The sequence below is a fragment of the Sarcophilus harrisii genome, chromosome 1 (assembly GCF_902635505.1).
Source record: "Sarcophilus harrisii chromosome 1, mSarHar1.11, whole genome shotgun sequence".
Classification (NCBI taxonomy): Eukaryota; Metazoa; Chordata; class Mammalia; order Dasyuromorphia; family Dasyuridae; genus Sarcophilus; species Sarcophilus harrisii.
In genome coordinates, this window is record NC_045426.1 from 191790266 (window position 1) to 191934444 (window position 144179).

General features: G+C 34.5%; 1 protein-coding gene across 3 annotated transcripts; it reads right to left on the reverse strand.

The window, feature by feature from the left end:
* Positions 1-58161: 58161 nt before the first annotated feature.
* PCSK1 (proprotein convertase subtilisin/kexin type 1) lies at positions 58162-104098 on the reverse strand. 3 transcript variants are annotated; one of them, XM_003759828.2, is made up of 14 exons: positions 103588-104098; positions 100594-100698; positions 93752-93862; positions 90853-90999; positions 88135-88211; positions 83666-83754; positions 79261-79433; positions 77322-77534; positions 74178-74278; positions 68806-69039; positions 68155-68312; positions 66531-66664; positions 63429-63590; positions 58162-60902 (listed from the first exon to the last, which is right to left on the reverse strand). In XM_003759828.2, the coding sequence occupies exons 1-14, from the start codon at positions 103765-103767 to the stop codon at positions 60528-60530; spliced, it is 2259 nt and encodes a 752-aa protein (XP_003759876.1). In that variant the 5' UTR covers positions 103768-104098; the 3' UTR covers positions 58162-60527. The 3 variants fall into 3 exon arrangements, with proteins under 3 accessions (XP_003759876.1, XP_031823780.1, XP_031823769.1); XM_031967920.1 differs by lacking the exon at positions 103588-104098 and adding an exon at positions 102670-103122; XM_031967909.1 differs by lacking the exon at positions 103588-104098 and adding an exon at positions 102403-102452.
* Positions 104099-144179: the final 40081 nt, after the last annotated feature.

Consider the following 144179-nt stretch of genomic DNA (forward strand, 5'->3'; position numbering starts at 1 on the left):
AGTTTATTTCAAAAAGAAGGAAAACAAATTCAAAAGAGACTTCAAAATATGTGGCATTCCCCAAAGTTTTTGGTTTATTGGAATTATTGAGAAACAGAACAAAGTCTTCCGATCTAAAATTACAATTTCAACTGGACCAGAGACCTAGGAAACTTCTCTTTTTTTCCCTCAGCCAAAGAGCCCATCTATTCTAGATCCATGCATACCATCCTGAGGGTTCATTCCTGGAGAGGCCTGGCTCCTAATTAGAAGAATTAGACTTCCTTTTCTTATAGTTCTTGGCTCATTAAATGCATCCCTCTCCAGTGCCCTTGGGAAGATTTACTTAAAGCTTAATTTTAGACTAATGTCTAGGGTCTTCCCAAAGTAAAGGCTAAAAAGAGATGTGATGTATATTGAAAATCAATTATGGAAAAGTTATTTATTTCTTATACACAGAATAAAGGCTTAATGCAGATCTTTGAACACATTGATAAAAAGATTTTAAATGTGACAATATACCTATATAACTTATAACTATCTTTGCCATCAGAAATTTGAAATTTAAAACCATCAAAGCATAAAACATTTAGTAGAATTGCTATATAGTTATTTTTACATTTCACCTTGACTCTGACTGTCCAAACAATTTGGTCAAACCCTGAAAATAAATGATCAGAGAGCCATAGAGGCTACGTACCAACTGTTAACTCTGAAAATACCAAAGAGTTCACAGAAGTTATACATTGGTAGCTCTGAAAATAAGATAAAATAAAACCAAAGAACTCACAGAGGCTTTAGGCAAAAAGCCTTCTTTATTCCCTTGGAGAAGGGAAACTAGATACATGTTCCAGGATCTCCTTTGAAACCAAGGGGATCCAAGGCTGTGAGACTAAGTCTTGATACATAATAGTGGCTAGACAAAGAACCAGTCAGTGAGATATAAATGTCTAATAGCAACCATGAGGCCAGTTTGCCTAGCGATTAAAAAGTCTATTCATATCAGGGCTTCATACCTGGAATACAGTTCCTGCAGGTGCTTGTCCAAGCTCAGGGACCACCAGGTACTACTTTGGACCAGTTCTGACAATTGCTGCAGCAGAGTTCATCCAGAGAATGAGCACAAAGGATTGTTGTTATTCCAAACTCAGAGCATCGTTTGCTTGCTGGGCCTTAGCTCTGGAAAATAAGTTGTCTCCTAATAGTAAGAAAACAGAGTAGTTAAAAAAGAGAGGAGTGGTCTTGGCATGGGGGTCCTGACAATTCTTCCAGATAAATGTTTTTTAGCAAGACAAACTAAAGGTTAGTAAACTCACCTAGGAATTTGGTACTTGGTACTTCCAATTATCACTCCAAGATGATATCAATGTTTTTGATGAAAAACTCTTTGTAGAGCCTTAGGAAAGGTACCCTAGCTTGTATGATAGGGTTTTAGAAAATATTCTTCCTACTATCATTGCTTTCTGTAATTGAACAAGAGATATTGAGGTATAATCTCATCTTCTATATATTCAATGAAAGTATTATTAGGACAATTCCAATAGTAGATGGGATGATGGAGATAATATGTATTTTGTTATATGCTTACCTGGATTTGATTTTAATTTTGATTAATTTATATTATTATTATTATCATTGATTTCTTCTGCTAGGTTTCTTTTTTGGAAGCTGGAATTTAATAATAATAATAGTTAACATATATATCTATATATATGTATATTCTACCTATCTATATTTTGTGTATACACACACACACACACACACACACACACACACCCTGGGAGATAGGTGCTATTATGATTACCATTTTACAGATGAGGAAACTGAGATAGACAGGTCAAGTAATTTTATCTAGAGTACCTAGGGTCACCCTTGAACTCAGATCTTTCTGACTCTAAACTTGGCACCTTATCCACTGCATTATTTATTTGTAACTCAAGTCTTCCAGGAACAAAGAGAAACTTATGATATTCTATGGATCAGAAGAGAAGCTCTGAGATTTCCATTGTAAGAATAAGCACCTAGATTCCAGGGGGAAGGTTTTAAGCTGAGGCAGAAGTTTGAGAGCTAAATATACTCACCACCCAGGAGTTTGAACTGGGAGTTTTAAAGACTCAGCACTGGACCTACGATCTGAGCTATGTCTCAGAATTTTAAAAAGGAATTTTTACTTCTAGGTTAGCAAAGGAATGGAGAAAGACTCTGGTTGCCATAGAGAGACTTGATACTAGGACAATCAAGATGTTAAGCCATGGGGACACTCCCAGGGCTAGGATGAAAAACCTTCAGATTACTTCAATCTTCTGAGACAGATGATGATGATGCTTTTCTTTCTTCTTCCTCCTTTTTCTATCTTTCTTTGTCTGCCTCTGTTATTTTTTTTTAATCTGTCACTCTACACACACCCCTGTGAGCTTTTGCCCCCAAATTTTCTCTTCTCTAAAGCTTTCACCTTCTGTTTTAATTAGGAAGCTTTTTAAAGATAAAAATCAGCTCAATTTTAATTACTTTTGGATTCATTTATGATCTTCATTTTCTTTTTTTTTTTTTTTTAAATTAAAGCCTTTTATTTTCAAAACATATGAATGGATAATTTTTCAACATTAATCCTTGCAAAACATGTTCCAAATTTCCCTACCTTCCCCCCCCCCCATTCCCTCCCCTAGATGGCAAACAATCCAAGATATGTTAAATATGTTAAAATATGTTAAATCCAATATGTGTATATATAAATATGCATATATTTATACAATTATTGTGTTGCACAAGAAAAATCAGATCAAAAAGGAAAAAATGAGAAAAAAACAAACAAAATGCAAACATACAACAACAAAAAGAGTGAAAATATTTCTTGTGATCCACATTCAGTTCCCACAGTCCTCTCTCTGGATGTAGATGGCTCTCTTCATCACAAGACCATTGGAACTGATCTTATCTGAATTATCTCATTGAGAACTTCGTCCATCAGAATTAATCTTTGTATAATCTTTTTGTTGTATGGCCTTCATTTTCAAAGTAAAGAGAAATAGTGTTGGTATTAATACACAGAAAGAGAAACAGATGTCTGACTTCTTTGTCTAAATTGCTAAGGTTTTATTCTAGACTGGAGCAATACAAAAAAGCAGATTACAATTTACAAATTCAATTACAAGAAGCACTGGCAGTAGGAACAATATTTCCTAAAACCTTATCATATAAACTAAACTAAAGATGAAAGAGAATTTTGGTTGGGGGTAGGGGTAAAGTTTTTAATCTGGATGTGGGTTTTTTGCCTTCTTTTCCCTAGACTTAAAAAAAAAAAAAAATGAGTCCATGGAAGCATTTTTTTGCCACCTGGCACAAGGCTGGGTGGTCAGAACATTTGGTTTAACTACCTTCCCTTCTTAGGGAAATACTCCTCCCTACAAACACACAAAAGAAGTCAATATCAGAGAACATCCAGGTACAAATCTTTCACTGCCATCATAGGAGAGACCAAAGATTTCAAATTCTCTTCCTCTCTAGAAGTTCACTTTAAACAATTTACGCATTACAAAGGAACTAGGAATAGAATATCTCCAAAATCATTGAATCAATCTATCAATCAACAAGCATTTATTGGCCCTGGAAAGCAAAAACAGTATCAGAATGGCATCGGCTTCTTAAATGTTTACATTCAGTCAGCTAGGTTTTACATCAGCAGTTAGAACAAAGGTTCATTTATTCAGTTCCTGAGGCCATCTGCTTCCTTATCAAAGTTGAGCTTACTACTAAATTTAGCATTTAGAGTTCTTCTTTACCTTATCAAGCTCCCTCCCCTGGGCTTTCTGCTAGGGTGGAGTTACTGACAGAAGTAGCAATTGCCCCATGGGAGGAGTAAAGGAGGGACTGCTCTTGGCTAGAAAAGCTCACATTCTCTTTTCAGTCTCTCCTATTTCAGGTTTTCTTGGCAAAGATATTGGAGCAATTCTTTATTTCCTTCTCTAGCTCATTTTATAGATGAGGAAACTGAGGCAAATAGGCTTAAATGACTTGTCCAGTGTCTCACACAGACAGGGACCTCAGAAATAAATATTCCTTTTTAAAAAGTTATTCCTGCTCTTTCCCCCTTCCAATCCATATCTAGATAAATATGTAAGGCTACATATTAAAAATTTTTATGGCACAATGTTATTGAGGGGTGTTTGTGGGCAATATTTTGGTCTCTGTCATTTGTTGAATTATTAAGGATATTTACAAGTCCCTAAGGACTTGTAATATGAATATATTTCTGTTTGTTTATAAAGCTTAGTAAGTATCTGATGAATAATTCTAACAATTGTGTCTTTCTAGAAATCTAGATGCTAAATTTTTGCAACTGCTGGTCATGCGTTGAAGTTTTCAACATTTTGTGCATAATTTGCACCAGTTCTTTTCTATAATTTCTGGTTATTATTGATTAATTTATAAAATTAGATATACATCTAATTTTATAAATAAATATTATATTAAATTAATTACATGTATAAGTATATATCAATATAAATATATAAATAATAAATAAAATAATAATATAATAATAATAAATAAAATAAAGCAAAGATCACACAGTTATTTGGCATTCACTATCATTCCAATGAGGCAAGGAAGCTTTCTTGGTTTGTGTAAGTGGGAAAGTAAACACCTGTCAACAGTACTGAGGCAAAAATAAAAATTCTGTAAAGGGATTTGCAGGTCACATAACCGAAAGCTAAAGAACATTCAGAGGAATGAGACAGAGGGAAGATTTTCCATGGGCTATGGAAGGGAATTCCAGAGAAACAACCAACACTTGAGGCCTTAGGCTAAATTTCAAGGCTTGATCTAAAACAGTTCAAAAAAGAGCACATGTGAAGATTTCAGGATCAAAGGGAAACAGTGAGACACAGTGAAAAGAACATTTGGCACTAGACTCAAGAGAACCCCTGCTCAATTCAGATTCTGCTGCTCACCACCAATAAGCAAGTCATTTTAACCTATATAAATTCTAACTGCTTACTTCAGTAGCTGAGTGAGCTTGGGCAAGTCACTTAACCTTGTTTTCTTCAGTTTCCTCATCTATAAAATGAATGGAGAGGGCAATGGCAAACCATTCCAGTCTTTGCCAAGAAAACTCCAAAATGGGTTCTCAATGAGCCTAAAACGACTGTAAAAATGACTGAAGAACAGCAGCAACCTGTAACATAGGCTGGGGGGGGAGGGGGGGGAGTTAGGACTGAATATCATCTGAAGTCTCTTCCAGCCTCAGATCTATGACAGACAGGAATTAACGAGTTCAACAGCCTTGGACAAATAGACTTGACCGGTTTTCCCTTGTGTGCTGCTACCCTCTTGAGCTAGATCTTAGGCATTGCTCCTTTTTCCTCTGAGTTCTACCTCGGCATTTGCAGGAATAGGGGAGCAGGAAGGCCCCAGCTGGAACTAATGAATGCTCTGTTCTCCTGACTCCCTACCTAAGCTTTTCCCACTAAATAACAGCTGTTCAGTAAGGTTAAACAGTAAGAACACAGGAGATTCCTCTCCTGGAATATGCAGTACAGGTCACCAGGCTTTGATTAATTTGCCATACATGTGAATAGTTCACACTGTTGTTTAAAGACATAGTGATGCATAACCCCTCCCCCCCCCTTTTTTTTCAGTAGCATGAAAATAAACAGGGTTTTTGTTCAGCACAATTTATATTTATTTTAAATTTATTTCAATGGGAGGAGGAAATGCATTTGCATTTTACTAGAATCTCATCATGAAAACTTTGAACTATAAATTGAATTCGAGTTTCATCCCAAAGATGAGAATTTTATTTATTTATTTATTTTAACTTTTTTTTTTTTTTTTTTGGTTTTGGTGGTGTAGATAAGATTTGTATTTCGGGTGACGGTTAGATTAAATAAAATCTCAACTCTGGGAATCTGACCCATAAAAAGTCTACCATGATCCTTTTAATTCTCTCTCTCTCTCTCTCTCTCTCTGTCTCTCTGTCTCTCTGTCTCTCTCTCTTTTTATTGGTAAATTAACTATTAGAATTGGTTGAATAAACTGCCAGATAGTATATACATATTTTCTCTACACAGGACCAAAAACCTCACTTTCTTCTCTATGTGGGTATCTAGGTGGCACAGTGGATAAAATGTTGGGCCTAGAGTCAGCAAGATCCATCTTCCAGAGTTCCAAGTTGACCTGAGACATAGCTGTATGGTCCTGGACAAGTCACTTATCCCTGTTTGCCTCAGTTCCTCATCTGTAAAATAAGCTGGGAAGGGAAATGGAAAACCAGTCCACTAAGCCAAGAAGCTCCCAAATGGGGTCATGAAGAAAAAAACTGAAACAAAAAAAATTCTTCTTTTTAAAGCACAATGGAAAATGAGGGTGAAAGTGGGGGAAGGGATGCTCTCTAAATTTTAGGTGTTATGATTTACAAGTTACAACCAACAACAATACAACCACCACCACCATATTACTCATAAAACCAATAGTAAAGAGGGAGTATAGTATGGTGCAGGGCTTTTTAAAGTTTTTCTACTTGCGTCCTGTCTTTGCCTGAAAAATGTTTATATGACCTCGGGTATATAAGTACGTAAAATAAGTATACTAATCATTTACTGATAATAAATCATAATTTCATGAACCCCACATTCACTTACAAGATCCCATATGGGATTGTGACCCACAATTTAAGAAGTTGGGGTTTAGTGGATAGGAGAGAGTTAAGGCCTCCTCTAACTTAAAAAGGCACAACTTCTATTTCTGAAGTCCCTGAGGCTCCTGGACAGCCTCTTAACCTTTTATGGGTTCAGACAACTACCTAAAACTATATATTTCAGAGCTTCTTGTGTGTGATATGAAATCATATAAATCATATAAAATCTCACAACTGTCCCCAATATGTTCTCTTTCTCTCTTTGTTTCTGTTTCTTCTCTCTGTCTCCTTCTCTGTCTCTGTCTCTCTATTTCTGTCTCTCATATTCTCTCACCCTCTCTCTCATTCTTTTTTTCTCTCTCTCTCATTCTCTCTCTTTTCCATTTGTCTGTCTCTTTATTTCTCTCTTTGAAAATTAATCTCACTGGGAATTAGAAGACAGACTAGGGACACATCCAATAAATATAGGAAAGAAACTCATGAATTAAGTCATCCATGAAATGAAGCACTGCTTTGTGTGCCTCTGGCAAAAGGAAAGCAGCTCACAACTAATGAGAATTAGATTGCCCCTAATATGAGTGGTGGGGAGCTGATTGAGGCCTTATGAGAAATTAAATATACTCTGTTTTTGTTTTCTCTTTCTTTTTGGTTTTGTTTGTTCTCTTGGGGGGCTCTGAGTCTATTTGTTATCCCTGCTGTGCTTTGTTTTAGGAGGTTTTCATGACAGTAGGAATAAGTAGGAAGTATAGGCTAACTCTATACATGTCTTGTGGTCAATTCAATTTATAGAGCCAATTATTCTTGTAAATACACCTCAAGAAATCCGCTGCAAGTTGTTAGATGCAACTTTCTATAGATTTACAGTTGTACTCTTTGTAGACACAAGGGGTCAGCATTTAGACACAGATCTCAGAGCTGATTGATAATTTCTTATTGAGTCATATTGTCCTGCCCACCAGTCTTTATGCTTGCATAATTTCTCCTGTGTAGAAGAAAAATTAAAGAAAAGAAATATCTTGCTTTTCCCTGAAATAGCTTCCTTTTCCATTTCAGAATTATGAATGGCCCCTTTTGTAGCTCTCTAGAGCAACTAACAAACATCTAATTGATTTTCTATTGTCATGGGAAATGTTGTCTCTTCTATTTGTAATAGAAATGTTTTCCCCTTCATTTCCACTGTGCAGAAGATTCAGCTAGCTTTTCATTTACTTTAGTTTTATTATGAATATAACAATATAACAGTAATAATGATGATGATAATTGGCATTAATGTTTTAAGGTTTGTAAATGATATAAAGTCTTAAATCCTTATGCCTTAGGATTACAAAAGAGTCAAACACAATTGGATGATTGAATAACAAAAACCACCTAGAAGCCCTAGAGCTGGCTACATATATATAATCATCTCAAAAATTTGAAACATAGAATGACTTCTCCTGAGCCACGGTTTTCTCCACCTTTCTTTGCCCATGTTCATTGGCACTGGAAAAACAAAAGAATCTCAATGTTTAGAAAATTAGGGAGCCTGAGACCCGGACAATGGCCACTTGTAGACAGTTTGTAGAAAGGGCAGCCCCTAAAATCTTGATAAACTGATCCAGTTTAGTAATCAGATATTAACTGGAAATTGCAAAGACAATCTAACTCCAAGTGTGTCAGAAACCTCTTTTTGGTGAATAAGAAGTTGATAATGCCCATGGGTATTTCTTTTGTTTTTTAATAATAACTTTGTTTTTCCAAACAAATGCAAAGATAGTTTTCAACATTCACCTCTGTAAAATCTTGTGTTGCAAATTTTTTCTCTCTCTCTCCTTACTGCCCTTCCTCCCCTAAATAGCAAGCAATCCAATATAGGTTAAACAGGTGCAATTTTCTAAGCATATTTCCATATTTCTCATGGTATACAAGAAAAATCAGATCAATAGGGAAAAAAAGGAGAAAGAAAAACCAAACAAGCAAACAACAACAAAATGGTGAAAAAAAATTTTTTTTGCTTTGCTCCCTATTTAGTCTCCATAGTTCTTTTCTCTAGATGTAAATGGCTCTTTCCATCTTTCCATCTTTGAAATTCTCTTAAATCACCTCATTATTGAAAAGAACCAAGTCCATTACAGTTGATCATCACATAATCTTGTTGCTACAATGCTCTCTTGATTCTACTCACTTCACTCAACATCAATTCATGTCTTTTCAGACTTTTCTGAAATCAGTCTGTTCATCATTTCTTGTTACATTCATATACCATGACTTATTCAGCCATTCCTCAAGTGATGGGCATTCAGTTTCTTGCCACTACAAACAGGGCTGCCACAAACATTTTTGCACACGTGGTTCCCTTTCTCTTCTTTAAGATCTCTTTGGGATACAGATCCAGTAGAGACACTGATGGATCAGAGGTATGCACAGTTTTATAGCCCTTTGGGTATAATTTCAAATTGCTCTCTAGAATGGTTGGATCAGTTCACAACTCTACCTGGGTGGAGTTTTTAGGTGGCTGGCTTTTCCCTATTTTGAAAGAGGTTGGTTGGCTCATGGGGTCAGATCCTTATTTTTGGAGAGGAAAAAGCCTATCAGAAGACTCTCCTGATTGAGGAAAGAGAAGAATTAAGGCCTATGGTCCCTAGTCAAATGCCTAAGTATATGAGGCTCCTGCCATAACCAGTTTAAGGACAGAATATTAATTCCCTCTCGGTTCTAAGATAAAAGAGAAACGAGAAAAGAAATGGAAAGAAAGAAGCACCTTAATTAAGAACTCTAGTTGAAGCCAGAAGCATGAAGCAGAGCACAGCTTTATGCCTGATAAGAATCAAACCTGAAGGTGACTAGCAGTGACCATGGGACCAAAGCATCTCCATCTGGTGGAGACCCTATGAGACCATTAGAGATTGATTGGAATTAGAATGAGTGAAAAAAAAATTATTAAGCTTATGATTCAAGAATCTTACATTCTTATTTTTCAAAGTTTGTATGAATATCTTTTGTTTTTATGTCATCTGTTGTAATGGGCCAGAATCACCATAGTGATATAATGATTGGTTTATACTCAGTATACCACATATAAACTGGGACAAATTCAGCCAGCGACAGACTCGGAGGGGGACTAGAACAGATCCAATGGGGCTCAGAGATAGACTCGGAGAGGGACTGGGACAGACTCGGAGAAGACAGAGGACTAGAGGCAGGAACTCAAGCCTCAAGCTCTTGGAGCCAGGGAGAGACATTTATTCCATCTCCCACCTTTGTGGTGGCTGAAGGCTGGAGCACAAGCCCCTGGACTCAGGGAGACTTCAAGACCTTCGTGGTGGTCCTCCTGCCTCCCCCACAGAAACCAAGACACATTCTGGAGCGCCTTCAGAAAGCTGGCCCAGGCCCCAGGCAAGGAAACTAGAGTGTGAAGGAGATAATAAAGAATTTGGACTTTATCCCTGGCTATTGTCGTAGTGATTACTCAGCCGAAATGAAAGTTAGTCCGGAGACCTCCAGAAAACCAACCAGAACACTATAATCTGTATTTTCCAAAATACTGTTCACCTTCTGAGAAGTGGATGGGGATTCGGTTACACAGAATTATGAAAACTGAATTGGAGAAATGAAACTTAAATTACAAAATTGGAACCTAAGAAATGGGAGGAAGGGACCCACAAGGAAATCAAAGAATGTAATCAAGGATGGAAATTTTAGATTTAAACAGGAACCCTCTGAACTTTGCTCCCTTCCCCTTCTCTGAGTATCTTTCCCCATAAGAACATAAGCTCTTGGAGGGCAGGGACTGGCTTACCTCATAAGGGATGAAGAGTCATACTCTGTAATTTCTGTAATACCCAATTAATGGGAAATCAAGGGAAGGTCTTGCACTTCAGGATAGGAAATAAAAGATTGCATTTATGTTTTTAAAAATGTACCTACTTGTTTAGGCACTCATTCTTTTTTCTTTTTTAGATTGACAGCCTTCCTTGGTAGAAGTTATTTACTAATGAACTCTATAAACTGGTGAATAAAATGTCTAGTCTAAAAATCAGGTAACAGTAAACTTGGAAATATTTGATTTATAATTATCCATATTTTCTCAGATAAGGCTAAAGAAAACTACATAAATGTATCAAAAGGAATAACTTTTTAATTGAATTGTTTTTCATCTGAACTTAATCAAATTAATATTTTCTGTATAAGTAGATTTTATATGAAATCAGGAATTTTATTTCATAGTCCTTGCTTCATTTTTTAAAATTATGCAGTCATTTCTTTTTAAATAGTATTTTGTTTTTCCAAATATATGCTAAGATAGTTTTTAACATTCATCTTCACAAAAACTTGTGTTTCAAATTTTTCTTCCTCTCCTCCCTCCCCAAGAGAGCAAGCAATCTGATAAAGCCTAATGGGCTAGACACCCATTCTTGCAAGAATGTAAAATAAAATCTTTCCAGCATTCATCAGTGAATCAGTGAAGTTCTTGGTAAGGTATTTTGTTTCTTACATCCGTTCATCCTCTAAAGAGCTATTCCTTGTAATAAAAAGAACAGAGGGGGAAAATTCAGCAGAATTGCCCAATACATTAAACAATTCTTGCATTAGATTGAGAATTCCACCTTCATAGTCCCCTACTGCTGCAAGTAACAGAGGGAGAAATATTCTCATATCTTATTTGTGGGGCCTACTTGATTATAGGACCACCCGGCATTTTGGTCCCCTTTAAGAACGAAGGACAATAACCAACTAACCTGTCATTAAAATTCCATAGTATTCAATTTCAATTGTTTGGTTATGATTTGTTCCTTCCTTTTAAATCGTTGCATTTATGTATACTGTTTTTCTAGTTGTTTATTTCTCTTTGTATTGGTTCATGAAAGTTTTCATAGGCTTTTATTTGTCATATTCATAGTTACTCAAAGTAGCTATTATTGTCCATTACATTCATGTACCATGGTTAGTCATTTCCAATTGACGAATGTCTACTTTATTTTCAGCTTTTTATTAATACAAAAAATACTGCTACAAATATTTTTGGTATACTCTAGGTCAAAGAGTATGGACATTTTTATCACTTCTTATAATTCCAAATTGCTTCCCAGAATGGATGGATCAATTTACAGTTTTATTTAATGTACTCATCTTTCTACCCCTCTTCCACCAATGACTCACCTTATCTATTTTTTCATCATTGCCAATTTACAAGGTGTGAAGTAAAATGTTAAAGCTGTTTTGATTTATATTTCTCATATTATAAGTAATTTGGTTGTTATAATGTTCAAATCTTTTAAGGATTATTCCTATGTTTCATTACTTATATATTGATAAATGAATTTTGATCATATTTGTTACCTGTATATCTTGTATATCAGATCCTTATCAGAGATATTCCTTCAAAGACTCCTCCTCACCCCCCAGTGTACCACTTATAATATTATAGTAGTTGCATTATCTTTGTGCAAAAATTTTTCAATGCCACATAACTGAAATTATCTATTTAATCATTTATAATGATCTCTTTCTTTTTTACTTAGAATTCACCACCAATTATAGCCATGAAATGTACTTCATCTGGTTCTCTTCTAACATTTTCATATGACTTTTACTATTCATGTCACATATCTATTTTAAATTTATTGTGGTATATGGTAAAAGATATTGGTTTAAATCTAATTTCTGACAAACTTGTTTTCCTATTTCCCAGAAGACCTTGTCAAATAGGGAGTTATTTCTAGGTGACTTCCATTTTCAAATCTCTTGTATGTTGGACTATTGAGTACATTTATTTCTGATTCTTCTTTGTCTATACTGATTTATAGATATATTTTTCAATTGTTAACTCACATCAAATAATTTTGATGATTATGGTTTTATAAAAATAATGCGAGGTATAGAAGTACCATTCCCTTCTTCACTTCTATTTTTTTAAATGGATTCTTTTGATATTATAGATGATTTTGTTCTTCCAAATAAATTTTGTTATTTTGTCTACTATGTAAAGAATTGCTTTAGCACTAAATCTGTTAATTAATTTATGTAGCAGTTTTGTTTTTTTTTTTTTTAGCATTTGTATAGCCAAGCCATAAGCACTAAATTATTTCTTTAAGGAACATTTTATAGTTATAGCTATACCAGGATTGAGGATGCATTGGTTGAGCAACTCCTAGATATTTTATTCATTTTGTTTTTATTTTGAATAGGACTTCCCTTTGTATAATTCCTCCTGGATTTTTTATTTCAATATAGAAATAATATACAAAAATAACATATTGTGTTTACTTTTTCATCTTGCTATTTTACCAAAGCTATTAATTGCAAGCATTCTTTCTTTTATACCTTTCTGCTAATTAGACATGGTACCTGTACACTGTATAAATTCAGAAAAATACACAACCTAATCTTAATATTAATGTTACTTTATAAACTCTGGGGGTATTCATACTGAGATGTCAGGTCCCCAGAAGGCTTGTTAGGTATATCTCTCCCTTAGGGTTCTAGAGTACTCTTGAGGAATTGGGATGATTCTTCTAACACTAATGATTCGAGCCCCTATTCCAAAGACTTTTCCCAATATCAAATCATCCACTATCAGCTAAATAACCTTATATGATAAATTGGGACAGTGATAAATAAGTGCTCCACTATCAATATAATCAGCATCCATTAGCTTTTACAAAGGGATATTTACTAAGAAAATTTAACAAGCATTGCTTGAGGAGGGTCTTTGGGCTTAAGCTTAAAATGATTGCTACAAAGTGTTTGCCCTATCAAGTTCACTTCCACATGTAGCATAGTCACTAGATAGCCCCCTTGCTGCGGGCTACAACATATTGGCAACTATTGATCAAAAAAAGTAGATGAACCATGTGACTTGGGACCATTTATTCCTAAACTATAGTAAGAAGTAAAAATAAGTAAAATTGTGACCAAGGAAAGGGCACAGTGGCTGTCACATAGTAGGTCCTAAATGTTTCATAGGAAATATTTCCATGACTGGGAACAAAGCTTGGTTCATGCTGCGGCACTTATGCTTTGCCATGAATATAATCAGATGTCACAGTGGATCTTCCTTCTTTGACCTCAACATGATTCTACTGAAAGGCTTATTTTAATTTTAAGTGATCTAATTTTCATTTATAAAGGCCAAACACACAGCAGTCAGTTCATTTTCTATAATCTGCCATCACCATGAATTGGTTCCTTTGTTTTTTATTCTGCTATTTCTATTAAACTGTCATGAATCGTTTAGCCAATATCCTGCAGTCAGAGAGGTTTATAAACTCGTCTCAGAGAAATTTTATCTTTCAAAATAGGAGCCTTAATCTGAAGAGAAGTAAATTTGCTAGGGACGATGCAATAGTTATTATCTCAAATCCAAATTACTATCACTATGTATATGCACATACTAAATAGGTATTTTATATATGTATTTCCCTTTTAAAATTTAATATTCTTTGAGAAGGAAAAGATACTTCTGTGCTAAATGGCATAATAGATAAAGAGGTGGGTATGGAGTCAGGAAGACCCAGGGTCAAATCCAATATCACTCACTTCCTAGCTGTGTGACCCTAGTTGTGTGACACATTCCTTATCCACAATTTGCCTCAGTTTCTCCAATTGTAAAATGGGCATAATTATGGCATGTCCTTCTTAGGATTTTTGTGAGGATCAAATGATGTGATACTTGTAAAATTCTTAGCATAGCATCTGGAAGGAATTAATAATAGTCATTTAATAAATTTTTTTTCTTTCTTTTTCCTCCACTCTTTCAACATAAGCAAAGATTCTTCATCTTTAAACTGATGCAGACTACATTTTTTCTTGCCTGTAGACTATGTTTGTGGAATGTTGCTGTCAAAATCATTTATCAACTAGTGGCCACATTTCTGGAAATTATCTTCAATGAGATCTCCTATGATGCACATGTAGTCCACTTCTAGGTTCACACTCAGAATGATGTGAGCAGGTGCCAGAGTTCATGCTCCATTGGAATCCTGAATCGGCTTCTAGGATGAGTACAAAAGGACTGTTTTGGTGAAAGAGCAAATATTTACCCACCCTGCAGAAAGATTGTTAATCGTAAAGCTATTGTTCAACTACATGCATGTGTTCCTTTGTTGCATGGAAGTGCTTTGAAATCAGGGATTTGTATGTCTGTAAGCTACTTGAGGTTAAACATCCTCTTATTCCCCATGATACTCAAAGGGTCTTGTTAAAAACTAAACTGTTTAGTGAGTGAATCTAGTATGTCTGTGCTAATTGATTCCTTTAATCCAATGCCTCTTCAATAATTGCCAATTAGTCATTTTGAGAGATGCACAAATTTAGAGTCATCTCCATCGCAAATGTTCAAATGAATTATTTGTGCTGGACCTGTGAAAGATCCTTCCAAGCTCCTACTGGACTAATCAGCCAGAGTCATTGTATGTTGACCCAAATGTTGTGATGTATTTGGTCCTCTTTGAATATGATGGACCAAAAAAAACCATTGATGGTATTCTTCTTTGAGGCACTACTTCAGTTTCGTATTTAACACAGTGTTCGACACATTTAGCATTAACTAATGCTTATTGATTATTGATTGATATTAGGAGGTGCATAAATGTATTTCATCATGATGCTAATAAATTTTTTCTGATATGACATACTTTTTAATATAAAATAATGGTAATAAATACTTCTTCATCTAGGTTAGTGGATGAAGTTCTAGCCTTAAAACCAGCAAGACTTAAATCCTGCTTGATGTGTATGTATGCATGCATGTGTGTGTGTATATATACACATACACATAGATATAATATACACACATAGATGTACAGTCCATATATGTATTATGCAATATATGTCGCTATGTGTACATCCATACACATGTAGGCACAAATGTATGTAGGTATACATGCATACATACAAACACCAGCTGTATGCTCTTGGGTAATTCACTTCATCTTTTTTAGGGGGAAGGGGTGATGGGAGACAATCCGGGCTGACTTGTTCAGGGTTACACAGGGTAGTAAGTATCTGAAGCTAGATTTGAACTCAGGTTCCCCTGACTTCAGGACTGGCACTCTATCCATTGTATCACATGACAGCCCCGCACTTAACTCGAAGTTAGAGGTGTCAAGTATATTGACTGGTGTGGCCCACCACACTCTTAAATGAGCCTGATCCATAAAAAACTGTAGCTCCTATTTTTAACATGTTGATGTATTAATACATAAAGAAATGCATAAACACGTATAGTTTTCTAAATCAATATGTGACTTGCAGAAATACTTATATATGCTTTAGTGAATTAAATACCAATGTCCTAAATAATTCTCTGTGAATTTCAGAGAAGGTGATAACCTGCATTGGCAGACAAATTTTGTCACTCACATATTTCTTAAGCCAATGATAACACTGGAGAGATATCCCTCTCCTCTAATTTACACTGAGTTCTCTGAGCTTAGGTATTTATCTAGGGCAGCAACCTATCCCAATTTTATTTTTGTAGTAAACTACATATTAACTTTTCCAATTTGATATCTATTTTTTTCAGGCATATTTAATTTTTTATGACCCCATTTGGGATTTTCTTGACCAAAGATACTGGAGTGTCAGTTCCTTTTCCAACTCATTTTACAGATGAGGAAACTGAGGCAACCGGGATTAAATGACTTGCTCAGGGTCACACAACTAGTAAGTATCTGAGGCTGGATTTGAACTCAGAAAGACAAGTCTTCCTGGCTCCATGCCTGACATTCCTTCCACTAAACCACCTTGCTACCCCATTGGTATATGGAGATATGTGAAGTGAATCTCAACCCAATTTTATATCAATTTTTACAGAGGGTTAAAAAGAGATATGGATGTTATCTGATCCACCTCTGATACTTCACCTCAGATCAGGAAAAAATAAACACAATAGAAATAGGACACTATGCATTCATAGCTACATGAAAGGGAAGTGGTGAGAAAAGGACCTGAAGCCAACCTAGAGGATAATAACTATTTTTGTCTCATTAATCACTAGAAAAGAGAATGTAATTTTATGTCTTTGAGTCTTTCCTACAGACTCAATTCTGCCTCAGAAGTCAATTAAAAGATTTTTTTTTTTGTCATAATGGAACCAAACCAACAGAAAACAAAATACTTCTCCATTTTCTGAAGTTGGAAATGAAAAGGCCCCACCATCGCATATTGTTAAAAGTAGGCTCATAAAATTTCCACATGAATATTCATGTGGCAAAAATCACTACAAGATCTAAGGACTGGACCAGTCTCATTGGCCACTTTCTCCGTTACTTTCCTTTTGCAAAATCAGAAAAATGTTTATTAATTCCTAGTTATTTTCCAGCACTTTTTCCACTGTACAGTTACTCAGAAAAGGGCAAAATTGGTTCTATGATCTACAAAATCATATCTACAAATTTTTTCAATATCATTACCCATTTTACCCCAAACATTTTCTATTTGCCAACTTTCCTATTCTTATCAAGGAGATCACCATCTTCTCAGCCATCCCATCTAACTTCCTTGTGATCTTGACTCCCAGAAATCATCACCCTTTTTCAGTTGCTTTTCATATTTTGTCTTGCCCCCATTAGAATGTAAGCTCTTTGAAGGCAGAGACTGCTTTTCTTTCTGCTGGTATTTTTCATCTGCAGTGCTTAGGACCATTTCTGACACAAAGTAAATTATTACTAAATGCTTGCTGACTTGCTTTGTCTTGTAACTTTCTACCAAAATAGAATTTGCATGTTTTGGGCATATAACTCTTGGAAGTACCTCTAGTATGGTATGGCAGGTATCATCAGTGAGACCCATCTAAGCAGGAAGTGACCTAACTGAGAGAAGAAGGAAGAATTTGATTTGGCTGAGATCATATACATGAAAGAAACAAAGTCAGCATTAAAAGCCAGGCCTTTTGACTTAAAATTGTGTATTGTTCCCATTGTGCCATTCTGCTTCCTTTTCTGGAGCCCAGAATTGAACTAAGTACCAAGTTGGATTTGGGCTTAGTATAATGGAAGAATTATTTTATAATTCCTAGACAGTAATCTGTACATTCCAACATTATATTTGATTTTAAACTATGTACATATTTATAAGTAGGTATAAGTATGTATAAATGGTACCACTTCCAATCAATTGGCCATTTGTGATGATTTTGCTATTTCTGTGTGTGCATACATGTGTACACATTCCTAAATTCTATGCTTTTAGTTGTTGATCAAATATACACAGAAAACACAGAAAAGAAGCATTTATGAAGTAATAATAAAATGTAATTGATACATATGACATGTGCATAAAAAGATATAAATTGGTCAAGAATTGAGAATGGGGATAGTCTAGTTGTATTGGTATCCATGGTATAATAAAAGCCAGAGAAAGACCTTCAGCATATTAAGGAAGGCCAGAGTCCAGAACTCACAGGATACGAGGACACCCATGAGTTATGATCTGTGGATCATGCAGCCCCGTGAATGGGATCATAGACCCATTAGAGTAATAACTCATATTTGTATAATCCCTGAAGGTTTACAAAGCAATTTCCTTGTAACAACTTCATGAAGCAGATAATATAATCGTTATTCTCAGCTTAGAGATATGGAAACTGAATCTCAGAGAAACTAGATGACTTTCTCATGCTTATAGGGTTAGTAATGCTCAATTATATAGATTCAAAGAAAATGTAATAGTAACTCGCATTTTTATAATGTTCAATTGTTTTTAATTCTTGTTCAGTTTTCTTGGCAAAAGTATTGGAGGAGTTTGCAATTTCCTCACTAGCTCATTTTACAGATGAAAAAACTGAGGCAAACAAGGTTAAATGACTTGCTAATAAGTGTCTGAGGCCACATTTGAACTCAGAAAGGGGAGTCCTGACTTCAGACCTGGTGCTCTATCCATTGCACCACCTAGTTGCTATTTATATAGTACTTTGAGGATTGCAAAGTGCTTTAAAATGTTATCCAGTTTTATTCTCATGAAAATCGTGGAAGTAGATGCTACTAATAGAGGCAGCTAGATGGCCTACTAAATAGAACATTAGGCTTGGAGTCAGTTCAAATCTGAATTTAATCTGGTCTCATATGCTTACTAGTTGTGTGACTCTGGATAAAACACCAAACTTCTCTCTTGCCTCAGTTTCCTTAACTACAAATGGGGATAATAACCTACATCATAGGATTGTCATAATGATTAATTGCTATTACAAATTATATTTATAAAGCATTTAGCACTGTACCTAATACATAGTGCTTAATAAATGCTTTTTTCTCACTGCCTTCTGTCCTTATTATCCCCATTTTATAGATGAAGGAAAAGTGAACACAAGCCTTCTTGATGGTAGGTCCGACATTCTATCTCCTATACCACATAACTGCCTCTATGATTGCATGATCTTATAACTAACTCCAGGTCTGTTGCTACCATACAATTCTGACTCCAAGAATAGAATAGTTCTTTCTATTCAGCAATGGTGGATGAAGAAAAAAGTCCTGGAATTCCACTAATACTAAGAAGTTAAATATATATATAAATGTATTTTATTTCTGAAGTCCAGGATAAATGTACACTGCAAGCCTATCATCTGTCTCTTGTCTTATTCTCACAAGCAAAACACATTGAAATGGGAGGATGGTAATGTGGGTGTCAGGAAAGATCTGGCAGAAAATAATCTTTAAATTGTCACTTAAGCATAGGTGAAAATAACTCACTTATTCTTTTGGGTTTGACTATATACATTGTAATAGATAATAAGCAAATATTTTGTTTTAAGTATTTGGGAGAGAGAATAAAGACAGAAAAATGGGACTGTTTTCCCAGTTTTGAGAAAAGTTCTTAAAATTTCCAATAATAATAATAATAATAACAATAATAAAACCCAAAGCATGATGAGAGACAGAAATGATGTTTTTCATTGGGCAAATGGATTCTGCAGGCACCCAGGGAAAGAACATAAAGAGGCTATCAAGATTCATGATGTATTTTCTGTCTCTGTTATATGTTGTGGTAGGGTAATACTTGCAAAAATTGTCCACCAGACAATGGGAAGAATTTTGTTGTTATTCAGCTGTGTCTAATTCTTGGTGACCCCATTTGGAGTTTTCTTGGCAAAGATACTGGAGTGGTATGTCATTTCATTCTTCAGTTCATTTTACAGATGAGAAAACTGAGGCAAACAAGGTTAAGTGACTTACTCAGGATCACACAGCTAGTAAATGTCTGAGGCCAAATTTGAATTCAGGGAGATTCACCTTCTGTATACTATGGTTCCACCTCGCTCCTCCAGTGCAGGAGATAGAGGTTTTCTCCTACATGGCCAAGGATCTGAGAATTCAGACTTCTAGGAAAAAGACAGGAAGATATTTTCCTATACTTTTTCATAATTACTTCAAAACAGTGATAAGAGAGAAATGGAAAAAAAAAGAGAAGAAAGAAAATGAATTCTTGGAAAATAAACCCTACAGAAAATTAAAATGAAAACAAAAAAGCACAAGACTGTATTGTCAGATTTTCTTGGAAAGTACACCGTACATCAGGAGCCATACTTAGTTATGTCTGGTGTACCTTTGGAGCCTGGAAATACACCTTTAACCTAGGAAAAACAATCACTAAGTAGAAAAGCAAATGTCACCTGGACTGGGTCTTTTTGCAGCTAAATTTTTTTTTGCTCTAAAATTTCATCCCAATAAATTCAATGTTAGATATGGAAATATGTGTATGTGTGTTTTACTCTTTTTCAAGTCTCAGTACTAATTTATCATAAAATTCCCCATTTAAAAAAACATTTGCTCCTATATAACCTCAGGCCAGGTCAATTAGACAGTCCCTGTTTGTCAAATGAGTTTCATGTCATATGGATGAGGTAACCTCCTTTGATTGGCTCCCTGTGTCTTTAAAATTGGGGACAGTAAGCTGTTGATATCTTTTCAGCTGTTCTTTTTATTCTATCCCAAGATGAGAGGGAGATGTTTGTTTCTGCTCAGTTTTATTTGTATTCTCTCTTCAAGTGCTGGGGTCACTCCTCATGGACTCTGGAGTCTAGATTGCAGGCAGGGATGTGCAGCCAACCTGGCAGAGACACCTTGATTTAAGCCTGAAATCCAGGTTTGAATTTGGAACTGAGATTATGCTCTTTGGGAAATGAGCTAAGCCATGAACCTAATTACCTTCCCCTCTCCATAGCCCCAGATAGGGCAAGATAAGGGGGACTATTATGCTTTTCACATGCTGAATATTTGTGTATTTGTGATTATATGTTTGGAAGTCAATAGACCTTTGTAAAAATTCTATCAATTATGTTACAACTGTATGATAGGAGAGATGGAAGCACCTAGACAGTTTTCTGGCTCCAGGAAGTCCCCTGAATCTCCTAATATACATGGCAGCTTTACAAATATTGATCATGTGCTGGCACACAGAGAACTCATAAAAATAGAAAGGCAGGTTTTGAACACTTCCTTCCATCATAATGCAATACAAATTGTCAGCAACAACAACAACCAAAAAAAACCTATTGAATATTGGAAACTAAATAATATGGGCCTAAGGAACCAAATGAATCTAAAAACAAATTATACAAATAATAATTATATGAAAGAAAAACAACAGTGAAACAGTATAACAAACTGTGGGGAAAGAGTTAAAGCAGTCTTTTGAAGAAGCTATATTTTCAAATACTGTATCAACAGAAGACAGAGAAAAGGTCAATAAGTTGAATATCCAACTAAAACAACAAAGAAGAGGATCAATTAATCAATAATCCTCAAATAAGTACATATATTGAAGTTTGAAAATGAAAATGATTGAGTTGATAAAACCAAGAGCTATTTTCAATACAGCAATGAAAAAGACAAATCCCTAGCTAATTCAATGCAGGGGGCTAAAGGATGATCAAAATAAAAAGTGAGAAAGGGAATTCACATTAAATGGAAATAAACTAAAAAAAATTGTCAGAATACACACATATATATATCAGCAAAAAGGAAAACATAAAGGTAATACATGAATATTAAACAGAAATATAAACTTTTTCTAGAGTCAAAATAGGGCATAGAAAATTTTGAAAACTTGGTCTTAGAAAACATTAAAGAAGCCTATAAATGAGTTTCAAAAGAAAAAAAAAGTTGCCTGTCTAGATAAATTTTTCAACTGAATTCTATAATATGTTGAAAAAAAATAGCCCTTATATGCTACATAAACTGTTAGCAAAGATAGAAGAAATAATTTTACAATAATAATGGCTAGCTTACTTAAAGATAACCCGAGACATAATGAAAAACATAATAAGCAATTCAGTAACACAAAAGGTTTTAAAATAAATTCATGGTATATAATAAGAAAATCCACAACAAAGAGTGATATATTCAAAGCATTTACAAAATACATAGATGTTAGGTGTTAGTCTATCAAGACATAACAAGGATTTATATACATGAACAAATCTCTCTTTACAAAATATAGATTTAAATAAATGAATCAACATTTTCTTCTTATGATTAGACATAGCCAATGTAATAAGAATGATGATCCTACCTCAATTGATTTATATGTTTAGTGCTATGTCAAAATACGGAAGGATTACTTTATAAAACTAGTCAATATGTTAACAAAATTCATTTGGAAGAACAAAAGGTTGATAAGAGAAAATAATGAAGAAAAAGTAAGGATGAAAGTGGCTTACATAAAGTAACAAAATCTCAATTTAGTAAACTTCCTAAGCAGTTAGCATCAATAGTATTAATAGTATTTAGTACCAGTTAAAACACAGACAATTAGGTCAGTGGAATAGACTAAAGAAGTAAGTTCAATCATTTTTCAATCATGTCCAACTCTTCATGATTCCATTTGAAGTTTTTGTGGCACTGATACTGTAGTAGTTTGATATTTTCTTCTCCAGTTCCTTTTACATATAAGAAAACTGAGGCAAACAAGGTTAAGTGACTTGCCCAGAGTCTCATAGCTAGTAAATATCTCAGGCTGCATTTGAATCCAGGAAGATGAGTCTTTATGACTCCTTATCTGATGCTCTATCTATAGTGTCACCTAGCTGCCTCTTAAGAAGCAAAATTTATCAGCAAATGTACCTTAAAGTATACTTTAAAACTCAAGGAAAACTAGAAAACAACAGAAAATAGATTTAGACCAGCATCTTACACTATAAATAATTTGCAAATTGATATGACAACTAAGTGTAAAAATTTGTATTATTTTAAAAAGTAATAGAAACTATGAGATACTACCTTTTAGAACTATGGGCAACAGAGAATTCATACCCCCAAAAATACAGAAAAAAAGAAAAATGATGAAATCATAAAAGATATTAAATAAACAATTTTACTTATATAAAATTAAAAATATATTATGGCACAAAGTCCATGAAGATTAAAAAAAGAGAAGATATCAAGTAGGGGACTCATTGTACAGGAATTTGACTCCAGTATATAAGAACAGAGTCATTTCTATATGTAAACAACATATCTAGGCAAAGGATATTAATAAAGTTTTCAAAAGAAGATATGTAAACTATAAATAGCTAGATGTTTGTTTTGTAAAACAATTTGGAATCATATGAGAAAAATTATTGTCTATATCCTTTCATTTATACTCATTACATTCATTCATACCATTATTGGCCCTATACCTCAAACTGGAAAATTATAAAAAGAAAAGTGGCATATGTATATCACATATGTATATATTTATATATAAAAGCATATAAATGTATATATACATATATTTATACACACACCCACATAGTAGTAGTTCTATTAGCAAAAAACTGGATATACAGTAGGTACCCATTAATTGAGCAGTGGCTAAATAAATTGTAGCATATGAATGTAATGACATCACATTGTTCTGATAATATGATGAATATGAGGTAGAGAAACTTTTGTGGGTATTGAAGCATGATGGGAATAGACCCCTAGCCATATGTCAGGGAATGCCTGTCAGGTTTCCCCTAAAAACTTGTAGAGATGTTGGCATCCCTGTTACCACAGAGAATTAACAGCATCCTCTTAGTCCCTCAAATGCACAACCTAGGAATCATCCTGGACTCCTCACCATCTCTTACCCTTTCCCCTATTCAATCTATAGCCAAAGCCTATTGATTTTACCTGTGCAACATTTTTGGAATATACCCCTTCCTTTCCTGTGACACTCCCACCACTCCAATACAAGCTTTCATCACCCCACTGCATGTTGGATCATTACAATAGCCTGTTGGTGGAACTGCCTACCTTAGTCTCCACTCCAATAATAGCCTCCATTTAATCACTAAAGTGAGTTTTGCTAAAACACAACTCCCCCTCTACTCAGTAAATTCCAGTGCCTTCTTATTGCCTCTAGGATCAAATAAAAATGATCTGTTTGGCATTCAAAGCCCTTCAGTTTTTTCCTATATCTTCAGTCTTCTTGATATGTACTCTTCAATCCCAGTGACACTGGCCTCCTGGCTGTTCCACAAACAAGGCACTTCACCTCTCAGTTCTAGAAATTTTTTCTTTCTTTCCCATATGCCTGAAATGTTCTCCTTTCTTCACTCTGCCTACTAACTTCTCTGCTTTCCTTGAAGTCACAATTAAAATCCTACTTTCTATACGAAGCCTTTTCCAATTCCTATTTATTCCAATGCTTTCTCCCTATTATTTTGTACTTTTTAATCCATTGTATGGCTTGCTCTGCCTATATTTGTTTCTGTGTTGTTTAACTCACTAGATTGTAAGCTTGTTGAGGATTGGGACTGTCTTTTACTTTTTATATCATCAATGCTCAGCACTGCACCTATTATATGGTATGTGCTTAATAAATGGGTGATTTAATGTTGAAGGGTTTATGATTTAAGATGGCAAATATTGATGACTGACTCTTTAAAAAGGAGTGATCCATCTTTAGTTGGGCTTTCTCTTCTGACTACATATCATGTCAGGATCATCTTAGTCTTTTCCATATGATCAGTGATGGGAGATGGAGTCGGGAGACTCATATTGTGATAAGTACTAGGGAAACTGAAACAAAAACAAATTAGTTTGTGCCCCTCGAGGAACTTGCATTCTACCAGAGCAAGATTCTTTACCTGAGAGCTATAAACTTTTTTCATGTTTGGATAACTGTATTTTAATGTAATTGGTTTCTATTATAATCCAATATATTTATCATAGGCATTTAAAAACTTTATTCTGAGAAGGGGTTCATCAAGGCTTCCCCAGATTGCCAAAAGGATTCCTGATAAAAAAATTTAACATACCTGTGTTAGAGAAAAATTATGTAAAGTATGATATCAGAGCAATTTTGAAAGACTTGTATGAATTGATACAGAATGAAGTAAGTATAATAAGGAAAATAATTTATACAATAACAACAATATTGTAAAGAAAACAGCTATCCATTATTCTATCACATACTAATCAAAGCCTGATTCATGTGTAACAACATCTAGATTAAAAATTGCTTTGTCTAACAGTATTTCTGTTTTACAATGGTCTTTCAAATTTTACAATATAAATTTTGAAATACAATCAATACAATAAGCAACCACAATTCCAGAGAATTTAAGATGAAGCATGCTATCTACCTCATGACAGAGGTGATGGACACTGGGTGGAGATTGAGACATATATTTTTTGGACATGAACAATATGAGAATTTGTTTTGCTTGACTACATATTTGTTACAGGGGTTTTGTGCCTGACACATAATAGGGAATTAATATCTGCTGGTTGATTGTTTAGGGGATGAGACCAGATAAGATTAAACATAATAATGTTTATTATTATGTAATAAAAATAGTATTACATATTATTATTTAATTATAATTACAAGATGTTGATGATAAAGAGAACTAATAAGTTGGGGAATCAGCAAAGGAATCTTGGAGAAGGTAGTAGTTGGAAAGAGCCTTGAAGGGATCTATAAAAATAAATAATAATAAAACAAAAAGGGACAGCTAGATAGTGCAATGGATAGATTATGAGTCCTGAAGTCAGGAAGACCTGATTTCAAATCTGGCCTCAGTCACTTAACACTTCCTAGCTGTGTGACCCTAGGCAAGCCACTTAACCCCAATTGCCTCAGCAAAATAATAATAATAATAATAAAACAAAAATTTATAAATTAACCTCCATTTGGCAGTTATATAAAGGATAAATTGGATAGAGTTAGATAATCTGATATTAGCAAAGAAAGCAGAATCAGAAGAATGATACACAGTGGTGTGTAAGTTATTTGAGGCAAAAAATAATTTCAGCATGGCTTCATTTTGTAACCACAATGTTCAAGTGTGTGTCTTTTTACTGACAGTAAGCTCACTCAGAACGTCTACCTTTAACTACATCAAATTGGTATCCCTATCTTCAGTTAACTGTAAGTAGAGACCTTTAGGTTTTTAACTATTACATCTTACTGCTAACATATTGAACTTTAATACATTTAAAGCCTCTTTTCTTTTTCAGAAAAATTGCTGTCTAATCATGCCTTCCCCATTTAGTATTTATAAAGGTGATTTTTTTGAAACCAAGTAAAAGACTGCATTTATTTCTAATGAATTTCATTTTATTAAATTGAACACAGTATTCTAGCCTGTAAAGTTCTTTTGGAATCCTCAATCTGTCAATAATTTTATTATTCTGTCTTTTATTCTTTGAATCTGGACACTTAGCCATTTCCAAATCCATCTAATTGTTCCATTATCTAGTCTACATCTTGCCAACTTTTTCATGAGAATATGTGAGATACTTTATAATGTTTTGCTAAAGCACAAGTAAATGATTTGTACATGATTTTCCTAATCTATGAGTTTAGTAATCATCTCAAAAATTTTTTGTCTGCTATGACCTGATTTATTGAAGCTGTGCTATCTCTCTGTAATAGCCCATTTTTCAGGTGCATCAGTTTAATCGTATCTTCTAAGAGGACATTTTATCTAGAGGATACCAATTCAGGAATCAAATTCAAGCTCACTAGCCTGTGATCTGCAAACTTAATCCATACACCACATATACCTTAAACTGGGGTAACATTTACCCTTCTCTAGTCTTATAGGACATCTCCAATTTTTCACAGCTTTTCAAGTGTCATGTATAATGGCCCATCACTCAGACCGGCTATTTCTTTTTTTAATTAAAGCTTTTTAATTTTCAAAAGATATGCATGGATAATTTTTCAACGTTAATCCTTGCAAAACCTTGTGTTCCAATTTTTCTCCTTCTCCCTATCCAATCCTTTAGATAGAAAGTAATCCAATATATGTTAAACATAGTAAACATGTTAAATCCAACATATGCATACATATTTGTACAATTTTTACAATTTATACAATCTTGCTGCACAAGAAAAATGAAATTAAAAAGGGAAAAATGAAAAAAAAATTCAAGCAAACAAACAACAAAAAGAGTGAGAATGCTATGTTGTGATCCACATTCAGTTCCCCCAGTCCTATCTCTGGGTGCAAATAGCTCTCTTAATCACAAGATCATTGGAAAGGGTTTGAATCATCTCATTGTTGGAGAGAGCCACGTCCATCAGGAATGATCATCGTATAATCTTGTTGTTGCCATGTACAATGATCTCCTGATTTTGTTCATTTCACTTCACATTTTGTTCAGTTCACATGAATCTCTCCAGACTGCTCTGAAATCATCCTGCTGATAGTTTCTTATAGAACAATAATAATTCCATGACATTCATATACCAAAACTTAGTCATTCTCCAATTGATGGGTATCCACTAAGTACCAGTTTCTTGCCACTACAAAAAGGGCTGCCACAAACATTTTTGCACATGTGATCTCCTTCCTTCCTTCATGATCCCTTTGGGGTTAAGCCCAGTAGAAATACTGCTGGATCAAAGTGGATGCACAATTTTATATTCCGGTTCCAAATTGCTCTCCAGAATGGTTGGATCCGTTCACAACTCCACTGACATTGTATTATACTGGCCAGTTCTTTCAGAATCAGATGATATAGTTTATTTGGGCAAGGTTACTTGATTTCCCCAAATTAGGTGCTCTCTTGAATATCAACTCCCTTTTAGACAACTCAGTTCCATCTTTTCCAGGACAAAATCAAATGCCATTCATTTTCAGCAGAGAGAACAGAAGGAAATGAGAATTGATCTGCTCTCCTTTAGAAGGTCTACCTCTTGGGGATATTATAGAGATCAGGTTGTTCTAAAATGATCTCTGAGATCTTTTCCAACTCCAGATTTCTATAATTTAATGCAATATCTCTTAACTCCTCACCTTGTGATACTCTAAGAAAGATTTCTCATATAGGGATTTTTATAAGAACATATAATAAAACATCAACTGTACATAAAAAAAGCAACAAAAGTTTGTTTTCAAATTGCACTGGTTTTCCCGTGAGGCAACTATAAAAAGACTGAAAGAATTGCCTCTATGAATTCACCTGTTTATAATTCAGGGGGAAAAAAGACCAAATTGAAATTCTTAGCACATGTTCACCTTGCTTAAACTTAGGTTTCCAGGTAAGGTTCCACTTAGCGTGGGATTGAAACAATTTTCAAATAGCAGATGGTGGAATAACATACCTGTGAGACACATTTGAGTAAGCCTGGTGTTCCACGGTTACAAAGAAAACAGCAGCTGATCTAGGTTAGGGTGTATTAGTTTCCCATTAGCCAGTTTACAACATTCTTAATCTGGCACTCTGTTGCTTGGCAGTAAATAAAGAGAGTAACCTCTCTCTGACTGTTACTTTTCCATGAAATCATTATATTAGAAAGATTAAAATTCACTTTCTATGCAAAGAAAGGGGAATATACATGCTGAGAGTAGGTTCTGGGAAAGTCATAATGAACATCTTCATCACAACCTCCATGTACAAGATATACTTTAGTACTTTTAAAGTCTCAATAGCTGCCCTTGAGGGAATATAATCTCTGTTGGGATAGAAGCCTGAGTTATAAGACCATGGGGAAAGATATTTCAGTCTTTTGGTCCCCAAATACACACCACTACCAGTGATGTGTCAATTGAATGTATTATGAGTTAATTGGCTCCACAAAGTCCCTAGAGTGCTCACTGATGAGTAATCACTAGGAGCATTGCCATATTTGAAGAGAATAATTGTATATAATATTTCAAATCATCTCAATATTATTTCTTATTCCCTTTTCTTTTGTTCCAGGCATGGAGGATGAGATGTAAAGCCATCCACTTCTGCCCTTGGTCACATCTCTTCTTGTCTCTTCTGGGAGGTGCTTTTTAATGGTCCTTAATTTTCAGCTTCTCTTTATTCACTGGCTCCCTTCCAGCTCCCTACAAGCATACCACAAGCTTTTCTATCTTTTAAAACAAAACAAAACAACAATAACAACAATAACTTGTTCCAACTCTCCCTTCTAGTTATTTCCCACAACTTTCTTCCAATTCAGAGCCAAACTGCTAGGAAAAATTAATTATTCTTGTCTCCATCTTTGTTTTTTGCCTCCTAATTTTTTCTCTATCTTTTGAGATCTCACTTCCTTCTCAATCAATGAATCAATGATTGCTATTCTTCATTATTGATTTTTCAGCAGCATTTTAATCATTATTCATCCCTTCCTTTCTAATGCTCTCTCCTCTGAATTTCTTTTTTTTTAATTTATTATTTTTTACTTTCTATCATAGTCATTTAACTCATTCCCCTGTGTGAAATCTAGATTGAACTCACAACTATGATGAAGAAAACCTGTTACTTAAAAACACTGACTATATGTAACAAAGTAGTCTGTATTCCCTCTCAAGAGACTTTCATCTCCTGCTATGTATGAAAAGGAAAATTTCATTATCTATTTTCTGTGACACTCAGGGGTTTTTCCATTACTCAGATATTGACATCTTTATAGTTATCTTTAATATTTATATTATTGTAGCCATTGTGTACATTGTTCTCCCGATTATGATAGTTTTGCTCTTTATCAGGTCATATCAATTCTCTGTTTCTCTAAATTCCTCATGGTCATCACTTCATACTGCACAATAGCATTCCATTATATTTGGTGTGATAATTTCTTAAGACATTTCCCAATTGATAGGTATTCACTTTGTGTCCAACTCTTTACAACTACATAGAATATTAATATGAATATTCTGGTTTATAATGGACTTTAGTTCCTTCTGTGGCTTCTTTCATGCTTGATTTTTTTTTCAATGTTTAAAAATCTTTTCTTTTTGCCATTTCTCCTCCCCAACTGAGAAAGAAAAAAAATAAAACTCTTGTAACAAATATGTGTAACTAATTTCTAGACTGTCCTTGTTCAAAAAAGATGTTTCAGTCTGCACTCAGAGATCATCAATTCTGTTAGGATATAAATTGTAAGGTTTATAAGGAGTTCTCTGGAATTGTGGTTGTGTTGATCAGACTTCTTAAGTCTTTCTCAGCTGTTTTCTTTACAATACAATACAATACAATACTTGTTATTGTATAAATTATTCTCTTGGTTATGTTCATTTCATTCTATATCTGTTTTTTTATTAAAGTTTTTTTTATTTACAAAACATATGCATGAGTAATTTTTCCAACATTGACTCTTACAAAACTTTCTATTCCAAATTTTTCCCTCCTTCATCCCATCCACTCCCCTAGATGGCAGGTAGTCCAATACATGTTAAATATGTTAAAATATGTGTTAAATCTAATATACATATACATATTTATATAGTTATCTTGCACACAAGAAAAATTGGATTTAAAAAGAAAAAAACCTGAGAAGAAAAACAAAATGGAAGCAAACATCAACAGAAAGCATGAAAATGCTATGTTGTGTTCTATAGTCAGTTCCTATGGGCTTCTCTTTGAGTGTAGATGGCTCCCTTTATAGCTGAACAATTGGAACTGGCCTGAATCATCTCATTATTGAAGAAAGCCACATCTGTCAGAATTGATCATCATATAATATTATTGTTGCTGTGTACAATGATCTCCTGGTTATGCTCATTTCACTTAGCATCTGTTCATGTCATTCTCTTCAGTCCTCTCTGAAATCATGTTGTTGGTCATTTTTTATAGAACAATAATATCGCATAACATTCATATACCACAATTTACCCAACCATTCTCCAATTGATGAGCATCCATTCATTTTCCAGTTTCTAGCCACTACAAAAAGGGCTGCTACAAACATTTTTGCACATACAGCTCTCTTTCCTTCCTTTAAGATCTCTTTGAAATATAAGCCCAGTAGAAACACTGCTGGATCAAAGGGTATGCACCATTTGATAACTTTTTGAGCATAGTTCCAAATTGCTCTCCAGAATGGTTGGATCCATTCACAGGTCCACCACCAATGTATCAGTCAGTGTCCCAGTTTTCCCACATCCCCTCCAACATTTATCATTATCTTTTCCTGTCATCTTAACCAATCTGACAAGTGTGTAGTGTATCTCAGAGTTGTCTTAATTTGCATTTCTCTGGTCAATAGTGATTTAGACCACCTTTTCATATGACTAGAAATAGTTTCAATTCCTTCATCTGAAAATTGTTTCCTTTGACCATTTATCAATAGGAGAATGGTTTGAATTCTTATAAATATGAGTCAATTCTGTACATATTTTAGAAATGAGGTCTTTATCAGAACTTTTGAATGTAAAAATGTTTTCCCAGTTTATTGCTCCCCTTCTAATCTTGTCTGCATTAATTTTGTTTGTACAAAAACTTTTTAACTTAATATAATCAAAGTTATCTATTTTGTGATCAATACTGATCTCTAGTTCTTCTTTGGTCACAAATTCCTTCCTCCTCCACAGAGGTAAAATATCCTATGTTCTTCTAGTTTGTTTATAGTGTCATTCTTTGTAGAGGTCTAAGTGTACTTGAAACAAGTAATCTTACAACAAGGTATTAACTCAGTGGAATTGATAAGACAATGATTATCTAATTTAGCATGGGGATTAATAGTTCTCTAGGTCAATATGATTGATTTAATCTTACAACAAATAATAGTTCCCTAATGATATAATGATTGGTTTATATTCAGTATGGTGAATTTATTTAATTGTATAGAGTATATAAATTGGGACAAACTCAGCCACAGAGAAAGAAGACTTGACCAGCCTCATGCTGCCTTTATCACTTCTCCAGTAATGGTCTGGTCCTGAGATCCTCCAGAGAGTTAGTCTGGGCACTATATTTTAATCCACTCTGGTGTGAGGACTCCAGAAAGCAACAGTAGTACATTTTGTCATCCCAACTTGGGAGCTCTAGAAAGCAGGACATTACATTTGAATGTGCAGACTGCTGACTGTCTGGCTGACTGGATAGGAGCAGAGACTGACTGAGACTGCTGGTGCAGACTGAAGGAGACAATAAAGACTTTGGACTTTATCCATGACTATTCTCATGGTGATTATTTTGCTGAAACCAAAGCTGGTCCTGAGACCTACAAAAAGCTAGCCAGATCATTACATTTTGGCACCCAATGTGGGACATAAGGATTTTACACTCAGCTGTCCAACTGACATGATTGTGAGTTCAGTGGAGAAGTGAGAATTCTCTCTGACCTGGAAATAGGGTGAGAACAAAAATAGACAAGCAAGAAACTTTGGTAAGGGCTAAAGTAGTGTTTCAGCTGAACTGGGACAAATGCTTAGAAAAGAACCTTTGCCACCCCAAGGGAAATGCATAGTTAAATGCATAGTTAAACTAATAAAAAAAATCAAGGTTTGATTGTAATCTGGAAGCAGATCATTAGATTTTTAGAAACATTAAAATATACATCTCCTTGGTTCTGTAAGGAAGAAAAATTAGAGCCAGATAAGTAGAAACTAGTGGGAGAGCAACTAATGGAATATTACAATGATAATGGTCCTGATTCAATTCCTGAAGAAACATTCTATACATACAACATAATAAAATTGGCTTTAAGGAATTACATAACTATTAGAATAAGGAAAAAGGAGGAAGAGCAGGAGGGGGACACTAATGACAAAATAACATGAAGAATTAGACAAGAAAGGAGTTAAGTACGGTACTGATAAAATTTTTTAAAGGGATAGTACTGACAAAGTAGTTGAAAAGCATGGAGTCATTAGGTCATTCCCCATCTCATCACCTTCTCTCCTCAACTTCCCCTTCTTGGGTGGAGGGAGAAGAAGAAGAGGAAAGGGCAATGACATAATCAGCACCACCCATGCAGCAGCTTTATCCACCCTCTATGACACAATTAGAAAAAGCACTAGTTAAAGCTAAGATGAAGGATAGGATATATCTGATTTAAGAATAAAAGCATACCCTGTGATTGAAGAATTTGATTCTTCAGGTCAAGCCAGGAGAAGATACACTCCTTTTGATCTGGAAATTATCAAAGTTCTGAAAAAGGCTTTCACTCTTTATGGAGCTACATTGTTAAGATGTTACTAGAGAATTTGATTTTTGACATTTTAACCCCATGTGATTGGAAATCTACAGCAAGGACATGTATCGAACCTAGACAAAACTTGTTGTGGCTTTCCCAGTATAGTGAACTCTGTAGAATACAAGACCAATGAAATAGGCAAACTGGAGTTAATATACCAGTCACCTTTGACTAACTAGCAGGTATAGGTCAGTATGCAGACACTTTAGCGCAGATTAATTACCCTTTGATAGCATATAAGCAAATTGCTGCTGCTACTATCAAAGCATGGGGCACCTTCCCAGGAAAACAAGATAGAGGGGAAGCCTTCAGGAAAATAACACAAAGTCCAAATGAACCATTTGCTGATTTTGTGGGACGTCTGCAGACAGCTGTCATACAAACTATTGGTGAAAAGGCAGCAACAGGAATAATGATAAGACAACTTGCTAAAGAAAATGTTAATGAGGTTTGCAGAAGAATTATGTGGGGACTACACAAAGATGCTCCTTTAGAGGAGATCATAAGATACTGTGCCACAGTGAGCACAAGTGCTTATTATACCCAGGCTATGATGCTCCTGTGTGAGCAGCTCCACTATCTTTAGATAATCTCCAGGTGATGTGGAGAGACCTAGAAAGTGGTGAATGGAAGGGACCAGACAGGTTAACTGCTTGGGGGAGAGTTTGCTTGTATCTCTACAGATGAAGAAGGAATTAGATGGGTGCCAATGAGCTATATTCACCTTGTCAATTGGAGAGAGACAGAAAAAGAGAAAAAAACCTCAAAACAAAGGAGAAAATCTAAGAAACATCTGACACTGAAAGAGCATGGCTGATAATGAGACTGTTGCAGGACTTTAAAACTTGCAGGAATCCTTAGATTCCCTGACACATGAAGTCATGGACAGTAGATTAGTTTTGGACTATCTCTTGACTGCTGAAGGAAGTGTACGTGTGATTGTTATTTATATACCTTCCTTCTAGGACTTATGGACTTGTATAATTCCTCATGTTGTTTGTTACATCTGTTGTAACACTACATGTTGTATTATATTACTATATGCTTGTGTAATACTTCCTATGCTGATGGATTTATGTATACCTGTTTCAAATTATACATTACTATTCTTTATGTTTAGATCATGAACCCATTTTGACCTTATCTTAGTGTATGGTGTTAGGTGTGGGTCAATGTTTAGTTTCTACCATACTAATATCCAATTTTCCCCAGCAGTTTTTGTCAAATAGTGAATTCTTATCCCCAAAGCTGGGGTCTTTGGATTGTCAAAAACTAGATTGCTATAGTTATTGACTATTTTGTTCTGTGAACCTATCCTATTCCACTCTTCAAGTTCTCTATTTCTTAGCCAGTACCAAATGGTTTTGATGACAGCTGCTTTATAATATAGTTTTAGATCTGGCACAGGTAGGCCACCTTCATTTGATTTTTTTTTTCATTAGTTCCCTTGAAAGTCTTGACCTTTTGTTCTTCCAGATGAATTTTGTTGTTATTTTTTCTAGATCAGTAAAATAGTTCCTTGGGAGTTTGATTTGTATAGCACTAAGTAAATAGATTAGTTTAGATAGTATTATCATCTTTATTGTATTCGCTTGACCTATCCATGAGCACTTAATATTTTTCCAGTTGTTTAGATCTGACTTTATTTGTGTGGAAAGTGTTTTGTAGTTTTGCTTATATAGTTCCTGATTTTCCCTTGGCGCATAGATTCCCAAATATTTTATCCTATCAACAGATATTTTAAAAGGAATTTCTCTTTGTATCTCTTGCTATTGGATTTTGTTAATGATGTATAAAAATGCTGATGATTTATGTGGATTTATTTTGTATCCTGCAACTTTGCTAAAGTTATGGATTATTTCTAATAGTTTTTTAGTTGATTCTCTAGGTTTCTCTAAGTATACCATCATATCATCTGCAAAGAGTGATAATTTGGTTTTCTCATTACCTACTCTAATTCCTTTAATCTCTTTTTCTCCTCTTATTGCCAAACCTAGCATTTCTAATACAATATTGAATAGTAATGGTAATTGTGGGTAACCCCCAATAAAATCATCACCAATCTTATTGGGAATGGTTGCAGTTTATACCCATTACATATGATGGTTACTGATGGTTTTAAATAGATGCTACTGACTATTTTAAGGAAAAGTTCATTTATTCATATATTCTCTAGTATTTTTAGTAGGAATGATGTTAATACAACTCTTCATCAGTTTTTTCTGATACCATTCCCTTAATCACTTTTTTAACAATATAATAATTGTATGATATTATATTCACATACCATAATTAGACTATTCCCCAATTGGAGGGCACCCCCTTAGTTTTCAGTTCTTTGCCAACATAGAAACAACTATTGATAAGTGTTTTCATAGATGTGGGTCATTTTCCTCTTTTTTTCATCTCTTTAGAGTATATGCTTAGAAGTGGTATTCCTGGATCAAAGATTATGCATTTACTTTGAGGTTAAATTTTTAAATTGATTTTCAGAAGGCCTGGACCATATTTACAATTCTACTAACAATGTATTAATGTACTTGTTTTCTCATAGTCCTCTAGTATTTGTTATTTCCTGTCTTTCTTTTTTTTTTTAACTAAATATGCCAAATTGATGGGTATGAGATACAGCCTCAGAGTTGTTTTAATTTGCATCCATCCAGTTATTAATGATTTGGAGCATTTTTTCACATGACTTTTGATAGCTTGAATTTCTGCTTCTAAAAAGCAATTGTTCATTTCTTTAACCATGTATCAATTAAAGAATAATTCTTTTTCTTATACATTTGAATCAGTTTCATATATATATAATATGCAAGCATGCATATATATATATATATATATATATATATATATATGTCTTGGAAGTATTGCATACATGTCTTGGAAATGACACTTATCAGAGAAATCCAATGCAAAGATTTTTCTAACCATCCCTTTTTTAAAGCTGCATTCATTTTGTTTGTGTGAAGCCTTCTTAATGGTATATATTCAAAAATTTTCTATCTTATTTTCTTCCATTTTGTCATTTTATCTCTTCTTTACCTTTATCCCTTGTTTAACCCTGAATTCTCCTATCCATAAATCTGGCAGGTGATTTCATTTTTGTTCCTTTAATTTGCATAAGACATCAGCCTTTATTTCTAGGGCATTTAGTTATTATGATGGAATATGGTGTGAGATATTTATCTGTATAACTACTTTTTTGCTGTTCTGCTTTTCTAGTTTTCCTAAGAGTCTTTGTGAAATAGTGGCTTCTTAATCCAATAGATGGTATCTTTAGGTTTATGAAAAGATCGTTTATTTTCCTTAATTACTCCTGCATATTGTGTACCTACTCTTTCCCACTGATCAGTTTGTCCTATTCTTAACCAGTATCAAATTATTTTTCAATCTTTAACTTACCTCAAGTATATGTTCAATAATGAAATTCCTACATCTAAAATTATGACCAGTTTGGTCACTGTTTTGGTAAAATTCCATATTGAAATCCAAATTCGTAAAATTATAGGTTAAAAAACAAGAGATTACTATGTCTACTTTTCCATGTTTCCTCCAACATTGTTCCCATAATTGTCACCTTTGACAATTTGTATAGTGACTAGAAAGTCTTTTTCCAATGATCCATGTTCTAGACTTTATTGTCTTAAATTGTTTCTATATCTTGTTTTTTTTTAGTCTGTTTTGCAGATTCTCTTTTCAGTTGCTTAAAAAAAATTTCAAATAGTTTTGATGACTATTATTTTATGTATATTTTGATGTCTAAACCCTCTTTGTTCATGGTTTTTTCCTTGTAATTTCCTTGAGATTCTAGACTTTTTTCTTCAATATGAATTTATTATTTTATTTAATTCTAGTATATTTTATAATTCTAAATTTTATATAGTTCTATCTAGAACTATATCAAATTCTATTTATTGGTAATGTTATTGATATAGAATTTAGTTTGTGTATTAATTTAGGAAGTATTGTCATTTAAGTTATATTGGCAGATTCCAAATAGAACCTGTGAATCTATCTCCAATCAGTTATGTTATCATTTTTTCATAAAGTATTTTTTTGTAGTTTTGAGTGAGTGTGTGTGTGTGTGTAATCTTATATGTTTTAGATTAATTATACATTATTCCCTCTTACTCCATATTCCACATATGCTGGACTACTTGCTTTTCTCCATATATGACATTCTATGTTCCAATTTGATGCCATGGCACAGACTGTCCCCCACTCCTAGAGTATTCTAACTCTTCACCTCTGCTGCTGGGAATGCCTAAGTTCACTTGAAAACTCAATTCAAGTGCCACCTCCTTTAATGACATTTTCTGGTTCTTCAGTTGTTAATATTCTCCAAATACTTTGTGTTATATGCACATAAAATATTTAAATATTTATATTAGCATATAAAAATTAGTATATATAATGTTTATATATGCATTCTTTATAAATAAATAATATACATGCATTTATATATTTACTTATACATATACATATATATATATATATATATATGTACCTAATAATCATATCCTGAGAACATGCAGTATCCCTGTAAGCTTCTTGAGAGAAAGGACTAGTTCACTTTGAATTTGAAAGCCCAGGGCTTGTGTACCTCATTAATAGATATTACTTTACAGAGAGGAAAAAAAGAAAAGAAGAATGAAAGGGAAGAAGGAAAAAGGATAATGAGGGAGAAAGGAAAGAAAGAAAATGTTTATGTCACTGCAGATGCTTCTGATATAGTTTACAGAAACAAGCCATGCAATGAAAATGTCCCTTCTAATTTCCATATCATCATCACTTATTAATATACAGATCTTCTGAGCAGTCTAGGTTGGTGTGGTGACTGGAAAAGGAATGACATATAATAAATTATTGTTGATTTGTTTTTTACTACCTGAAAAAAAGAACAGATGGTAGTTATCCAATTCTTCTAGGCAGGCAGTATGTGGCCCTGCAGATGACTGAGATCCAGCTGACCACAGATCTGGTACCCTCTCTTCTTCCTGACATACTTTAGTCTTTCTGAGCAGATGCAATATATTAGAGTCTAGAAATGGCCATCACACAGCTGAACTATGTAGCATAGAGTGTTGACACAATACACATTAGAACAATCAGATCATACCACTTATGCCATGCAATCTGCTTCACTCCAAATATAGCTAGTCATATGTCAACAATTCAAATGTGCTATTTTGTTGGAGGAAGATATGAGTTTCTGTGACATTGAAGCTTTATACATTTAACAACCAAATGTTTTTCATTCTCTGTACATTTTTGGGGTGGGAGTTGGTTGTTATCCTTAGTTCTCAAAAAAGACCAAAATGACATCACTAAATTAAAGTCAAATCACAAATGCCTGACATTGGCTGATCAGACCGATACAAACTCAGAATGCTCTATCATGGGTCGGACATAGATAGTCCCTATGAACATTTGGGGTGACTTCTCTAACTTTGCACATCTCTCATTTCTTCTTAGTTAATTCAATATTTTTCCATATATCTATAATGTTTGTTTTAATGAGTCTCAGGGGAAAAGAAGAAAAGTTTAAGTAAAAATATCATATGGTCATTTTGGGATTCCAAAAAATCTTTTTGGAACAAAGAAGTTAGAATAAACTTAGTCTTACTTCCATTCTGGGGATTCTTGACAAGAGACTGAAGAAAGTTTTTAGCTCAGCAATAATCACAGCATATTATCTATATTCAATGAAATGAAATCTTGATACACACCATTATGATGATACTGTTCAAGTAGTGTTATTTTCATTTCTTGGAGCTGAATTTTAGGAAAGGCCTTGCCAAATTGGAATGTCTCAAATGAAGAATAGGGATGACACCAAGGGGATTGAAAATCAGGCCATCTGAGAGATGATTAAAGGAATTAGAAATATTTTGACCGAAGAAGCAAGGATGCAGAAATATGTGATATGTCTTCAAGTATTTGAAGAGCTATCATGTGAAAGAAGATTAAAATTTTTTTTTTAATTTGGCCCTTAAAGACAGACTGAAGAGTGACGGGTGGAAGCTGTAGAGGATTGGCCTTTCTAATTCAGTTTGTTTTGAATATAAGATGTAAAAAATAGGACAAAACTGGAAAGGTATCCTGGATCCAAATGATGCAGGGGCTTACATAAGAATGTTTTAATTTATTCCACATGTAATTGAGAGCCAGAAATGTTATCATTCAACTTGTTAATAGGAAGAGTATTTAGGACACTGGAGAAGAGAAGACAGTTTAGAGAAAAAAGAATAATGAAGGTCTAAAGTGGAGAGGAATCAGGAGGGATGGACAGGAAAGAATGAACATAGGAGTTGCTATAGAACTAGAATTAAGCAAATCTGCAAATTGATTGGACATGGAAAGTGATGGAGAAAAAAAAAGCGAAAGAAGATTTCAAGTTTTTGAGTCTGAATTAGAAGGATAGTGATAGAATAAAAAGAGAGTAGAATTTGGGGTGGTTATGATGAGTTTGGGATATGTTGAATTTCAGGTGCTAGCTGGATAGCTAAATAAAAATAGCCAAATGACAGTTAGAAACTTAGAACTAAAATTCAGGGGAGAAATTGGAGAAATGTATTTGAGAATTGTGGGCATTTAGGAGATAATTGAAACCATGTGAATCAAGTTAGGCAGGGAAGAAGGGAAGGAGAGGGGAGGAGAGAGAGAGAAAGAGAGGATGGAGGAAGAGGAGAGAAGAGGAAAGAGAAAAGGGAATATATTTATAGAATGGGAATCCTAATATTTGTCCTATCTACATCATGAGAGTTACTTTCCATTCAATCATTCATTTAACAGAGGAGCTTGCTACATTAAAAATGCTATGATAGTTGCATGATCCCCAACTTCATAGAACTTATATTGAAACAGGAGCAAGACAACAAGAATACAAATCATTGTTTTAGAATATATAAAATGAGAGAGGTGCAAAAAGAGTATCATTGGAATTTCAATGAAAGAGACTGAGAGAAAGCCTTAGGAAGGAAATAATATGAGCTGGGCATTAAAGATGAGTAGGGATTATAGAGGACTACCTATTAGAAGGGGCATTCCAGATGAAGGAAACAATATAAGTGAAGGTGTAGAGGCAGGCAAGGATGGAACAATACAGTTTAGTTGTATAGTATGTGGATAATGTTAAAATAAAGCTTCAAAGGTAAATTGGTGTTAGATTATGAAGGACTTTGTTTTTTTTAATAGCTTTTTATTTACAAGATATATGTATGGGTAATTTTTCAGAATTTACAATTGCAAAACCTTTTGTTCCAATTTGTCCCCTTCTTCCCCTCCCCCCCTCCCCCATATGTCAGGTTGATCAATACATGTTAAATATGCTAAAGTATAAGTTAAATACAATATATGTATACATGTCCATACAGTTATTTTGCTGTACAAAAAGAATTGGACTTTGAAATAGTATACAAATGATCTGTGAAGGAAATAAAAAATGCAGGTGGACAAAAATAGAGGGATTGGGAATTCTTTGTAGTGGTTCATAATCATCTCCCAGAGTTCTTTCACTGGGTGTAGATGGTTCAATTCATTACTGTTCTATTGGAACTGATTTGCTTCATCACATTGTTGAAGAGAGCCACGTCCATCAGAATTGATCATTATATAGTATTGTTGTTGAAGTATATAATGATCTCCTGATCCTGCTCATTTCACTCAGCATCAGTTCATGTAAGTCTCTCCAGGCCTTTCTGAAATCATCCTGCTGATCATTTCTTACAGAATAATAATATTCCATAATATTCATATATCACAATTTTTTCAGCCATTCTCCAATTCATAGGTATCCACTCAGTTTCCAGTTTCAGGCCACTACAAAGAGGGCTGCCACAAACATTCTTGCACATACAGGTCCCTTTCCCTCCTTTAAAACCTTTTTGGGATATAAGCCCAGTAGAAACACTGCTGGATCAAAGGGTATGCACAGTTTGATAACTTTCTGAGCATAGTTCCAAATTGCTCTCCAGAATGGCTGGATGTATTCACAATTCCACCAACAATGTATCAGTGTCCCAGTTTTCCCACATTCCCTCCAACACTCCACATTATCTTTCCCTGTCATTTTAGCCAATCTGACAGGTGTGTAGTGGTATGTCAGAGTTGTCTTAATTTGCATTTCTCTAATTAATAATGACTTGGAGCACCTTTTCACATGGGTAGAAATAGTTTCAATTTCTTTGTCTGAGAATTATCTGTTCATATCCTTTGACCATTTATCAATTGGAGAATGGCTTGATTTCTTATAAATTAGAGTCAATTCTCTATATATTTTGGGAATAAGGTCTTTATCAGAACCTTTGACTGTAAAAATGTTTTCCCAGTTTATTGCTTCCCTTCTAATCTTGTCTGCATTAGTTTTGTTTGTACAAAAACTTTTCAAATATAATAATCAAAATTTTCTATTTTGTGATCAATAATGATCTCTAGTTCTTCTTTGGTCATAAATTCCTTCCTCTTCCACAGGTCTGAGAAGTAAACTATCCTATGCTCTTCCAATTTATTTATAATCTCATTCTTCATGCCCAAGTCATGAACCTATTTTAACCATTTGACTTAACGGTGTTAAGTATGGATCAGTGCCTAGTTTCTGCCATACTAATTTCCAATTTTCCCAGCAATTTTTGTCAAACAGTGAGTTCTTATCCCAAAAGTGGGGTCTTTGGGTTTGTCAAACTCTAGATTATTAAAGTTATTGACTATTTTGTCCTTTGAACCTAACCTATTCCACTGATCAACTAGTCTATTTCTTAGCCAATACCAAATGGTTTTGGTAACTGTTGCTTTATAGTATAATTTTAGGTCTGGTACAGCTAGGCCACCTTCATTTGATTTTTTTTCATTAATTCCCTTGAAATTCTTGACCTTTTGTTTTTCTATATGAAATTTGTTGTTATTTTTTCTAAGTTATTAAAATAGTTTTTGGGGAGTCTAATTGGTATAGTGCTAAATAAATAGATTAGTTTAGGTAGCATTGTCATATTTATTATATTTGCTTGCCCTGTCCAAGAGCATTTAATATTTTTTCCAATTGGTTAAATCTGACTTTATTTGTGTGGAAAATGTTTTGTAGCTTTGCTCATATAGTTCTTGATTTTTCCTTGGCAGATACATTCCTAAACATTTTATACTATTAGTAGTTACTTTAATGGAATTTCTCTTTGTAACTCTTAACTATTGGATTTTGTTAGTGATATATAAGAATGCTGATGATTTATGTGGGTTTATTTTGTATCCTGCAACTTTGCTAAAGGTGTGGATTATTTCTAATAGCTTTTTAGTAGAATCTCTGGGGTTCTCTAAGTATACTATCATATCATCAGCAAAGAGTGATAATTTGGTTTCCTCATTACCTACTCTAATTCCTTTAATCTCTTTCTCAACTCTAATTGACAAAGCTAGCATTTCTAATGCAATATTGAATAGTAACAGTGATACTGGGCAACCTTGTTTCACTCCTGATCTTCTTGGGAATGGTTCCAGTTTATCCCTATTACATATGATGCTTACTGATGGTTTTAAATAGATACTACTGATTATTTTAAGGAAAAGTCCATTTATTCCTATACTCTCAACTTTTTTTTTAATAGGAATGGATGTTGGATTTTATCAAATGCTTTTTCTGTATCTATTGAGATGATCATATGGTTTTTGTTAATTTGGTTATTAATATGGTCAATTATACTAATAGTTTTCCTAATATTGAACCAGCCCTACATTCCTGGTATAAATCCTACTTGATTATGGTGAATTAGCCTGGGGATGATTTTCTGTAGTCTTTTTGCTAATATCTTATTTAAGATTTTAGCATCAATATTTATTAGGGAGATTGGTCTATAATTTTCTTTCTCTGTTTTCAACCTACCGGGTTTAGGTATCAGTACCATGTCTGTGTCATAAAAGGAATTTGTTAGGACTCCTTCATTCCCTATTTTTTCAAATAGTCTATATAGTATTGGGACTAATTGTTCTTTAAATGTTTGGTAGAATTCACATGTAAATCCATCTGGTCCTGGAGATTTTTTCTTAGGGAGTTGATTAATAACTTGTTCTATTTCTTTTTCTGAAATGGGACTATTTAAGCAATTTACTTCCTCCTCTGTTAATCTGGGAAGCCTATATTTTTGGAGGTAATCATCCATTTCACTTTAGGTTATCAAATTTATTGGCATAAAGTTGGGCAAAGTAACTCCTTATTATTGCCCTAATTTCCTCTTATGAAGGACTTTGAATGTCAAATTTAAAAATCTGAACTTTGTTCGGTAGGCAATAGGTAGCCATCAAAGGTTTCTGAATGGTGGGTTGATGAAATGATATTTTTTAATTAGGAAAATTAACCTAGCAGTATAAAATAGGAATTGAAAAGGGAAAAAACTAGAAAGGGCAAGAATGATTAAAGTGACTATTGAAATAATGTAGGCAAAAGGGAATGAGAAATCTTGAATTACAATAGAAGCAACAGAAATGAAAAGCTAAGAAGACATCTGAAAGATATTTTAGAGATAGGATTCTGAAATGTATTGATTGTAGAACTGAAGGAGAAAGTTAAGTCAATCTTAAAATATTTTATCATTTAAAACCCTTTCCAATTTAAGTATACCCTATCCTTCCAGTTGATTACAGATTACAGTCATTAATACATTCTACATTCAAGCTTGAAATACATATACTTCTTACTTCTCTGTCTTTTGTAGCCTTCAGCTTTCCACCAATCTCACCAAAAATTCTTTTCTCTTTTTTTTTTCTGAGTTATTTTCCAATTCTCCCAATAGTAGGTGATCTCTCTCCCAATCTATGTAATATTTATTTCATATATAATTTGCATTTGCTTATCTGTGCATGTACTGACTGCCCCTTCTTCGCAATAGAATATAAGCTCCTTGAAGCAAGCATAATTTTTTGTTTTGTCTTTGTATCTCCAATGAATAAATGGATGAAAAGCCATTTATTATCATTAGATCTAAATAGGAGTAAATATGTAAAATTATTTTATAAATACTTCATTTATCAATTCTTTCTCTGGATTCAGATAGTGTCTTTCTTCATATGTCCTTTATAGTTAATTTGCATATTTATATTTAAAAAATAGCTTATTTCCTGAAAATCATTTTAAAACAATATTTCTGTTACCATATACAATGTTCTATTGGTTCACTCATTTTACTCTTCATTATTTCTTGCAAGTGTTACTCTGTTTTTCTAAAATTATTATTATTATTTTTTATTTAATAGCCTTTTATTTACAGGATTTATACATGGGTAACTTTACAGCATTAACAATTGCCAAACCTCTTGTTCCAATTAAAATTATTTTGTTAATCATTTCTTATAGCACAGGAGTAGTCCATCACAATCATATACCACAACTTGTTTAGCCATTGCCCAATTGATGGATATCCCTGCAATTTCCATTTCTTTGCCACCACAAAGAGAATTGCTGTTAAAGGTTTTGCTATTTTCCCCATTGCAGGAGTTCAGTAGCATGATCTATGGTCCAGCCACGGCTGGTGGAGCAAGGAAATGCAGAGCCTGCACATAATAAATGTGTCCCTCAATAAATGTTTATTGAATTTAGTTGGAATGAGAAGATAACTGAAGATAAAGATATTTCAAGTATGTAGAAGAGTAGTTGAGGGAACTCATGTCAGATATCTTAATATCAGGGAGCAGTAAATGAAATAGTCTTTGTGCCTAGAAAATTATAAAATGCTAGGCAAATGCTAAGTATTATTTTAGGAACTCTAGCTATTGTTTCCCTTTATTCTATTTAGTTTTTATCTATACATTCCATTTTCTGGTTTTATGGTATTTTAGCTCTATACTCTAGGCTTAGTGCCCAGAGATATTTGCCATTCATTTTAGCTTGTGAAAAAAAATTCACTATAGTGGGTGATATAGGGGAGGGGGAGAAGTTGCTTCCCATTCAGTTGTAACAGGCAACAGCTTGTAAGTCTGGGACCTTGGCAACAGTAGGCAATGGCTTAGCTTCAAGTCTCAGAAGCCATAAGTAAGAGAGACAGAAAATGATGGCTGTGGCAGAATTGAAAGTTCTGTCTTTTTGAAAGTAAGACATCTGGTCCCTGCCATGGGGTCAAGTTTTCCAGCCTAAGAGGTTTGCTAAATAGTCTATAATTAAGCCAGCTCTATAGATAATTCTATTGCTTGACTGGCCTAGAAGATAAGGAATGGACATTTGGATTGAGCTGGAAAGATAGAGAGATCTGCATTGTAAAAGAGCTCCAAGCAGGCTATAGATGCTGCCAGAGAAGGTCTCTAGCTATTCCTGTCCTCTCATTTTCTGGCTCAGCTGCAGAAGGAGATGGAAAATATTCTCAAGGATAAGCTATTTTTCAGGACCTCCCTCCTAGATTATTTTGCCTAACTTTGTCTGAGAAGCAGCAAAACCACCTCTTCTAACTCTAGTCCTAAACCTAGAAACCATAAATATGTAATAGTCTTTGTGAAGAATTTGTAATTACTGTATGTTAACAACAACAAAAACATGTCTTTAGATTTCAAAGTTCTCCAAGTTGAATGCAAAAAACAGGCTGACAATGAAGAAAAGCAAAGTGGCAATGATTACACAATAATAATTTAATTAAGAATGTTAACAAACTAAAATATTTTAAAATGCTTTATAATACCTTTGCCCTTTTGCACCAAAGATTATAGCATTTGATTTAGTTATTGTTGTATAATAGGTGAATATAGCCACCCAGTTTTTGGTTGCCTGGTGAGAATATTTGTTTAAGAGTGCCATGCATTTTAACTTTTTTGATTCCAGATAGAGAACTTCTGTGCTCCAACCCTGTGTTTAATAGGTCTGACATATGGTTTGTTTCCTTATTTAACTTTTATTGTTTTATTTCATAAGACTACTCTGTAATTAGCATGAGGAATAATAATCAGACTACTGTTCTGTCAAAAGTACATATTCTTATCAAAATACACAGTATTGCATGCTGTTCTTGTGATTCAGTATTTAAAACAATGACACATGTATCATTGTCAGTATAGGGGTGAATAGAATTGTGTAGCTTAAAGATGAGATTTATTTTTCTCATGGTTAGAGAACCTATAGAAAAAAAGGAAAAGAAAAAAACATCCAAGATCATTATGGAGAAAGATAAAGAACAACTATATTTTGGAGTCAAGAGACTCAGATTTCACTCCTAATACAACTTTAGTCTGAGTCTGCTTCCTATAGATGGGGGACTTCAGCATGTCTTTTCATTCACTATGGTCCTCAGTTCCCTCATGTGTTATATGAAGGGGGTTGAATTATCTCATTTCTATCTGAGGTCTAAGGTTCTATCTAAATTAAACATTCTATGAATATTTTTCCATAAAAAAGAAAGAATCATTCCTTTTCTCTTCCCAATACCTACATTTTCCTCTCCTACCTTCTGACACTTTGTTCTTTCATTCCTGTATTTTAAACAGCATTTCACACAATTTAGGAATTTTCTCTTTTAATATTCCTATTGTTCTTTACTAATGTTTTTGGGGTTTCAACCCATTCAACTTGAAATGGGTTAGAAAATTTTTGAGGCACAGATGATTTCTTCAAGTTGGAAGTTCTAACCAGAAAAGAAAGAAAGATATAGAGAGTGAATGACTACATGGATGAGAATAAAGAACAAGGTTTGGCTTTTTCGACCAGGATTTACAATATCAAAATGGTAGCCTTCTGGGAATGAAAGGAGAATTTCTCAAAAGGACTGAGAATAGGATATCTGGCATGCGATAAGTTTGGTCAAGTTAAAGTGAAATTTTTGAGAAGGATAAAGAGAGATGAAGGACAACAAGAATTGCCTAGAAATAAGCCTATCATGGAGACATCATCACCTTGCTTTACTGTATGCAATGAGGAAGCCAAGTTAGGAGGTTAAACCTTTATAAACCTGCCCATGGCCTAAACTATCTTTGCTCAATCCCTTTTAGAGATTAGCCTTCCATGCTGATCCTCATGGTATTCTTTTAGCTTCCTCCCCCATGTCTCATGGTGTCTTTTTCTTTGTTTTATAGCTAATTCTTTTTTTTTAATTAAAGCTTTTTTTTTTTTTTTAACAAAACATATTCATGGGTAATTTTTTTTTCTTTTTTTTTTTATTAAAGCTTTTTATTTACAAAGCATATGCATGGGTAATTTTTCCAACATTGACCCTTGAATAACCTTTTTTTGCAAATTTTCTCCTCCTTCCCCCCACCCATTCCCCTAGTGGGCAGGTAGTCCAATACATGTTAAATATGTTGAAATACATGATAGATCCAATATATGTATACATATTTATACAATTATCTTGTTGCACAAGAAAAATGAGATAAGGAAGGAAGAAAAAGAAAAACTGAGAAAGAAAACACAATGCAAGCAAACAATAACAAAAAGAGTGAGAATGCTATGTTGTGGTCCTCACTCAGTTCCCACAGTCCTCTTTCTGGGTATAGATGGCTCTCTTCTTCAGTGAACAAGTGGAACTGGATTGAATCATCTCATTGTTGAAGAGAGCCACGTTCATCAGAATTGATCCTCATATAGTCTTCTTGTTGCTGTGTACAATGATATCCTATTCCTGCTCATTTCACTTAGCATCAGCTCATGTAAATCTCTCCAGGCCTTTCTGAAATCACCCTGGTTATCATTTCTTACAGAACAATAATATTCCATTCCAGAGATGTCTTCCTCTGATTCAGGCCTGCCAATCTAGCCAATACCACCTAGTTGCTCCATTATTAATCTGAGTATGTCCCATTTAGGAGGGACTCGAAGAGCTGTACCTATAATTCTTTTTTTTTTTTTTTAAATAGTAGCTTTTTATTTTCAAAATACGTGCAAAGATAATTTTCAACATTCATCCTTACAAAACCTTGTATTCTAAATTTTTCTCCCTTCCTTCTCCCCACCCCCCTCTTCTAAAAAGCAGGTAATCCAATATAGGTTAAACACTGTACCCGTAATTCTTTATAAACATTTTGTTAATTGTCTCTCCAGATCATGAACTTGTTTAGGGCCAATGAATCCTTGGTCTATTGCTTCTCATTTATTTAAGTTGAAAATAAACAAACAAACAAACAAACAAACAAAAACAAACCCCAAACTCCCAGAATGCCAGTTTTGGAGTGACTTTAAATATTACCTATTTCACTTTCCTTATTTTATTGCATTGCATATTTTATATGCATTTTGGGTTTAGTACCCCTTACAGAAACCTTGCCATGAAAACCTTGGGATTCCAGGTTCTACCTTTTGATAGAGATTTGGCCAGAATTCTGGCCTTGATCTTAGAAGCATTTCTAAGAAGGAGAAGAAATTGTCATATGCAGTTGCAAGGATGGGCTATAGAGCTGCTAATGGTCAAGCTTGTATGGGATGGAATGCTGTTTAGGAGAAGGGAACTGTGACTTTTTTAAGCTGCAAAATAATGACAGATCTAGAGCTGCATGGACAGTGGCATGTGGTTTTCTGGGTTGATGCAGGATTTCAGGCTAACAGCTCCTTCCTGCACTTTCTCCATTCATTCATTGCCCACAATCCCTTACTTCTATCTTCCTAGTTGTTTTTTTTTCTTGTTTTCCCAAGTTTACAGAGGGAAATTTCAGTTTCTCTTAGTTTTGCCTTATTACATAAAATGCTAATATAATTTTCAATGGCCATTAATACTGATCTTATTTGGGTGTTTGTCTGACACCCTAAAAGAAGAGTTTAGTCCAAGGGGGAGAAGAAGGAGAGAACTTCCTATATGGTACAATTGGTGGTAGATTTCTCAGGTATGGAAATTATCTGGATACTATAAAATTGAACCTTGTAGTCTTGAGACTAATTGAGACTACTATGACAGTTTCCCCTTAACAAAGGTGAATAAAAGTATTATTAGGGAACTCATCCTCTATCCTTTGCAGTTCCACTGCAAAGCATTCTCAGTATAATTCTACCTGCTGATAACTCTAGTAGAAAAGATGATAGAAATGATATTGAGCTTCACCTTGTTTCCATATAACTTTGGTTTCTCCTGCTGAGTACATTTTGAAAAATTTTCAGCCCATGTAGTTTGGAGATTATGAGTACTTGGTATGATTCCACCTACGAAAACATTGTTTGAAAGTTTTTATAGATCAAGGTCATATTCAGGGGGTGATTGGTAGCATTTGACCTATTATAATGATCTGGTTTCAGTACAATGTTTTTGGTTGAGTTTTCCAGGCTATTTTGAGGTCTGTGTTTTTAATAAAGATTTCTTCTCTGTCCATAAAAGATAGGGAGCTTCTGAGGCACAAATTTTAGCCTTTAGACCATGTCTTCCTACATGTTTGGTAAATTCTAAATCTTTATAAACTGCAATGATCTATTACACCCTTTCTATTATTTCCTTACATACTGCATTGATGATTATGCTGCCATCCTAAATTCCTCTATTTTCACAAGCAAATTCACCAGACTCAATCATTTGTTTGATGCTATCTTGTTGATAAGCTGGGTTTATGTGGATATTTCCCTTGGGGTGCTTTTTGATTCTCTTCTTAGATCTTAGCTGATTCTACATTGCAGTAAACCACTTTTGGTTATATTTGTTGTGCATCTATTATTTGCTTGGCTATTGCTTGGCAAAATGATGTATGCTTGTTCCAAAGAATTATCTATAGATTTTAAATTTGTTCATCAATTCTCTTTTTCTTTTCTAGATCAATCTTCTAGTTCTGCTAGGATAGTGAGCCCTGTGTTTCATTATCACCATATATCTTCTGTTAATGTTCTTTCCACATTTGTTATGTTCGATTTTATGTTTTAAGTATATATTGAGAATAGTGTTATGTAGGTATATTTTGCTTTAGATGTGTTTTACCTGTAAAGCTTTGATTTCAGGATACTAGTAAGACTCTAAATATATTCAGACACAGCCTTCTCTTTAATATCTTTATGCTTGAAATATCTTAACTGGAGAAGAAATTTGCAAGTATAATTTTATCCATTGGTTCAATGTGACCTTTGAATTCAAACTTGAAGCTTTGAGTCTCCATCTTTCCTTGAAGCACATTAATTATCTATACCTAATGAGTTTGAATGATATTTTGATGTTATTGAAAAAACTTTTGGTAGTATGAAAGATGTTTTTTATTGGGCCTTGTAGTCATCCATGTACATCAAATAATAAGGTATTTTCATTTGACCTCTTCATTAATTTGGAAGCCATACTTATTTGATTTAGAAGAGATTATAATGAATTTAAAGCTAAGCAAAAGCATAATAGATTTAAACTCTCTCTGAGAATTATCACTGACATTTTTATTTTATTTAATGCTATTTTATATATTTGTAAAAAGTGATGAATGCAGAACCCATGTCAAAGACTTTGTGTTAATCATTTAAATGAAGTATAAATGTTTAGATGTTTTCCACCATTGTGTTCAATTATTACTAAATTGGCAAAAAGTTAATTTTTATGTCCTTTGACCTTTTTTGACATACTCTTTTGCTCTTCAGTCAGCATAATGTTTTCTTTTAAGTGCCATGGAGGATGGTAGAGCGAGGGACACTCTATGTTTTCCTTTGCAAATGCATGAGCAAATTAGGCATTTGGAATAGTTCTAGCAAAAGAAAAATCTAGAAATGGTTAGCCAGGCACTTTGTGATCATCTGATAACCACAGAGTTAGAAAATATGAATGAATAAAATAGTCTAAGTGAAAGCCTTCATGAGCTAGCTACCATTCCTTCTGAATTTCATCATCCTAACAGGAAGACTGCAGTTACAAAACTGCACAATTGAGGTTCCTTCAGTCTGATTCTTTTACTACCATTCATTATTTTTCCTTTCTGATATTATTCAAACTATTGTGCTTGAAACAACCCTCTATCATTTCACATCCATGTGAATTAATTAAATCAATTCAAAACCAATTCAAAATCTACATTCTCTAAAAAAAAAATCTATCCTAATAAATTTGGATGATTCTGTTGTTCTCATTTCATTGTATTCATTTTTATGTTTGTTAATATTCATATATGTTACATACATAGCATTTGATTTAGATTCCAATGTTTTAAGCTTGCTTTTATATTTATCCATGTTGATAGTTGCCCTTTTTATTTCTCCACCAAGCTGTAAGTTGTTTAAAGGTCAAATAAAAAATTGGCCTTTTGTTACTGCTAGACATGGGGAATCCCAAATAATATAAGGAAAATTCAATTGGTTATGCTTTAATAGATAGGAAATAACTCATTCTTGAATTTTCTGTATAAATTACTCTTATCAATTTGTTAGAACAAAGATCAAGATTCATACAGTTAGAAGAATAAAAATGAGAAAGACGTATGATCTGCATTTGAAACTATTCAACCCTGATCACTTCAAACAAGTATTTGACAATGAAATAAAAGGAACTGGATGGAAGAAAGACTAGAAACACAGACAATAATAATTTTATTATTATGAAATAATCAAAAAGTTTAGCTGTGTATCAATTGCCATAATAAAAAGGCTAAAGGAACCTAAAAAGTAAAATTGATTTATTCACCAAGCAGAGAGAAATAGCAATCAAAGATATACTGAGTTAAACTAGAAAATCATTTGTAAAAAATCTCACACATAAAGACTACATGACTGTGAACAATATTGCCTCCTAAAATAGAGAGAAGTGGTGGAAAGTAAAAATCAGTTTAGAAAAAACTTGGAAAGAGACCCCAAATCATTCCCAGGGCATTTAAAGGTGAAAAGGGAAAAGGGACAACAAAATGAAGAAAAATAGAAAAGATTTGTGAAGATTTTTATAGCAAACTTTTCAGTATTAAAGATAAGAATGTCACAGTTGGACTTAACATCATAGTCATGAATATAATTATTGAAAAAATGGAAATGCCACTAAAGAGACAAAGTATGTGAAAAATACCTAGATTAGAGCACGTATACACATAAGAAATCCATGTTGAAGATGACACATTTATAAGGATAATAAAGGACCAATTTGCAAGGTATCTGAAAGAGAGGTAGAGAGTAAAGGTGTGGAATGAATCTCATGCTTTACTAATACTGGAAAAAGAAACTGAGAAAACATCAACCACTGATCTATATGCCTATTTTAATATTTATATAATGCTTTAAAATCAGCAAAATACTTTAAATATATTACCTTATTAATTTCTTATCTACATAAAATTTTTGTGAGAATAATCTACATGCATATCAAGGACATCCCCAATGATAGTATTAATAGGGAATAGGCTGGTTATTACAAGTGATATTCTACACTAGAAGGAATCTTGACCATCATACATTTAACTAAAATATGTATGTGGGCTACAAGATCCGATTACACTCACTGATTATTGATTATTAACAAGCAATTCATTTGGTAAAGCAAAATCTCATTTCAAATGCTGTATTTTAAAAAGTACCTCCCATTTTCCCAATAATTTGAAAATTATTGGGAAGATTCCTTGAATGTATGTACAAATAAAAATACTACTTATTAAGCAATTACTACATTCAAGAATGGGGATAAAAATGCAAAGGAAAAATAGTTCTTGCTTTTAAATAGCTTGTATGCTCATAAAAAGAGACAACATGCATAGAGAAATGGGTAGCTAAGTAGGAATATTTCAGTTTAGAAAGTTACAGAGATAGTGAGTAGATACACAGGGAAAGAGAATGGTATACTCAATCCAGTAGCAATAACAGAATTTATTAGATAGAGCTATGGCATTATAGTGACTGGTACTAAATGAAGTTTGAATGGAGTCAAGTCTGGATGTAGTGGATGATTGAGGCAGTTACAAATCAGGGAAATAAAGGTCCTTGATGACTGATTCTAGAGGTGAAAGGGTTAAATTATCTGGGGCTTAAGTTGGGGGAAGGGAAGAAAGTAGACAGGATGCAGTGACTGGTGAAGAGATGGCTTGAGAGTGCCCTAACAATAGAGAGAATATTTTCCATGACTCTAAGGTTGTAATAATGTTTATAAATAATAGCATTTATATAGCACTTTATGTTTTGTAAAGCACTCTCTATAATGGGTAAGCAAAGCATATACCAGGAAGACATATGCTTGCTGGAGATATTGGCCACTGTCACAAGGGAGATCTGTTGTAGAGACCAAATTGAGAAGGGATAGTGAGGCTAGATTGCCTTCAGAAAATTTCAGAGCTGTTTTAGTGACTTCACCCATCTCCTGGAAGCAAAGAGCCATCAATTGTTCTGCATAGTGTTCTTCAAAGAAACATTCTAAAGCACATCTTCAGGGAAATATATAATTGAAAAAGAAGGTAGATCACATGGTAAAAACAAATAATGATAAGAGGGCTCTTTGATCCTTCACTAGTATCCATGAGGATGAAACAAAGAAGGGACACCTCCCACATATTAGGTTTATCCCTTCATGGCAAATTCATTGGAAGAAATGGAAAAGGATGGCACAGGATGGGCAGGCATAAATGGGTTGTGAGCTTCACCTTTTAAGACATTACCCAGATTGATGAGATCACAGATTCATTTAAGCACTGGAGTATGCAGCTTACATTTTTTCAATTTTATCATCTTACATTTGCCTTTCAATGCTTACTCAAGCCAGTAATTGTCCATTTTATTTTTCTGCAAAACTATTACTGTTTGAGGCTCAAATTATAATAATTTCAACCTCATAATGCCTAGTAAAATACAATAACCCTGTGGTTATTCCATAAATGCCTATTATGAATAATCTAAGAAAAATGTTTTTCTCTTCAACAACTTACTTTCTTTTCTCAAGGATTACTTTTTATTTTAAGCTAAAAGCTGAATTTTAGCAAGAGAATGCCATAGAATTGCAATTTTCAATTGTATATCACTTAATTCAAGCTCAATTAATCTCAAACATAATTTATTATTTTTCTCCTCAGACCCCACCTTCTGTTAAATTTCTTTTTTTTTCCTCAAGGGTACTAAGATCCATCCAGTTATCCAGGTCCAACCAGTTGCTATTTCTTGCCAGTGCTTCTTCCATAATATTGCTAAGATCCATCCTGTTCTCTTGTCCAAAATACCCCCCACTCTAGTTTGAACCTCTATCTCTTTCTGGAACTGTTGTAATAGCCTGCTAATCAGTTTCCTAGTCTCAAACTATTGTTCTCTTTGATCCCTCCTCCATTCTATGGTCAAATTGCAATTTCTAATGCATAAATCATTCAAAAATTTCCAATGGTTTACCTATTATCTCTGGATCTCTAAAATATAAACTCCTTGAAATGCATTTGAAGTCATTCATTATCAGCTCCAGCATAACTTTGTAAGCTTCAGATGCTCCAAAGTCAAGTTAAAAGAATCTCTTTCCTGTTCTTCACATGCAACATTCTTTCTCCTGCTTTCATTTCCTAGCTTGGTCTGTCCCATCCCCTCCCTCACCTCCTTAGACAAGACCTCTTAGAATTCTAACATTCCAATTGCCTTTAAAATTCAATCTAGTGGCCATTCCCATTCCTGATTCCTACAATTGTTAGTGTTTCCTCTTCCTTCCTCCCAAGCCCTCACATCAATTTGTATCTAGGTGAATGAGATGAGATGAGATCTCTCAGGACAGTTGTGAAAATCGAGTAAGGCTTCATCTACTTCAGAATTGGAGTAGGCCTGAAGTTCCTTGAGCATTGACTCAAGGGCATACTTAAGTCCCCTTCCTGCTATCATTCCATGACATCATTTTCTCCCTACTTCAATCAAATATGGGCAACTATGTACTTATTGGCCAAGTTCAATTTCTTGGGTAGTTCCTGCGTTTAGAATATAAGACCCTAAGCCTATGAGGATTATAGTCAGTGATGGGAGAGGTATTTGTATTAGGAACTATTTAAAGTGTCAAACCTGTCCCAACAGGTACCTCCTCCCTTCAATTGCTTGCTCGATAGGATGGATGCCTGATTCTCACTAGAACGTACAATAAACTTTTGCTTTGCTCTTAGAGATATCTCTAGCTTTTTATTAAATGATGACCCCTCACCATTGTGAGCCATACCATTTTGGGGGCTTGTCTGGGATCACATGACTTGGTGAGTAGGCAAACTCTTGAATGTTAGCGGGGTGGTGCCCTGCCCTGATTTAGGCAGCCCACCAGTGTCCAGGGGCTTCTCTTTGCTCCCCAAGGTAAAGTGGGCCTGAAGTGGAGAAACTCAAGGCAAAGCAAAAGGGAGAAACTGTGGTAAAAATTCTGACTGGCTCAGTGTGAGGACAGATCAGTCAAACAATTTGCTGTGCAGCAACCCAGAGGTAAGCCCCCTGTGAGCCTCTTGAGTCAAGTTACAGACTGTAGGGGTGCTCTGAACAGGATAGGGTAGGCCAGGCCTTCTTGGCTGACTGGGGTCAATTGGTGACAATTGACATATTTGGACTTTTTGGAATTTAGATTCTAGCCAAATTCAATGTTTGTGGCCCAGTCCCAGCCATCTCTAGTGGAGAAAAATGATCAGAAAATACTGGTAAATAGTACCTTGGGAGATAAGTTAAGTAATTGGAATGAACTGCCAAAATATAAAGGAAAAAGCAAGAAAAAGATGATAAGGTATTGTTGTTTTGTCTGGGGTAGCAATGGGGGAAGTACTATGGCTCCCTTGAAGACTCGGTGTGCCAAAAACTAAATTTGTATGTTAATAATAAAGAATCTGTTAATCCAGAGGGGGCAGTATATGCTGGACTATGGCTTTTCAGGGCCCCAATAATGTTGAGTAAGAATCAAAGTGAAAAGGACATAAAGGAGCAGACTTTAAAGACACAGCAATGAAACCCATTGTTATCTCTCCCTCCTCTATACTTAGCCCCGCTTCAGGAAGTGGCCTCCAGACATAAAAGGGAAGGAGAGGACTTAATTCCATCAGCCTCTCCAGGGGTCCTCAGAGCACAGGAAGATTTAATTCAATTAACCCTCTCCCACTCTCCCCCCAAAATCTCATTTGCTTCTCTTAGGAAGGAATTAGAGCAAATTCAAAGGGATATCCAAAATTACCCTCTTCCAGAACCCAAACCCCAAGTCCTAAATTATATCCTTTAAGAGAAGTTCCCTTGGCTCAGGGAGGTATAGGTTATCAGAATGCTTTCCTGAGTACCACAGAAGTCAGAGTCTTTAAGAAGGAAATGAAGCCCTTAATAGAAGATCCCAGAATAGTCCAAAACTCATTATCCAGAATGATTAGTTTGGAAGGGAAAGCTGAAGGGTCTGTTAGAGTGGGAGTTAAAAGAACAAGGGTGGGAGCCAATGGCTCCAGAAGACCAACAGGAGCCAGGAGGGGATAAGGAATTAGATAAGGAATCTGAAATTATGTTACAAAAATTTGAAGAGATCTTAGTGTACAAATAAGAGGGGGTACTGAACGAGATGAGGTGAGATCTTTCAAGACAGTTGTGAAAATCGAGTAGAGCTTCATCTACTTCAGAGTTTGAGTAGGCCTGAAGATCTTTGAGCATTGACTCAAGGGCATACTTAAGTCCCCTTCCTGCTATCCTCCTATGACATCACTTTCTCCCTATTTTGATCAAATATGGGCAACTATGTACTTATTGGTCAACTTCAATTTCTTGGGTAGTTCCCATATTTAGAATGTAAGACCCTCAGCCAATGAGGATGATGGTCAGTGGTGGGGAGGGATATTTGCTTTAGGGACTATTTAAAGTGTAAAATCTATTCCAAAAGGTGCCTCTTCCTTTTGATTGCTTGCTCAATGGGAAGTACGCCTGATTTTGCCAGAATGTACAATAAACTTTTGCTTTGCTCCTAGAGATTTCTCCAGCTTTTTATTAAATGGTGCCTCCTCATCATTCTGAGCTACACATACATATAAATGCACATTTTCCTAGAAGAATATAATCTCCCTAAAGGCAGGAATTGCTTCATTTTTGTCTTTGTATCCTCAATGCCCAGCACAGTTCTGGGAAATAAGTTAATTGAGAAAAGCTTATTAATTGATTTTTTGAATCCTAAACTCTTTAAAGTTGGAAGATCTTCTAATCTTGTTGTACTACTAACTCTCTCCCTCCAGGGAAGCACTCTCTAAAAAATCCAAAAAACTGAGATGAGTTTGTAATATTGTACGAGGGTAGATAAAATAAGGTTAGGGAAGTACTAGACTCTTAGCTGTCCTGAAAGTTTTCCCTACCCCCCTGAAATTAAATTTAACAGTGTTATATCCAATTTCATCCTCTTGAAATCATTACTCTCCCATTATTCTCCCAGACTTTATGAGCTAACTACTATGCTTATTCTTGAAGTTACACAATGTGAATGTGATACACTAAGAAAAGATTGTCTCTTTAGTCCTATGTCTGAGTGCACCAGTGTCATCTGTTATTCTGACTGGCAAGAAGACAGGAATCATGATATCTGACATTGTTGATTCAGTGCCTAACACTGTGCTATAAATAGCATTCTTGTTTTTCCTACAAATCTACATATGAAGTATTTTCACAAATATTCCATGTCTTGATTAAATAGACATGGTATATATCTTGATTCCTTCTATGATCTGTTCGTAAATAATAAAAGTATAAAACCTTTTGTTCCCTGTCAATTTTGTTTCTGCACATAAATTCATAAAGTCAGACTATTTAGTGGTGAATGATGTGAATTAATTATTTTCAGAGTCATCTTGGGCTTAGTATTGTTTTGGTAAGTAAGACATAATTATTTCAAAGTTGAATTTCAAATGTTGATAAAAGTAAAATTGAGAACCTTCCTGAATGAATGAATGTATTCACACACACATTCACACATGCACAGATACACACATGCACACTCAACAACAACAAAAAATCATTCCAAAAAAACCTGAATTCTTAATGTAGATTCAACCAAGTCATTGTGTTTTGTGACCTTGGCAAACACCTTCATTCCTTTGGACATTAGTTTTCTCATGATTAAAATGAGGGGATTAACCAGAAGATTTCTAGTCTGTTATTTCTCTTTCCTTGATAAATTTTTTTCTTGCTGGTCCCTTTTTGTGTCACAGTTAAGTGAGAAAGGAACAATTCCATTAGGTCATTTTATTACTATTATTATTTCTACCACACCTACCATATTTTTATTTTGGATTCAGTGAGGGAACCATTTATTCTTTTGATTTAAAAGCATATTTAACATTAAGGGCTTCATTTTGAAGTGTCTTTAAAAATGTTACAACCACACACTCTGGACTCTGCTGACATATTGTATTATGCTATTAGACAAGTTATTGTAACATCACATCACATACATGTAGGTATCATCATTGCTAGAGGAACATGCCTTTAAAAAATATTTTATTGGATGAAACTTTCTTATTCTCAAGAAAACATATGGTTCTTTAATATAATTTATTGTGCCTTTCAAAATTCTGCATGTTTGATAAAAGTTTTGATATATTATAAATACCTGTAAAGAAAATAGAATTTAAAATTCTGAGACAAAACATTTTATAATTTTCTTCTTTTACATTTTCACAAAAACCCACACAGGCACCAAGAAAGACAAACAATAAAAATATGTCGATACAACACACTCTGGGTTGGAAACATTCAGACACGATGTGGTTTTCATATTAAAGCTTCACTAGGGGAACCTTTGGCCACAGCACAAGAGGTGGTTAAGATTTTAACAAGGAATTAATATTGTTCAACATGGTTAACAAGAAGGCATCATACATTAAGCACTGAGCTTGGAGTCAGGGAGACCTGAGTTCTAGTCCCGATACATATACTGTTAGCACTGTGACCACAGGCAAGTGATCTCTTTGCCCCCCTGGGTCTCCATTTCCCCATGTGTAAACTGAGTGATCATCCAGGGTGGCTTCCAGCTTTAACATTCTATGGGTTTCAGATTTGCTGCAGCTGTCAAAACTATATACATCACTTCACATCAGATAATACATGGTAATTCCAAGGACAGGACAGTTATTCTATTTTTTTTAAGGAGAGTTTGTGAGCAGCATGATCACACTAGAGCTGCATCCTGTCTGTTTTTTCATTCTGTACAAATTCAAATGGTGGATTAGGGAAGGGGACGGTCATTTTGCCAAACTGTGTGGAATCAGGCAGACCTTCACAATGCTTTCTGATCTGCAACACATTTAAAATCCTGGGACTGCTTACTAAGCTATAGGAAGCATTACAAATAGCAACAAGAAGCAAACAAGCCTTTAGTGCACATACACAGTGAAGGAGAGATTGGCATCTATTACAGAGATGCACATACCCAATCAGGTAATTTATGTAGGGTCCTTTTGGTGTGGTTGGATTTTGTTTTGTCTGAATTATGTGGTTTGGTTCTCCACAGATTTAGCCTAATTTAACTGTATAATACAAATCCTTATATTTATTTTGTAATGTGTAGATTCAGTCTTACAATAACATATGTGTTGATTTTTCCTCCTTTAATTAATGTTATTCATGCCAAGTATCTTTGGTAAAGAAGTTGGTCATAAGAATGAGGGGCTTAAAAAAAGAGAGTAGGAAAGAGGCTTTAGAATTCAAGGAGCAGGCTGACATTTTGGAAACCAAAAACTCCCCTTTTATGTAATATTTTGGATTATTTGTGTTTTTTTCCTTGGCTGTCCTCATTCAGGATTATTTCCTGATTTTTGCTTTGTAAAATTCATATACAATACTATTTATTAAACTGGATGCACAGCTCTGAGAAAAGGACATATAAAGGGAATGGAAAAATTCAGAATAAGGAGAACCCAGAAGGAAAAACACTAAATTTGAATCCAAAGATTCCATATCACACAAAGTGTTGGGTTTATTTTGCTAATTATAAAAGTTAGATAATCCAAGTCAAGACCCCATTTTGGTGCCTCAATTATCCACATTAATCACATACTTAATTCATTTCTCCTTTTCTGCTACAATGAAAGAATCACTGAATTTTTAGACTTAATAAAATCAGAGGAGACCTCAGGTTCCATCTTCACTTTTCTACTTAACCATTTAGATGGTTGGCTTTAAGGTTCAACTCTTCATCTAGAAAAGGAGGGGTTGGACTTGATGATCTCTAAGGACGTTTCCAGTTCTAAATCTATGATCCTAAGTAACTTGTAAATTTGGGAGCCCTTGAGTTGTAAGAACCACAATTCTAAAAGTCATTGCTAGACAAGAAACAGCCATGGAGGGGACAGAAAAAAAGGCTGTAGGCACATCTCCTGGTGTTTTGCAGCAGTTTTGTTTTTAATGTTTTGTAGCCCAGAGTTTTATTTTTTTAAATTATTATTCTTTTAAGAAATGAAAATGGGAAAAAGAGAGGCAGCTTAGAGTGGATTTTAAATACAATGGGAAAAATACTAATGGATTTTGATTCCAGAAAGAAAAAAAAAATTTTCACTTGTGAATATGTTTTAAATAGAGCTCTCGTTGACTGTCCCCAGTACAGCCAGGCTCTCTGTGGGAAGCAAACCCCTTCTCCTTATGTACTAAATTGTGTGCATGTGTATGTGTGTGTGCAAGCACATGTGAGCTTGAGTGAGTGTGTGCATGTGCATGTGTCCATGTACAAGACAGTGATGAGAAGCAAGGACATAATCATATGAATAAAATATAAAACCTACATCAGTCACAGGCAGGATATAAGAGAAGGGAGAAAGAATGAATATTTCCAACTCAGAAGATCACTTCACTTCAATTCCCTTCCTTCAGAATGTCAACCAAAGCCTGCAGCAGTCGATCATCCCTGTGCTTGTAAGGTTTTGTGCTGTAGAAAAGGTCCACATAGTCACTATACAGACTATTCTCGGCGTTTCTTAATTGGGATGGTTTGTTTAACTTTTCCAGAGCTTGATAGAAATGTTCATATGGAATCTTTAGCTTTTCATCTGGATGATTCTTTGGTGTTTGATTGGAGGCTCCCTGTTTGCTGAAAGCATTTTGCAGGAGTTGGAGCATGGCCCTGGAAGGTGTTTTCTCCATCAATTTGTCATTGCCACTGATGTTGGGGGTGGTGGAGCTTTTAGAAGGCTGAGGGCTTTCATGAAGGCTTTCTAGGGTAGCCTCGTCCTAAAAACAAAACAAAACATGCAACCAAAGATAGAGTGGCCATTGATATTTTGATTAAAAATTATTCATGGTATATGCATGCATCAGAAGAGACACAGATGAAAAATGATTTCTCTCTCCTCAAATTTTCCAACAGTACTTTTTTCATGAACCTTTTCTTTCCCTATCTCATTCTACTTCATATTATACTTTTTCTTTATTTGTTCAAACTCTGTGATCATATTGTAAGCTCCTTAATAGAGTCAGGAATTATCTTTTTCATTTTTTTTATCCCTAATACCAACATCACATCTTGTACTTTACTAATACTTAATTAACATTATTTTAGGACTTTATAGGCAGTACAGTGGATATAGTTAGAGGTTTAGAATAGAAAGACTCATCTTCCTTAGTTCAAATATTTCCTCAGACTTTTAATATGTGTGAACATGGGCATGTCACTTAAACCTCTTTGCCTCAGTTTTCTCATCTGTAAGGTGATCTGAAGAAGGAAATAGCAAGCCATTCATATATCTTTGCCAAGAAAACCCCACACAGGGTCACAAAGAATGGGATATGACTGATAATGACTGAACAACAACAGAGGGACTTTAAAAATCACCTGCAAAGCCCTCTTTTTTGCAAATGAGAAAACTAAGACCCAGAGAGACCAAATGATTTTTCCAGCATCTCCCAGTGAGCAGATAGCAAAACTGGGATTTAAATATACATTCTTCAATTCTAAATCTAGTGGTTTTTTTCCCCATTACTTCATTCTGACCTTGCAGACTACTCTTTTATGTTGGTACAATATTTAAAAGCAAGATGGCTTTTCTTAATCCCACAGTAACAGAAACTAATACTGACAGAAGTATAGTGGATGCAACAATTTTTTAATTTAGTTATGATAAAGGATTGTATTAGAAGGAACTGAAGAAATCATAAACCTAATGATTTCAAGGACTTCTCTAAGATAATATATTTGTTAAAAAAAATTCTGTGTAATTATATGGAAAAGACTAATTCAAGTTTTAGTATGTGTGTCCTTTAACTAAGTCATTTAAATATAGCCATAATTTGGACTTTATTAAACTATGAATTGAATGAAAATGAAATGAATTGAAAATATTATTTTTATTATTAATTCAATAAAAAATGAAAAAAAATTATAATCTCAGCCTTTATGGGAATAGGAATATAATAATAATCCTAGAACTTCATTGCTATCACATGCTTTTACATACAGAATCTTGCCATTTGTAGTTAAAATATTATGGGAATTGAATTATAAACAACAAATGGAATTTAAAATAGCAAATTTATCCATTTATTCAATGTTGAATTTTAATTAATTGATGTTTGATATGTAAAATCCTTCACAACCTGATTTCAAATTATGTTTCCAGTCTTATTATATATTTTTTTCCTTTTATACATTCATCATTTCAGTTTCACTGGCCTACTTGCTATTCCTCATAAATGATAACATCTCATCAGGCTGCCCCTTATTCCTGGAAAGCATTTTCTGCTTGTCTCTGTCTCTGAAAATCCCAGTTTTCATCAAATCTTAATTCAAATTCCATTTCCTATGTAAACTCTTTAGGGAATTCACTCTGTTACCAGTGCCCTCTTCACCTGCTCCATTTATCTTCTAGGGCCAAGTCATTTTACCCAAATGGGCACTGGTTTCCTCACCTATAAAATGATAGGATTGGACTAGATATTGTCTTCCACTTCTATATTTGTAATTATGTAATTATATACATACATTTTGTTTCCTCTAATACAAAGTAAACTTTTTGAGGCTACAGACTGTTTTCTTTTTTAACTTTGTATTCCTGATATCCAGCCCAGTGTCTGAAGCATAGTAGGAACTTCATAAATGCTTTTTATTTGGTTGAAGACAGGATCCCTTCTCACAAGAAGCTTTATATTCTTTTAGGGAGGCTACAAGTATGTAAATAAGTTAAATATAAAGCAGAATAAGACAGATGAAGTAGAGGTTGCATAAATAGTGCTCTGTGGTTCATAAGAGAGAGAATTTGTATATAACTGAGTAGATTAAAAAAAGTTTTTATAATAAATGGAACTCCAGGGAACTTAAGAGGCAGGAGAAAGAGGAGATATTGGAAGAGGAGAGAAAGAAGTATTATAGTGTGTAGGAAAGAAGGCTATACTTAGAACCACAAAACCCAAGTTTAAGCCTCTGCTCAGACATTAATCATTAGACTTCGGAAAAACTCAATGTATCTTTCTGAGTCTCATGTTCTTAAAAAAAGAAGAGCAATAATATTTTCAGTAACTTCCTTTAAGGGTTTTTGTAAAAGAAACATTTTGTAAACTTTAAAGTAGTGTATAAATGAGAGCTAGGGCTAATATAGAATCTATATGTTAGAGAAAACATGTTTTCTCTTAAAGAAAATTATTTGTGTTTTCCTAAGTACCTAAGGACACATTAATACTTTAGGGCAAAAGATACCATATAGGTCATTTGAGAGTAACTATGTAGCCCTTTACAGAGAGACAGACAGACAGACATATACAGACCTCAATAGAATCATCCATCTTCTCCACTCCTCTTCTATCATTTTGCACAGCATTATAAGAAGTATAGACACGGGGCTGTTTCATATGTTCTGGCTGGGTGGATGTCCCATGTAAAATCAGTTTCCAGTTCACAATTCTTCCTTCATTTTCCATTCTTCCAGACTAATGAATAAGTCCAGATATTACTTTTAGTGGACTTTTGATTTTGCTTTCCTTTTTATTTTTAAGCATCTTTCAGGTTCATAGTTAACATCTTATTCTAATACCTCATAGAAAGCATATAGAAGCTGGAGCCAGCTTAATTGGACTCCCAAAGGCTAACTATAGAATTTTCACTATAAGCTTTTACACATTATAAATAAGCAAATGCTACAAATAAGAGTTTAATTTATGGTTTTGTTTATGTCTAGACTTCAGTGATAGAGAAAATATTAATAATTCAGATTAAATTGAAAAGAGTGTACTGTGTACATTTTTCCCTCTATAAAAATGGTTGTTAAATACTTAACTTGTGGATGTTAAATACTAGTACAAACTTAGAAACATGTAACTTTATGCAGTAAGAAGGAAATCATTAGACTCGTTTCAATTACATGTAACAGCATTGTCTTTAGAGTCAAGTACTGCCCCCCATAATATTTCATTGCTTAGACAATTAAAAAATTAAACTCTTTAAGTGAGCCTTATTTTGTGGAATTGATATTTTGTTAAAAAAAAAGTTGGCTGTAGTTTCTAGAATAGGATCATATTTTTTTTTTTGATCATAAAAGTAGAGGTATATTCCCAAAGAAGGAAACTTTGCTACCACATAAAATGAAAGGCACAAAAGAAAATAGCAAACTATTTTTATTTGAGAAAATACTTTTTTCTAATAAAATGTTAATAATCACAATAATACAAAGATTGTTTAAGGTCTTATAGAGTATAGACATTATATATAGTCTATCTAGACATTCTGAAATGATTTTGTGCAATACAGAGAAGTAAGTTCTGTTGTGAGTAAGTAGTAAGTTTAATAGAAAGCTGTCCTGGCAGTCAGAAAGAATCCTATCTTTCACATACTGACTTTGGGAACCAAGGCAAGGCACTTCAATGTTCCGCTCAGTGTATCTGTTTAAGATGTACTGAAATCTAATTACAAAATTAATAATGATCACACAACCATTAAGTGGCACATTCTAAAATAGTCTCTAACTCTTGAACTCATTCTTTTTTGCTATATCCAAAAGATCAAGGTACTTAGATATTTAATTTTTTAAAAATTTTCTATTATTTTCTTTTAACAAGTTTTTATTTTCCCTTCCTCCCATTCCCTCCAATTCAAAAGTACAAAGAAAAACCTTGTAACAAATATGAATAGTAAAGGCAAAAAAAAAAATCTGTACATTGTCAGGAAGGTAGCATAATTCATCATCATCTTATTGATACAGTGACCAATCATGATTTCATAGGACTGATATACTTCATTTTTAAGTTGAAACATTGAAATACTTTATGGGGGAAGACAATTTTCAAGAATTAAAAAAATAATAATAACTAAAAGTTTGCATTTATTTCAGTTCCTTTTTTTCCCCTTGAGGCAATTGGGATTAAGTGATTTTGCCCAGGGTCACACAACTAGAAAGTATTAAGTATTTGAGGCTGGATTTGAACTCAGGTTTTCTTGACTTCAGGGCCGGCATTCTATTCACTGTGCCATCTAGCTGCCCCCTTATTTTGGTTCTTAATAGATGCAAGAAAATGTTCTAAATTATTTCCATTACACTATTTTGTTTAAAAATCAAAATCTGGTACTTTTGTTCTCAAGTATTCCCTTTTGGAGCCTAATTATTTCCTTCTTACTGTATAAAGTACCATCTTTCCAGAATTTTGCTGGTAAATGTTTAACAATTATGTTTCCAGAGGGAGAAATGCACACAGGAAACATTTTTTTCAGTTTAATGTGCAATATTTATATTTCATATCCCAAATATTATACATGCTGAAAAAGTTCATTCATTTTTCAGTCTATTCCATCTTAAAGGCAAAGATAACACTGATTGCTTGAAGGATAATACAGAAGAATCTTAAATTCCTTAAGGTTCTTTGTTTCAGGCATTCTGATCTATTCTCTATTTATAATTGTATATTATGAACATCATTTTGCATTAGGGTGAGAAGTAGAAAATAAAATGCTTCATTGAAATATAGTAGTATTCAATAATTTAGAAAATTCACAATGTTGCTTTATTTTTTTCTTCCCCATACAAGCTTTTCATTTCATTGATATATATTATAATATGCTGGTATTCATTTCCTTCAGTGAGGAAACTTCCTTTACTGATCTACAGTAGCAGTGGCTCTGCAATTATACTACTCATTGCAATTAAACTACTCACAACAGAACTAACTTCTCTATATTGCACAAAATCAAATGATTTGTGTGTCTACATGGACTAAATGTAATGTCTATATCCTAATGGCAAAAACAATTTGAGCAATAATACAGATGGATCATTTAGCTATTTAAATAAGCAGTCAGTGGGTAATTCACATTCTTCACCAAGAGGAGCAAGATACTTGTTACCGGCAAAATATTAGTCCCCTGGGCTTCTTTTTCTACAATTATCCATACATCCAAATGTGTACTTTCCACAAACTATATATTTATTCCTTCTACAAGGTGGGTGTTAGAGGCACAGTACCCCACAATTTGGAAAATCCATGTAAAATTTTTTGGCCCTCCCCTTATGCCAGAGAAATCTGAATTATTATATTGTTAAAAATAAAATATGTTGATACTACAAAATACTATTTTGGGGTTTCTAAACTTTTTCTGTATTTCTGTGGTTTCTGCAAAACTCCCCAGAAACTTCCATTTAATTTCTTATGCCCACCTGAGATATATTGAAACTGTGATGGGGAAAGTCTTGATGTGAAAGGAATAACTTTATTTCCACTAAAGCAGTCAAGTTCCTTTAATCCCCTGATTAATATTGACTCATATTTCCAAATCTATAATATCTCCTACTACATGCTCCAAGAACTATGCTTATCCACCATAAATTTACTTGCATACATTTCCTACCCCCACCCCACCCATCCACACACAACCCTACATACCATATCAGTAATTCGTAAAGCCCAGGTGCCTACAGGATTCTCTCCCCATGTGTGAACAGACATGAAGTCCCAGTTCTTAAAACCATTGGGTGATGTATCTCTCTCTCTTTCAGCCAATAGCACAGTACTGGTTCCTATGTTGATACAAAAACAAACAAAACAACAAACACACAAAGATATCTCTCAGCACAGTGATTATCACATACTAGGCACTTAATAAATATTTGTTGACTGCCATTAGTAGATAAAGTAAGGGAAATTACTTCAGATAAGTGGTTTTTAGTATTTAGATAAAATCTAGCTAATAACAATTTATGCTCAAGTAAGAATAAATTCTCAAAATCTCCTTCCAGTACAAGGTTAGAATATAGCCATTCACGAGGAAAGGAGGATGTATAAGCTTATTTGAATACAAAGAGCTGAAAACTACATTTAAACAAAATTCAAAAGAAAAATTCAAGGTTCATAAGTACTTTTCAGAGACATTATCACTTTGAAAAGAAAAAAATTCACAGTTTTCAGAGATTATTAAATGTAAATTGTAGAGTAGCCACTTAATATACAAATAGAAATATATTAATTTAATAAAGATGCATTAATTACTTAGAAATATAACAAATTAGGGGCAGAGCCAGAAATGCAATGATAAGTAAATCCCAATTTCCTCCGAGAGCCATTAACAACCAGTTATATCCAGAATCAAAAGAGCTAGTGAGCAGCAGAGTAACCTTTGGTCTAGGTGGCAAGCTGTAAGAAATATGAGAATTAAGAGATGACATTTATATAGCACTTTTTGATATGCAAAATGCTTTACATACATTATCTCATTAGATTATTGGAAGAACTCAGTGAGATAAGCAGAATTCTTATTAATATTCTCATTTTATAGATAGGAAATTGAAACTCAGTTGGGTAAAGTGACATGCCCATGGTCACACAGCTTTCTGAGTCAGAATGTGAATCCACGTACCTCCTGATTCCAAGCCCAGAACTCTTTCTATGACACTACATTTTCTCAGATATCAGTCTTTTCCAAACATTGAGCTGATCATATTATGAATTTCTCAAAGGGCATATGTCCAGGGATGCACCTTATCAGTGACAGTATATCATTATTCTGTCTGAATTCTGAGAAACATAATTTACTAAGAAAAGGCATATTTCAAAGCTCTTAAGAATAATGACTTGTAATCTGCTAAGAACTTTTACATCCTTCATCTTATTTAATATTCAAAAACCAAGATCATGAAGGCCTGCTCTATTCATTTTATGGAAACTCTGGGTTATTGTATTTGTTTTTGTTTTTTAACAGCAAGCCCAATGTCAGGATTTGAAAAAATCCCCTTCAAAGTATTAGAATTCTTTTTGAGTAATGAGCTTATAAACCAGAGAAATTTGAGTCAAAAGGCTCACTTTCCAAATATCTTATTTACCACTTATCCAAATGAGCAACTGGAACTCAGTCTCTAAAGAAAAGTAAAATAACACATAATTTATAGATTTCAAATTTTTTTAGGTGGTTTGGTACATACTTGAACATAAGAAATTCTATGAACATTTAAATAAGTACTTAAATGATTTTGTAAGAAGGGAAAAAACAAAATAAAATATCTCTTTTCTATACCAGCAGCAGAGGTAAGTGTGACATGAAGGTCTCCTCTCCGTGAGTATTCAATTGTTGCTTCAAATTGCACATGTTCCAAAGACTTGATGGAATTTTCTTGTCCTTCACAGGCTTTTGTAGGGATTTCAATAGTAACTACTCCATCAGCTTTCAAGGATCTAAAAAAGTTTAATTATAAATAAATAAGCTTTTAATTCAAATTAAGTATATACAGAAGAACAATTTGTTAAAAATAGATAACAATATGGTTTAGAGTATTGTACTGGTGTTAAGGAGCTCTGGATCCAAGTCCTAATCTCTCTTCTATTTTTAATTGACTATATGACCATAGAAGGTCACTTAACCTCTTAAGATCTGAATTCCTTTTCAATAAAAAGGAGAGGGAGGTCTAAATTTATATTATACAATATATGTCTTTTAATCATCAAATAACCCATAGGGATTTTCAGGCATCTCACAGAGGACATAGTTGATCTCTTTTTCCCTTGATGGCAGAAAGATAGAAGTAGGATGTGGAAGGGAGAAGAAGGGAAGAGATCTTAGCTCTTGCCGACTATTCAGATGCTTGAGAAAGTTCTTTTGGATATCAGATGCTGTAATCAAATAATATGACAAATGGAAGTTAGAATAAAAGACCTAGGAAAGCCTTACTTGGGTTCAAAGTTGTTGTCTTTCACAATGCATTCTTTTTTCTCGGGGACACCTCTCCAAGTTTTGGGGTCAGCTAAATCCACCAGGGCCTTAGCATTAAGTAACCCAAATCCAAATCGACTATTCACCATCAATCCTGCTCCATTCTTCTTCCAACCAGGATTGATGGCCAGAGGGTCATATTCAGAGGTCCATACAACCAAATGTTGCATATCTCTCCAGGTAAGCTGAGGGCTTCATGAGGAAGAAAATTTTAAGATATTAGAAACAGGACTTCTTTGTAAATACAACTGAATAGAGTGCTAGACTTGAGCACTGAGTTAAAATTCTTCCTCAGACACTTATAAGCTATGTGATCCTTTGGTAGGACCTTTAACCTTTCTCAAACTCATTTTTCTCATCTGTAAAATGAGGACAATAAAAGCATCTATTTCCCAGGGTTGTGGTGAAGAACAAATGAGATAATTTATATTAAGCCTTTGGCAAACCTTAAAACATTAAAAAAGCTAGCTTTTATTATATCAATAATAACATAACTGGTATAAACCACAGTTGTGCTAATGTTTATTATTAATGAGTCTATTTTAGTATACACTTTTATGGCACTGACATTATAAAAATAACATTATGAATAGTGAAATCTTAAAATTCAAAGTGATATTTACCAATAAGTTATTTAAGCATATCATGAACTCAAATATATAAGCCTATAAAGAACCAACTGTACCTTATAATGCTTAAATTCCTATTTGGTTCATAGGGATAGGGATAGTAACTGGACTTGTTAATTGGCACAGGCAGACATATGCTGGTAAATATTTAACAATTGGCTCTCCAGGGAGGAAATGTGTCCATGACAGAATTTTAAGTTTAAAGTGCATTATTTACATTATGTTCATCACTTTCTGAAGTCTAGCGAAGCACAAATCAAGCTCTGATTTCAGAGGTATTAACTGGAAATTTAACTTTCCTGTGAGCTGGCTCCAACATACTGAGTATAGGGAACTTCTAGTGAGGATACTTCCTCTACAAATCAGGTCAGCACCTTCTCCACTCTCACAGTCTTAGAGATTTGCCCAGCATTACATATGTAGGCATGGTGTGTCAAAGGTAGCACTGGAACCCAGGTTGTCTTGGTTTCTAGGTCAGAATTTTAATCACTGTGCCAAGAAGTTTTAATTCATTAGTCAGTATAGTCAATAAAGTACTTTTTGGTAAGTACAACTATTTTGCTCAAAACAAAGAGTTACTGGCACTTTTTAAAAAGAAGGCTTCCCTGAGTAGAAGTAGTTGCTGGTTTAGGCACTTGAAGAAAGGGGAAAGCATTGTTCCCAGGACAAGGTACCATCTAATACACTGACTACCATGTAGACAGACAGAGTTAATGTGCATGGGGCAATTATAGGGTTAACAGAGACTCTATGAGGAAGAATTGGTCTGGTAGGTTAATAGCAAGAGTGTAAACATGCATACAATCAACTAAACCAGAAATCATACAGGAGATGTCAATAGGAAACCGCTTCATGAAATATTTGTGAAAAATTGAATTTAACAGATGTTTGGAAAATGGTGAGGGTAATTGGACAGAGCACAAGACTTGGCTTCCAAGCTGGACTATATCATTATCATTACCTTGGAAAGAGAATTTTATTTTTTTGACTCTCACTTACCCCAATGAGGAAATCCTACCATTTTCTCATTGGTATTTCTTTACTAGGGGTTTAATTAACACAAATATCATGCAAAAAATGAACTCTAAGGTCCTTTCTATCTCTGAAGTGTGCCTGCCCAATTTTGTAAACACCTATGTAGAACACATGAGAGAAGATGGTATTTGAGGCAAGCCTTGAAGGAGACCTGGGAAGCCAGGAGACTGGCATTGCAGGCATGAAGGACAGTAAGAGAAAAGGCGTCTAGTCAGAAGACAGAGATGAAATGTCATGCAAAAGGAACAGCATGAAGGACAATGTAGCTTTATCTCAGAGTATGGAAAAGGGATTAAAATCTAGGATGATGGTAAGGTGGAAAGGAGTTGGATTTTGCAAGATTTTAAAATTCAAATATCTAATTTTAATATTCAAATTGAAATAAATATTGAAAAAAACTATACCTCATAGTTTTTCATCCATATTTCAAATATTTGTGATTTCATCAGTGTGAGTAACTGGCTTTTAGACTGAAACTAACCTTAGGACACAAACTTTATGAATTGCCATGCTTTAAAAATTCATATCCTGGACTCTGAATTCAAAATGATTCATGCATGTTTGGACCCAGTCAATGTGGTGAATTGTTTTGCTAGACTATGCACGTTTATTATAAGGGTTTTAAAAACTGTTCCGAGTTGGGGAAGCAGTAGTGGGTAGGAAAGATAATAAGTAATGGTAAAAATATTTTTTAAAATAAACCACAAAAAATAAAAATAAATATTCATCGCTCTGAACCCAATCTTCTGGGGAGGAATCTCTCTCATCTTAGCTCTGCTGATCTTTAGCCAAATGACACATTTCTTCTCTGGAGCTGAGAAAATCTCAGTAAACTTACCAGGGCCTGTATTCCTCTGAATCAACCTTTGAAATCCCAAGATTACCTTCATCTCATGATGAGACATAGAAATAAGACACTATATTATACATTCATCACAAATGGACTTTTATACTGAAAATTAATGAATGATTTTTCGTGAATATCTATGTATTTCCTGGCAGAGGAATCTCATATTAGAGCTTCAATATGTTTGGCCTGATATGGATTTCCATTCATGTCACATTTCTCTTTTAATGACATTACTTAATATGCAGGTTCCATGGTTTCCTCATTTGTTTATTCTTATCTAATCTTTGGGAAATATTCAAGGGGATGGCATTATAACATAATTAAGAAGATGAATTCCCTTCTACCATTTCCCATCTGAAAGACTGCATTTTGTAGATGAAAAAAAACAAAAAAAACAAAAAACCTTGCTAGCTCTTCATCTGATTCTTGACAACAATTCTTTGCTTACCAAGCAGCCAAACTAACTTAATTAGAAAAAAAGCCTATTTTAACAAAGTGGTGGATTGCCAGCCAAAGATGTGTTTGCAGAAAATAACAATTATGGAATTAGGCATTTAGTGCTACTAATTGGAAAGGGAATAAATGTAATGTGGGGGGAAAATGCTGGAGGTTGCTAAGTCCAGTCTTCTACTTTTCTGACCACAAAAAGATGATGTCCATTTCTTTTGAATATCTTTAAGGGATGGACATTCAGTAACCTTGGCAACAAGTTTCAGTATGTCACAACACATGATGTCAAAGTTTTTTTTTTTCTTCACAATAACTAACGCAATTCCTTCTTAGTGCATTTAAAGCATATTTCTTCTTTTGTACTCAGTGAAAATTGTAGGGTTTACCAGTGTTTTGTGATATCTTTTCAGTGGCTTCATAATACTAACAATTTCCCATTCCAGCCTCTTTCTTTCCAAGTTAAAAAGAATAGACACTTAATAAATGTTTGTAGAGTTTTTTAAAAATGATAAGCACTTATTAAACACCTACTGTATGTAAGCTACTATATTAAGCAAATATCCTGTATTTTTTCCTCAAAAGAGCTATTATTATCTTCTGTTGTAGCCAGAACTTTGTACACAGGTACATGCTCCTTGTGCTTACTTATTGCTGTAAAGGCAATAAGTTATTATTTTAATGGTGAGTGACAGGAATGGGCTGCTTCCTTGATAGGAACTTGTTCCAGAAGCTAAGTTCCCAAGCTAGATACTAATCTAGCCTCCTCAGTAATTGCTCCAGCCATATAATGGCATTTTTCTCTAGTTTTCCCTCAGCTATCCAGAAATGTAAGACTAAGGAGAGCTCAACTAATCTTTGTCTTCACTTCAAATTGAGCTGTAAATGCTTTCTAAGGTGTGTGACCTTCACCAAGTTACTTTCAGTCTCAATTTTCTTATCTGTAAATGGGGATAATAAATTATGATGGGAAAAAACAATATTTAAAAAGCGCTTTGCAAATGTTAAAGCACTATAAAATACTAGTTATTACTATTACTATTATTATTTTTGTGTTATCATTATAGCTCCATTTTCCACTAATGTACAAGTATCTATTTGTATGGGTCTTTGCTTCTTTTCTATTCCTAAAATGCTTGTTTGGTTCTCTAGACACCAACACTGATCTGACTACTAGGACTTCATTTTCTGTCTGACACCATTAAAAAAAAAAAACAATAGCATAAGGGACAATTAGGTGACGCAGTGGATAGAGTACCAGCCCTAAAGTCAGGGGGACCTGAGTTCAAATGTGACCTCAGGCACTTGACACTTTCTGGCTGTGTGACCCTGAGCAAGTCACATAACCCCAATTTCCTTAGGAAAACAAACAACAACATACATTGGCTTTGCCTGATTACACCCAGAATATTTCTATGTTTTCTCCTTACTTCCTGACTTTCTTGTTCCTGATTATTGACTTAATATATAAGTGTGTGTGTGTGTGTGTGTGTGTGTGTGTGTGTGTGTGTGTAGGGAGTAACCTTTTTTTTCTGTCAAAGGCCATTTGGATATTTATAAGATCATTTGTGAATCCTACAAAATTATCAATTTATAGAACTCAAAGCAGTAGGAGATTATTGTACTCAGCTTTCAGCTTATTATTGTCTGAGGTTACCTTAGCACATGATTTTGCCAGCCTTAAGTGACCTTCACACTGGACATTCTTTATTCCTGATATAAACTATTGTGAGATGAGCCATAAACTATATTATTGGTCAATGACTTTTTTGCCCTGCCATACTCAATACCTTGTTACAATCTAAACACCTCCTAAAAGTAACCTGGACTAAACTAAATCTAGGGTTTCCAAAATTGATCTGAGTCTAGTACTAGTTCGGTGAAGAAGATGGTTAGATGCACGTGGTTTTAATGTTTTAATGACTTCTGCCATAAGTTAGGCTGTTCTGGAACCCTGTTCAACTACCAGACATCATCAAATGGCAAATCCACTGAACATGCTATATAACCTAACAATTGGGGGGGGGGGAAAGGAGGAAGGGAGATGCACACGAGGAGGAGATGTTTCATTATTTCCGTAATGGTCTCCCTAGGCCAACCTTCCTTTCTAGGAAGGATAAAAATAATCTTAACATTAGCCAGCCTTTCTAACCATGTAGCTATAAAGCTGGTCTCCACATTTAAAGAATTGCTTACATAATCCAACGTCAGAATGAAGGAATGCAGACAAATTAACCCAAGTGGAGAAACAAAACCGGCCCTCCATAGAGTGCCAGTTAGGCAAGCTCCCTGATTTCTACCTCCCTCTCCAACATATACTCTTTAAAAAAAGTTTCAGGAAAGGTGATTCAAAGTCTTTGGTATCTTACTTTACTTCTAGTGCAAGAGCGAAGATCCCAGCAGCCAGAGGAGCAGAGGCTGACGTTCCAGTATGGGTCTCAGTGCAGTCATCATGCAGATCAGCACTTGTCTAGGCAGTGACACAAGGGAAGGACAGAGGGAGAAAATGTAATGATTTAATAAATTTCATAGTTTGGGATTGACTATAAGCAAAGGTTAATAATGATTACAGTGAGGTAACTCATTTGTCTCTCCCCCACTTACTTGTCTCTCTCCCAAAACAAGTGTAGGGTTATTTGTCATATATTTCAGATCCCTTTCTTCTCCCACCACCTTGCTTGTAACATTGGTATTAGTTTAGCTTATCTGGGAATAAATTGCCTGCCTTCCCCTTATAAATATTTTATTTTTCCTCCTTGAGATTCCTAGAGTTACACTGCATATAAAAAAGGAATGTTTCAAAAGCACCGTGAATCATGCTATCTCATTAATCATCAAATCCATTGTGTTTGGCTAGTATATTTAGAAGTCCCCTTGCTGCAAAAAATTGTTCTCTTCTTTTCATATTAACATTTGGCTATGTCTTTAATAGAAACATTCTGATTTGTGTTTAAAACTGACCTCATTTTGATAATGTTAATCATATGAACTCATACACTCAGTAGGGGCTCAGTCATCTATTTAGTGCACAATGAAAGTGCCCAGAAAATAAACGTGGACTTAATTTGATTCCCACATGTATGCATTCATAATTGCATGTAATAATAACTTTTTTGTACCTCCTTGCCAAAATGTTGTTTCCATGTTACGTGTCTCTGTTTGAATGCCTCTCTCCCTCTTCCCCTTTCTTTCTCCTCCCTCCTCTCTCTCTCTCTCTCTCTCTCTCTCTCTCTCTCTCTCTCTCTCTCTCTGTCTGCCTAATTTCACTCTCTTTCTCCCCCCTCACTCTCTTTCTCTCGCTCTTTTTCCGATCTGACAGTTCTCCCTCTGTCCCTCCCTCACAGAGCAGGGACTGCTGAATGTTTACCCTCGCCGAGAGCGCGCACCCACCACCACACTTTCCCAAATTCTCTCCTCTCTCCCTCTGTCTTTTGGTAGGGGAATGAGCATTGAAAAAGAGAAGTATGTGGAAGCAAATAGCCTTCATCATTAATTTGCCTCCAAGATTCCCATATCTGATGACAAGGGTGGGTGTCTGGTATAGCCAATAATGGATCTCTAATGGGAGCCCACCTTGGTTTCAGTGCTACAGTTCCTTATTTCACCAGGGATTTCTTTGTGCAGGCAGGAGGTGTGAAAAAATGATTTGTTCAATTATCACCTCCCACTTGGATTTGCTGAATTTCCAAAATGGAGGCAACTGTTCTCTTCTGAGGATTGCAGAAATAGAGCTGCTATTAACAAAAGATGCTGGGAGAGGGCTCCAAATAACAAAGCTAAGGAGCAAGTTTGAATAATTTAGACAAGGCTGATTTTCTTGGAACAGTTTAGTTTCCATCATATGTATTTGTCCTCAGTATTTTTTATCTAAATAGGGAGCTTTTTAGACCCAAACTCTTTCTTTCTGCTTTCTTGCAGAGTAATGAAGATGATGAAACAGGACTAATTGTATATCTTTAAAAAACATAGATAAACCCATCTGCTTGAAGGGACTAACCTGCTGTGCTCACTTGAAAAAGGGAGGGGAAAGTGTCTGATAGCTCAAATTCAAGGATCATGAGAATATTGCCTTTATTGAATGTCTATATCCAAAAGATTGCTTTTCACTGTTTGCAGAATGAATGAGTACAAAAGACTTAAGATGAGAGTTCAGAATGTTTTTCAGTTGAGAACAGTTTCACTGCTTAAATTATCACCTTGATAAAAAAATATATATATAGTTCTCTATTGGAGATTTTGCCTAGAGAAGATATAATCACTGAACTGTTTGTAGTAGTGTCTTTTATGTGTATTTTTTTTTTTTACAAATACATAAGGATAGAGTTATAATAATTAAAATAAACACAAATGCTTTTAATGGGATAACATTATGTTAATAGATTATGATACTATATACCTTAGCTAATCAGTCATCTTTTCTGTGCTATTAATTAATTGTGGATTTTACAGCATTTTTAATTAAAGGGGCTCTGGTCACAAAGCTTTCTTATTACATTTCAACATTTTTCCCTTGAAGGAATCCAATAAATCATTAAAACATGAATCATTAAACTTTTTTTTTTGTAATTTGGACCCTTTCTCAGAACATTTTTAAATGCACAAAATAAAACATATAGGATTATGGAAAAATTCAATTATGTTGCCCTATAATTGCAAAGTTATTTATATAAAAACTCCAAGTTTTATGGACTCTCTGAAATCTATCCATGGACTATTTAAGGGTTTGTGGCCCCAAGATTAAAAACCCTTGCCCTAAACAGAATGGATCTTGGTTAAATGTGAGCTAAAAGATCTCTCTGAAATGTAAACTTCCTGGGCTACTAATCTGGATGCAGAGGTCAGCTCTGGAAAATGTTGAACTCAGTCATTTTCCTTTCAGCTTGCCACTCTCTTAGGATGAAGCAGACCTTTAATTGGTATTTTTATAATTAAATGAATGTTGTGAGAATGGAAAATGAAAGGTGAATGACCTAGGGTCTTCCCTGGGTTTAGGCAGAGATGCGCTTAGATCTAGATGGTTGAAGAGAACTCTCAAATCACCAAGATCATAGAATCCTTATTTATTGTAGTTGTGTTTTTTCCTCACAAGCTAGCACCAGACTGTTAATACAATTATTTGAAGTCTAAGTCCTTCTGAGGAGCATCCCCTCAGCACTGATAGCACAATTTTAACCTCTAATAGCTTAAAACCACAATAAGACTTTTCAGACATTCTATTATAATGATATTTGCTAGCTCCTCATTATTAAGCCAAAAGAATTTGGGATAGATAGGCAAAGTCATCCACAAAGAAGTGTGATTATCCTTGAGGGAAAAAATCATATTTTAATATCTTTACAAGTGACTAAGCATGAATTTCCACCCACTGAGACAGCAAATGTAAGAAAACCAACTCTTTCAGAAGCAATTGTTTTGTTAGCTGTATACACAAATTACGTTCCCCTGTTGTAGTAGAGTAAATCTGATTTAAAACAACAACAACAACAACAACAAAAAAAAAAAAAAACACCTACGATTCTCTGGTCAGTGTAGTCCCCACTGCTGTAGGCAGTGGCCAGTGTAGATGAACACTTTTCAGCATACCAGGGAGAGAGGCCTTGCTGTGAGGCACTGCTGATGGAAATGGTGTAAATGCTGTCTGTATAACCATCACAGTCACAGTCATCCCCCTGACGCCCACCATTCCCAGATGCCCAGACGAAGATGGAGCCTTTTCCCTGTCTTCCCTGTAGACAATGGCAGAAATGGAGAGTTAAGTCAGATCTAGTCTCTTTGAAATTATTCAAAACCTCATTAAATATACAGAAAGTTCAAAATGTACACAATTTATATCTGTTCCTCAACTCAAATCCTTCTGAAATGAATATGAAAACTTCTGGTCACTTACTCTTTTCCCATACATGATACACGTAATACTGAAATCTTTCTATCTAAATATACATACAGAAAGTTCAAAATGTACATGATTTATATCTGTTCCCCAGCTCAAAGCCTTCTGAATAAATATGAAGACTCTTGTCACTCTTTTCCCATATTTGGTAATATTGAAAATTTTAGCTATGGCCAGATATTTCAGGCTTCTCTGTCCCTCCATTTGGTGTGGTATATAGTAATCTTGATTTTCTTTCTTTATGTAGATAAATGGAAGACCTCACCTTCTATGCTTTCTCCTATTTTCCTCCCCCACACACTTTGTAATGCTAGTTGTGATATATTTGGATCACTGAACTTCCTCTGCCTTTCTTTGGCTTGAACCTCTTATTCTATCAGTCATTGAGGAAAGACTAAATCAGCCATTATTCAGTGATGCATTCCAGCTGGAGTAAAAGTGACTTTTGCTAGGGCTATATTTGACAATAGCATTCTTTCTTAGCTTGTGTTCCAGATATCTCCCTTTTAACTTTATAATATAAAGTCTGTGGGCTTGGCATATGCTTGAAAGATATTATAATAAACACAAGTGATCAGATGCAAACCAAGCATAAGGGTTTTAGAAAAATGACTACATATTTAAAAATAGCACACCTCCCCCAACCCACCATCACCCTGGTCAATGACTAATACCTTACACGTTGCAGATGCCCAATAAATTAAATGAATGTATAGAAGGATTCTGGTTACCATTCACTGAACCCAGTAACTAAAGAATATCTGATCAAATATAATGAGAAATGTCTAGAGGAACAGGATACTTTTTAAAAGAAGGAAATGTTTGGTCCCAATTAGAGATCAGAGTCAATATATTGAATTCAATATATGTTTTTCAAAAGCTTATTTTTACCACATGTAACAGGACCTGAACAGCAATCTGAAGGATTAAGGAGGGGAGAGCTAGGGATTACTGCCCACTAGGAGTCATTTATCTCCAGCATCCCATTATAACTCTGTATTATATGAATATGCAACAGGACATGGTGGATAGAGCATGGTACTTGGAGTCAGACAAAGCCATGTTTAACTCCTGCCTATGCATTTACTACTAGCAGAGGAACTATGAGCAAGTCACAACCTCTCCAAGCCTCAGGAAACTAATGGGTTTCATATCTTGATTTAGCATAAGTGAAAGAAAATACTAATATATTACATGAATAAGTACAAATATATATATAATACATATATATAAATGAATTAAAGCAGTGTTTTTCAGTTAATATAATTTCACTGCCTTAAAATAAATTAAAAATAAGTTATATATTGCATATGAGCATAGAATTTTTTATTATGATACTGTGCTAGAATATAAGCAAAGGATGAAAATCAGGGCCAGGCTAATAAAGCTCACAACACTATTACTTACATCCTTCTGAAGAATAATCTAGCTTTGAAAATACATTAAAAATGGCAAAGATCTTTTGGAAAGCCTATGCTCCTCTAATTGCAGAAATGAAATATTTTCATTTTTTTTCATGCAATCATACTTTATTTCAGCTGGATTTCTTTTAAATATCTCACCTGTTTGATGCCATATTCAAAAGCTTTTTGGGCTAACCTGCCAGGGCCTTCAACTGTTTTCCCATCATCATTTGGGCCCCAGCTTGCGCTGTAAATATCCACATGATTGGGATTGAATCCAATGGAACTGGCTTCGATGGCATCAGTTACAATGCCATCCAACATTCTAATGCCTGAACAACAAAATATATCACAGTCAATGTCAATCAGCACGTATGAGAAGCAGGAATGCAGATTTGTAACCTGAAGTCTATCTTTAAATAAATTATACAATACATATAAATATATATACACATATGTGTATATATACATATATAATATATGTATGTATATATAAACACATATACACATATAAATGTGTGTATATATACATATATATACAAACAAATGTATATATACATACAAATTATATATATATATACTTTGTTAGAATACAATTGTTTTCTTTGGTAAGACTATGTATTTTATTTCATGCTTTAAAAAACACACTAGACAATCAGGTGACACTAGCCTCATTATTGCTGTTCAGTCTATTTCCCAACTCTAGGAATTTTCTCTGATTGTCCCTCATGCCTAGACATGCTCTCTCTCCTTTTCTCTGTCTCTTAGTTTCCCTGGATTCTTGCAACTTCCCATTAAATTTTACTTTTTACAGGAAGTCTTTCCCAATTTCTCGAGTGTCTTCCTTCTATTGATTGCCTCTTATTTATTCTGGATGTAGTTTTTAAATACATGATTATTTATATATTGTCTCCCCCATTAGACCAAGTTCTTTTAGAGTAATAACTATTTTTTGCCTTTCTTTGTGTTCCCAGATCTTATAGCATTTTATAAATGTTTATTTATTTTTATTGAGCTACTGAGAGGAGATTCATAGGCTTCACCTGACTGTTAAAGGGTTCCAAACTTTAACTCAAAAGGTTAAGAAGCTTCAAGAAGTGCTTGACCATGATCTTCAGATCAAAAGACCTTGGTTTCAAAGTGGTTCAGTCCTTCCATTATTTGAGTAGCTTATTAAATAATTATAAATAATGTTACTAATAAATGACATTTATAGACATGATTTTACTTGATTCTCACAGTAACCTTTCAACTTTGACCAAGTCAACTGCATTCTCTAAAGCTGTTCTTCTATAAAATGGTTGTCCAATAACAGAGATTTAATTGAAGAAACATAGAACCTGCTATGTTCAAGGCTCACTAGGTGTTTTGTATACAAAATGGAAAATTGCATAATCTCTGCACTCAAATTTCTTACAATCTAATATTATTATATTATATCATATAGTTATATGTAATAATATTATAATATGATATTACTTATATTACATAGTTGAAAAGATCAAATAAATAAGTGGGGGAGAAAGCATTTACTAAGTGCTTACTATGTGCCAAGTACTGTGCTAAGTCCTGAAGTTACAAATAACAAAAGTAAGTCAGTATTTGTCCCCAGGGCAGTGGTGCAGTGGTTCAAGTGCTGGGCCCTGAGTCAGAAAGAGAGTTCAATTTCAGCCTCTTAATTACTAGCTGTTTGTCTCTGGGCAAATCACTTCACTCTATTTATCTCAGTTTTCTCATTTGTAAAAATGAACTAGAGAAGAAAATGGCAAACCACTCCAATATCTTTGTCAAGAAAATTCCAAATGAGATCACTCAACAATTTGTCCTCATGAAACTTACATCCTAAAAAAGAGAACAATGCATTTGGGGAAACAATGGTCAAGGAAGAATTTTTTGGTTTCCAAAATCACAAAGAAGGCCAGTAGAGTAATAAGAGAGTAGATTAAAATGTAGTAGCATTTCAAGAGCTAAAATATGAGGGAGAGAGTAATAGAATAATCACAGAAGCATTCAATTTCAGAGTTAAAGGGATTTGAGTGACTGAATATATGACAAAGAATTCTCTCTACAAAACGAGAAAAGAGTTCATGAAGCCTTTCCTGAAGTTCCCCAAGGAGGAAGAAACCACAGTTTTTCAAGTTGGCCCAGGTAACTTTTGAGTAGCTTTAGTTATTTATAAATGAAATTCACATAATACTGAATATACATGATCTCACTCAATTTTCATAGTAACCTTGTGAGATGAATCCTATTGATATTGTCTTATTGTTACAGAGAAGAAAATTGAGGTTTATAGGGGCTCATTGACTTGGCTAGGGTCACAAAACTAGTCGATGTTAGAGAGGGCTCTTCAGACATCAAATCCAACCCTCCTGCTGCTTTTTGGCACTGACACTTGTTAAATTTGTTAAAAACATGAAGAGAAAGACACATTATATTTGTTTGTCCTATTTTAATATGGGCTCAAAAAATAATAGCTAGCATTTATACAATGACAATATTGGGGAAATACTTTATAGATCTTATTTCATTTGATTTTTACAACAGCTCTGTGAAGTAAGTGCTATTATTATCCACATTTTACTGATGAAGAAATGAAATCTGAGAGATTTAAGAGACTTGCTTGGGATCACACAGCTAGTAAATTTCTGAGGCAAGGCTTGAACCTAGCTCTTCTTCCAAATCCAACATTCTATCCTCTATCCCAACCAGCTGCCCATGAAAGAATGAATGGATGAATGAAGTCTATCTGATAGCCCTTGCAAGAAGGGGCCAATGGTTAACACCCTGGCCCCATTTAGAAACCTTGTTAAGCAGGAATGAAAAAAAATTCACTCCACATACAATAATTAAAGCATGGGAAGATAACCCTATTTCTAAGAATTGACTTAAAAAAACCTCCAAAGCCATTTTTTAAATGTGTATGGTAAAAGACATTTTCAAGGAAGAAACCCTTTCTTTTCAAATAATCTCAAGGATTAAATTATTGCCATAAATTTTATTTGTGTTCCTCAAAAGTAAAAAATATCCTTCAGTTGTGGGAAATACAGGAACAAAAGGTTTTTTGTCCTTACCAACAAATTGTCACCCATCATCAGCCTCATGAATTTATCAACCAAGAAAGTGAAAGAAATTTGTAAATATATAAATATCTCTCTGATTTTTCTTAGCTTCATGTTGATAATGTTATTCAAACATTCAGCTCCAAAGGCTAATAGAAAATAAATCCTAGAGTTCTTATGGTATTATTTAATATGCTACAAAATGAAACAATTTGAATGTATTATTAATGCAATATGATACATTCTAAATTCCTTGGGAAATGAGACAATATAATGTAGGGGAAAAGACATCAAATGGAAATCAAAGGCTAATTCTTTTGGTCCTAGTTCGGCGAAACCAGATAATAGATAATCTGCTATTGTCTGAGGGCACCTTTGTGAGTCCATTTCTTCTTCAGCAAAATGTGAGATAATTGAATTTGTGCTACCCTGAAACATTTTAGAATGAGATAGCTAAGTACTCAAGGAAGACCTAAGTTCAAATTCTACCTCAGACACTAGATGTGTGAACCTGAACAAACCATGGAATTCCATCAGCCTCAATATCTTAATCTATAAAATGGGAATAACCATAGTACCTATCTCATATGGTGATTATAAAGCATTTTGCAAATCTTAAAGAATTATATCAGTTCTAACTATTGTTATTATAGTATGTCATCATAATTGGTAATTTTTGTGATAAAGATGTTAGAAAAGAACACCAAGTATTTACAGCATAAGAAATTAAAAGCTGGGAATGGGATGGAGAGGAGAAACATTTGTGACAATTCTATGTGTCCCATAGAGAGAAGAGATTAAGAGAAAAAAATTAAAGTAAACAAAGGAGACCTGAATCTCAGCTTAATTCTCATTGTTTAGAAAAGAAATTGTGAAAAAGGCAAAATAAAGGAAGGATCTGGATGCTTTATTTTTTCAGAGTGTCTCTGAGAACCATAGATCCTTCTAACCAGTACCTTAATTGTAGACATTTCAGAGACTAGGAGCAGAGTAGATATTTTAATTTTTTTTTTCTCAAAGACAGCTTCTGGTTTCTTCATTACTAAATATCTACATGTGTGTGTGTTTATGTGTATATACACATATATTTGTATATATATATGTTTACATACACATATATTCACATATAGTTATATAGATATCATCTGTCACTGAAATAAAGATTATATAGTAGAACAAGAGGCAGAGAAACTTTGGTAGCTTCAACTGTCACATTTTAAGCTCTACACAATAAACCTTCCTCAAACAGAACAGATGGAAAGCTACATCTGGCTCAGAATGTGTTCAACATTTCCATTCATTTTTTTTTTTTTAGGACGCAAGTGTTAAAGTCATGCACTCTTTTGTTTAAGAGTATATCCCTTTATTCAGCTACGAACCATAATTAGATTCTGAAGCTAAGCCTCATGTGGGTCCTTTTAGGAAGACTTTGTCAACAGCAACAGGGGCAACCTTTACATGTGTCCATTACACTGATTTAGAACAATCTCTAGTTTATTTACCTCCAACTCTGGCATTGTAGGCCACCCCAACACCACATTTCTGATTATTGGCTTGCATGGCAATTTCTCCAGCACACCTGGTTCCATGCCTGGGAACAATAAAAATATAAAAGCATAAATAAAAGAAAAATGCATTGCTTTTCCTCATATGTCAAGAGAAAGACTGACCGTGAAATGCTAATCTTACCTCTTGTCAAGCTTTCAACACCAAGGTAGATGAGACACTCTTCTACCTTCTATAAAAATTGGCTTGAAATAAATATTTTTACTCTTTGTTAATAACAACAATAATGACAACTCATCCTTAAGTAATACTTTATAAAGCACTTTCCTCATTACAACCCTATGACACAGTTTAAAAAACAATAGCTAGCATTTACATATTTCCTTATGGTTTACAAAATGCTTTACATATGTAATCTCATTTGTTCCTCACAACAACTTTGTGAGGTAGGTACTATTATTATCTTCATTTTGCAAATGAGGAAACTGAAGCTGGGAGATATTAGTGGATTTACTCAAGGTCATACAACTAAGTAAGTTTAAGAAAGATTTTGAATATGTCTCCCTCACTTAAGTTCAATACTATCTACCTTATCTTGGAGTTGCCGTTTTATCATTTATTATCCTAAGTTTATAGAAGAAAAAAACTGAGAAAAGTTAAATAATTATCTTCAAATAAGTACTGCAGAAATTTGGAACCTGGTCTTCTATCATTAGAAGGAGCCATACATAGTGTGCTCTAACTCCCAGTCTTGCCTTTTGTTAGTGCCTTCCTTTGACTTCCTGGGAATAGTGAACTCTGAACATATCTAACCAAGATGCCCATCACTTCCCAAGGTCTCTTTCTTCCCCTTACCATTTTCATCATAGATCAGATTAGGATTTCCAGTGTTTTTCTGGCGCTATTGGAAAATAGCAAGACACCTGGAGTTTGGAATGCTAAACATAATACCAATAAATTACTGAAAAATTGGTTGTGGGCCCTTTCGATCCAGAATTATTTCATATGGAATCAGAAACCCAACAAGAAGCTGGCCTTTCAAGCAGTCAGGTCAGGCACTTATTTGAATGACATAATTTGGGGAGTTTAAGAAAGGTTCCCTTTCCAAAAAAAGAATTCCCACTCATATGGTCTTAGCATCTGAGATTCTTATTAGAGCCTGTATTCCTTTGTGTTAAACATTGCCCTACCGTGGCATAATCTTGAAAAGTGTAAATTTCCCTAAAAGCGATAACATATTCATTCATTAATATTTTAATGAAGTTAACTGTATCAGATGTGATCAATGAAGCCCTGGGGTAGCATGATAGTTGTTAGGGACCCAAGGTGAGCCAAGAAAGGGAAACACTGATAAAGGATAAAAGAAATCACAAAGGGAAGAGAAAGACATTGAAAATAATTATCGCTTACTTTACCATTTTGCCTCAGGTTGATTCTGGCCAGCAAATACTTTAATGGTGAAATGTGTTTAGAGACATTATATTTAGTGGCTCCTTCTGGGAGTTATAACATTGGCAGTCTGGTTATTGTACCCCTCAGCATACAGCATATGGTCAGCTCCCTTTCTAAGTCAGAGCAGATAATCATACCATCAATTCTCTCCAGTGTTGTAGGGAATATGCCAGAGATGAGCTTTTTTCTCCTTGCTTATAGAATTTTTCTTTTCTCAAGTCAGTTCATTGTCATTTAAAGAGCTTCTCTGCTAAAAGGCAAGATAACTCTGTAAAGCATCAGTCTACCCAGGAGACCTCAGAGTCTCGCCAGGAGTAAATTTAATTCTAGCATAAACAACCAGGCCAACAACATGCCCTTCTCTCAAAGATATCTTCTCTCTCTTTTCCCCATTATTTCTGCCTCAGGAATTTTCCTCAACACCCATCTCATAAGTAACATAGGATGATGCTCAGTGTTTAGTATAGTACCTGGCATATAGTAGATGCTTATTAAATACTTATTAACTGATTATTCTCAAATCTCTGTTCTTTTACATTTTTCCACTGTGCACATTGGGGAAGGGGTGGGCTACCAATATAGCTTCAGCACAGTTTCTTCCTCCTACATCCCTTGATCCTAACCTAAAGGAAAGAATGTGAGCATGTTTCTTTTATTTTTAAGGTATATATTCAAGAGGAAAGGACCCGATTTTTTTTCAAATGATGACAAGGACTGGTTTAACTTCAAGAAGGATTATTATGCGAGACAGCATTGCATTTTAGAGAAGACTCTTATGTTAGCTAAAATACTTTGGTCATATCACTCATTTGAGTGCTCTCTATAATTGGTACTGAAAAGCTCAATTTAATGACAAGGTTTCTGTACTCCAAAAATTTTGTTATTTAATGCAGTTTGGCTCACAATGTCAGATTCAAATGCTGCTCATTAATTTCTTTTATTCATTAATAGAGAATTTCAATGCTACAGATAGATTTGAGAGATAATGCTATTGGAATTAGAGGATGATTCCCTATTGCTATAAGTGTCAAGACAAAATGGAGACATTTATTCTCAAAGCCAGAGTCATTTATCCTCTGACAACATGCTATTCAGATGGCTTGATTCTATAATGCCAAGTGATTAATGATAGGGATGCTATCATTTTGGATGACAAAGAAAAATTGCAATGATTGCTGCTCATGGTGTCATTTTTAAACAGCTGTACCCTAATTGGTTTAGTGGATTTTCTCTATAACTTTTGGAGCCTGTTATTTTTCCTCTAAACATATTATTGATCTGAACTGTAGAAACTCATATCCTGTGGTTTATAGCACATGCAGCTTTCTCATTGGATAAGGGTTTCCATAGAAGTTGACCTACTCATCTGCTGACATTCCAAAAGCAGAGTTAAATACTGGGCCCCTGTAAAAGCCCAAGGAAGAAATATAATTGAATATATGCATGAAAAAGCAGCAGCTCTAAGCTCCATTCTGCTAATGGGCTGTAGAGCATCAGTCTACCCAAGTATTTACCGATCTTAGAGCCCACAGAGCCTCACCAGGAATAAAGCCATAGGTACAGTATAGATAACATTTCCATAATAAGAGTTGATAATACATTCTTTAGGCTGGCTACCATTGGGAGCATTGATTGGGAACAATTCTCCATGTCCCCTCCTAATCTCATTCAGAAATAGCTTGATGAATAGTGAATAAGAGCAGAGGACCTAGAAACAGGAAGATCTTAATTTGCACTCACTAGCTGTGTGACCCTGGATAAGTCAATTAAATTTTCTAAGACTCAGTTTTCTCGTCAGTAAAAATGCCTACTTTTGAGGATTTTTATGAGGATAAAATGATACACTTTGCAAATATTAAATTATCAAATAAATTCTGACTATTATTATTATTTGAATCAAGAAAAAAATAGGGGGAAGTGGAGGAAGGTTTTCCTCCTCTCTGTTCCTCCAAGAAGATCATCAACCATCTGTGACAGTAGAAGGATCCAACACAGAAAGTGGAAGGATTAAAAACTTCCATACACAACACTATTTTTAGGAAGGTGTGACAGGTGATATTGTTTCTGCTTTTTAGATAGAGAAATTAAAACATGAGGAAATTAAGAAATTTATCTAACATATAGCTTAATTATAACAAAGTCAGGATATCAAGGCCATTTAAAACTAGCTACCATTTATATAGCATTTTAAAGTATGCAAAGTACTATATAAATATTTTCTCACTTTTATCCTCACTACAATCCTGGTTTTTGTTTTTGTTTTTTGTTTTTACAGAAAAAGAAATTGGATTTGAGGAAGGTTAAATGATTTGCCCAGAGTCATACAGATATTAAGCATCTCAGACGGCACTTGAACTCAGGATCTCCCTGTGCCAACTATATACCATGCTACCTATTCTCTGAGTCCCAAAGTGGTGCTTTAAGACAGAGAGGTGTTTCTTATGAGTCCATGACTGTATAAGATTATTTGTTTTATTGTTCTTCCCACAATATTTGCAGACCCCAGAACATGAAATCTGCCTAGTAAATTGTACTACTTCCTTTCATATCTTGTGAAATTTTAGCTTTGCTCCTCCCTCCACATAAAAAAAAATAGATGTTTCCCTGAGTTTCAAGTGGTCTTGCTGAATAGTGGAGGAGGAAGGATGGGGGAGGAGAGGAAAATGAAGGTGGTTTAGTTCAGTTTCTCCTCTATCTCTTAATTCTACAGCTTCATAAAATAAATGAAATGCTTAATTTGATCAGGAAACTCAATAAATTCCTATTTCCAACAACAACAGGTGCAAAAATAGAAAGTACTTTGATTTCCTAAAAAAAGACAAACACAAAACAACAACACAAACCCCCAACTGTGACACTGAAGGTGGGAACAAATAGTTCTACAGTTAAATGGTGAAGCACTTTGCATTCTGAGTATTCAGAGTGCAGAAAAGCATGTGCCATTTATAGTCATTTTGCTCAAATAAGCTGGAAACATTTAAATGCATTTTTCTAAGTATGGACATTTACTCACTTGTTTTCATTTGTAGGATCATATCTGGGAAATGGATCACGGTCATTGTCATTAAAGTCATAACTGGCCTCTGGGTCCTACAGAAACAGCAAATCAGCCTTACAGTGTGACTGGTGAAAGACAACCCACCTTCCCCTGTTAGATGGTTCGCAGGAATGTATGTCAGTATCCCGATCTGCAATACTACATCTTGCTTCTTTTAGCCACCTAAATGAACCTCAGATACGGAGGTGCTAAATACAGCTTAATTAGTAAAAGAGCAGTCTGCTTAAATATCCCTTCTCTTGGGTCTTAATGCTAGATGTACTGAAGTCATGGAAAAGGTGACAGCAATTAATAACAATAATAATGGAAATGAGAATGAGGTAATAATAATCCCAGTTATGCAATATTTTTAGGTGTGCAAAGAACTTTATGTGTATTACCTCCTTTTAGGTTACCTTACTCAGAAAACTTAGGCCTGAGGCTCAGCAGCATTACTGTGTGACTTTGGGCAAGTCACAATTTCTATTGTCTTATTTTCTTTAGTCTATAAAATGGAGATTATAACAGTCACCACTTAGTTTATAAGTTTATTGCAAGGTTCAAATAAAACAAGGTATGTAGAAGTATTCCATGACTAAGTGTGATATAAATGTAAATTGTGCCCCCAAAATAATGCCTAGAGATTTTCCTATATAATTTTGAATTTACACTCAAAGTATTCCTCATACTGACAATTCATCACATGATTTAAGAATATTTTTATGCAATTCAGAAAGAAAGCTTTGAAACCAATCACTAGCATTTTTAACTATTTAGGGAAAGGTGATTCAATACAGTTAATACAGCTCCAGAAAATAAAGCAATAACAGGCTTTGTGACCAAGCAGAGAATCAAGCAGTGCTGCTTATATCTTTATGTTTTCTGTGTGTGTTTCATGTGTGACCATTGGGTTCCATATATTGAACATCACTAGGTAAATACATTTTTCCTAGACCTTATTATTCTCTGTCCTCTTCACATATATACATACCTGTTCCAGTTCTGTCTACCCAGATTAACCCCAATTTAACACCATCACTCTTCTGACATAGATGGCAAATTGCTTATTGCAAGATTGGTGAACAGCAAAGCTATTAAATGTTCATAGTATGCTAAAGCAGGAAGGGACTGTTTGCATTATTTTCTAGATAAATCTCTTAACTTTATAGATGATGTAATTGAGGCCCCAAATGGCTAAATTATATGTTCAAAATCACATAGCTAGTTAGTGGCAGATTCTGGGATTAGAAACTATGTCCATTGGAGCCCAGTTCTCTGCCTTTCTGGTTATGTGGTTTTATCTGTCCCCACAGTACTAGGGTTTTTAGGGTTGATATGACCTCAAGAATTACTTCTAGAATTGAGAGGCTGGGGCGAGGGGGAGGAATATTAGACTTTTCCTAGAAACTGCTCAGACTGCTTTGTATTCTTTCACCCAGGACCCTTTCTTACCATCTAACCCAATTTAATTCCCCACTGAGCCTGTCACTGTGGTTTCTACATGGGCTAAAACATATAACTGAAGTCTCCTGATTCAGGATAAAAAAAAGTATTTTGTAGACTGCAGGTGGGCAGAGCATTCTCACAAACAAGGACTGAACTGAGGAGTGGTACCTACCTCCATTTCTTGGGAATTCTTTGTTGTCCCCAACTTTTTTTTTCCAATTTAATTTTCTTTTTTAATGGATAAAAATTCATTTTTTCCTCTCTCCCACCTCCCCCCTATTTTTTAAAAAGTTATTTTTAGAAGATAAATATCCAGTCAAGCCAAAAAAATTCCCATATTAGCCATTTCCCACCCCCCCCCACCAAAAATGTGTATGTTCCTTTCTAGATTTTATTTATAGTTCCTGTTCCTTAGCTTCCTCCAACACTATTACCAGTTGTAATTATGTTAAATATGATGAATGGTTCTAGCTCAATGGGAATATTCAGTGAGAATTCAAATAAGGTAAATACTAAGGGGATTCATTATTTGCACTAATTGAGACCTAAAAGACCCTTTCCCTTTAGCCCCTGAATTATCTTGTATTTATACAGTAAATATTTTGTAAACATTCATAGGGTCTCACAGGATTGAATGTAAGTCCCCCAAGGGCAGAGATTAATTTTTTCCTTTGTATCTATAGTGCTTAGAAAAGGGTCTGCATATCATAAACACTTAATAAATGCCATTTTCTTGATTGATGCTGGCCATTCAGCATTTCTGTCTCACTGCCCTCACTGTATCCCTCCTGCTTTGGATATGAGCACTGAGAAGGATGACAGTATATGATATGACGCCATGATGAAAACAGAGATTTTTGGAGACGTGCAAGAGTCATTTTTGTTTGGCTGCCTTTTTTTTTTTTTTTTTTACTCAGAGAAGGTTTGAAAGATTTTTAATAATTCACCTTATCTCTATGGCAAGGGAATATGTCCAAGGTTTGATGCCCACTTACATCCATTGTGAGATTATTCCTGGGAGATTAATTCTATTCAACTCCCAGTGACACAAAGCAGATTTATGATAAACTGGCAGAAGGGTGAGGGAAAGGGACAAGAGCACTGATTCTGGATCATGTGACCCACACCAGGCAGAACAGGCTCCTGCCTGGGGAAATAAATGCTCAGCTGTTTCATGTGTGTGCAGCAGAGCAGAGAGCTGTCCACCACTGTCTTGTACACTGGCAGAGTATGAGAGCCCAAACTCACATAGTTTGCATAAATATCGGTGTGATTCCACTCCAGGCCATCGTCCAGAACGGTGATAACTACCCCTTTCCCTGTTATTCCTTTTTGCCAAACTGGGATCACATGGAGGTCCAGCTTGGGCAAGACTGGGGTCATCCTGGTATCTTGCTAGGAAAAAAAAACACAAAAAATATTGGCATATGTATGCTTTCCTCACTTCAGTTGGGAGCCCAACTTGAGCCTCAGCCTGAAAATTTGTATTTGCTCTCCCTCGTGTCATTCTTGGATGTTTGGGCAACTTAATAGAAGGTAATTAGGTTAAAAAATCCAAAATTGAGGGTAGGTCTTGAAGAGTGAATCATCAGGGTGGTACACTTTTTCTTGCTGTTCCAGTGGAAAATCACTTGAAAGGATGAATCACCCTGAGGCCCCTTCTCTCTGAAGGATGAAGCTTTGAAGAAGATACTTGCTCATCATTTTCTTTCTTTTCTAATGAAATGTTCAAGCTTTCCATCTACTGAAGCTTTGTTTGATATTCCATTTTCCCTTTCTCTGGAAAATAAAGTGAGGCACAGATTCCCATTCCTCTTTGCTTTTGATTGTTTAGTGTATACATAGTAATATTTCAAGAGTGTTTTTAATCTTTGTTTTCCAAAGGAAAAGGACAAACGGCAATGGCCAATAAATGATGTCATTTAATTGCCTATTTCCAAATTCAGGTGATTAAGAATAAGCTTATTTTGAAGGGAAGTCTCTCTTTACTCAACTCCCACCCCACTCCTGCCCCTATGCCTCTGTGCCCCCTCTCTCTTTCTCCTTCCTTCCCCCTTCTCTCTCTCTCTCTCTCTCTCTCTCTCTCTCTCTCTCTCTTTCTCTCTGCCTCTCTTTGCTTTTATCTCTGTCTCTCTCTCTCTCTCTCTCTCCCTCTCTGTTTCTCCCCATCCCCTTTCCAACTCTCTGTGATTGTCTTTCTCTGTATTCCAAAATTATAGAATATAGAACTGTATATCTGAACTGTCAGAGAATGGTGGTCCACAGAAGTAAAACACCAGAAGAGGTTACCAGATATTTGACAAAGGAATCAGTAAGTACCTTGAGTGTAACAGGGATAATTTTTTTTTTTATCAGAGATAGAATAAACCTTTCTCCTACTTGCTGGCTTGAAGCATATAGAAACCATAGCCTACCAACAAAGTACCAGTATGCTAGAAAGGAAATTAGGGAATTAAGATTATATAGCATGATCAAGGTCATAAAAGAATGAGCTAACTTTCAGTCTCAGGAACAAAGAGAGAGGCTGTATCTTTTTCTGCAAAAAGTAATTGAGATAGAATTGGAAGTCATAAAGAAGTGTATTCTACTTCTAAACAATTCATAAATAACTTTGAATTAAAATTTTCATATAAAATATAATCAATGTAGCCAAGAATAGAAAAAAAACAGGAAAAACTTTCATAGACAATTTTTCAGATAGGATGTGATTGTGTTGGAATACTGTAGTGGTATAGGAAATGGTGAACTTGTTGATCTGGAAAAAACATGAAAATACATTTTCTTGAAATGGAAATTTATTATTTTATATTGAATTCTTTCTTATATTCTGCTGTGTATATGAAAATGTTCTTTTTTTCTTATTCTCACTTCATATTTAAGTTTTAAATGAATGAAAACTTCACAAAAAATACAGAGAGAAAAACTTGACTTGGGATTTTATTGGTATAGGAAACTTCTAGAGGAGGAAACTCCTTTTATCAATGTAAGTTGCCACCATCACTGAAACTTTGAGTCTTAGAAGGTTGCCTAGAGCAGGGGCATCAGACTAAAATAGAAATGGAGGCAATTAATTCATACATAAGGATGCCTATGTGAATAAGAATTGATGTAGGTTTAAAATACAATGGTATTTGTGTTTTCCTATGTTTTATTTATCTTGTAACACATTTCCCAATTAATTTGGTTTTGGTTGTAAGGAATTCATGCATGACCTGTGCTTGCAACTCCGTGATACCTCTGACTTAGCGTACTATGGTGTTAAGTTACTTGTTCAATGCCAGTAAACCAATATGCTCAGAGATGTTATTGAAACTTAGGTCACCAATCTAAAGTCATTGATGGAGCATGAAGGGGCCTGAGGAGTCACCCAATCTAACTACCTCATTTTTATAGATTATTGATTACCTGAGGCCCAAAGTGACTGACTTGCTTAGGGTCAAAAGAAATAAGTTCCAATTTTCAAAGGCTGAATGGGCAAAAAGTTGACATTCATCTGATAATCCAAGAGCCCTGGTATTGTTCTCTCCAGGGATTTAGTGGAAAGTATCATCAGAGTTTAGAGGCAGCTAGATGGCTCAGTTTATAGAGCACTAGGTCTAGGTTATTCAGTTGTGTCTAGCTCTTTGTTTCTCCATTTGGGATTTTCTTGGCAAAGACTCTAGCTCATTTTATGATTGAGAATACTGAGGTGAATAGGTCACATAGTAAGCGTCTGAGGCCAGATTTGAATTCAGGAAAATGAGTCTTCTTGACTTCAGGTCTGGTACTCTATGCACTGGGACATTGGGTCAAGAAGACTTGACCTTAGACAATTATTAGTTATGTGGCCTTGGGCAAATCAATTAACCTCTGTTTGCCTTAATCCACTGGAGAAGGAAATGGCAAACCAGTCAATATCTTTGCCAAGAAAACCCCATGGATAATGTAGTCCATGAGGTCACAAAGAGTCAAACATAACAATGATTGAACAACAGCAAAACACCAGGACTCTCTTACCTCCCTCTCTTCCTTTCCATCACAAAAGAGACGAAGTTTGAAATATTGGCTTTAACCCAAGTTGACATAGGGATATTATATTCCCCAATATGACAAAATGAAAATATAAAATAACTAGCCTGTGCACATCCATGTTTGAATAATGACTTACCAAATACCACTGCTGATTCCACATTGGGTCATTGAAGAGATCCTCTGCTGAATCTCTTAGGATAGAACGTTTGTTTCTCTCTTTTCCATACTGTTGCTCAGCCCATGTTACCTGCGGATATTTTTGGATTAGTAAAATCACAATATTCCCCAATAATACCATTCTCCTCACCCCCCTCAGATCCTTGTCCTACCAGATTTCTGGCAGAAGGACAATCTGATTTCAGTCTACAAACTAGAGAGATAAGCGTTTCCTATTTTATAGCAATAAAGAGCACTTCAAAGAAGAAAAGAACCATTTGACAAAGAGATGACTCCTTCAAATTTTATTTACCCTGTGGTTACAAACCTTGATTCATCAGCATACAATTTACAATATCTGTTTTTATGTTAAAGTCAGGGTATTCTGTAGTTGTAACTATGCCAACTGTGACAGAGAGACTCAATAGATGATCTAAAAATGAGTAAAATCTGATTTTTCATCTTATACTTGCACTGTCACAGCAGAAACTATGGGGAAAGAATTCTACTTTTTTCCTCAAGGAGAGCAGCTTATAACAGTAAAGTTGTGATAGGACTTGTTTGTATTGACCACTAAGCCGATATATGGACCAGTAATATAATATAAGTAATTTACTAATATTACTTATATATATATATACTTATAACAGCATCTTATATGAGGCACAAAGTCATTAAATGACTATCTTTAGGTCATATAGATGGTTGGGGGTTAACTGGGGAAAGGATTACAGTCCCAACCTCACACCCTACCCAATGCATCATAGGCTTATCTCAGAATAGACATACATCTATGCTTATCTGGATTTGAACTTATGATATGTGTCTGATAGAAAGTACACCATATGTATCTTATACAAAATACAACAAAAATAATGCTTTAATATGAAAAAAATTAAACTCTGTCCATTCCCATGATATAGTCCATAAAGTTTCAGAAAATATAAAGGTTTTTTTGTTTTAGTTTCTTAGCTTTTTCTTCACAAACATTTGAATGAATATTTTATTCATTCACTCAATATTTTAGATATTTCCACTCTATCCAAAGAAGTGTTTGACTAATGGAATGAGTTGGGTTTTTTTTTTTTTTTTCATTTCTCTGGAATGATCATCAGTGCATATTATAAAATTTACTTTTAATTCATTTAAAAATGAAAGGTTGCTACTATATAATCTCAATTCCCTTGCAGCTTGAATATTCTAAAATTTTCCATTGTTTTTTCTATCTGTAGCTATACTATCAGATAATAAACAGCTTATAATAACAGCTTATGATGCTATTAGGATAACAAAGTACTTTCCTCATAACATTCTTATAAAATAAGTAGACCAGGTGATTTTTCTAGTAACCTAAATGGTTATAACTCTCAAATCGTGTCTCTATTTGCTTAGTTGCTCAATCTTTCTTGACTACTCCTGTGCATTTAGTTTTATGCATCATTTAATAAAATCTGACATTTGGTGAGCAAATTACCATTTATAAATGTTTGATAAACACTATCTCATTCATGTATTATCATATTATTATCATAATATTTCTATGATATAGGTAGTGTATGTACTATTATTCCCACTTTATACTTGAGGAAATTGAGGTTCACATGTCTTAAATGAACTGATCAAGGTCACATGATTAGTAAATGGTGAGAATTGTGGCTTCAAGTTGGCCTCCTGACTTTCAGTCCAGTATGCCTTCTACTTCCTCACAGAATCACAAAATCTCAGAGCTAGAGGGTACCTCAGAGGCCATCTAGATCAAGCTGTGTCTAATCAAGAATCCCTTCTACAAAATACTTGAGAAGTAGTCATCCTACCTTAGCTTCAATACTGCCTTTGAGGGGGAATTCACTATTTACAGAGGCAGGCCAGTCCATTTGGGATAGCTCTAATTATTAGGAAGTGTTTCCTTACATCAATTCTAGATTTGTTTTTGTGTAGGTTCCACTCATTGCTCTTTGTTCTCTTCTCTGGGGATGAGTAGGAAAAGACATTTCTCTCTTCCACATGACAGCCCTTCAGATACTTAAAGAATATTATATTGTGTCTTTTAAGTCTTCTCATCCAAGCACAACACTCCTAGTTCTTTCAATTTCCCCTTGTGTGTCATTAACTAGAGGCCTTTCATCATACTGATTGCCTGCCTCTGAAACATTCTTTTTCCTAAAATTTTTTTACACAGAACTTAACATAACATTCCTGACTTGATTAGACTATGGCAGAGTACAGGGGGTACTGTCTGACCCTCCTTGATCTTCAATATAAAGCCTCTCTTAAATCTAAGATTGAATTCATTTCTTAGCTGTCCTATCAATGTTCCTTGTTGTCCATTAAAATTTAAATAAATAGTCTTAATTCTCTTTCTTGTACCAGTTATGCCTTTTACCAAGCAAATATCATTATTTTATGGGCAAGAGGAACATTTTATGTCTACCTAAAATGTTACCTCAGTTGCACCCAAGGCAGAAGTCAAGTGTGTGCTGGGATTTAATAAATGTAAATATAAAATTGGGGAAAATAATCTGGAATAAACTATAAAAATCAATCATTGGATTCATCTTGATGCTTCAATTAGAAAATGTTCTGGGAAACTATCATTAACATTGGGAGGAATTTGGGAACTAGAAATTACTTACTAATGAATTATTTTTAAGCTGCATATATTTGAAAGCAATACTGTGCTGGTTTGAAATATATCCATTGCTTAGAATAGACTGCCTATCATTTAAATTAGTCTTCTGTAAGCAAGCTGCTAGGGAATGAGTGCTTGTCTTTAGAGAAGAGGGTCACTTCCAATTGGAGAGTATTCTAGTACAATCTTAGGAAGAGAGTACATAATTGCAATTCATTTTAAGTGCTAATTTGAATGAAAATCAGAAAAAATGTAAACAAAATGCACTAAAATGAAACAGAGTTAGTTTTGCAAACGTCAGCTAAAGCAATGAAAGGGGCAATCATTGAGATTTGATTTACAATTCTGAGAAGCATAGTTATAGGTAATATCATTCATCAAGTAGTAGATAATATTATCTGAGAGAATGCAATTTACATGATATAGGAAATTGGAAACATTCTTATTATGGACAGGATTTGCATAGGAGAATTAGGGACCCCCCCCAAAATCATAAAGTATTTTTAAAAATGGAAGGGCTAGCAATAAAAAAGTGGATACAATAGAAAAGTTATTTATTCTATCATATCTAAGTTAGGGTTTTGTTAAAGGATAAATAGCTACCTATTGTAGATCAAGACAGCATTTTTTTTCACAATTTCTCTTGTTTTCCTGTGAAATTAGGCTATTTGATCTTTTCTATGGATACTCTGAAGCCAAAAAACATTATTTTCTCATTATTTTTTTCCCAATCTTTGACTGGAAAGAAGGGGACTGAGGGAGTGTGTTGACCTTTGCTGATGACAGCTGTGGAGATCAGTCTGGCTTCAGTGCTGTCATTTAACCAGAGGAACAAAAATGCATGACCAGAGTGCCTGGAGAAAAGACCCTATATGAATTCTGATACACAATCTGCAAAAAGAGTTCTGATTTGAGAAGAAGAAAGAAAGTTTTCACTGGAAATGGACCTGAAAGAAATTTGCTTGGGTTTATCAAATTCAAAGATATAGAATATTGGAGCTGAAGATGGAAAAGGGGCTAGGGGAGAATAGCATAGTCATCAGAAAAGAGAAAGTCAGTCACAGAGACAGGAAGAACTGGGTTCAAGTCTCACCTCAGACATAATGGCTGCTTGGCCCTTAGCAAGTCAATTAACTTCTCCCTAGATGACTAAAACCATTTGTTGATCTTCATTGGTGGAGGAAACATTCTTACCTGGATTTCCCTACACTTATGATGTCATAAGATACAGGGGAAAATATGAGGTTATCTACCTGCTCTCTAGGGTTCCTTTCACTTCCTAGAGCCCCGGACTTATATTCAGGGAGACCTGAGTCCAAATCTAGCCTTTGTCATATAATAGTTGTGTGAATTTGGACAAGTCATGTATTCTCTATCTACCTCAGTTTCCTCATTTATGAAATGAAAATGTTATCATACCAACTTCCTAGGGTGGCTATGAAGATAAAGAGTTAATATTTGTAAATAGCCTTGCAATCCTTAAAGTGTTATAAAATTCTATCATCATCAGAGCTATTAAATTCTATGGAAAGTATAATCTGACATAATTACATAGAACTGAACAATAAAAGCTAGAGGGTGAAAATAAAGTAAATTGATTTTTCTTCTATATACTGAGAAAGTTTGACTTGATGGTTGCTAATATCTTGTCTAACTCTGTGATCAGTCATTACATATAGTTTTCTACATGTACATGGTTATATAGGTAGTAATTTTTTGGGGGTGGGCAATTTGGACATAAGTTGTCAGACTGCAGAACCGATGTTCTTTTTTTGTGGCTATGTCTTCCTATCTTTCACATGCTGGAAGTACTGTAGTCACACATTGGGGAAATGTTTCTGGAGAGATCATGTGATCCATGATAATTCATCCTACAAGTGTGTTTTCTTGAAAATCTTTTTTTTTCCCCTTCAGGATGAATAGAATAAATGTTCTAACCATGTTTAAAAACAATAACAGAATATAGCTCCACAGGCAGGGAATCAATCAGAGGCAACATGTCTCATGTACAGCTCAAAATAAAATAGACCCAAATAGTGGCACACCCTAGAGAAAGGAACAGTTATAACTGCTAATCAGACGATAGACACAATGAGCCCAGCATGGAAAAGACTATAGTTCAGATATACAGTATAATATTATACATATCTAATGATATTAACAATCAGTCCTCGAATATCAAAAATATATCTGCTTTTGTATATATGTTTGTTCCTGTATGTCTTTATAGTGTCATAAAAGTTTTAGTGTAATTTAAAATTTTAATAACTTAAAATAGTTATTTTAATAATAATTATGTATTTAATAACTATTTAAATAAAATTTAGTAGCTTAAATGCACTAAGACTTTTGGGACTGTGTACATATATGTATAATATTATATATATTGTATAAATTATATATATATTATACATAATATATAAGCATATATACATACTTGTATGTGTGCTAGACTTGTGAATTGTCCCCCGAAAGGGAAAAAAATGGGGTAGATTAAATTTATACTATAATCCAATGGAAAGACCACTGGATTTAGTGCCGAAAGTTCCAGGCTGGAATGTTGACTATCACTTATTAATTGTGCAACTTTAGATAAATGTCCTAAGCTCTCTTGGAATTGATTTTCTTGTCTGCAAAATGGATCTCTGCTGACCTCAGAGGGTTGCTATGGGAAAAGCTTTTTTGTAAATTGCTATGTAAATAAAATCTGTTATCATGAGACTTTTGTCTCATGATTTCTGCTCCAATATGAAGATTGGTTAAGCATTTTAAGATGGGTTTATATAATGTGTGCCTGTATTTGAGGTAAGACATACAAATAAGATTTTAGTAAAGGAATATAATATAATTATGAATAATAAATTTTGTGTATGTAATTATACATAATTATATAATGTACAATATATATTTCTCCACTAAACATATGTATGTTATAGACACACATGTACACACAAACATACGTAATTTTAAGTTAATGCAATCAGAATACCTTGAATATGTATATATATACATGTGTGTGTGTGTATATATATATCTATATATTCTTAGTGGAGGAATATATAGATATGTATATATATTGTACATTATATAATGTACACATACTCCCTAAAGCACAAGTTGAATTATGTTACACATATACTTCTTCTCAATAAACTCCAGTGGCTTTCTGTTGTTTCCAAGATCAAATATGAAATTTTCTTTTTGACATTTAAAACTCTTATGACTTAGCTCTTCCTACTTTTCATGTCTTCCTATATCTTATTCCCTGGTATCTTTTCTTCAATCCAATATGACTAGCCTCTTGGCTGTTCCAGGAACAAGATACCCCATCTCTCAGCCCTGAGCACTTTTTTTTGCTAATATGTCCCCCATGCCTGGAATGCTTTCCTCTTTCTATTCCACCTACTTACCTCTCTGGCTTCCTTTAAATCCCAACTAGAATCTCACCTACAGGAAAGCTTTCCCAACCTCTCTTAATTCCAGTGGTTTCATTCTGTTGATAATCACTTACTTATCCTGCATCTCACTTAATTTGTATATATTTGTTTTTCATGTTGTTTCTTCTAGTAGATTATAAACTACTTGAGCGAAGTAACTGTCTTTCCACCCTTTTTGTATCTACAGCACTTAGCACAGTGAAAGGCACATAGTAAGTGATTAATAAATGTTTATTAATTGAGAGTTAGATATATTGAATCCTTCTTCCTATGCCTTAATTTGAACAGTGGAAGTAAGTCTGGCTTCTTGGAGGCTACGTCAAAAGCAACAAACAAACAAAAATAATTTCTGGAAAGTATTAGTAGGTCTGAAAATGTCCCAAGACCAGCCAAGCTAAAGTTGGTGAGACTCATTTACCAGCATGTAGCTATAGAAAGATAAATTTGCTGCCACAACAATTCTCAAAGACTTTCTATCAAGTCCTTAGAGAGACTGAGATCTGATTTGGAAGGAGCCATAGGGAACAAAATCACAGATATTTGCAATATCAAATTAAGTATACAACAGATGTATTTTATTCATTTATATTTATTGTCTCACAAATTATCCCAATAATATTATTTATTAAAATATATACCTGCAGTAAGGAAAATTATAGAAATCTAATCATAAGAATAAAAAATTCATTAGTTTTCATTTGAATTAATAGGCAGAAAAGCCAGCACATTGATTCATAGAAAAATTAAAGAACTTACTCGGTCATCATCAGATAATCTCTTCGTGATGTGAATGGCACTTCTTCTAGACCTTCTTGGGTGACTTTTATGCCTGAATAAGTAGTGATTTTCAAGTGATCCAATCTATAAGGTGGAGAAAAAAATTCAATTCTCAAAGAAGCACTTATCTTACAAACATAACTAATTTCAACTGACCTACAAAGGACGGCTTTTATTTAGATTATTCCTTGAATTTTAAGGATTTGCCTCTTCATAAGACTATAGACAGAAAAGTGACCTTTCTACTACATCACACAAGAGATGTTCACCCTTCTTTTTTTGGCAGCACATACACAAATACAATAGGCCTCAGTTGTGAAACATTTTGCTTCATTCCATATTGATGGAAACTAATCTGTTTCCATTTAGAGGCAGTATATTTTCATATGATATTTCCTCCCACAGTTTAAGACAAATTGAAGAGATTCAATAAATATTTGATGAATTCAATATTACTGAGAGGAAATAAATGTTTTCTCTTCTTTGGTACTATTTAAATAAACAGTGTTATAAAGGTTATACTGATGATTTGTATTATTGTCATAGCCATAGTCATAGGTAGATATATTTGAGTCAGAATGATTATGTTCTGCAATGCTGATCATATTTTCATTGGAAGAGTTAGCTTTAGTCACTACAAATGCTTTGGGAAAAATAATTTTCATAGCAAATGCTTTGTCATGTAGTATGTTTAATCCAGATGATTCTTCATAATGAATGTTTTATTCAACAAACATTTATTAAATGCCAACTATGTTCAAGGAATTGTGATAGGCAGTAGAGACAAATATTGGCCATTTGGGACAGTGTCCTACAAATGGTGGGGTCCCTAATAATCCAAAGCGAAGATCATTCCCTGGTAAACTTCTCAATTCCACCTGCCTTCACAAATACTCTCAACCATGTTGATTAAAAAACTATTGGCAAATAGCTATCTAAGTCAATAAGAGTGGATTGTATAAGAAACCATGAAGGGAAAGCTGTGACTTTAAGCAGAAGAATAATAAATATTCCACTGAGAAACTATGTAGGAAAAAAGATCATGAATGCAATAACTATGAGCTACTTTAACCATATCTAGGCGACAACCCTCTTCACAAAGAAAATTCTAATGAAGAATAGTTACTTAATTTGTTGTACTCTTTTTAAAAATCAGGGGTGGGGAGAAGAGGGCAATGGGATTAAGTGACTTGCCCAGGATCATACAAGCTAATAAATGTCTAAGGTCTGGATTTGAACTCAGGTCCTTCTGAGTCTTGGGCTGGCATGTTCTATCCACTACTGTCTCCTAACACACTCCCTTCCTCCCTCCTTCCTTCTCCCTCCCTTCCTCCCCACTCCCTCTTCCTCCCTCTCCCCTCCCCCCCACGTACATTCCTTAACTTTAGACTGTAAACACCTTGAGAACAAATGTTTAAAAACATTATAAGGTTATGGATATTTATGTAATACTTAGGAAAACTTCATAAATATCTGTTAAGTTGAATTGCATGCAATTCTATTAAAGAATAGATTCTTTTATCAGCACGTGGGAAAGGGGGAAAGATTATTAGACTCTTATCTTATCTTATATTTGGTCTTTATTTTCTTCCTCCAATCCCTCCATATATAGGAACTGGAATTCTAAATGATTTTATTTCACGGTGGGATTGCCGTTTATTTCAGAATAAAGTTGAAAAAAAAATGTGGCCACTGAAAGTGAATTATATTTCCATTCCCTAGTGGCCTCAATGGATAGAATTAGCAATCACACTGAAACGTAAATCCAGTTACTCATCTGTGGCTTACCATAGCGTCACACACAATTTCCGGAAAAACGCGCCAAAAAAAAAAAAAATAAATAAATAAAAAGAAAGAAAGAAAAGAGAAGAGAAGAAATAAAAGAAAGACAAAAAAGAAAGAAGGGGAGGGGAAGAAAGAGGGGGAGTACAATTCCTTCATCATCTGCCCCACCTACCTCGTCACCCCCACTCACAGTAACTTCTCAGGCAACGGGCGGGGATTTTAATTTAGGAAAGAATAATTTGTCACTACAGCTGGCAGATGAATACTTACCCCCGGCTCCCTTATTCACCACTTCTTTCTATGAACCTGAGCCCCGCTTTTTCTCAGGCTTTTCCTTCCCAGGGAAGGAGACCCCTGCCTACAGCAATTACGCATTTGGCAAAGGGGTGCGATGGTTAATGGACCCCTTCCCCGAAGTCAGGCAGTTTAAAGTAGGGAGGGGAGGAAGTGGTGGTAGCAGAAGGGGAAAGACAGGGAAAAGTTGAGATCCCAGACTTCGCAAGTTTCCCAGTGAAACATCTGTACAAGCAGAAAAGGTGGGCAGGGCGGGGCCTGGGACCCGGGGGCGGTCTCCTAATTCTGAACAACGCTCTCAGACAGTTCCCGGAAATCTCTGCACCCCTTCATGCCTCCGAGCTTCTTTGGGATTCGACCCATCTCGGGCTGAGTTCTACCTCAGTAGCTCTGGCATGCCCCCTTGCAGCTGCCGGGAGGGCTAGCCGATACCACAGAGGCCTGCCTTGCTTATGACGCTGCCATATTGAAAAGAAGGAAGCAGCCAGCTGCTCCTGACGCAGACTGGGTCGAGGCTCTAGGAACTGCGTGCGTCGGGACTCCTGCCCGGCGGGTCCCGGGAGTTTGGGTGTTCTGGGAATTCCCCAGGCAAGGGGGGAAGAGATTTCACTTATAACCGCACTGGGACGGATTTCGATCTGAGAACAGGCAGTGAGTAGGAAAGAGAATAGCATCCAGCTGCACAAACATGCTTCTGCCGGGTCGCACCCATAGAAACGACAAAAAATGCATGCATTCTAATAGCCCGCACAGAGAAAAGACTGAGTTAAACAGAGCAATCCTCGTTCAGTATTAACATGATGACTAGAAGATTGGCAGGATTGGCGGACCCCAACATATAGACACTGCACCTGCCCCGAGCACTAGAAAGTAACTTGTGAAGTGCGAGCTTACCTGTCCGAGAAGGTCGTAACCCAGCTCCTCTGCTATCTCTCTGGCTGAATTTAGACCCCCAGGTATCTCCGCTGCCCATTCATTAACGAACTGTTTTTCTGCTCTACCACTGTACATTGCACACCAGCAGAAATAGAGAGCAAAAGCAATATACTGCAGAGACCAATATCTCACATCCATTGCACACACACGATGGAAATAGAAGGGAAGAGAGCAAATACAGGAGAAAGACAAACAAGAAATCAATCTTTCAAGACTCAGACGCTGTTGGATCACTTCTTGCTCCTCGTTGCTATGCTAACGGATAGGAGGTGCAGAAGTAAGAGCTTTCCAGCGAGCGCACAGCACAGCGCCTCTGTCTCTGGGCTGAATGGAGCCCCAACCCTCCCGAGCCAGAATGGAAATGAGTGTTTACACGTCAAATCGACGAAAGCCATCTCTTGACGTCAGATCTACCTGGACTAAGATCTTGATGGTATTCCCGGCGGGTTAGGGAAGCGGCCAAAAGAAAGCAGTGGGGGTTAAGAAAAATCGTGAAACCGTTTACTTGACTGAAGGAGAATGCCTTTTCTATTCCTCTCGCCATGAAAAGAATGAACATCTGTCAAAGTAAAATACCCTATTTGAGTACCCCGCGTATCGACCACTTTGAGGCACTCATGATTGCAGGACAGGTCTGATTTGTTTGTTTTTATTGTACTCCTTGGAGACTTGATCTTTGCAATTATCCTGAAGAAATCACAAAAGCCTGTGGTAGAGTTGAGAATCTTTTGACAATATAAGCCTGGGAAAATGGCAAATAGCCTCTTCTAAGAAGTCAAACGCTTATTCTACACGGCCCATTTCAGAGAGGGGTGAAAGCAATATGTTTTCTTTTTTAAGTCATCAGATTTTCGAAAATGCCAATTTTGCTTTCTTGGTTTATTTCCTTTCATTTTCACCCTAGGTCACCACTACAAAACGAAACACAAAACTTTATTACAAACACCATACATGACCTTGAATAGATTGCCAAATGGAATATCTGAGCTTTAAAAGCAAATGCAAATCAATATCTGGATTTCATTGACCACTTGAAAAAGAGCTTGCTTTTTTCTCAGTACTGAGATGAAAAGTGGGCAAAAGGTTCCAGATAGTGTTTTGTCCTCTAAGGAAGAAAAAGATCATAAATTCAGTAATTTCTCTTATGAGAATACAAACTTTCACTTTGCCACACTTTTGTAGGGTCCTTTACTTGGGTATTCCTCTAAAGAAATGCCTCCAATTTTTCCTACTTTTCTTAATGGAATAAGTTCATCCTAAATTAAATCCTCCAAATCAAATTCACATAGACAAGAATCTGATTCTGTTGCCCACCCTCCGTTTGCTGATTCTGCACAGGATTAAATAAACATTGCGCTAGAAAATAGATTCTAAATTTCAGCACCAGAGCCTGGACAGCGTTTCAGCATCTGAGTGAGAGCTGCCTTGCGTCTCTTCTCCCCTCCCCCATTTTTTTCCCCCTTGACTAGAGACCTTTGCAGTTATAAGTTAAGGTTCAAATATGATTTTCATTCAAACCCTAAATGTGCTTTGAATCTTGGTTGCTAAATTTATAACTCGAAGGGGGGTTCACTTAAATTCCTCCGTGAAGTAAAACTGCAAAGAGAAAAAGTGATTTTTTTTTTTTTTACCTTGCTGTTTTAAAGAGGGGGGATTTTAGAGTCTAACAGCCTACAGGTAAAGCTCTACCTTGAGTAGAAAAGAGAAAAAAAAGTGAGAGGAATGAAGGGAAGGAAAAAGGAGTCAAGAAGGAAAAGAGAATAGAATGATAGATGTGTAGGTAAAAGAAAGGTATATAAAATTAACCTCAGTCCTCAATGAAGCTCATTAATGATTATCTGCAACCCATTTTTTCTTGTTCTGAATCAATACATAGAAGCATGTAAAATAACATGTTTACACAATGTGTATATTGAAAATTAGAAACTTAATTGGACCAGTCATGAAATTCTTAATGCCAATACTTGCCCTAAAATACAAATTTTAGCTCCTTCAATGAACTTGCAAACCTTTCTTTCTAGCTTGACTCAATAGCAATGGTCATCTCCTTTATGCTTCATTTCACATTTCAATTACATCAGAAAGATTCATTTATGCTAGGGAGAGATTGTGTTAATAATTCAAGGAGTGAGATTTTTCTATTTTAAATAAGTGTCCAATAATAATGCTATATGACACAGAACAAAACATTTTTATTTGTTCCTATTGCCATTTAAAAACAGGGCTGAGGATGTTCTTATCTGTCAGCCTTTTGTCTCACATAGAAGAACAGAAATCTGGGCTATTTCATAGACTAGAACCAACTTCCAAAATACCAATACCAATATAAAAAGTTAAGTCATTCTCTTTTTTTAATGAACCCTTTTCTTTTTCTCATTTTATTTCTAGAGAACTGATGATTTTCTTCTTGACCAAACAGCCTTTCTACTTTTACTATTCATCCTTTTTCATGTTCTCCAAATCTGTTCTGGAATTTGATGGAATTTGATATTCCATCAAATATACCTTCTTTTTCTTGTAACTGCAATATTTCTTACTCTACCATATGCTTCTCTTATATACGTCTGGCTTTTCCTTGTAAGCCCATCCTTTGACATTACCTTAAGTTATCATCTCATTTCCTTTTCATTGTGAAATTTTTAGAAAGATCAAGTTACATGTCTTCTCTTTACCTCCTCACAAATCACTTGCTCCCAAACTTTTTGCAACCTTGATTCTATGCCATGAAATTGTTATCCCAAAGGCAACTAATTATTTTTATGTACCAAATCCTCACTTCTTAGTCCTCCTCCTTGACTTTTCAGTATTATTTGAAAGTTTGTCACTCCTTTCGTTCCTGATAATATTTACTTTAACTCCTGTGATACCACACAACCTGGTTATGACTCTTTATATCCTTTCAAAGACTCCTTTATTTTCTCACCCACTTTAATGTAAAAATTTCTTACAAAGCACTATCTATGTCCATCTTTTATTCAGAATTACAGAATTTCAGAGGTCATCTAATATAACTCATGTCTTAAAATGTCTGTTCTTGCAATATCTACATATAGTCCAGCCTTAACTTGAAGACCCTCAATAATGAAAAATAAACCAAGACAACCGTTTGAGGCAGCTTATTATACTTTTAGACAGATATGACTATTAGGAAGATTCTTCCTGAAGGTTCTTGAGAAAGTTCTTCTCATTTCTCTTCTTAGTAGGTCTTTGTCTTCCTTTCCTCCTATATTTCACATTCTTCCACACTTCAACTTCCTGACTTAGGTCTTGTTTCCTTTCTATCTCTTTAGACACTTTTCAACCTTTTTTTTGCTCCTCTTTAGGTTCTTTTTAAATACGTGATTAATATATACGTTACAAATTACCCTGTCTCTAGGAGGGGAGAGGAGAAAGGATACCTTGTTCAACAAGCATTATTTGGGGTTTAGCATTGTTAGAAAACTGGAAAGCAGTCTGGCAAAAATTCACTTTAGATAAGCATCTTACAATATATACTGAAATAAACTTTTATTGATAAGTGACCTTAATGTAAATGATCAAATCATGAAATCAAAGAAGAGAATGGAAGGCAGATTGATTTGGGAGTAAAGGTCAAAACCAAATAGTGGAATAAGGAATCAGAAAAGGCAAAAGGACAATTTTGTTTATATAAAATTACAAAGGTTTTCTATGAATAAAATCAATAAAAAATACTTGATTGTCATTCATAACAGAGAAATCTTCTCTTCAGATGGAGAGACTATTCTGAACTATCCTTTTATGGGCATCACTATTCTCCAAGTCATTGATGACTTGTAATCTCAGTTATCTGTGTCTCTTCCCACTTTTTTCATCCCACAAATTTAGTCATAGCTCCCACCATTTAAAAAAAAACAGTATTTCATTCCCCCCCTAAACATTAAGGAAATATCTAGCATTCATTTTTTATAAAATTTTGAGTTCCAATTTTTGTCATTTTTTTATTATTATAGCTTTTTTGTTGACAAAACATATGTAATTTTTCAACATCGACCCTTGCAAACACTTCTGTTCCAAATTTTCCCCTCCTTCCCTCCACCTCCTCCCCTATGGGCAGTCCCATAGATGTTAAACAGGTTAAAGTATATGTTAAATTCAACATATGTATATATATTTATACAGTTATCTTGTTGCACAAGAAAAACTGGATTTAGAAAGAAGGTAAAAATAACCTGGGAAGAAAAACAAAAATGCAAGCAAACAACAATAGAAAGAGTGAAAATGCTATGTTGTGGTCCATACTCATTTCCCAGTGTTCTTACACTGGGTGTAGTTGGTTCTGTTCATCACTATCAATTGGAACTGATTTAGATCTTTTCATTGCTGAAGATAGCCACTTCCATCAGAATTGATCCTCATATAGTATTGTTGTTGAAGTGTATAATGATCTCCTGGTTCTGCTCATTTCACTTAGCATCAGTTCATGCAAGTCTCTCCAAGCCTCTCTGTATTCTTCCTGCTGGTCATTTCTTATAGAACAACAATACTCCATAACATTCATATACCATAATTTACTCAGCCATTCTTGAATTGATGGGCATTCATTCAATTTCCAGTTTCTTGCCACTACAAAAAGGGCTACCACAAACATTTTTGCACATACAGGTCCCTTTCCCTTCTTTAATATCTGTAATGGGCTGAAGCTCTTGAGTCTGAAGTCCCAAGCACTTGAGGCTAATTAGCAACTGGACAATACTCTATTAATATATGCCTGGAGAAAGAATGGCCCCGCCCACTCTCTGTGCAAGTTTGTTGAGTTGTATAGGAGATTGCATAGAGGATTTGGTGAGTGGAGTGTGAGAGCCAGAGGTACTGCTGGCCCTTCATATCGCCATTCCCCTTCACCTCTGCAAAGAATAAAGATCAAGGATTTTCCCTTAACCTGACTTCCTGACTCCAGCTGATTTCAAAATACAGGGTCATCACAAATATCCCTTTGGGATATAAGCCCAGTTGTAACACCAAGTTTTTTCTTTTCTCCATTCCCTTCCCTTCCTAAAATGACAGGCAATTTGATATTGTATTTGAAACATATTTTCATATTAGTCATAGTTTTGAAAGAATAAACAGATAAAAGAATAAACAGATAAAAAGAAAAATAATAGAGTAAGTAATAAATATTTCAATCTGCATTCAGAATCTATCGGTTCTTTATCTGGATATAGATAGCATTTTCTTTCATGAGTTCCTTTGTACATGTCTGGATCATTGTGTTACTGAGAAGAATTGGGTCATTTATAGTTGCCAATACTGTGCATGTTTTACTGGTTCTGCTAATTTCACTTTGCATCAGTTTGTACAAGTTTTTCCAGCTTTTTTCCCCTGAAATTTGCCTGCTTATCATTTCTTATTGTGCAATAGTATTCCATTACATTCCTATACAACAACTTGTTCAATCTTTCCCCAATTAATGGGCATCTCCTTAATTTCCAGTATTTTGTCATCATGAAAAGGACTGTTACAAATATCCTTGCAATTGTATGTCTTTTTCCTTTTTTAATGATGTCTTTAGGCTACAGACCCAGTAGGATATGAACAATTTGGTTGCCCTTTGCATATAGTTCCAAATTGCTCTCCGGAATGGTTGAATCAGTTCACAACTCCACCATTACTGCATTAGTGTCCCGATTTTCCCATATCTTCTCCAACATATGTCATTTTCTTTTTTTGTCACATTAGTTAATCTGATAGGTGTGAAGTAGTACCTCAAAGTTGTTTTAATTTGCATTTCTCTAATCAAAAGTAATTTAGAGACTTTCTTCTTTACTTATAGATAGCTTTAATTTCTTCATCTGAAAACAGCCTGTTCATATCCTTTGACCATTTATCAATTGGAGAATGGCTTGTATTCTTTTAAATGTGACTCCATTCTCCATGTATTTGAGAAATGAGGTTTTTATTAGAGACATTTGATATAAAGATTATTTCCTAGCTTTTTGTTTTCCTTCTAATTTTGGTTGCATTGGTTTTGTTTGTACAAAAGCTTTTTATTTTAATATAATCAAAATTATCTATTTTACATTTTGCAATGCTCTCTCTCATTTGGTCATGAATTCTTCCCTTCCCCATAAATATTGCCATATTTATGTAAACTATTCCTTGGTCTTCTAATTTGCTTGTCGTGTCACCTTTTATGTCTAAATCATGTACGCATTTTGACCTTATCTCACTATAGGGTGTAAAGTGTTGATCTATACTTAGTTTGTATTCTATTGTTTTCCAATTTTTGTCAAATACTGATTTTTTTATCCCAAAGGTGAAGTCTTTGGATTTATCAAACACTAGGTTACTTTAGTCATTGACTATTGTGTCTTGTGTACCCAATCTATTTCATTGATCCCCCACTCTATTTCTTAGCCAGTACCAGATAGTTTTGATGATTACTGCTTTATAATATAATTTGAGATCTGGTATTGCTGGTAAACCTTCCTTTGTATTTTTTTTCATTAATTTCTTTGGTATTGTTGACCTTTTCTATAATCATATGAATTTTGTTATTTTTTCTGCTTCATGAAATATTTATTTTTGGTATTTGTTATAGCACTTGAAGTCTATATGTTTAGTATTGATATTGCTCTCTAATACTATTAAGTCAGCTGCAGTTTCCTCCCTTATCTCTTTTAATTAGCTCTATCTTTGCTTTTACTTTGTCTGAGATCAGGATTGCCTCTCATTACTTCAGTAGAAGGATAATAGATTTTGCTTCAGCTTCTTACTTTTACTCTTTGTGTCTTGTACCTTATTTCCTCTTTGAGACAATATAGATGGGAGTAAGATTCAAGCAAAGCCCATCACCCACCTTCCTATATTCCTTTCTACTGTAATAGGTCTTTCATATTTCTTCATGTGAAATAATTTATCCCACACTACCTCTCTTTTCCTTCTGTATCCAGTGCATTAGTCTTTCTCATCTCTTGATTTTTTGGGGATGTGATTTTTTTTTTTTGCAAGAAGGCATTTTTAATTTATTTTTTTTGATAAAAGGCTTCACAAGAAGTCTTCCTAAAGAATAAGACACAATATATAGATATGAAAAACCTAGCATTTAGAAGACCAAGAAAGATAAGATTATTTAAACAATTAAGGACATTGTTGTACAAACTTTGGTGATTCCTATTAAAGATTATTTTTGTTGATCTCATATTCTATTTGTTCCAGTTCACTTATAAGTGGTAGTTTTCTCCCTGGGGAAGAAAATATAACCTACAAGTTTGTTACTTCACACTGGAAAATATGTAGTAAGACCAATATTTTTAAACAGAATGCAAATGATCTGATTAGTGTTGTTCCTTCTCAAAGTAGTGTCCTTGGGGGACTTATTTCAACAGTATGCCATTTCTTAAAACATTTCTATTTTGAATTCTTCTTTTGGAATTTTCTTCCAGGTCTAGAACACTTTTAAAATATTTTTATTTAATATTTTCCCCCAGTTACATTCAAAATAATCTTGAATTTGATTTTAAGATTTTTTAGTTCTAGGTTCTCTCCCTTATCCCCACCTACAATTAAGAAACCACATGTGAAGTTATGGAAAATATTTCCATAAAAGTCAAGTTGTGAAAGAAAACATAGATCTCCCACTGTAATGAAAATAAAAACCCTCAAGAAAAAAGAAAAAAATAAGTTAAAAAGAGAGAGAGAGAATGGTTTGATCTGTTTTCAGACTCAATCAATTCCTTCTCTAGGTTAGATAGGATTTTTCATCAAAAGTCCTTCAGAGTAGTTGTAGATGATTGTACTAGTGAGAATAACAGTGATTTACAGCTGGTCATCCCATAACACTGCCATTACTTTGTATACAGTATATTTCACTTTGTTCATGGAGGACTTTCCAGGGTTTTTTTTCCCTGAGAGCTTCCTGCTCAATATTTCCCAGAGAACAATAATATTCCATCAGAAAAAATTGCATCAAAATTTTTTTTACAATTACTATTATATTATATTTCCCCCATTTATTCTCTTTCTCCTCTCACCCTGTTCCTCCTCAAAAGTGTTTTGCTACTGACCACTCCCTCCTCCAATATGTCCTCTCTTTTGTCACCTCCCCTTTCCCATATCACTTTCCCCTCCTATTTTCCTGCAGATTGAGACAGATTTCTATACCCCTATTGAGTGTGTTTGTTATTTCCTGTTTGAGCCAGTTCTGATGACAGTAAGGTTCACTCATTCATCCTCTCTTCCCCCTCTTCTCCTCCATTGTAAAAGCTTTATCTTGCCTCTTTTTTATGGCAGATAATTTTCACCATTCTACTTCTCTCTTTCCCTTTCTCCAAGTAAATTTCTCTCTCATCCCTTAATTTCAAAAATTTAAAAAAATATATATTATCTCTTCATACTAAACTCATGCCTGTGTCCTCTCTCTCTCTCCCCCTCTCTGTCTTCTTTTAACTGCCATAATAATGAGAGCATTCTAATGAATTACATGTAATATCCTCCCATGTAGGAATGCAAACAAATAAACCTTATCAAGTCTTTTATGATAACACTTTCCTGATTATCTCCTTATGATTCTCCAGTATCCTGTATTTGAAAACTGAATTTTCCATTCAGTTCTGCTCTTTTCACCATCAGTGCTTGGAAATCCTCTGTTTCGATAGAGCTCAGACCTGTGGAAGAGGAAGGAATTTATGAGCAAAGAAGAACTAGAGATCATTACTGATCACAAAATAGAAAATTTTGACTATACCAAACTGAAAAGGTTTTGTACAAACAAAACTAATGCAGACAAAGATTGAGGAAGCAATAAACTGGGAAAATATTTTTACAGTCAAAGGTTCTGATAAAGGCCTCATTTCCAAAATATATAGAGAATTGACTCTAATTTATAAGAAATCAAGCCATTTTCCAATTGATAAATGATCAAAGGACATGAACAGACAATTCTTAGATGAAGAAATTGAAACTATTTCTAGCCATGTGAAAAGATGCTCCAAGTCATTATTAATCAGAGAAATGCAAATTAAGACAACTCTGAGATACCACTATACACCTGTCAGACTGGCTAGAATGACAGGGAAAGATAATGCCGATGTTGTAGGGGATGTGGGAAAACAGGGACACTAATACATTGTTGGTGGAACTGTAAATATATCCAACCATTCTGGAGAGCAATTTGGAACTATGCTCAAAAAGTTATCAAACTGGGCATACCCTTTGATCCAGCAGTATTACTACTAGGCTTATATCCCAAAGAGATCATCAAGAAGGGAAAGGGACCTGTATGTGCACGAATATTTGTGGCAGCCCTCTTTGCAGTGGCCAGAAACTGGTAACTGAGTGGATGCCCATCAATTGGAGAATGGCTGAATAAATTGTGATATATGAATATTATGGAATATTATTGTTCTGTAAGAAATGACCAACAGGATGATTTCAGAAAGGCCTGGAGAGACTTACACGAACTGATGCTGAGTGAAATGAGCAGGGCCAAGAGATCATTATATACTTCAACAACAATACTATATGATGACCAATTCTGATGGATCTGGCCATTCTCAGCAATGAGATGAACCAAATCAGTTCCAATGGAGCAGTAATGAAATGAACCAGTTACACCCAGCGAAAGAATTCTGGGTGATGACTAAAAACCATTACATTGAATTCCCAATCCCTATATTTTTGCCCACCTGCATTTTTTATTTCCTTCACAGGCTAATTGTACAATATTTCAGAGTCTGATTCTTTTTGTACAGCAAAATAACGATTTGGTCATGTACATTTATTGTGTATCTAATTTATATTTTAATATATTTAACATCCTGCCATCTGGGGGAGGGGGTGGGGGGAAGGAGGGGAAAAATTGGAACAAGAGGTTTGGCAATTGTCAATGCTGTAAAGTTACCCATGCATATAACCTGTAAATAAAAGGTTACTAAAAAAAAGGAAATCCTCTGTTTCATTGAATGACCACCTTTTCCTCTGAAGGATTATACTTAGTTTTGCTGGATAGGTGATTATTGATTCTAATTCTAGCTCCATTGCTCTCTGGAATATCATATCCCAAGCCATCCAGTACTTTAATATAGAAGCTGCTATATCTTGTGTTTTCCTGACTGTAGGCTTCACTATACTTGAATTGTTGTTCTGATATTCACAATATTTCCTGGACCTGGAAGTTCTGGAATTTGGCCATAATATTCCTTGGAATTTTTATTTTGGGATCTCTTTCAGGAAGTGATTGGCAGATTCTTTCAATTTCTTTTTGCCCTCTGGTTCTAGAATACCAGGGCAGTTTTCCTTGTTAATTTCTTGAAACATGATGTCCCAGGCTCTTTTTTAATCATGATTTTTAGGTAGACCAATAATTTTTACATTATCTCTCCTGAATCTATTTTCCAGGTCAGTTTTTTTTCCCAATGAGATATTTCATATTTTTTTCCTTCTACTTTTTCTTTTTTTGGTTTTGCCTTATTATGTCTTGATTTCTCATGAAGTCATTACTTTCCATTTGCTCAATTTTATTTTTTAAGGAATTATTTTACTCAGTGAGCTTTTGTACCTCCTTTTGCAATTGGCCAATTTTGCTTTTTAAGGCATTCTTCTTATTAGTTTTTTATATTTTCTTTTGCACCTTTCTCCATTTTTTTCTTAATTTTTCCTCTCTCTTATTTGATTTTCAAAGTTCCTATTGAGCTCTTCCATGGCCTGAGCCCAATTCTTATTTTTCTTGGAGGCTTTGGATTGTAGGAGTTTTGACTTTTTATCATCTTGATCTGTGTTTTGATTTTCCTTGTCACCATAATAGCTTTCAGTGGTCAGAAACCATTTTATTTTCTGCTTATTTTCCTAGACTGTTACTCTACTTTTAACTCTTTGTTAAAGAAGATTTCTGTTTCCAGAGTGGAGGATACATTGTCCCAAGCTTAAAGGTTTTTGTGCAGCTGTTTTCAGAAATTCCTCTAGATATCTGACCACAAGTACTCTTTTCTGCCTTGAGCTATTAGGTGCATCCCTGCTTAATTTTATCTGGAAAGTGATTCCTGGCTGTTGTTCTAGCTCCTTTTGCCTTCTGGAATATCATATTATATGACCTCTGATCTTTTAATGTTGTAACTGCTAAGTCCTGTGTAATCCTGATTGTGACTCCCTGAAATTTGGATCATTTCTTTCTGGCCACTTGCAGTGCTTTTTTTCTTGTTCTGATACCATCAAAGGAAGGGTGTGGGGAGGAGGGGAAAAATTGGATCACAAGGTTTTGAAGGGTTAATGTTGAAAAATTATCCATGCATAAGTTTTGAAAATAAAAAGCTTTAATTAAAAAAGGAATTGTTTTCCTCATTTAGCTTTTGTACTTTTTTTCTCATTTGACCAATTGTAATTTTTAAGGAACAATTGTTTTCTTTTTCAGGCTTTGTTTCTTTTTTCATAATTCTCTTGTATTATTCTCATTTCTTTTCCCAATTTTTCTTCTACTTCTTTTTTATGATTTTTAATCTCCTTTGCAAACTCTTTCATGAATACTTTCTGGGCTTGAGAATACTTCACATTTTTCTTTGGGCTTTTGTCCATAAGTATTTTCATGTTGTTGCACTCTTGTGAGTTTGTTTTTATTTTCTCTGTCACCATAATAACTTTCCATGGTCAGATTATTTATTTATTTTTGCTTATCAATTTTTGGATTTTTCCCTTTGTAATTACAGCTGTGCTTCTGTAGTGGAAGGGGCACTATCTCAGACTTCTTGTGGCAAGGGCTGCAGGTCCTGGCTATTTATCTGGTGCTGCACATGTATCTAGTGCTGCATTGAGGAGGTGGAATGAGGCTGTAGGTATCTGGCAGCTTATCTGGTGATGAACTGAGGCCCTAGTGCTGGTGTCTGGTGGGTGCTGAAGCTGGTGAGTGTTTCTGCATTTCCCTACTGAAACAAGTGGTGGTCTGGCAACTGGAAGTTGTTGCTGGCTTTCTGGGATGCTTCTCGTCTTGGACTATGTTCTTATTTTATATGAATGAGATAGATCTTTCTTGTCTACCTTCCAAGTTTTGGAGCTAAAAGATCATTTTACTCTTTTTGCTGATATTGCAGGATTTGTTTTGGGATGCTATTTTATGGTTGTTTGGAGGTGAATATGGGAAAGTTACAGTAGTTTATTGTTTACTCCACCAACATGGCTCCTGGAAGTGGCTCCCACCAATTTTTTTTTTTTTTTTTTACCAATTTTGTTTTTAAAGTATTTCTTAAATTCATGTCATCTTTACAATTCTGACTACCAATGCCTTTTTTTATTTGCCTAGATTATTATAATATTCTAAATTATTTGCCCACTTATTCTCTTATTCATTAAATCTATCCTGAACACCACTAATGTATGGATCATAATTTATACAGAAGTTTGATCAGATGGCAATAATTTTTCCACCTATATAAACAGTCCTCATGATGGAAAAAATAATTTTATTTCACAATTCCTGTTTTCCTTTTCTGGAAAAGATTCTGCATTTTAAAATTTAGAATTCAAACAGCCATAATCCCACATCTTTAGAATTTCATATTCTGATTTAAAAGCACCTGATAATCATGTGTGGCCGAGAATTATTCAGGATTCATGTATATTCATTTCCTTGTGAACAATGAAGATGTAAACCTTCTGTGGTAATCATATTCAATTTATAATAATACTAATTTAGAGTTTAAAAGTGAAAAAAGAATTTGGCACTGAAACATTATTAAAGTTTTTAAATAAAGAATGAAGATTGAAGAACTAAACAAAATCTATCCTCAGAGTAGTGATGGTGACTTCAGTTATAAAGGATTTTCACTGAAGAGAACCATAAGTTGAATATATCAGTTTATAATGTAATGTGTTGGAAAAGAAAGCATCAAACATGGAATACTAGAATTTTCATGGTTCTTAGATTTATTTAATAATGAATGGAATTGAATTATTCAAATAAACAGTGAGTAGTAATAACTCCAACTTCTAAATTTATTTAATTAACTACTGCCAATGAAAATGGATAGGGTCATGCAGATATGCAATACACAAAAGATTTATTAACATTCAAGACTTGGAGAATATTTTTCTTTCTAAATGATTATTCAACAGCATGAACTTAGTAAATTTGGGGGGAAATGTAGGATGAAAGGAACAATACTATTTCGTCAAAGAACACAATTAAACATCAACAACCATTTTCTTACAAAAAGGGAAAATGTATAACAACTGCAGATATTCATAATGCAGCTAATCACCTCTACTTTTACAATAGAAATGTAATAATGCTATACTTTTTCTTCAGCTCATTTGAAATTGTTTAAGAAGAGGATCATCTATTTTCTTCAAATTTATTGAATAGAAAATTTAATGGGAAGGTCATTGATTGGACAGTAATAATGACTCACATTTATCATTTTCATCACTACATGCATTATGAAGAATGGAGCATGATCACAAATTTAGAATCATTAAGGTTAGAACTTTAGTTATCATCTCTTCCAATTTTTTTGTTGTGTAGATTTAAGGAAATAGGATGTTAAAAACTTCCATGATTTATCCAACATCACAAAAGTGATGCTGTTTAATAGCAGTCATACCAGGATTCAAAATGTGGTCCACACTGAATCCAAATCCAGTAAACTTTCCATTAGAGAAAAAAGTTCATTTTAAATATAAATATCATTATTTTAACTTTTTTTAGGTAAATACATATGAGTAATCTGAGATACAGAAAAGTTAAATAACTTGGTTAGGCCCTTGTACTAGTAATTATCAGAGCTGATACTTGAACCCAGGCCTTCTAGTTTTATGATATATGACTATGCTATCTTCTTTCTTTTCTCTCTCTTTTTTTTAACCTCAAAATTAGTTAATGCTTTACTAACCAAAAACTTTTGAAGTTTCCAATTTCAAAGTAAAGAAAACAAATCTCATTGCCATGCCCTAACTTTAATTTTTTTTTATTTTTAACTCTTTTAAAAATATTTGTTTAAATACAAAATAAGAAAAAAATAGAAAAAAAAGACAGAAAAAGGAAAATAAAAATACAAAACAAATTGTCATGTGCCCAGCAGAACAACAGGGAAGATTCAAAATATATAATAATGAATTTCCATTTCAAGAAAGTATATATATAATAATAAAAGACATAATCACGACTGTCCATCTTTGCTTCCTTGTAAGTTATTCTTTTCTTTTCTGCTATGTACTTTTTACTTCATTCTTTTTTTCTTCTGGGGTACAAGTTTGTTTTGTTTTGAGGAGGAATCTGGAAAGGTTGAAATTTTGTGACCTACTGAGCCATCTTTTCACAATTCTCCCGTATGTTTTCTTCTTACCTGGAAACTTTCATCTTTCTTGATTTGATACGACTTTTTCTCTAATTCTTTGGACCTATGCTAACATGAAAACTACAAGGGTACCCAGTTAATAGGATGGGGATCCCTTTACCTTTGGATTTTCTCCTCTTAGTACATTTATTTTTAAAATCATTTATTTATTTATTTATTTTAAACTTAAGTAATAAAATCAGGATTTCCATAACATAGTAGAGCAGGAAAAAAAAAAAAGATGGTACAGGAAACTGCAAACCTATTATATACAATTTCCTATTTCTTTTAAATATGTAATAAAGTTATTATGTAACTTTCTTCTTATTTTTTTCTTTCTCTGTCCCGCCCCAGCCTTGAGATGGTTACCATTAGATAAAAATGCATGTGTGGATATGTATGTACATACACACACACACATATATATATACATACTCATATACATATATATACACATAAGCCATATCCTATATATATGTGTATGTGTGTATATATATACTTACATATGTATATGTGCACACATATTTATATTTATTTCTATATTAATATATGTGTGTGTATATATGTATTATATGTATGTATGTATTATATATAAATATATATATAATACATACATACATATATACCATTCTATACATACCTCTATTTATTAGTTTTTTCTCTGGATGCAGATAACATTTTCCTTCATGTGTCTTTGTGGTTAATTTGGGTTTTTATAATAGTCAAAATGATTTAGGGACTCAACTTGTTCTTAAAACAATATTGCTGTTACTGTGCACAATGTTTTCTTGGTTCTGCTCATTTCACTCTTCATTATTTCATGCAAGTTTATATGCATTATTATTGAGCTCATCATTTCTCATAGCATATCTATCATGATAGTATAATAAGAGCAACAAGTTGTGGTATATGATCTTATATTTCCATATCTTCTTCTCATACAAACACAGCTTTGAATTCCCATGACCAAATGAGACACTAGTTATCAAAAAAACAAAATTAAGATTATAATTTTAATTTTTAAAATTGCAGAAATAAACTTTAAGATCTATATAAGCTCTGGAGAGTGGGAGCTTGTTTCATTTCTATCTTTGTATGATTACCACTTAGCACAGTGATAGATAGTAGGTATTTAATAAATGCTTATTGATTGATGATTTAGAAACCTGGCACATCAAATTATCCACATGTATATTTTAGAGGTAAACTAACAGAATTCCTCAATCTGTGGTGAGTTCCTTAGAACTTCAGAGGAAAATGAGGTATTCAAGTAGAAGGGCCAACACAAAACAAGGAAGTTGTGACATTTTGGGTGGAATAAATTTGCATCCTTAATTTGAAACACAGAACTCAGAATCCTGGTCCATGATCAAATGGAAGTGAATTGGGTGTAATTTAAGTTTTAGTGTTACCTGATGGCATCCCCAAGTCCAGCAAATATTTATTCCAAATTGTTGTTGTTGATACAGTCTCTAATGCATGGACACAATTGGCATAGGATCCAAAATGTCTCTCTCTATAAGAAACAAACTATTTCCATGTATATCTCTACTACTGTGGGCAAGAGGACAATTGTTGGCTATGGAAATTCATCTTTTCAGAATTTGATTTTTGAAGTTTTTAGCTTAAAGATATTTTCTTTCTATTGAATAATAAGATTTTTTTCCTGAATCTTTTCCTCTCTGAAACTATATTCTTTTCTGCTTGAGATTTAATGTTATTTACCCAAGATTCCCTTTCTTTGGAACAATTAATTCACCATATCCTGTACAATTGAAAATGAATTATGTCAGTGACTGCCCATAGGTTTTTGTATAAAGAACTTCCTTGATTTTACTTATTGCTGCTTGGAGAGAACAGCACTATTGTGATGTTTTAAGCTGTTGTTTTGGGTTGTTGATTTCATTCCAGTCCCAATTCTAATTGGATATTTACCGGCTACATGCATGGTCTACTGCTGCTGTATGCTCAATTGCTTATCAATATGTATTTGTAGTTGCTTTCATTTGCTTTATTTTTCTGTTGAACCTATTTACAATACAATTTAAAGCAGTATCTAAAACCTTAGAAAAGCAGTGTATGGTTGGTCACAAGCACAGAAAAATAGAGTTCTCTTAGTTCCAAACACTGTTAGAGCTTTTGCAGGTAATATAAAGGATTTGGGGAGATGTAAAGTAATGACTCACAAATAACATGGAGCTGGACAAGATCCAGTCTGTTTTCTATAAATTGCCAGAAACAGTTGATCATTCAAAAATTCCTCGTGATATAAGAACCAGGGAGAACATTTGAAAAGTGATCTCTAAGTCTTCCTCTGAAGTTGACTGCTCAGAAAATTCAGAGTTGGCTCTGATTAGAGTTGGAAAAGATCTAGAAAAAAAACTTCTCTGAGTTTTTTTTTCTGTAACTCTATATCACTGTCAGTCTCTAGCTTTCTATGGTTCTGTCTTTATCTCTGTCTATATTTGTCTTTTTTCTTCTAAATTTATATATCTTCTGTGTACAATGTTCTCTTGGTTCTATTTACTTAACTTAGCATCAGTTCATGTAAATCTTCCAAGATAATTAAAAAAATCATCCTGCTCATTATTTCTTATAGAACAGTAATATTCCATAATATTCATATACCATAACTTATTCAGTCATTTTCTAACTGATGGGGATCCACTTAGTTTCCAGCTCCTTGATACTACAAAAAAGTGCTGCTACAAATATTTTTGTACATGTGGGTCCTTTTCCTTTTTTTATGATCTCTTTGGGAAACAGACCCACTAGAGACACTGCTGGATCAAAATATATGAATAGATTGATAGCTTTGGGCAGAGTTCCAAATTGCTCTATAGAAAGATTAGATCAGTTCACAAGTCTACCAACAATGTATTAGTGTCCCACTTTTCCCACATTCCCTCCACTTTATCATTATCTTTTTCTATCATCTTAGCCAATCTGAGCCAATATATGAAATGGTACCTCAGAGTTGTCTTATTTATATTTCCCTAATCAATACTTATTTAGAGCATTTTTTCATACAACTAGAAATGGCTTTAATTTCTTCATCTGAAAATTGTCTGTTCATATCCTTTGACCATTTATCATTTGGAAAATGGCTATTTAGAAATGAGTTAAGAGAAAATTTCCCCCCCCCCCACTTTTCTGTTTCCCTTCTAATCTTGGCTGCATTGGTTTTGTTTATATAAAACCTTTTTAATTTAATATAATAAAAATTTTCCATTTATATTTCATAACGTTCTCTAGTTCTTCTTTAGTCATAAATTCTTCCTTCTCCACAAGCCTGAGAGGTAGACTATCTCTTGTTTTCCCAATTTGCCTACAGTATCACCCTTTATGTCTAAATCATGAACCCTTTACGACCTTAACTTGGTATATAGAATGTTAGTTGTTGTTCATTGCCTAGTTTCTGCTACGCTATGTTTCAGTTTTCCCAGCAATTTTTGTCAAATAGTGAGTTCTTATCTAAGAAGCTGGAATTTTGGGGTTTATCAAACATTAAATTACTATAGTAATTGACTATTGTGTCTTATAAACATAACCTATTCCACTGAACTACTACTCTGTTTCTTAGTACCAAATGATTTTGATGACAACTGCTTTATTAATATAATTTTAGGTCTGGTACATCTAGACTAACCTCATTTGCATTTTTTTCATTAATTCCTTTGAAATTTTTGACCTTTTCTTCTTCCAAATAAATTTTATCATTTGTTTTCTAGCTCTTTAAAATAATTTCTTGGCAGCTTGATTGGTATAGTACTTAAAAAGTAGATTAATTTAGGTAGAATTAATGAGGTTGGGATAGCAATTTCTAGTTTGAAATAAACGTGTGACAAATTCACAATGGACATTCTCTTTGGCAAAAGGCAGGATTATTTAGGGGAATAGGTTACAGACAAAAATAAGAAGTAAAATAGGCTCCAGAAGTAGCAAGTATGAAATTGGGAAAGCATATAGTTATCAAAGAAAAAGACAAGTTCCCCAAGGGAAGCTCACAATTAACTAGGAGAAAGGAAATACTCCATGTGGTGGGAGTAAGCCATTGACTAGTAGGTTAGATTAACCAGTTATCTAGAATAAGGAGAAAGATGTCACTTAAGGGAAAGCACTATGAGGGAGAGAAAGAGAGTACCTCCTAATGGGCTTAGTACTGAAAAGAATTTAGCAAAAATCTTCATCATAAGCAGATCTCTTATAGTAGAAATACAGCTTTGGAGTTTTTCTTAGAGAACCCAAGGTGGAACTCAGGGAGGATGAAGGAACCAGATAGAATTCACCTGACAGATCAGGTGGGGACTATATAAAGATATGGTAATTAATAGCTTAAAAGATTATTGAAAGATGCAAAGAGGTTTGAAAGACAGACACAAAAGTTCCATCCTCACAATCATTCTATATAAATAGGATAATGTGGAAATTTGATTATATCTGATAATAGCTGCTTGTGTTTCTTCTTAACAGGGGAAAAGAATAAATCACATTAGAATTGTCATTTTTATTATATTAGTTCGGCTTACCTGTGAACACTTGATATTCAAGTTTACATTCTAATGAGAAAGAAAAATACATTAATAAATAGATACTGAATAAATATAAGGAAAAGAAAAGCAGATAAATACAAAATAGTTAAATTTGAATAGTTTCGAAGAAAGGCATTAAGAATTAAGGAGATCAGGGAAAGCTTCATGGTGGAAGATCATATGAAGCAAGAAAGTGATTCCTCAGGGTGGAAGTGGAGTGAAAGTGCATTCAGGGAATTAAGAACAGGAGATAAGAGGATAGGGGAGACAGGGAAAAAGAGAAAGCAGGAGGAGAAGACAAGTCCAATCCAGACCAGACCGTTTTTTTTCCAGGATTCCTCTCCTTTACTCACTTCACTAATAGTGTTGAGCGTTATAGTCTCTTATTTTTCATGTCAACCATCACTGGTTCAGGGCTGGCTCATCTCTATAAGAAAACTGTATTTCCCAAACCTTCCTCTTTGAACACCAGGACTATGAAGGCTAGTAGCCCAATAATCGCCGTAGAGCTTTGGTTTTTCAAGGTTTCTGAGTTTTAACTCTGGAAGTTTTTCCTATTGGTCTGCAAATGAGTGGTTAGGAAACGAAGCTGTCTGGTGCTGAACGCATAATCATTGCCTCTGCTGCTTTTCTGGTTTTTCCAATTAGCTATCAAAGCCTCCTTTTGTGCTGTCCGGCTCTTTATACAATCTATGAACATGTCTGAGTCGCTTTCATACAGCTCTGTTCTCCCTTTCCTCAAGTTACCTTACATTTACTTATCAGTGTCTATGTTGTACCCTCAATAAACTCTTTAAAAAAAGGGACTATTTGGGGGTTTTATCTTTGTATCCCAATACAATGAGTGAACATTATGTCATCCCTATAATGAGATTGTTGTTTCATCATTTTTAAATTGTTTCTGGATCTTCAGATTCCATTTGTGATTTCTTGGTAAAGATACTAGAACGGTGTGTCATTTTTTTCTCCAAATAATTTTACAGATGAGGAAACTGAGGCAAACAGTTACGTGACTTGCCTAGGGTCACACAGCTAGTTAGTGTCTGAAGCTAGATTTGACCTGGGGAAGAAGAGTTTCCCTAACTGTAGATCCAGTGCTCTATCTGATGTACCATTTAGCTTTCCCATAATGGGATTAATAGTATTTACATGACTTATTTTACAGTACTAGTGAAGGAGTATAGCTTCTAAGGGAGACAGCACTAAGGAGGTCCCCCCGATCTTGGAGTGCTTCTGTTCTAATAACTTATCAGTGATTCTAAAGTCTTCTGGCTTTGAAATCTGTGATCCCAAGGTTCCCCCCACACCAACCTTGGAGTGCTATTGTTCTGGCAATCTGTTCAGCAATGATTATAAAAGTTCCCTAGCCTCAGAATATAATAATATTTCTTCCCTTAGATTTTAGGGAAGATATATTTATGATCCTGAGGCCTTCTGACCTTAGAATGCTGTTGTTCTAACCATTTGTCTGTCAGTGATTCTAAAGTCTTCTGGCTTTAGGATAGTCCAACATCTGCTGATCAGTGATAACCAAATTCCTGAGACCACTCTCAGTTCTACTTCTAGGCCATAAAATTAGCAAATCAATGACATAAAGAACTGGATAAATGTGTCTTCTTGCTCTAGGTTCTTTGCTAAATTCTTCTGGACTTTAGCCCACTTCAATTGGTATTACAATTATAATAAATTCTACCTCTTGATTTGGATTTGGATTCAATCCTGCAAATTCTTTAGAGACACCTTAGAACCCCGGTCTTTGACCCCCTCCTACCTCTTGGGGTCCCTTCCCAACCTCAACATTGTACTAGGGTGAGGAAAATGCTTTTTCAGTGCAATTTTCAAAGTTATGTGAAAATAAAAAATAGAAATAGCAGCTTTTTTTGTTTGATTATCTTTGTACAATTGCTAGCCACTGAGAGCTGGGTATGTACTCAATAAATGCTTTTATTGGTGATGCTGATGATTTCTTCACAAAATACTGTCTTATTAAAGTTATAGGTTTGAGTTTTTTATTTATAATGGAATTGGGCTGTTTATTACTATTCTTCATACATTTGTGATTCATCTAATGGAGCTCTAACTCCCTTATTATTTGGTTAGTTGGACTTCTTTTTAATTCTAAGTCTCAGTGTCCTACAACCTGTGTTTTTATTATTGGCTTTTCTATTGTTCTTTCCTTTTTAGGATTTCTCCCAGGTGCTGAGGATCCTAATGGTTTTTCCTACGCTAAACACAAATGTTATGAATTAATACCTTCTGCCTGTTTTTTGTCTCTCTTCTCCCTCCCCCCCCCACCCCCCCCCCCCCCCGGCCTTTTTCTTCATCTCTCTAATAGAAGCATGAAGCTTCAGTTCTAGGGAAAGATACTGAACTTCCCCCTCTCCCCTTCAGTGTCTTCATGCTTAATTTAGGACTCCCTATCAGTAGCATTTGCCCTTTAAGATGCAGATTAGGACATGTCACAAATCTGTGTAAAATGGAGGCAGACAACTGTCATTCCATGAAAATTCTGCTACTGGAAGAGTTTAGAAAATGTAATTGTGTTTCATCATTGAAGATGCAGGAGACTACAGTTATCCCTTGCACATCTCAACTTTTCCCATTACAGTTTCAATATATTGCAGGCCACCATAAGAAATGAAATGGGAATTTGGGGAGAATTTTGAAGAAATCTCAGATGACCCTGACAAAGCACTTCATAAAATATATGTATAGTATTGTATAATATCAACCCAAATTTTATAATAAGGTACAGTATTGTAAATATTCCCACAAAAAAAAAATCAGATTTCTCTGGTACAAAAAGAAGGCCAAAAAAATTTCCACGGATTTTCCATGGAATTGTCTATATAATTTCCATGTAAATTTTGTTTGACAATCCCCTGATTATTAACGCCAATTGTGACATAAAATATAATGACTTGTGTTCACCAAGGGTGTTTACCATTGTTATAGAGAATATTCAACTCACAGTCCAAATGGAAAAGGGATTCCCTATAAATGGCATGGTCTTCCAGATGCTCTTGTTGTGGATGATGTGTTGATGATATCAAGTAACACTGCAGAGCCTTTTCAAATATCTTAATGACTAAAAACATTTAAATATATCCTCAGACACCCTGGAAGAATTGCCTACAATTCTGAGCTATAAATCTTTGAAATATTGAAGATACAAAGATACATCCTTGAGACACATCATGAGGTAGCTGAGTAGTAAATCAGGTAATAGTGCGGGACTTTTTAAGTTCTGTATTCCAATACTGACTTAGAAATTTAATTTTTTTTTTTATCGTGGACAAGCTATTGAAGCTCTCTAAGTCTGACTTTCCTCCTCTATAAAATGGTGGCAATAATTATGCCTACATCAGAGTTGTGAGGAGATAGCATGTTAAACCTCTTTGCAAATCTTAAAATAAAATATAAATAAAGTAGTATATAATTCTAGCTATTATTATTGTCATTTTCCCTGCAGGGATATTGCTTCATGTGTGGGCCATCATTAATAATGTCAAGTTGGACTATTACATTGTTAATAGTATTAAAACTTTCTCTAGTAGGGATTATTGACTACCATCCCTACTCTTTTCTTGAACCCTTATGAGAAAAAGGCTGAAGGGGGAAAGAACAAGCATTTACATGACATCTATTATGTGTCAAGCACTGTGGTGTAACTTGAGATACTACTCACCCAGTCACACTCATGTTTCAATAGAAGCAAGTGGCTCCTTCCAAGGCTCACCAGCATGAAGATGGCAGTAAACTTTATTTCTCCTCTCACTAAATTCACCTACTTTAAAAATAACCTGATGATAGAATCATAAATCATGGATACAAAAATAAAAGGGGTATGTGTGTGTATATACATATACAGAGACACATATATAAAAGAGTAGGGATAGTTCTGTACAGTCAATAACCCCTATTGGAGAAAGTTTTAATATAGTAGTTTTACTATATTAAATATATAGTAATTTTAAAGTGAAAAAAACTGAGGCAGACAGAGGTTGTGACCTCCTAAGGATCATAGAGCTAGTAAGTGCCTGAGGCCACATTTGAATTCAGATCTTGGTTCTAGGGTCAGTTCTCTACTCACCTAATTACCTCTAAAAGTAGGTAATTTTACTTTTACCTACAGTAAAATTACTGCCTGATGGCACAATTTCTATGACTATGAAAATCAAGAAGTCTTAGCAAGCACCTCCTATATGTTCCTGAGCTGCTATTTTATTCTGAGGGACAGAAATAAGTTTTGAAATATGATTACTTCCCTTGAAATGCAGAATAGAATTTATCTCTATCAGATAACTCATCTATGAGAGGAACTGAGTCTTGACCTATGTAACTATCTCCACAAGAGTTCTTTCCTCTAGCAATTTTGTAGGAAAGGTTGTTTTGAGACTCCTTTGTGGGGAATAAACAAAAGGGAGAAGATCTCCTCTGTGGAAGAAAAATTGTACTTTTCAATTTACTCATGTAAGCCTCGTTTTCAATAATTAGATACTACCACAGAGAAACAGAGTGAACAATACATGGCTTTTTATCATTAGCAAACTATAAATAACTTTCTGCAATAAAACAAGGCTTATTTGCGAAAGGAAACTGAGAATAAATCATGACATTTTAGTTCTATTAATTAAAGGGCTAGCATTAGAGAAGAAAAAAACAGAAGTAGGAAGGAGGCTCTCACTATAATGGGAGGGAGTAGCCATGCTATTGCTTTACTGTTCTCATTGTTATTGAGGCTGAGGCTACAAAATGAGGTTGATGGAATAATAATGACTCATTTATTCAGAACCTTTGGAACTGGAAGAGCTAATCTATGTAAATAAAATTTCTAGATAACTAAAATAGTATTTAAACATCCTGGCTTTTATTGTGTACAGGTTGTAGTGGAAATCTTTCTTAAAATATAACTCACATTTTTCTGCCTTGTTAAAATGAAATCCTCATAGCAGTAACAGAGTACACTAAACCATATATTGAATATAAAATAAATTGTTTGGGGGAACACTCAAGGTCTTATCAATTATTATATATTACTGTGATATTGTTAAACCCTGAAGGACTATGGAAATGAACAGGATTATTTGCTCTTGCACTATATGACTCCAGACTGCCATTATTTTTGAGTTCTTGCCTCTGCTTATTTTTTTTTCTTCATAAAAATCAGATATCTTTTTTCTCTTGTCTGTCTATCTATTTTTAACAGCTCCTTTACACATTTCTGATCTATTGTGGTCTAGGAAACCAGGTAGGTAACAATATTGTCTGTTACTTGTTAGAATTATATATAACACAAAAGCAAGTAGATTAGTAAGTAAGGATCCAAGAGAGAATTCCCTTTGAATGAAGTCCATGATTCTCAATATGTATGTCTGTTTTGTATGCTTAGTAATTTTTTTTCACTTTTCTGACAAAAGCTTGTCTATAATAAGTCACCAGATGTGACTAGGTACAGAATATAGAGTGGTACAGAATATAGAGCATCACGTCTGGAGTCAGGAAGACTTGAGTTCAAATATTCAGACATTTCCTCGCTTTATGACACTTGGCAAGTTATTTAATCCTGTTTGCCTCAGTTTCCTCATCCATAAAAAGAGCTGAAGAAGAAAATGCCAAACCATTCCAATATTTTGCCAAGAGAATCCCAAATGGGGTCATGAAGAGTCACATACAACTATAACAACACTAGATGTGATGTCTAGATAAATGAAGTGTTATTATAAATAACCTAACCTAATTTTCAAGTAAATTGTATTATACGATGAGTTAAATTGGGCCACTGAAACAGATGACTGTTATTCATGGTTCGTGGGATCCAGGAGGTAGAAAGAAAGGTCTCCCCTAAAACTCTCCTCATCAGTTCCACCAGTGCTTGAAATACCATTGTAGGAACTTAATTTAATTAAACACTGATTCTTAATAAAATTAAATCACCTTCATAGAGGCAACTTTAAACTGCTATTAATCATTTACTTCTCAATCTACATAGGGTATTTGACCTGAAACTAGAGATCAATCAGAATACCATAATTTCTCATTTTAGTTGAAACCTAATGCAATCAGTTGAATAAAGAGAAATTGGGATTTCTTCCCTCTTTGGATTTCTGCTGAGGGATTAAAAAGAGAGTTGAACTTCTAGGAGCAAAGAAATCATGTTTTATCTGAGAAATATGCCTTTTCACGAGCATCTTATATAGCTTGAGGTACTACTCACCCCAGTCAAGCTTATGGTTCAGTGGAAGCAAGTGGCTCCTTCCAAGGCTCACTAGCATAAAAATGGCAGTAAACTTTATTTTTCCTCTGACAAAATTCACCTACTTTAAGAACAACCTGATGATAGAATCATAGATTATGGATACAAAAATAAATGGTGTGTGTGGGTGGGTGAGCGTATACTTACACAGAGAGACACATATATGACATTTGCTTTTGTTTGAATACAGAAGATATAACTCAACAAGTAGCGGAAAAAATACAAGAACAACTACAAAACAACTGAAGACCAAAGAAGAACCAGAGGAAAAGATGAGATTGAAGGCCAACATGTAAGTCTTCTTTGCTTAGCTATATTTGTTTGTTACAAGGGCAGTATTGGGGAAAAGAATGATTAAAAAGTAATCACTGATGTAAAGAAACAAGCATCAGTAAAATCTTTTTTTTTAAAAAAAAGATAGTAGACAGATAAAAGCATGAGATTATGATTTAACTTTTGCAATGAACTGGAAATGAATTGGAAAATGATCTCCAGCCTCCAGTTATTTTGGAATAGTTTGTCCATATTTTGTCATTTTTCTCCTTAAATGTCTCTATTTCTGTTGTCTTTTTCCATACTGAAGGATAGGAAATATCCTGAAATACCCATAGTTCTATTTGAGTAATCCTGTTTCTTAAAAAATCCTTCAATTTAAATTCCTTAAGCCTCAATTTACCTTATCTATAAAATTAAGGGTTCTAGTTCTGAAATTATATAACATGAAACTTCCCACAAAGTAGTCCCTTCAAACAGTTAAGAAAAAACACATAAAAGTGTAGTTGTGGATAATTATATATGTCACTCTCCACTTTTAGCCTACTGACTATTAAATTACAACAGAAAGATTACGTACTTTATTTTGGAACCAAAGTTGTTTGAGATCTGTTGTCTTTCAATGTTGTCTTCATTTACAAAGTTGTATGATTGTGCAGAGTGTTCTTTTTGCTCTGGGTTTTGTTTTTAATTTGTATCACTTAATATAAGCATCTTTGAATTTATCTGAAGCCTTTCTATTCCTTATGGGCCTAAAATATTTTATTACATTAATATACCACATTTTTTTCAGCAGTTTCCCAATCACTGACAACATTATTTGTTTTCAGCTTTTGGTTATTACAAATGTATTGCTATTAATACGCATCTATGTATATAGGTAAGCATGTATGCGTGTATGTATATATCTGTGTATACATATATTTACTTGCTTGGTATTAGGTTGAAGGACAAAAACTATTTAGTAAGACTTCTTGCATAGTTTCAAATTGTTTTTCAGAATGGTTACATCAATTCATTGTTCCATGAATAAGAAATGGATATGTATCACATAGACTCATTTAACAATTAACATGCATTAACCCATTACATTTTGCTGAACAAAAGTTTTAAACTACTTATCCTAAAATTCAGAGCTCTCTATAATTTAGATTGAATTTATTTTCAAACTTCACCTCTGTTTCTTTATATGAATCCTTTAGATCTGTATGACTAGACTGCTTTGTCTCCCTTGCCTCTGTGTCTTTATTAATGCCATTTCCTTCACTTAAAATTCTCTTATTTTTCCCACCATCTACAGAAATCTTCCTTGTTATTAAAAATCCTGTTCAAGTCCATCTGCTTAGTTCATAACAATCTCTCTCTTCTAAAATCCTTGAGTGTTTGAGATGCCTGCCAATCATGACCCTTTCTGTCTATTCTGCCATAAATTGTTGAAGCTGTTTTTTAAAAGGTGCCATCATGTGTCTCACCAAATAAGTTATATATTCTTTGACAATAGAGACCATATCTCAAAATTCTTTGTGTCCTTGGTACCTAATCCAATGGCTCACATGTTATTGTTTGTCTTTCATTTTCTAAGAGGACCAATGACATCATAGGCTGATATTTTGACTCAAATGTATATTGGATTTAAGTGAGATACAGCTGCAAAAAATCCTTAGCTTCACTCTGTCTTCAAGTGTCGCTTAAAGTCTAATGGCAAGAAAAGTCAAGACATGGTGGAGGCTTGGGATGCAGTGATGACTTTAGTATCTTTAATTTTGGACCGAGTTCTAAGTGCTTCACGGTGCCAATTATTCTCATCTACATTCTACTGGGGGATGTCTTCACCCACTTGGGGTAGACATTGCCTGAAACCACTGAGGGATTTACCAGAGTGTGGTTGCTGTATATGCTACAGCATCGCGGAACCTCAGGTGAAAGTTGGGTGGTTTATAGACACCAAAGGTAGATGAGCAGCCCTGAAAAAGTTTTGGTGAGCCCTCACACCAGAGCTGCTAATCTTCTCTGAACACCTTATCTTGGCAATTAGGTGCCTCTCCACCTCAGACCTCAGAGATACAGAAGTTCTGTCTATGAGGTCAGAAGATGACATATAATTGCACAACCCATCTTACTTTATCTGTAATTTGCAGCATTGCCCAGAAGGAAATTGACTTCTGGGGAGCAAATAAATCCCCTTTTGACCTGATTGTGGATCACCTTAGCTTTTGTCCTGATATCAATAGGACTTTTTGTATAGTGAACTTGGAATGATTCTTCACTCTGAATCTATGTGCTCTTGATCTGTGTCATTAAATTCCCTGGCCCCCAGTTTCTTCACCCGTAAGGTGAGGCAGTTGGATAAAGTCAACTCTGCTCTTGATCTGTGTCATTAAATTTCCTGGCCCTCAGTTTCTTCACTAAGATGAGGCAGTTGGATAAAGTTGACTCTGAGATCCCTTTCAGATCTGGATCTATGTTGTCATGATCCTGTGATCTGATCTCAATGCTATTGACCCTGCTTCATTTCAACTTTTAATGATCTCCAAAGGATTCTGAACTGGTTTTATGTTAATCTCTTAACATCTGCTTTGGAGGATAAGGCAAATGGAGGATAAGGATAAGAGTAACTAGAACCTCCATCATAAACTTGGTGATGGCCAAGCAGAGACAGGTCCAGAGGAGAAAAGTATATTCTTCCAATACAAAACTCTATCTTTTGTTGGCAAAAATAATTTCTGCTTTAAAGATGACATGAAGATAGAAATCACACTAAAAACACACATTGAGTATGTATTTCATATTATCAAAATGGAGATGTAGCTTAAGGAAGCACAGAATGCTGAGAAGCCACAAATAAGAAATGGTAAAATTAAGATGGGTAGTAGCTTGGCAGAGAATGAGACCATGGCGACTCTCCTATTTAAGTAATTAGAGGTTTCATCTACTTAAAATTTGATTTGGCAGATGATCAAACAATGCTCTTAGATCTCCCATGGAGGTCTCTTGCTCCTGGTACTAACTCTTAAGAGCAATTAAGAGATAATTTAAGAGTAGCCACACATGTAAGCAATCATACTCAATAGAGGAAACACCTGTTTTTACTTCAATTCTTACATGTCAATTAATAGGGCATGTTTGTCTTGGGATATGGCATTTGCTTGTGTAATTGTGCGTAGCACATTTTCAATCTCTGCCCCAGATGGACATTGGAAACATTCTGGGTGTCTGAATAAGAATGACATCAGCATACCCTTCCAGCTTTGTACGCAACTGGATATGGGCAGAATGACATTAGCTATCACCTGCTGCCCACATTGAACTGTGCAAACAGGAAGCAGTTGGTGAGCAGCTTCAATCTTGTCAGACTTAGCAACCCGGCCGCTCCTGTTTAGCTAAAAATCTCGGTTCATTCAACCCAAACATATGGAAAATGCCCAGGAAGGCACATGAAGAGCAAACAGGCTGACAGATGGCAATGACCTCTTGGTCAGAAGTTATTGAAATGGTGGCTAGATCTCAGTGTGCTGGAGATGACTGGAGTAGTTGGAACTGAAATGTGAAGTGTGAATCAGCTCCACTGTTGAAAAGAGTTTTTCATTCCATCCTAAGAGGGAAGATACAATGAAAAAGACAGTGTGTACAAAATTAAAAAGTGGGCCTGAGAAAGGAATGTAGGAAAAGCAAAAGAGTAAAAGGAGACTTTATGTAGAGGGAGGAACGGAATTTTAAAGAAGGAATTTATAATTTGAAGTGAAATACATAAAGATTATTTCTACACAAATATAGTGAAGGGCAATCTGGAAGTGATGAATAATCAGAGAAAAACACAATTGCTTCAAATATCTGGATATTTCTGACAGAAGTATATTTAGACATGAATTATCTGGATATTTTCTCAATTCTCCACTTCATTTTAAGTGGACTGGAATACTTGAAAAGCATGAATGGGTCTAGCTGATTGCAAATAGAATATTTGTAATTAGTGAGTTCCCATAAGGATCAGGTAAGAGACACACAATAGGACTTGGTCTAAATATTATTAGATCAAGGGTTCTTAACCTACAATCCACAAACAGATTTCAGAAGGTCCATGAACCTAGGTGGAGATAAAATACATTTTTAATTTTCACTCGTCTCGAAATTAAATTTAGCACTTCCTTCGATTAGATATTTAAAAATCAAAACATCATTTTGAGAAAGGATTCACCAAACTACTATGGGGTCCATGACACACAAAAAAGGTTAAGAATCATCCATTACCTAAATTGGGTGATTAAAAGAGATACAGAAAGTCTCTCTCTGGACCATTATCAGTGCTAGGTTGGAGACTCATTTACAAAACAAATCATCTACATTCTATCCCTCTTCATGCTGATTTACCCTTTCAATCATTTGGAACCCATTCAGTCTAGGAACTACACTCACATCCTGGTGATGCTTTTATATTTATTGTAGTTGTGATACATAGGATCTTTTGTCTGAAGTCAATTTTTGTATATGTGTATGTGTGCAGGGAGAGGAGGGCTAAGTGCTGATGTACACTAAATGATTAAATCCCAGCTTGAAAAAAATAAGCTGGAGCTCGATTTCAATTACTGGAGCCCAATCCTGACAAAGACTGCATGGCTTACTAAGTACACCAAGCATGCTAGAGAGAAAACAAGCTCAACTATTAGATGTGAATTTAATGAGGAGTCTTATGGTAGGGTAAAAAGAATTCTTCATTGGGAGGAAACCAGCAGGAGTTGAACTAGATGAGATTTATATTTTCTTCTAGCTCTGTGAATCTGAGATTATGGGAAACCTAGGCTGGCTAGGACCCTGTCTTTGATGTCCATTAATATTACATCTTTAGGAGACCTCTTAGGGAGAACACTGAGCTCATATACGGACATACTTGATGGGTATAGGAATCCGTAGAATCCTGGGTACTTAATATGTGCTCATTGAGTGTTAGAGTGAACTGAGCATCTAATTTCACTCACGTAAGTGAAATAACCTTCAATTCAATTGAATTCAATGAGCATTTATTAAACATCGACTATGTACCAGGTACTGTGCTAGACACTGGTGGGATAAAACAAAAAATGAAATAGCCTAGCTCTCTGGGAGATTATAATCTACTCAAGAGTGAAGAAAGAATTTGTCTCCTAAATATTTATGTGAGACTCTAGAAAGATCTTTTATAGGAATTTACAATGAAGCTGAGTGTCAAAGGGAACTGTGGAGTTCCAAGAGTCAGAGGTGATGAGGTAGATAATTCCAGGAATAGGAGATTGTCTATGGAGAGGGGAAAAAATAGCAAATGAAATGTCTTACATAGAAAACAGTTAGCTTAGCTGACCTAAAAGGATTCAGGTAAGAGATGAATGACATTGAACTTCTGGGATTTACTATTGGGAAAGATGATGGAAATACAACTTCATCCTTTTAAAAATAAGGAACACTATGTGACTTGCCAAAGGTCACACAGGTGACCCCAAGGCAAAATCTTCTCAACCATAAGTCACTGTATCACACTGCTTCTTCCATTTTCCAGGTAAACTTGAGGACTTTGAACAGCATAGGATTTTATATTTGATCCCAGAGATGATGGAATTATTGCCTAGAGAAGTGACATAGGCTGTGTTTTAGGAACGACAATTTGATAACTGAATGGACTAGACAACCAAACTATTCCTCTCTTTCAAAATCTCAAGTCAGTTGACTGTCCTTAGTTCAGCCCCTGTGTGAATTATTTCTAATCAGCTTAAGATTGTGTTGATGACTCCAATTAACCCTCCCCGAAACTGTCAATTCCCCGTTTTTAGCATGAGTCTGTATTTTATGCAGTCACATCTGTCAGTATTGTAATTTTAGAAAAGTGTTTAATCAAAGAAGAAAAAAATATAGTACTGTCATAAATGTCTAATTCACAATCTACTATCAAATATTCCTAACATTTTCCTGATCCAACCCAGTTTTTCCCTAATTTCATAAGCTGCAAGAAGGGCAGATCTCTGAAGTTTATTGGTTTTTGATTCAGGTCCTGAAAAGAGGTTATACCTTTATATTCTAGATATTTATTTTTCCAAATGATGTTTATTATTATTTTTTCAAGTTCAATAGAGTATCTATTTGATAATTTAATTGGTATAGCATTGAAAACACATTGACTTTGGTGATGTTATTTTTATTATATGTGCATGTCCTAGCCACAAGCACTGAGTATTTCTCTTTCTATTCAAATTATTCTTTTTTTTTAAATTAATCAAGTAAAATTATAAAAATCATATAAAAAATGGTATAACTGGAATTGGTCTTGATAAATGACCCTATTATCCTATGGAAGTGTTCGTCAGAGGTAATCCCTGAAACCTCTGAAGAATTTCAGTCTCTTCCTTTTCTTGTTTGATAAATTTCCAATTATTTCTCTTCTTTTTGTATAGGTCTATATTGTTAGTCCCATTATCCAGAACTTAGGGAAGGATCACCTGTCTTTTTCTTATGAGACAAACAAACCAACAGGAGTTGGTGAGGGTAGGAATAGGAGAAGAGAAACATCAGAAAAACCAAAGAAGAGGAGTTGGAAGATCAGGAGCTAGAAAGAATAAGATGGAAAAGTATTCAGAAGGAAAAAAATGAAAGTAACAAAGAAAATGGAAGTAGCAGGCTTCCATAGCTACACTAAATACACCACTTGAGAAACTTGCTAGGCTCAATCAATAGAATTACCAGCTCTAAGCCAAATGATAGTCAGAACTCATCAGTACGGGCATTGACACTCAAACCTTTTTGAAAAATGGAAATAGGAAAAAAATGTCTTTTTTAATCTTAAAAACCCATCTGGTTATTTAATAAATTTATCTCTTCTCTGAAACAGACAATTATAGATAATGTATTTTTCTGGGCTATGTTCTACCCACTATTACTCAGTAACCTTTCTGCTTAGTTAGAAAAAAATATTGTCTGTGACATGTTTGAACAGGAGTCCATAGAAAAAGCATTTATTTAGTTGAATTAAAGGACTATGTCTAATTCACATACAAGAAAACCCTTTCTTGTTATGTCTTATGGATCAGATTGTTCTCTGCTGAAGAATAATACCAAAGTGTCTAATTTTACTGAGACCTCACTCTGTTAATTTTATTCAGGTCAATGGATACTTAGCTGAACACATTGAACCAGGACCATAATATGAGTTCAGTGGTTTTGGTTCATCTCTAGTCCAATTTTTCAAAACCAAGAAATTTTTAACTGAATGACATAGAGAGAAAAGGCTTAATTCTCTTTTCTCAAACATTTCCTCTCATGCTTTCCAAGAAGTCAATTATTAGCTAATATTACCCAGCCACTGGAAGGCAATGATATCCTGTGGACTCACAAAGTATAGAAGTAGATGGCCAGTGGAAACATGAATATTATGAGTAACCCTGAAATGCAAAAAAGCAGAAAGTAACAGTCTTGCAGATAGATTCTGAAAATATCTTCCAAATATTCGCAGACCCTACTTCGCCAGTAATTGCTCCCCATTGTCCAATCTTCACTTACATTTCATGGTAGAAATCCAGCAAATGACTAAGGGTAGCCTATATAACTAAACTCTACTTCGCAACATCCTTACACTTACCATATTTATTGTACATATTTGTGCTAATTGTTTTTGTTGCAGTTTGTTGTAGACTGATGATTTCATCAGTGTACAGACTTCCCTGTGTGTGGAAACTTCCTTCACAGATGTAGATCAGCATTCAATCCATAATAAATCATATTAGTGAGCTGCTTAGGGCAGGACTTGATCCTGGGTCCTCCTGATTCCCTTCTCTACTATGCCTTATATTCTCTCATATTGATTCTCATATACACTTTGGGTATTTTTCAACTTGCCTACTTCTCTTACTGCTGCCTAAGGTAAAATTTGTCAATGAGATAATATTTGTAAAGTGCTCAATATAGTCCCTTCTCTTCCCTTCACTTCCTCTCCTAGCCATTTCTGGAGAACATTCTTTAATTATGTCCAAAGAACAATAAAACTGTGCATACTCTTTAATCTACCAATACCACTAAGAGGTATTAACTCCAAAGAGATCAAAGGGAAAAGAAAATGACCTACATATACAAAAATATTTATAACAGCTTTTTTTTGTGTTGACAAAAAATTGGAAATTGAGGGGATGATCATCAATTAGGAAATAGGTTAATGAGTTGTAGCATATGATTATACTGAATACTATTGTGCTAGAAGAAATGATGCAGAGGGAAGGGTAGTTTCAGAAAGAACATGAAAAGACTGACAATAACATGTGCAAAATGAAGTGAGAACCAGGAAATCATAGTGCATAGTAACAGCAATATTGTAACATTGATCAACTGTGAAAGACTTGGCTATTACAATCAAAACAATGATTTAAGACAATTCCAAAGGATGCATGATGAAAAAAAGTTCTATCACCAGTATCTATCTCCAGTAATAGAACTGGTGAACCCTGAGTGCAAACTAGAACCTAATTTTCTTGTTTATTTTTCTGCTTTGTTTTGCAATGTGATTAATATGAATATTTGTTTTGTATGATTTCATGTATATAAGTGATATCATAATGTTTGGAGTGGGAGGAATTTGGAACTTAAAATTTAAAAGAAAAGTGTTAAAATTAATAATAATTAGAAAGAAAAAGGAAGGAAGGAAGGAAGGGAAGGAAGAAGGAAAGAAGGAAAAAGAAGAGAGAGAAAAAGGAAGGAAAGAAGGAAGGAAGCTCCTTGAGAGTAAGGATTGTTACTACACACCTGTCAGATTGGCTAAGATGACAGGAAAAAATAATGATGATTGTTGGAGGGGATGCAGGAAAACTGGGACATTGATGCATTGTTGGTGGAGTTGTGAACGAATCCAACCATTTTGGAGAGTAGTTTGGAACTATGCTCAAAAAGTTATCAAACTGTGCATACCCTTTGATCCAGCAGTGTTACTACTGGGCTTATATCCCAAAGAGATTATAAAGAAGGGAAAGGGACCTGTATGTGCACGAATGTTTGTGGCAGCCCTTTTTGTAGTGGCTAAAAACTGGAAACTGAATGGATGTCCATCAGTTGGAGAATGGCTGAATAAATTGTGGTATATGAATATTATGGAATATTACTGTTCTGTAAGAAATGACCAACAGGATGATTTCAGAAAGGCCTGGAGAGACTTACACGAACTGATGCTGAGTGAAATGAGCAGGACCAGGAGATCATTATATACTTCAACAACAATACTATATGATGACCGGTTCTGATGGACCAGGCCATCCTCAGCAATGAGATCAACCAAATCATTTCCAGTGGAACAGTAATGAACTGAACCAGCTATGCCCAGAAAAAGAACTCTGGGAGATGACTAAAAACCATTACATTGAATTCCCAATCCCTATATTTATGCCCACCTGCATTTTTGATTTCCTTCACAAGCTAATTGTCCAATATTTCAGAGTCTGATTCTTTTTGTACAGCAAAATAACGTTTTGGTCATGTATACTTATTGTGTATCTAATTTATATTTTAATGTATTTAACATCTACTGGTCATCCTGTCATCTGGGGGAGGGGGTGGGGGTAAGAGGTGAAAAATTGGAACAAGAGGTTTGGCAATTGTTAATGCTGTAAAGTTACCCATGCATATATCCTGTAAATAAAAGGCTATTAAATAAAAAAATAAAATAAAATAAAATAAAAGAGAGTAAGGATTGTTTCCCTTTTATATTTGTATCCTCAGTGCCTCAGTGCTCAGTGTATAAGTGACTAATTAATGTCTTTCACTCATCAATTTGTTTTTTTTTTTAATTGGAAAAAAATAGAAAATTTGGGAGCCCTCATTAGGAAATAAAAAGGACCACCCCTTGCTTCTGTGTGTCTCTCTTTCTACCATGTTTTGTGTGTCAGAGAGTATGCACCCTTTCTCATGAAAAAGAAATAAATTCCTTTTTGCCTTTTCTAAGACAAATCTCTGATTGATTAATTGAAAGGAGGGGGCAGTGACCCTTACCCCTCAGGCAGATCACAACTTTGCTTTTCTTATCTCATTTACTTTCTTCTGGAAATGATGGAATAGTGAATAGATTTTTGGACATGAAATTGGGAGGACCTAGATTCAAATCCTACTGAAGATAATTATCTGTATGACTTTAGGTAAGTCTGTGAGCTTCAGTTTATTCAACATTTCTTGCCATTATAACTTCTTAGACTCCTTCCAGCTCTAAATTTGTAGTCCTGTAAAATTGCAGAATGTATTTTGGATAATTCCTTTGGATTTCTCTCTGTCTTAAAAAGATTTGTGTGGTGCTTGGAGTGTCCGTATAATGCCTCTCATTCTTGCTGCAAGACCACTTCACCTGATTTTATTTTTTTGGTCTTTAGTAATCTCTTTTATTCCTCTTCAAATATGGGTATCATTATTAATAATATACATCATGCTATTTACTTGCTCAGATCACAATTTCTCATAAATTTAACCTTGAGTATCATTAACAATAAAAGTAACTAAGTGTATAAGAAGGATGGAAAGGAAAACCTTGCATGGAAAGGAATTACTTTCCGGTATGTCATTTGTTCCTTTGATCTACATCTGGCCTCAGTCATGGAAGGTTCTTTTGTGACTCAGTCATGTTTAATAGCAGACAGCTAAAAATACAAATAGGAAGAATGAAACAATTGCTACTCTGATGAAACTTTGAAATTAAGGTGAATGTATATAAATGATAAATATAAAAGAACAAATCTCAGATAGTTAAGGAGGGAGAGTACTACTAATTAAGGGAGGAGATAAGGAAAGGTTTTGTGCAGAAGGTGGTGCATTCCTGGGCATTCCATAAATAAATCTCATTTTGAAATGCTTTGGGATTAGATTTTTTTTTCAAAGTGTGATAGGGGGAAGGAGTTGGGAACAAAATATAAATATATCCTTCAAATGGACAGTGAGGAGGCACAATGGATAGAACATCATGCCTGGACTAAGAAAGAATCATTTTCCTTCATTCAAATCTACCCTCAGACACTTACTACTAACTATGTGACCCTAGCAAGTTAGTTAATCTTATTTATCTCAGTTTCCTCATCAATAAAATGAATTGGAGAAGAAAATAGTAATCCATACTAGTATCTTTGCCAAGAAAACCCCAAATGGGGTCACTAAGAGCTAGAAATAATTAAAACAACTAAACAACAACAATACCCTTCAAATACAACCTCCCACCAATTTCTGATTCTGAAGGTGAGGTTAAGAACTGGTAATATTTACTACTAAGACAAATCTGGTTTTAATTAAAGCACTCATACAAATAACTCCCCAATACATTGCCATCTTCACAATAACTACAACTGATACAGCACTTTAATGTTTGAAAAGCATTTCACTAACATTTTCTAATTTTTCCTCATAATATTTGTGAAACAGACACCATTATTAGCCCATTTTCCAGAAGAAAAGTCTAGAAATGAGAGAGTTTAAGTGACTTGCCCAGAGACACAAAAATAGTAAATATTTGAGTTGACTCAGAGTCTTTAACCCTTGAAGAAGTTAGAAATGATTTTAGGTTCCATGCTGTATCCACTATGCATCATACTTCTACAATATTGTGTCTCTAAGCAAAAAATAAACTAAAATAAATTGAAAAAAATCCTAAAGAAGAAATATAGAAGGCAAGCCTTCCAAGATCACAAATATTATAAATATTTGGATTTTTCCCCCTTTGAATATATAGAGCTGGATGAAGCAAATGCAAAATTATGATATCATATAGCTCATGTTTCCTAAATCACACTAAATTGTCTTCTCCAGTTACATAGGTCATCAGGTTATTTCTGTATTTGCTCATATATAAACTGCTTATGTAACAATAACAGACACAAACACTTAAAGATAGGAAGAGTAAAGAAGTGAGGGGAAATTTTTTTTTCATTTTTTCCCCTCATTAATCTTGCCTGGTCCCTTATTTGGTAATAATTATCTTAGAGGTTCTTTGAAATAGGCCAAAGCAGTATTAGGGCACTGTTCAGAGTTGACTAGATATTTAGCATTCAGGTGGACTTAAGATGAGGGAAGAGTCAGGGAGAATTCATTAATCATTTTTACTGCATCAAACATATCACACATGATACAACCTAAAATGTACATTTAAAAAAATTTTAACATTTTAAAAAATATGATTTTTACTAGGAATATTTCCAGATTCCTGCCAAGAGCCTCTCTCATTCTCAGGGAAGTATAGAGAAAAAAGTGGTTTGCCTTTGTCCCCAAACTTGATGCAAGAATCCGTGGTTGTATCCTACAAGACATAAGGCATTGGCTTGAAGTCCTGTTAGATGATCCGGATTTTTTTAATGCATCCAGAGAGACCAGTATGTTTTCTCACTTAGCTTGAAATCAGAAGGCTTAGGTTTGAGTCCTGGTTCCAAGGGGACACAAGGTAAGTGACACAATTTCTCTGATTTTGTTTTCTCATTTGTAAAATAATCGTTTTTGCCTCAAACTTGTTGTTAGAATGCCATTTTGTAAATCCTGGAGTTCATTTCCTTGTTATTGAGAAGCAGCATGGTACAGTGGATAAATGGTAAATCTTGGAATTACAAAAGTCTGGGCTTGTTGCTGTTGTTGTTGTTTAGGCATGTCTGACTCTCTGTGACCTCATTTGGGATTTTCTTGGCAAAAATATTGGTTTACCATTTCCTTCTCCACTTATTTTAGAGATGAGGAAACTGAGGCAATAAACTAAGGGACTTGCCCAGGGTCACACATCTGCTAAATGTCTGAGTTAGGATTTGGACTCATGGACATGTCTTCCTGATTTTAAGCCCAGGGTACCACTTAGTTGTCCTACTCTGGATTCAAGAACAACTGTTAATGGATATTTGACTCCGGCCATGTGACTTACCCTCTCAATTCCCCAAGCAACTCTCTAAGATGTTAAGTTGAAAAAAAGAGTTTTTGATCTATATTGATAGAATGAATTTCTGGGAATTTCTCACATGCATTTCATCCACGTGCATGTGAGCACAAAAAAAGAGATTATTATTGAAGCTGTACATAATTGTTATTTTTTCTGTAACAGGAAGATGTCTTACTCAAAAATTATACTCTGGCATAGAAGTGATTCTGGATTTTCAAAAACAGATATGTAAGTTTCACTGGATTCTGTTATTACTGAAAAAAATTTGAACAAATACCTACCAACTCATTTTATTTACTCTAAAAAAATTCCTGAGAGTTTATTGGTCTTAAATTATTTCAAGTAATTTTATTGATGTGATGTTTTTATATCACCTAAATTGCTTTTTGTATTCATTCCTTTCCCTGATACCCCCACAGAGTCATCTCTTATAATAAAGAATTTTTAAAAAGAGAGACAGAGCGGCAAAAAAAAGTCAGTGAAAGCAATCAATACACAGTAAAAGGATGAAAAGATATGTCCCAACCTGGGTGGCTCAGTGGATAAGAACACTGGGGCTGAAGTCGGAAAGACCAGAAAGATCAGTGTTTATGTCTGAACTAAGACACTTATTAGCAGTATAATCCTGAGCAAGCCGCTTAACCCATGCCTACATAAAACTAAAGAAAGAAAAGGCAATCCACTCCAGTATCCTTGCCAAGAAAAGGATCAATTCATGGAGTTTCAAAGAGCTGGACATGATTGAACAATAACAACAAAAGTAAAAATGCAATATTCCACACATGTACCCCTCAGTTCTGCAAAGAAATGGGCAGAAGCATCTTTGCAAATATTTTTGGGGCTCCAAGCTTGTTCTTTGTAATGTTGTACTATTTGTTTTCATGTGTTTTGTGATTGTTCTTTCCTTTTATATTCTTTTCAACCCTGTTTATGTTGTATTCTTGTTTCTTCATTTTGCATCAATTTGCTCTGTTTTGAGTTTTTTCCTATTCTAAACTTAGCAACTTTCAGCAGACTCATTACATTTAAATGCAGAAACAAAGTTATAAAACCCTAAACTCAATTATTTACATATTTTTTTTGTAAAGTGTATATTAACTTTAAGAAATACATTCAAAAAAGAATTGGCATAAGACTATTCAGTAGATGTGACCTCCTGTCTCTACAGAAGATTATAGACCTGAAGAAAGGACATTGTTTTGTAGGACACCTGGAGTGGAGAGAGCTCATCAATTCCCTTTCTCCCTGGGAGGGGCTGATTGCCAATTTCTACTGGCCATGCTATTCTATCACTCAACAGGAAGATGACTTTGATAAAACAAAAGCCAGAATACAGTACTGCATTTTTCTTTTTCATTCTATCAAATTGGGTTACCAAAAGATTGATGATTATTTTCATAGATTTATTTTATATTCAACTTCACTGAAAGCATTACTTGTTTTGAAAAAGTTTTCAGTAAATCTCTAGATTTCTCTAGGTTAATCATAGTATTGCTGAAAATAGAAATCATTTTGTCTCATTTTTTGTCCATTTTTCTCTACATTTATTTTTATTTTTCTTGTAATATTGTTATAGCTGTCTCATTTTTAGAACTATATGAAATAGCAAGTAAAAATGGATAGTTTGGTTTTGCTCCTGATATTATTGGAATCCTATCAGAATTGGAAGTATTTCTGCAGTCAATCTATCAAAAAGCATTTCATATGTATCTACTATGAGATATACGCTGTACTAGGTGCTGAGTATAAAAAGACAAAAAAAAAAATAAAATTGTCTCCAACTTCAAAAAGCATGCATTCTATCAATACAAATACTGTTATTTCTTGGTTTAGATAGATGTGGCTATTATACTAAAGAAAAGTTCACTTATTGCTTTCCTTTTTAATGGCTTCCACATAAGTGGATATTTTGTTGAAAGCCACAGAATATATATGCTTTCCTAAGTATAGCTAAGTGGAGAGAGATGTTCATCCCCACTTGGTAATCAATTCTTTGACTATGGCAACACAAGAAACAAAGAAAAATTTAAAATATCTTTCCATTTTATAACTGTCCCAACTGCTTCTAAAGTGATTTTGATGGAAAAAAGAAGTAAAGAATACTAAGAATCACATAGATTTTAGATAACATATAAACTTGAATTTAACTATTTTTACTCTAAATATGAGATGCTTATCCAATGACCAAAGAATGTGCAATTACTATAGGGAATGAATCATATCAGTTGACAGTCTTATTATAAATGAAGCCAGAAGACAAAACAAAATTGTAGCTAAATGGAAAGATGAGTCACTGATTCTCCAGGGAGAGACAAATCAAGGAC

Bases quoted from the DNA above. Each gene is read 5' to 3' on its own strand.
- PCSK1 (XM_003759828.2), bottom strand. From the start codon at position 103,767: ATGGATGTGAGATATTGGTCTCTGCAGTATATTGCTTTTGCTCTCTAT. The intron at 93,863-100,593 runs GTAAGTTCTTTA...AAATATCCGCAG, and splicing joins GATTATCTGATGATGACCGA to GTAACATGGGCTGAGCAACA. The intron at 77,535-79,260 runs GTGAGATATTTA...CATTGTCTACAG, and splicing joins TTGAATATGGCATCAAACAG to GGAAGACAGGGAAAAGGCTC.